The sequence below is a fragment of the Myotis daubentonii genome, chromosome 3 (assembly GCF_963259705.1).
Source record: "Myotis daubentonii chromosome 3, mMyoDau2.1, whole genome shotgun sequence".
NCBI classification, from domain to species: domain Eukaryota; kingdom Metazoa; phylum Chordata; class Mammalia; order Chiroptera; family Vespertilionidae; genus Myotis; species Myotis daubentonii.
In genome coordinates this window covers 189,986,463-190,106,952 of record NC_081842.1, presented here as the reverse complement: position 1 = coordinate 190,106,952, position 120,490 = coordinate 189,986,463, and the positions used below count along the sequence as shown (strand labels likewise).

The following is a 120,490-nucleotide window of genomic DNA, read 5'->3' as shown; positions in this document are numbered from 1 at the left end:
TCTTGCCCCTGCCCACTACTCTGCCGGCCCCAGGATGGCAGGAACTCTGTTCATCTCAGCACTCTGCTCGGCAAACACGCCCCTTCCTCGAAGGCAGTAAACTAGAATGTTTGTTCCCAGTTCTGCCACAGCTTCCATGTTTGTCACTTCCAATTCATTCTCAGCAGAGTAGCTAGGGCTTTCAAAATAAGTCTGCTAAATCACTCCTGGCTTCCCGTATTTAGAATAAAATCCAATTCCTTACGTACGAAGGCCTACATTAGATTATCTGGCTGCCACCGACTGGGCCTCATTTTGTATTGTTTGTCCACAGTTGCTATACTCTGGCCTTTCTGTTCCTCAAAGTCACGGGGTGGATACAGTCATTCCCCTGCTTATCTTGAGCTTTCACCTTCCTCCTTTCAGTTATTTGCTATCAACTACAGTCTGACAGTTGATCTGATAACCAAGACACCTATTAAGTGACTAATGGACAGGTAGTATATATAGTGTGAATCATAAAAATAGTAAATGAGCCCTGCCTGGTTTGGCTCAGTGGATAGGACGTTGGCCTGTGGACTGGGGGGTCCCAGGTTCGACTCCGGTCAAGGGCACATGCCTGGGTTGCAGTACCATACAGACTTCAGTACCATTCATGGTTTCAGGCATCCACTGGGGGTTTTGGAATGTATCCACCTCCGGTAAGGGGAACTATTGTCCTCTCTTAAGGACCTGGTACCAGCTGTTAACTGTCTTTAATACTTTTCTAGATCCTAATGGGGGCGGGGAGTGCGCCTTGTAGTTTACGTCTCACTCAGATGTCACTTAGATGGGAACGTTGCATCCAAAGTAGTCTTCAGTCACTTATACAAATACGTCAGTGATTTATTTTCGTCATGCCACTTACCATCCAAAATTATATGGTCAGTTTCTCCACCTCACCCCCCGCCACACAAGCACACCTTCCAACCTAATAGCATATTAACTATGAAAGCAGAGACTCTCCTTGTCTGTCTTCACAGGTGTGCCTAGTGTCTACTATTGAATAGTAGACGTTCACAGCAGTATAATCTTTAAATAGTGAAAAAGTAGGAATTCAATAAATGGATTGAATGAATTGAGTGAGAGAAGGTGAATGTGGACAAGATTTGGAGTCAGAGCATGCATTCATACCTATTATTTTCTATATCCTTTGATCATCCTTTTTAGTTGGTGGTCCGAGGAGGCAAGGGTTGCACATAAAAATTCAGTTATGTCTCAACTTATGGGGTCTCTTTTATTTCTGTGTTTTTCCCTCCCCCTCTCTATCTCCAATTAAAGATGGAGAAGGAGGGAAAAGGGGAAGAAGCAGCAGAAATCACTCTTCAGTATAGTTTTATACTAAGTATTTTTAATATATTTTTATTGATTTCAGAGAGGGAGGGAGAGGGAGAGAGAAAAAAAATCAATGATGAGAGAGAATTATTGATCAGCTGCCTCCTGCACACCCCACACAAGGATTCGAGCCCCAAACCTGGGCATGTGCCCTGACCAGGATTCAAACCATGACCTCCTGGTTCATAGGTCAATGCTCAACCTCTGAGCCACACTGGCTGGGCTATACCAAGTATTTTAGAATAAAAATTTTAATTGAGAATATCCAATGTTGATGAGACTATAGAAAAACTAGTACACTCAAACTGCAAGTAAAAATAAATGATCTCTAGTACTTATTAAGCAATTATTCAGTGCAAAATACACACTTCATTTCATTTGGTCCTCACAACCCTATGAGATAGGAACTACTATTGTTCCATTTTATGCATCAAGAAATTGAAGCTTGCCTGGCAGTGTGGCTCAAAGGTTGAGCATCAACTTTGGAACCAGGAGGTCACTGGTTCGATTACCGGTCAGAGCACATGCTTGGGTTGTGGGCTTGGTCCCCAGTTGCGGGGGGCGTGCAGGAGGAGGCAGCTGGTCAATGATTCTCTCATCATTAATGTTTCTGTCTCCCTCTCTCCCTTCCTGTCTGAAATCAATAAAAAAATTAATAAAATTGAGGCTTAAAGAGGTTGACTGTAGAAACAGTATATTGATACAATCTTTTTTTTTTAAAAAGCAATGAAGATTAAGTGTTGTACCAAAACTATATAACATTTATATCCTTTAACCCAATCATGCCAACCTTGTACATTTATTTTCTGGATTAACTTAAGAAAGGAGCTAACTTCACAAAGACTTTCACTGCAGCATAATCTTTAAATAGTGAAAAAGTAGATGACAACTTGGATGTCAAATAACAAGAAAATTTACAGACCATGAACATGATAGAATATCCTGGCTATTGAAAGAATAATTGTAAAGTATTTAAATATGGGAGAATGTTTTATGGTATATTAAATTAAAAATAAGACTATGAAAATATAATATAATAACCATTAAGATACATGAATAAGAACCAGAAGGGAATAACTCCAAAATGAAAATAGTAGTGTTAAGAATGTGGGATTATAAAAGGGTTTTTTTCTTCTTTTTAAAATACTTGTTTTAATGTGATTACATTGTTTTTAATTTTAAAAAGGAAATACCCATGAAAATAGAAAAGAATGCTGAATTAGCCATGTATGTGTTCTGCTGAATAGAAACCTAATTAAAGCACCAGCTTAAGTCACTATATTGATCAATATCAAACGAACTTGAAAAATCCATATTTAGAACTGGTTTAATGAATTTGTCAGCAATTTTGAAGATTCCTGGTTGATGTCCAGCAGGAAATCTATTATAACTTCTCCATGTCATGTTCCACCTTCATGTCCAAGCTTTAAGTGAGCAGCTTTGATTAGTCTAGTTTTAGACATCAGTGATTTTATAGTTCTGACTTTTGGACTTGTTCATAGATGTGATGTATCTTTTTTCAGAGAAGCCACAGTGTATGTATGTATCCACCTTCAGAATTCTGTGAACAGGAAAGACTCGAGGGACTTGGGGTTTGCCACTGCTTCTTCTGACTTGTGTTCTTTAGTTTCTTAAAGACTTCCAACTGACTCTACCAAACCTGTTACAGAAAAACTAAGAAAGGCCACCTGTGAGAACTTTAGGTGCATGGGGTCTCTTGACAGCATTTTGGGGTAACAGGGATAAGGGTTCAATAGGATTTCAGTTTTGACAATTGCCAAACACAAAGACAGCCAAATAAAATTACCTTTAATTTATGTTTATGGATTATCTTCTACCGTGAGTCAGGATTCTATTAGGTGTGGGGGTGAAGCAGTGGTGAGGAGAGAAGGAACTGGAAGGTTTAAATACCATATAGAGGAAGTTACCCCTAAATGCGATGCTTTCTCAAGCCAGCAACTCACAACTGGTTAGTCAGCCATGACTCTCAGTCATACAGATGATTGTCTTGACTTTACTAACCTGGAGTTTGGTAGGGGCAAGATTTTATTCAATGGGTCATATTCAGAGATGCCAGTCAGTATTGTTTCCTAAAAGACAAGAAAGCATTAATTTAAATTTTGTAATGATAAACCATTGGCATTATGATCCTAGAACTATGCTTTGTATATATACTAGAGGCCCGATGCACAAAATTCGTACAAGAGTAGGCCTTCCCAGCCACAGTGGCTACCTAGACCCCTCCTTCTTTCTACCCCTCCCTCCCTTGCAGCTGTGGCAGCTGCCTCAATCTGTGGCTGCAGCCCTGGCTTCATCCAGAAGGTCGTCCGGAAGGACGTCTGGTCTAATTAGCATACTACGCTTTTATTATTATAGATTTTTTTTGTTAAAAATGTAATCTCCTCGTCTCACACCTGTTAGACAAGAGGTGGTAAATGCTGATGAGGATGTGGAGAAAAAGGAACTCTCGTGCACTATTTGTAGGAATATAAACTGGGGTAGCTACTATGGAAAACAGTTTGGAGGTTCCTCAAAAAATTAAAAATAGCCCTAGCTTGTTTGGCTCAGTGGATAGAGCACCAGCCTGCAGACTGAAGGGTCCCAAGTTCGATTCCGGTCAAGGGCACTGCCCATGTTACGGGCTTGATCCCCAGTGTGAGGTGTGCAGAAGGCAGCCTATCAATGATTTTCTCTCACCGAAGTTTCTATCTCTCCCTCTCCCTTCCTCTCTGAAATCAATAAAAAAATATTTTAAAAAATTAAAAATAGAACTATATGACCCAGCAATTCCACTCTGGGTATTTATCCAAAGGAATCAAAATCACTACCCTGAAGACACATCTGCACTCCATGCTAAGTGCAGCATTATTTACAATAGCCAAGACATGGAAGCCACCAAGTATCCATTGTGGATGAATTAATAAAGAAATTGTTAAGCACACACACAAACACACAATGTGGAATACTATCAAGCCATAAAAAAAGAAGGAAATCCTGCCATTTGTGATAACATGGGTAGACTTTAAGGACATTATGCTAAGTGGAATAAGTCAGAGAAAAACAAATACTATATGATGTCACTTGTATGTGAAATCTCATGGACAAACTCACAGCAACAGAGATAAGATCTGTGGTTGCTAGAGGTAGGGGGTGGGGTAATTAGGTAAAGATGGTCAAAAGGTACACACTTGCAGTTACAAGATAAATTCTGGGATGTAATGTACAACATGATGACTATAGTTAACAATACTGTATATTTGAAAGTTGTTAAGAGAATAGATCTTAAAGTTTTCATGATTAGGAATAATATTATAAGTACCCTGGGAAGAAACATATAACCTAAGATACAAGCCAGGGAAGAAAGCAAGCAAGTCCCTGTTCTGGATTTAAAATGCAACTCAGCTCATTGAAATTCCTCTTGCTGACTCGCTCACCAACCAGACACTGGACCTTGTCTGAACCTATACTACCTGTCTGCTTGGATTTTTGTAACATAATTGCTTTCTTCTGACTCAGATGTTTTCCTTAGGTTTGACTTCTTGCCAGACCATACTAGCTTCACTTTACCTCTCTGAACCTCAGATTTGCTCCTCTCTCAGATTGGACTAGAACTATACATGGCAAACAGGGTTGTCGAGAATGAGGCATACATGTGAAGACATTTAACATTAATTCATTCTCAAATATTTACGGAGCACCTGTGCATAGATACAATTACAGATAAGATACAATCTTTGATCCAGGATCTCATGGCTGAGTTGATGAGTTGGAGAAGAAGTAAAAGGGCAATGACAATAGAGTATGTTAAGGAAGAAGTTATGAGGCGTGCACAACTTGCCCTGGGACCACACAGAAGGAGAGTGTTTAGTAAAAGCTGATCCAATAAAGCGCAAAGCTGGCCAAGAACAGACTCAGGGGCTGCTGCCCTGGTGTGCAGGCAATGAGCCTCTCTACCACAGTCCACCATGAAGCCAAGTTCAGGCGACAACTATATAGAGAAGATGAAGGGAAGAGAGAACAGAGCAACCGTAACAACCTAAACTTCATATTAAACATCTACCAAGAAGCTCATATCTTACCTCTCCTCTGCAAATCTGGACGCTTCTTATAATGCGTTCTAAGAGGCCAACCTGCTCTGTGAGCTGGAGACTGTTTTCCTGTAATTGCTTATTTTCTTTATCCAGGAAAAGTACTCTAAGAATGGGATAAATCAGAGGCATGACTAAAAATTTCTACATTATTATTAAAAACTATGTCCCACTTCCCACTAGCTCTGGGTCTTAGCCCACTGTTCAGATTTTAGAACCAACTTTAGTGTGCCAAGTGAAAATTAATAAGCTTCTGGCCTGTACATAGTCATTCAATACCTACAGAGACATACTATGTGCAAGAGAATGAAAGGCATAGTTCTAGCCCTGGACTCACATCAGGAAGGATATGATCCCATTTAGGAGTGGAACTGAAAGAAGAGACTCTGCATCCCTTCAAATGCAGTAACTACACAGCCTGAATCTGGTTTGATCTCATGCAGTCATCCCATACATTAGTAGCAGCAGCTGCAACCATTTACTGAGTACTTACCATGTACTTAGGCACTGGAACCTATCCACATAGAAAGCACTTCAACCTTTTCATGTATCCTATATAATAAAAGCCTAATATGCTAAATGTCTGGTCGGCCAGTCATCCATTCAACCAATCAAAGCCTAATATGCTAATGATATGCTAAGGCAGCTCAACTGCTCGCTATGACGTGCACTGACTACCAGGGGGCAGATGCTCTGACTGGTAGGTTAGCTTGCTGCTGGGGTCCAGCCAATCAGGAATGAGCAAGACCGGCCAGACACTCACTGGAGCCCTCCCGTGTCCCTTCCCGGCCCTGATTGTGCACCTCTGGGGTCCCTCGGCCTGGCCTGCACCCTCTCGCAATCCGGGACCCCTCGGGGGATGTTGGAGAGCCGGTTTCAGCCCGATTCTGCAGACCAGGCCGAGGGACCCCACTGGTGCACAAATTTGTGCACTGGGCCTTTAATTATCTCATATAATCACAACAACCTCACAAGATATTGTTATGAAGCCTATTTTACAGGTGATGAAACTGAAGCTCAGAGAGGGGACAGTAATTTGTGTAAGAAGATTAAAACTAGAAAGTCATAGAGCTGGGATGCCAACCCAGAACTTTCAAACTTGTAAAGCCCGAGGTCCTCACCGCTTTGCCAGGCCCACTCTGCAGGGCTGCAGTTTATACAGGACACACGAGAGTGCGATCGTTTTAATCAGAGGTTTATGTTTGAGTTTTGCCACTTACTAGCTGTGCGACCAGGGCAAATTACTAAATGTGAGTCTCAGTTTCCTCATCTGTAAAATGAGGAAAACTCCTGTAGAGAAGCTTACTCTAAGGCAGCGGTTCTCAACCTGTGGGTCGCGACCCTTTTGGGGGTCGAACGACCCTTTCACAGGGGTCGCCTAAGACCATCAGAAAACACATATATAATTACATATTGTTTCTGTGATTAATCACTATGCTTTAATTATGTTCAATTTGTAACAATGAAAATACATCCTGCGTATCAGATATTTACATGACGATTCATAACAGTAGCAAAATTACAGTTATGAAGTAGCAACAAAAATAATTTTATGGTTGGGGGTCACCACAACATAAGGAACTGTATTAAAGGGTCGCGGCATTAGGAAGTTTGAGAACCACTGCTCTAAGGAAAACATAAGTCCAGTCCAGGTGACCAAGTGTGTCTTCAGGAGGGCAAGACAGGGACATTATTAATAGGGAGACACAGCAAGAGGAACTTCAGTGAGCTGAGTTGCATTTTAAAGAGTCAATTGTGTTGAGACGGTCAGAAGCAATGGCATAGTTTGAGAAGGGCAATAAATTATGTGGAATATATAAAAGGGGGTAAATAGATAGTAAAAGGTAATCAGAGCCTCTCCATGCCTGCCTGGAGCAGCATGTATCCATAATCAGTGGAAAGGAAAGTTCTAGTTTGCTTGGCAGATGTCTCCTCAGGCTGCAGTGCCATGAGTTCTGGTATCAGGCTGCCATGACACTGACTAAACTGGGTGAGTACCCTAACCAATTTGGACCTCAGCTTCTCACCCATAAAATAGGTTATAATAGTGTCTCCCTCCTGGGATTGGTATGAAGACAAAATAAATATATTTAGAGATAGCTTAGAACAGTGCCTAGCATATAGCAAATGCTCAAAGTGTTAATTATTATAGGTATTATTGGTGATACTGTCTGTTAAGATCAACCCACACTCTTTGCTCTGACTCTGTGCTCTGAGGAAACTTTTGATGGTAATTAAAGTTCCCTATAGAGGAGAGTTTGCTTGAGCTAGCTGATCTGTGAATTCTTATCTGCTGAGAATAGTCTCCTCACAAATTAATACATTGGTAGCCTGTGAGTTTCATGAATTTATGTTACTAGTGTGAGCCCGTTTCTCTCTTGGTCTACCTTGATTCCATGGGTATCAAATGATAAAAATGAGTGTCAACACACACAAAGTGATAGGCCAGAATGAGCATAGTGGGTCCTCAAGGAGGCAATGCCATCATGAATGAGCCTACCTGAATGGCCAGCCCACCTTCTCCATGATATTTTTCTCTGTGGTTTCACAACTTCTGCCCCTTGTATGAACTGCTGAAAACAGCAGACAGCAGAGCAACATGATGAGATAGGACATAAGCTCAAAGGACAGTCTCAGGAAGCATCTCTCTGTTGAGGGAGATCCTTTAGTGTTCACTGGCAACTGTGGCAGGACCACACCCACCTGTGCTGAACAGACGATATCGTGCATTTGTTGTCATGGATCAATTTTTCTTGCTCCATGAGCTGCTCCAGAAGCTTCCTATTTTCTAGGAGCAGGTTATCATTTTGGGCAGTGACCTGGTCCTGGAATGCCTTCTCCTATGAGTAAAAGCAAAAGCCCCCTCATTACCACAGGAGGAAAAATGATCAGTTTAAGAACATCAGCCTGGTTATAACTCCGATAGCAAATTTCCCTTATTTACGTTTTCTCTCTTGTGGTCTAGGCTGTTTTCACCTTTTTGCCGACACTGTCAGCTAGATTGTTCCATATATTTTGGGTACTTATGTCATGTAGTTTGTTCGGATATTTACTCATTCTTTTGGGTTATCTGAGCACTCAACTTCTAATAAGGTCCCAATGATCTCAACTATATTCTAACTACATTAATATCAAATCACAGACAAATACAACTGAATCTTTGAAGCTCCAGATTGAAAAAAAATTCCCCATAATGGATTTCCACTTGCTTTGTAGTTATATTTTTAAGGCCAAGAGAGGAAGATGGGAATTCAGCCACCTGACTTGGCAACTGGTATCAGGATCTCAGTTGGGTTGTCAAGTCAAGCATGTCAGCCAGGCACTAATAGGATTCCTGCAGTGAGGATGCTGAAATGATCTCTAGCTGGGCACCATGCTTCATTTTCTACCAATGATTTCCCCTGAAAACAATAGCTAGGGAAGTAGCTGAAACGAAAAAGGAGTATTTTTTGTGAAAAAAGCACTAACATTCTTATAGTGAGTCAGTAGGTATTAGTAAATATCTGTTGTTGAAGACTTTAGGAGCTCAAAAGTGTAAAAGTTCCCTTCTCATTTCACCAGTTACTGTCAATAGTAGCAAGGCCCTTGCCAGTTTGGCTCAGTGGATAGAGTGTCAGCCCAGGTTCAATTCCAGTTAGGCACATACCTCAGTTGGTTGCAGGCTCCATCCTGGCCTTGGCCAGAGTGCGTGCAAGAGGCAACCAATTGATGACACATCAATGTTTCTCTCTCTGCGTCTCTCCCCCTCCCTTCCACTCTCTAAAAATCAATGGAAAAATATCCTTGGTGAGAATTAACAACAACAAAATAGTAGCAGGCAAGAGCTTTCACCTTTTCATGCGTGTTCCTCACCTGCCAAGGGTGGAGGAAGTGGGGGTAGAAGAAGAATGACCTCTGGCAGAGGGGTGAATCACAGAGTTAAGAGGGGTAAGTTTCTTTCTTTCTTTAAAATAATATACTAATATAGAACATTCAGAAAAAACTGTCCATATATGTGGAATCTTAAATAAAAAACAAACAAATAAAAAACAGAAAACAAATTGGTGGTTGCCAGAGACAAGGGGGGAAGTGGGCAAAATGGGTGAAGGGAGTCAAAAGGCACAAAGTTTCAGTTATAAATAAATGAGCCATAGAGATGCAATGTCTGGCATGGTGACTATAGTTAACAATATTACATTTTATATTTGAAAGTTGCTAAAAGTACATTTTAAAAAGTTCTTATCACAAAAAAATGCATAACGATGTATGGTGCTGGATGTTAGCTAGACTTATTGTGGGGATCATTTTGTGATATATACAAATACAGAATCATTATGTTGTATACCTGAAATGAATATAATGTCATATGTCAATTATATCTCAAAAAAAAGAAAGAAAAGGAAAAAACTGTCCATCAGGGAGTTATAAAGGAGGAGGTTATATTATGTTCTGAAACAAACCAGATTTTAGTCTTGGATCCAGAACCCTTCAATGTCTAACAGTAGTCTCCCCTGATATTATTTAAATACATTTATGCTTAGGGTTGAGAATAGAAGGAGCCATCCCGAAACAATACTCTATGCAGCCACAACTGGATTAGCGAGGAAATTGAGTGGGGCAGGCTACTGACACCCTGTCCTTTGGAAATACCATACTTCTTTGAACCAAAAAAATCAGGACACTTGCTCCAATAATAGGGTAAAATATTTTGGGACATCTGGTTTGGATGGTCACAACAGTCAGAGGACTCAACTGGTTCACTGTATATAGAGAAGGCTGAAAAATTAAGCCCAAAAAGGTGACATTATTTTCTGGACATTTGGTGCTTAGAAAGTGAGCCCAGCTTTTTAATGCTCAGGGCTCTGGTCCATGGGCCCTAAAATAAGTAAACTCTGGACCACCAGGTTTGTACCACTGTGGGTCTTCTCCAGGCGATTTCCAATTCTAGTAACAAGTTCTCTTGTGAACTGTGCACCCACTGATTAACATGAGCCCAAGAGATTTTTACACCAAAAAGACAGGCTACAAAAATTTGTATGTGCCAGGTACCACTTTAGGCATTTCATATTTAAATCCTGGTGAGGGAGGGATATATTTCCCCCACTTCACAGATGAGGAAAATGAAAGGAAAACATTACTGGCAGAGTCCATTGCTCTCCATTTTGAATTTATGTAGTTTAATGATCTCAAGACCATTCTGCCTTGGATTCTATTCACCTGCCCCATGTCCTCCCTACCCACACACCAGCAAGTCATAATGGCAATAAGGCAAACATAAGGAAACCATGGGTATTTAGAAATAAGCTTGTAGGCACTAATTAAGGATTGATAAAGAAATAGGGATGACCTAGTTTCACAGCCATTTAAACTAACAGGAGTTTGAGGCAAATGAGGGCTTATAGAAATTAGGAAGGAATGAGTTACTGAAGGTGTTTCGGCATTCTTTGCTGATGGGTGTTTAAGAAAATATATTTTCACTTGAAGGCAAGATACAATTTTAAGCAGACAGTGCAGACTATTTTCAGTGTCCAGTTTGAACATCACTATGAGTCTTAAATTCCTTTTTGGCAGAGCTTAAACAGTTATTGAAAGAAGGTGCAAGAAAAGACATGAAAACATGGGCTATGAAGAGGCCACAAATAAATTTTTTTTAAATGAGGGGGTTTTCCATGACTGACCACCAGCACCATCAGTGAGCTCGTCACCTTTTTCTCTCTCACCTTTTCTAATTTTTGCCGCAGTATTCCAATGTCATTTTCAAGTAGTTTAATTCTCTCATCTCGAAGCTCTACTTCGTGAACGAAACGACTCTTGACTCTGTGAAGCTTGGTTTTGTGATGATAATATTTTTTATTATAGTTTCTATAAAAATAAATTTGAAAACAGGCACACTTGAACACAGTGAAATTTTATTTTGCCTCCTAAATATGCACCTCTCTTGGGGTTCCTCTTCTTGCTTTGTCAGGGCCTGGAACCAGACAGGGATACTTGTCCTGCCTCAGCTCTGCAGTACTTTTTGCCCTCAAGTAGGGGAATGGACCTAGAGAACACCAGCTTTTATTCATCACCATGGACTCAAGTCTCTGGCTTATCTTGGTCTTGAGCTGATGAGTGTAAGCTATGCTTACAAGTTTAATTTTGGAAACTCCTTGACTTCTGATCCCTGCTCCACTGATTCCGTCATCAATTTTAAATTTTCTAGTTCTTAGCTATGCCCTTGTATAGTAATATAACCCACTTCAATATTGTCTATTTTCCAGATAACTAGGTCTGCTCTCAGTCCTTACCTTGAGTCTGGACTTTTAAATGCAAATTCTATATAGGTCTCTGCTCTGCTCAAGACTTTTATTCTGATTCTGACATAAATCTTACTGCCAATAAGCACAAGAAAAAAATGTTCAACATTATTAGCTATTAAGGAAATGCAAATGAAAACTACAATGAAATATAACTTCACAGCCACTAGGATGGCTAAGATAAAAAAAGAAAGATAATAACAAGTGCTGACAAGGATGTGGAAAAATTGGAACTCTCATACACTGATATTAGGAATATCAAATGGTACAGCCTCTTTGGACAAAGCCTGGCAGTTCCTCAAATGAGTAATAGAGCCATATGACCCAGCAGTTCCACTACTAGAGAAAGTCTAAGAAAATGAAAACATATGGCCCAGCTGGTGTGGCTCAGTTGGTGGAGCATCTTCACATGCACTAAGAGGTCACTGGTTCAATTCCCAGTCGGGGCTCATGCCCAGGTTGTGGGCTCAATCCCCAGTAGGGGACGCACAGAAGGCAGCGTATTGATGTTCTTCTTTCTCATCAATGTTTCTCTCTCTCTCTCTCAAATAAATAAAAACGTATTTTTAAAAAAAGAAAAGAAAACGTGGATAAAAACGTGTATATGAATGTTCATAGTAACACTATTCACAAAAGCCAATAGGTGGAAACAACCCACATTTCCACCAACTGATGAATAGATAAACAAGATATGGTGTGTACATATAATGGAATATTATTCAGCCTTAAAAAGAAAATTTTGCCTGGCCAGTGTGGTTCAGTGGTTGAGCGTCAACCCATGAACCAGGAGGTCACGGTTTGATTCCTGGTCAGGGCACATGCCTGGGTTGTGGGCTTGATCCCCAGTAGGGGGATGCAGGAGGCAGCCGATCAATGATTCTCATCACTGATGTTTCTATCGCTCTCTTCCTCTCTGAAATCAATAAAAATACATTTTTTTAAAGAAAGGAAAATTTGATACGTGCTACATTATAGAAAATTTGGAAATCCAACTTCCAATATGATCAGTATTATAAGACTGTTGTATTTCCTGTTAGTCTTTTTGTAAGCATCTTTTGTTTAAACATAGTCTACATTGAAATTTTTATCTTATGCTCTTGTCATTGATTATATCATAATTATTTTCCCATGCTATCTAGTCTTCAAAGCCACCATCTCTTACAGTTATAATATGTTCCATGAATGTATTATACTAGATCTAACTAGTTCCTATTGCTGGATGTTCAGGTTTCTTCCTGTAGTGTTATGCATGGTCTGAAGAGTATGTTGATGCAGTACAAGTGAGGGCTTAGCCCTTCCCTTGCCGTTGCTGGCTTGATGTTTGGCACACTTCTGGGTTTGGTCAGAAGTTCTGTTGGCCAACTTGCCTGTTGAACATGAGCTTTGTTAACTACTAGCATTTGAGGCAGCACAATACTGATGCTCTAAAATTTAGGGACAGCTTTTAGCTCATGTTTAAGTAAAACCAGATGGTCTTTCTATTATTTTTACCTCAAAGAAGCAAGGAATTTGTTTCTCTGGAAGAGTGGTTGGGAAAACATGGAAAAAATGAGCATTGTCTGTAAAGGTCAGGACTGGGGACCAGGGGAATGAAAACAGAAATGAACCTAGAGGGTTTTTTTGTTGTTGTTGATGGGAAATTTTTTTTTGTTTTTGTATTTTTTGAACCTAGAGTTTTGACAGATCCTTCCATTTTCATTCCCAAAGCTGTAGTTTTCAGCCTGCATGCACATCAGCATCACATGGGGAAGCTTTTAGCAGAATATTAATCCCCAAACCTTATCTGAAGATAATGCTTTCATTAATCTATGTTGGGGCCCAGGCATATGCAGCTAGGGTTAGGATCCACTGGACAAATAACACGGAAAAATATTCAGCCTCACTGCCCACCAAGGAAACTCAAAATAAAATAATAATGAAGTAATTTATGACCATGTAAGCATTAAAATTCATAGCACATGTTAAGCAAAAGAAGTTCAGACACAAAAGAGTACAAGCAGTATGATTCCTCCTAGATGTTTTAGGAGAGACAGAAACCGGAAGAGTGAATGCCTGGGAGTGGGTGAGGGAGCAGGAGATACAGATCGACTGCAAAAAAGTCGGAGAGAACTTCAAGGGGTAATGGAAATGTTCTGTACCTTGACTGAAGTAGTGGTTATGTCAGTGTATACATTTGTGGAAACTCATCAAATTGTACATTTGAAATCTGTGCATTTATTATAAGTAAGTTATACCTCAATTTAAAAAAAGAATATTGCAAAAATTTCATCAATGGTAGCACCCAATACTAATGCGGATGTGGTGAATGCTTCTCTTATATAATGATGGCAAAATTTTGGTAGGATGCTTCTGAATGTTTGTCAAGCTGTTATTACAGCTATTTGACCAGTAATTCCATTTCTGGGAATATATTCTACAAAAATTAATTTAAAAAAATATATTTTTATTGATTTTTTTAGAGAGAGAGGAAAAGAGAGGGATAGAGAGAAAGAAACATCAACAAGAAAGGAATATCATGTATATGCTGCCTCCTGCGTGCCCCCCACTAGGGATTGAGCCCACAACCTGGGCATGTGCCCTGACTGGGAATTGAACCAGTTACCTCTGAGTTCCTGGGTCAATGCTTAACCGCTGAGCCACATCTTTCGGGCTATAAAAATAATTTTAAATGAAAAAACACTTTTCAGTGTTATTTCTAATAAAAACATCGATCACAGGCCTGTGAGTAATTTTCACTAAATTAGGACTGTGTTGTGAGAGTTGACTCCAGCAGACCTAGAATTGCTCTGAGCTGTTTTGCTAAAGTTCTTGGCACTGACCACTGGTCAAGGAATGAAAATACTGATTACAAGGGTGTTGCTTTGTAACCGTAGGTCCAAGGAGTTTCATGGCAGTTTGCACCACCTTGTCAGCACTGTTTATTGGTAACGATGAGATTGATGATTTTCACCAGTCTCAGGGCGAACCCGGAAGGCTCTGCTCTTGAGGCTGGTTACATAGCAGAGGTATACTCACATGACCAGCAGAGCATTTAAAAAAAATCTTAGCTGAGATTCCATTTTGGGATCCCTGGTTGTGAGGTGTTCAGTGCATGTCTGTGGTTTGTGACCCGCGAGAGCAGTTGCTTCCGGGCGGGGCCCTTACAGAGGGAAGACCCCGGGGCTCCTGCCTAACTGCTCGGACTGCTGCTGTGAGAGAGCCATGGGTGGGGTGCGTATCCTGACTCCATTCTGTTGCCACATTGTGCCTTCTGCAGAGCTGTACCTTTGTAAGCTCTGTCGCTGGGGCTCGGTTAGTCTTCTTCAGCAATCAAACCCAATTTAACTGGCATGTTAGTGCAAGGACATATTAACTTGATGAAATATTATACTTTAAAAAATAAGCAAATTGAAAGACTGTAGCCAAGTGAACAATGCTTATGAGATGATATTAAGAGAAAGAGAATATAATCATTTTTCTTCCTATGATAATAAAATCAAGGAGTGAAGATGGGATGGATTCTAGGTGTGTGTTTTTTCCAAAAATTTGCATTGTTGCCTGGCTGGCATGGCTCAGTGGTTGAGCGTCAACCTATGAACCAGGAGGTCACAGTTCAATTCCTTGTCAAGCCATATGCCTGGGTTGTGGGCTCAATCCCTAGTGTGGGGCATGCAGGAGGCAACTGATAATGATTCTCTCTCATCGATGTTTCTATCTCTCTCTCATTCTCCCTTCTTCTCTGAAATCAATAAAAATATATTTTTTAAAAAAATGTAACTCCTAAAAACCAAATGTAATTTTACTTTTGGAGTTTGATATTAACCTGACATGTATCAGCATTATATATTAAATGTCAATTCCTCTGACAAGCATTGTGGCATTTTACACATAGACCCATCACTTCATTCTCTTACCTCCTCTAATGTAGTAAGAGCACTGCATAGGTTATCAGAGGACTGAGTTCTCGTCTAAGATTTGTAAGCAGCATGAACTGAACAGCATGTACTCCCTTGACCATGATTTCTACATTTCTCAGTAATATGATGATCAAAGCAAGATAACGAATACTATTGACCTGAAAAATACTCTCTGCTAGACAGCAGTAAATAATGGTTTTTAAGTCATTATCATTGGCATCATCAACATAGTAGGTAAGAACATAAAAGAATAAGAAACTTCAATCTATAAAGGAATAAAACAAGACTAAGAGACGAGAGCAGAGAGGTTGGTCATAGAGAAAACACAACAAATGAATAGATATAATAATGGTTGTGTGCTAGGTACTGTTCTAAGTAAGCACTTTGCATGTTTATTCATTTAATTCTTACAATGACTTTACGAGATAACTGTTATTTTGCCCATTTTACAGATGAGAGCCCTCAGACACAGGGAGTTTACATAACTCACCCAAGGTCACACGGCTACTTTCTAGTAGAACCAAGATTTGTAACAGGCAGTATGGCTCCAGAGTCCATACTTGAACTACGGTGCTACATTCCAGGGCAGAGGAGAGTGGGAGGAATCTGGTGGAATGACCAGGAAATGGAATGAAAGAGCAGGAATTCCAGGAACACTCATTTTTATTGAGCACCTATTATGTACCAGGAACTATGGATAAAAAGATGAGTGAGACTGTGGCCCATGCCCCTGAAAAGTCAACAGTATGGTGAGGAAGACAGGCAATAAGTCACATTATTTCAAAACAACATGGCAAATTCTTAAATAAGTACAGAGAGGCATATACTAAGCGATATAGGAAGACAGAATGAACACTTCTCCCAGCCCAGGCTGGTGGTGTCAAGAAAGGCTTCTTAGAGAAGGTCTAAGAAGTATGATTTGAAATGAAGAGTTGAAACGGGAAGAGGGTGGTCCAGGTTGAGGAAAACAGTGAGGAGAAAAAGCCTGAAGGCAAGTGAGAAGGGTGTATTGGAGGCAAAGCAAACATTTCCCTCCCAGAGAGAACTTGTTTTTGTTTACCTCACATGGACATCAAGCTGCTTCAAAAATGTCCCATATTCTTTATGTAGAGCTTCCTTTTCTTGCTGCAACCCAGACACCTTCTCTGACAATTCCTGGTAGCTCTTGAGATACTGAAAAACATTGATTTCAGAGAGGAAGGGAGAGGGAGAGAGATCAAAACATCAATGATGAGAGAGAATCATTGATTGGCTGCCTCCTGCATGCCCCCTACTGGGGATCGAGCCTGCAACCCTGGTGTGTGCCCTTGACCAGAATGGAACCTGGGACCTTTCAGTCTGCAGGCTGACGTTCTATCCACTGAGCCAAATCAGCTAGAGGTGAAAAACATTTTTTAAAATGAGAATATTCTGTGCTGAATAAAGGTATGATGTTGATGGAATGTAAATTGACAAAGCCTTTCTGCTGAAAAAAGCTTACAGTGGCTCCAGCTTCTGACACTGTAGTAGCTTCCTGTGATTTCTGCTATTTCAGATTTTCTGCAGCTCTTTGCCTTGACTTTTGCTCCACCAGCCTTTCCAATAGTTTTGCAAGCATCTAATTACCTATATAAAAAGTCTTCCAGCTCACCCTAGCCGGTTTGGCTCAGTGGATAGAGCCTCGGGTCAAGGGCACATACCTTGGTTGAAGGCTCCTCCCTGGTCAGGGCCCTGGTTGGGTCTCGTGCAGGAGGCAACCAATCAATGTGTTTCTCTCACATTGATGTTTCCCTCTGACTTTCCCTCTCCCACTCGTCCTAAAGAATCAATGGAAAAATATCCTCAGGTGAGGATTAACAAAAGAAGGAAAAAAAAGTCTTCCAGCTCAAAGTCTATCAAGTGAAAGCTGTTTTCCTGAGCTAACCCTGACTAATAAAGTATCTGGTTCTAGAAATGGCTCCTCAAATATAGGAAGCCCAAAGATTGGTTATCTGACCAGGTTAGATGTAAAGGCAGTAGAATCTTGTCAGTAGTATTAGATATCCATGACGTAAGGGTTGATTAGGTTATAGTTTATAGTTGCCTGTCCTGAAATACTTTGGGAGACCACCTGATTGGTATAAAGAATGTTATAGCAGAATTGAGAACAAGGAGTTTGGGGTGGCCTAGCCATAGCAGTTCTTCCTGATCTTCTACTCATCCCTAACTCTCCCTCCCAACAGTTTTATAGGCATGTTACTGCTTGTGTTAAATCCCTTCTTGCTCAAAATACCTACAGTAAATTCTGCTTTCCTGGCTGAACCCTGACTAAACGAATGGGTGAAGTGCTAGGCGCTCCATAAGTATTAGCTATTGATTGATGGCAGCGATCTGCAACCTTTTTCATCTCATGGAACATATACACTAGTTACTAAAATTCTGTGGCACAACAAAATATATTATCGTTTTTGCTGATCTGACACACACAAAAAAAGTGTAATTTTGATTCATTTATACCAGATGGCTACTGTTATGTTGGCTGTAGTCATTTTTTTATTTGACAATCTAATGGAAAAGAAGTCAATGCCCCTCACTAAACAGTGAGGTACTGAATGTTTAAAAATGTTTTGTGGCACACCGACTGAAAACTGCAGCTCTTTGGGAACTGGAAAACTGAGAAGCATGTCTATTTACTTTCTTACCTCATCAGATTTTCTTTTTTCATTTTCCAGTTGTTTAAGTTGGGCCTCTTGTTGCTGAATTCTGTGTTGTTGCTGAGAACTGGTCATTTCTAGTATATTCTCTTTATCTAGTAAGATTTTCACTTTTTGTTGTAGCTCATTTATATTTTGATCTAGGAGTTTCCTGAGGGCAATTAATATACATTAAATTACACCGTGAATTGCAAAGCTTTGCAAATGAAACTCTCTGAGGTAAAATTGTGTTTTTAAAAATCCTTATCCAAGGATATGTTTTTCATTGATCAGAGAGACAGAGAGAGAGAGAGAGAGAGAGGGAGAGAGAAACATTCATGTGAGAGAGAAACATCGATTGGTTGCCTCCTGTATGTGTCCCAAAATGGGATCAAACCTGCAACCTGGGTATGTGCCGGGACCAGAATGGAACCCGTGGCCCTTCAGAGCAAGGGACAGCACTCCTACCAACTACGCCACTTGGCCAGGGCGTTTCCCATTACTTTTAAGATAAAGTTCAAACTCTTAAATATAGCTTGCTAGCTAGCCTCATTTTAGCTTACCTTTCTAGCCTCATTTTCGTGCCACTCCCTATACCCACAAACATTTTGTGCCAGCCAAAATGAACTCCCCCACCCCCCAAAATGAAACAAGTCATTCTCCACACTTACTCTTCCTCTGCAACGCCAGCCTTTTCCCTATCTTCCTTGTCCAGGCCTTCCTTTGCCTAATATTCTCTACTTAGCTTTCCCATGCCAGCTGCTTTAGTCTCAGCTTAATAGCTTCCTTAGAGGAAGGCTTTCTTGAGCTCTCTAGGCCAGATTAGCTGTCCTTGCTACCTGCTATCACAGCATCATAAACTCGCCTCAGTATAACACATATTTCATTGCAGTTGCAAAGTCTTATGTAGAGGGTATTCTTTACAGTGAAACTGAGAGTCCTGATTTAGCGTATGATTTCTGTTGACTGTGTAGCCCCAGCATTCTATTCAGTTTCTTCACAGCCTGCCCCATAAACCTTAGTTCTCCCCTTACTAGTCATTAACCCCCTGAGGCAACAAAAACAATGGCCACACCTTCACTAAAGGTCACAAGGTATGAGTTTCTGTTAAGCTAAAGATAATATCTTGACCTAAGTTATGTTTCAGCTCCTGTGTCCTAAGGTGGAATGACTCCCTGGCTACTTTCCCATAAAACTGGGCAGAGGGATGCCAGAGCTGTCTGCACAGTTTCGAACCCCTAACCCACAGTGTCTTGTGATTTGCCCTATATTGTCTGTAACCTACATGCCATTGGAGTGTTTAGGGTTTTAAGCATTAGCTCCCCATTCTCTGGGGTGTTGCCACTTATAATAAGTTAGTAAATATTTCCCCACAGCAATTCTTGGTGTTTAGTGTTTGGCTCTGCTAGTGCCAGGTGGCTGCACTTTTTCTGTTCGATAACAATACCATCTATAATAATAAAAGCATAATATGCTAATTAGACCAGACAGCCAAACGACCTTCCAGATGTCATTCAGATGTCCTTCCGGATGAAGCTGCAGCGGTGGGGGCCAAGGCAGAGGTGGTTAGGGGTGATCAGGCAGGCAGGCAGAGCAGTTAGGGGTGATCAGGCAGGCAGGCAGAGCAGTTAGGGGCGATCAGGCAGGCAGGCAGAGTGGTTAGGGGCGATCAGGCAGGCAGGCAGGCGAGCAGTTAGGAGCCAGTGGTCCCGGATTGTGAGAGGGATGTCTGTAAGAGGGATGTCTTACTGGCAGTCAGACATCCCCTGAGGGGTCCTGGATTGCAAGAGGGTGCAGGCCAGGCTGAGGGACATCCCTCCCCCCTCCCAGTCTCCCTCCCTTCTGTGCACGAATTTCGTGCCCCAGGCCTCTAGTTATTTATAAAAACAAAAGTGTCTAAAAAGCATTTTACATGAATAATGATAGATGTAACAGGATGCTGTACATATACTTAAAAGGATAGTATGAAATAAATCAGTAACAGAGAGATAGCTGGAAAATCCCAAAATATTTAGTGATTAAACAAACAGTTCTAAAAAATGCATTTGTCAAAAAAGAAGTCTTAAGGAATTAAAAAATATTTTGAACTATGCTTATTTGACATGAAAATGAAAATACAACTTACAAAATTCATGAGGTGCATCAAAAATAGTGCTTAGAGGGAAATTTATAGCATTAAGTGCAAATATTATAAAAGATGGAAAAAAAACCAACAATCTAAGTTTCCACCTTAGGAAAACTAGAGAAAGAGACCAATATAAGCCTAAATTGAGCAGAATAAGAGAAACAATAAATATTAGATGAGAAAACCATGAAATTGAAAACAGGAAAACAACAGAGAAACCATGAAACTAAAGCTGGCTCTTTGAAAAGATCAATAATATCGATAAACCTCTAACTAGGCTAACCAAGAAACAGAAAACATAAATTACTAATATCAGAAGTGAAAGAGGGATCATCACTATTGCCAGGGAGAAAAATTTTTCCTCTTCCCAGAGGGGAGCAGAGTAGGACTGATAGGCCAGGTACAGAAGGTCACCAGGGCAAAAAGCCCCAGGTCACTAGCAACAGGCAAAACTGGGAAAACAAGGATCTTGCCCTGTGTAACCTTTCCTCCCGTGGCATATTGATGGTCATGCGGGTTGGATCCTCCCGTGACCTTTCCTCCCCTGGCATGTCGATAGTCATGTGGTAGACCCTCTTGGAGGAGGAACAAAGCGCTGAAGAGTGGCTTCCTGCAACTCCCAGGCAGGCCCTTGCATGACCACTCCTTTAAGCATTTAACCCCACAGATAACATCTAGGCCTCAGTTGTGTTCAGCTCCAGGCTCAGAAAAGCTGCAAAACCAGACAAGCAATACCATAACTGACATCAGGACCACTTGCATGACTAATGACCCCTAGTCCTGGCACTGACCAAACAGTAGAGACCACACCCTGAGAGGACATACCTGGAAAAATGATGAATATGCTATTGGGATCCACTCCTGAGACCTCCAGATAAATACCCTTAAGACAGAGGACCCAGTGCTGCTCTCCCTCCAGGAGCCGGCCGGTGCCTTAACCCCCAAGATGAGTTACCTTTCTCTCTCCAAGGACACTCCTTTTGTCTTTGTAACTTGTTTCCTGAGCCCATTTCTTCTACAGCTCACTTCCTCTATCTCTGTAGCTTTCTAATACACTTGCTCTTATAGTTTGAGTCTTGGCTCTGAATTCTTAGCCAGAACTCAAGTACTGAAGGTCTGACTCCACTGGTCAAATACCTGGTGCCATCTCACCACCAACTCTTCTAGGTTCTTCTGGTTGGTCTAATAGTTAAATTAACATGAAACAGATTAGCAGGAGAAAAACAAACTAAAGTTTAATAACATACTTCCTGCACAAAAGGGAGAGATGCAGGAACACTGAAGAACTTGCCAAGATGACAAAAGCCTTCACCTTTATCTTCAGCTAAAGACAAAAAAAAAAAAAAAAAAAAAAAGATGGTGGCAGTGGGGAGTCAGTTATGGAAGGTTACCAGGAAAAGCACAGTAAACAAGCATAATATTATTGTCCACACCTTCTCCATTGATCATGTCTAGAGATATCCTCCTCTTCACGGTATAGTGAGGGACACACCCTTACAAATGTAAATGTCCTTTTACAAAGAGTAACTTCTACTTGTTTTTCAGAGGTTCTCCCTTGTCTTCTGTTTCTTAAAATCAACCTGCTTAAATAAAATACTCACTATCCCAAAGAGGCATATTTTGAGGTAGCAAACTCTGCTCCCCTCCTCTATTGATCCCCTGGACATTAAGAGACAGTAAGGGGACTTCTCCCAGCTCCTCACCCCCTCCGCCAGCTTCCTGCAAGTCCTTGCACCCACTGGCATGTCTCAGGCTGAGTTTGACAAAGCTGCTGAGGCTGTTAAGCAACTCAAGACCAAGCCAGCAGGTGATGAGATGCTGTTCATCTACAACCGCTACAAACAAGCAACTGTGGGTGACATAAATACAGAACGGCCTTGGATGTTGGACCTCAAAGGCAAGGCCAAGTGGGATGCCTGGAGTGAGCTGAAAGGAACGTCCAAGGAAGATGCCATGAAAGTGTACATCAACGAAGTAGGAGAACTAAAGAAAAAATATGGAATATAGGGACTGGATTTGGCTGCCAGCTACGCATGTCATCTAAACTGATAATCATGCCCTGTTTTTCTAATACCACGGATGAAGTGAAATAATGAAATTACCTTCTTCCTGAACACTGTCCAGGATATGGCTCTAACAGATTGAGGAGCAGAAATGGTTACTCACCTTGCAGAGTAGTTTTTATCTATAGATCAATTAAAACTGCATTTGTTACTTAAAAAAAAGACAGTAAGGGAATATTATGAACAACTCTACGCCCACAAATTTAATAACAAATGTGGACTAAATGGGGCCACATGCTAACCTGACAAGCTCAGGAAAGGCCTGCAGGTGGCCTTGTAAACTCAGAGACCTAAAGTAACCACAAAGAATGGTCTGAGGCGAACTGGTTTGGCTTAGTGGATAGAGCGTCGGCCTGCGGACTCAAGGGTCCCAGGTTCGATTCCGGTCAAGGGCATGTACCCTGGTTGCGGGCACATCCCCAGTGGGGGGCATGCAGGAGGCAGCTGATCAATCTCTCTCATCGATGTTTCTAACTCTCTATCCCTCTCCCTTCTTCTCTGTAAAAAATCAATAGAATATATTTTAAAAAAAAGAAAAAAAAAGAATGGTCTGAAATTAAAACTTAAAAAAAAGAAAGAAAGCTATTTTTATTGACTTCAGAGGGGAAAGGAGAGGGGAGAGAGAAACATCAATGATGAGAGAGAATCATTAATTGGCTGCCTCCTGCATGCCCCTACTGAGGATTGAGCCTGCAACCCGGGCCTAGGCCCTGACCGGGAATCAAACCATGACCTCCTGGTTCATAGGTAGACATTCAACCACTGAGCCACATCAGCCGGGCATGAAATTAAACTTTTTAATTAAAGAGCAGCCTGGCTGGCATGGCTCAGTGATTGACCATCAACCTATAAACTAGGAGATCATGGTTTGATTCCTGGTCAGGGCCACATGCCCAGGTTGCAGGCTCAATCCTCAGTAGAAGTGTGCAGGGGGCAGCCAATCAATGATTCTCTCTCATCATTGTTTCTTTCTCTGTCTCCCTTTCCTTTCCCCTCTGAAATCAATTTAAAAAACAAACAGTCTTTGGTGGGTAGTTCATGTCCAAGGCTGGTATCATCCTCCACAACGATCAACTTTGATCTTAATTGAGCCTATTGTCTTTTTGCATCTAGATAACATGCCTTTGGAATGTTGGGGTAACTTGTAATTTCCCTTTTTTTCCGGACTCCTCAGGGCACAACCAATGCACCAAGGGCCACAAATTCCCTCATTGTTATTGCTATTTGTGTTAATTGTTATGTGTTAATTGTTAACTGTTAACTATCCCATGCTCACCTAGGTAAAAGAAGCATGTGTCTATCATTTTACTTTTTATCCAATCCCAGAAGTAACTCCCTCCCCTTTGCTTTCTCCCACCTCCCTAATCTATCACCAATGGATTTCATGTAACCCACTTTCTCCTTCTTTGATGGTAATTTATAAAAATAAGTGAAAAACCACCATTCTCTGGAGCATTGTACTGTCTCAATGTGTTGAGATTCTGCTTCCTGGAAATAGTTGACAGTTTGGCTCAAATAAACTCACAAAAATTCTTTATAGGTTTGAATAATGTATTTCTTACATTAACAATTGTTAGGGATGGGAGGGAGAAATAGAATAGTGGAAACTAGCTATAGTTATAAGAAATATTAATTATGCTCTGTTAATCGTGATTGTTTTGTTCTGATTAAAGAAAGCACATTCTATGCTGGCTGGGAATGGTAAGTCCCCTGGACCTTGGAGCTAACCTGGAAATGCGGCCCATCTTCCTCATCAGAGAGCTGCCTATTATGATGGAAAGATTAACAACCTTGTTGCCAGGCAAGACTGGAGGCACCATCCTTTGCAAACCTCCAGCAGGCATTGCCTGTAAACTGTAACCATTACACCCAATTTTATTCCTTTTCCCTACTTCCCCATCCCTGCTTGCCTATTTTTATTTTGCATACCCATTCTTATTCCTTCTGCCTACTTTCCCATGTAATCTTTGTCCTTCTACTCCATATAACAACTGGCATATGGGGGGAGGGAGTGCAGAGCAGATTTTTGTGGATGAGCAGCAGGTTACTTAAAAAAAAAAAAAAAGACAGTAAGGGAGTATTATGAACAACTCTATGTTCATAATATGTTTACTGGCATAAACACACATACATGATTCAACCCTGTCTCTGCTTAATTGGCTCAAGTAGTGAAAGGCAGCCCGGAACCATTGGCTGTATGGTTTCAAAATGATACCAATTATCTATAATCTCTTCCAGAAATGTTGAAGAGGGGATACTTTCAAACTAATTCTAATAGGCAGCATTATACTAATACCAAACCCAGATAAGGATATTTCAAATAGGAAAACTGCAGACCATTATCTCCCATGAACATGTCCAAACTCAATGTGGCCAGGTAGGCTCATCACAACCAGGCCTAACTTACCCTTCTAGCTTCATTTGTCACTCTCCTAGTCCCCAAACATTTTGTTCTAGCCAAAACGAACATTTCTCACTTCACTGATGGTGATGATGACGATAACAGTAATAATTACATCAAATAATGCAACAACAACAGCACTTTTTAGTAGAGTCTTCCTAATGTGTCAACTTGGCTAGGAATTCTGTCCATGCATGTTTCTGGTTAGAGTGGGCTACAAGGCATATTTTGTAGAAGATTTGGAGGGCAGAAGAGAAGCATTTTGTTTTTTACTCTTGGAAGGTTGGAATATGTGCTCTTGTAGCTCACTTCTTCTGCCTCTGTGAACTTTCCTTCCAGAGGATCAAGGCACACTTACCCAGGCTCACTCCTGTTGCTATGATCTTGCCTCTTCTATCTTAAGCTCTTCCTCTGTTTCACTGTCCCTAGCTTTAAACTCTCAAAATCATCTGGACTTGTGTTGTGAATCTTTCCTGCATGAAGTCAAGAACTGAGGGCCAATATTACCACTAACAGTTCTACTTCTCCAATTGAACCCTGACTGATACAAGTGCTTACTATGCGCTAGACACTGATACAAGCCAACTGCTTATAACTCATTTAATTTACACAATGATCCTATGAGGTAGGAGTTTTGTGTTTGTTTTTTTACCATTCATCATTTTTGTTTTACCTCATTGTATGTTTGCCTTTCAGGCTTTCTCTTGCTTTGTGAGTAATGCTTAAAAGGCATTCTTATTGTAGTTTATTCAGAATTTAGTTGTATTATAACAGAAGGACAGCCTGTCATCCTGCTAGAAGGGACAGTCGGACAACTATTTTTCTACTATACCTCACTGAGTGAATTCATTATTCATCTGTACCTTCATTCATTCATTCACTTACTCAAACATTTTTTTGTTCACTAAATATTTACTGAATACCTACTGAGTGTCAAGCCCTGTGCTAGAGCTTTTAATTGGAGGTGAAAGTAAATTTCTGAGCTTCATAGTATATGTGGATGTCTGTATATCTTTTCACTGTCTAAAATAATATTTTTCTTAAAATATATGTAAATCACACTGAGTGCTACAGAAGTAGGAAGCATCAATTGCTGGAGTTTAGGGCATCTAAGGTAATTTAAGTGAGATCCTAATAATCTAATAATTTTAGAAAAAAATATGACAGCTCATATCTGGTAGCAACTTGTTGATGATTAAGATGCTTGTAACGTACTTGGAACTTCTTTGAAGAAAATCAGCTCATAAATACAAAACACCAACTTCATTCTAGTCTGCATTTTGTGCTAATCATGTTAGAAGTAGAAAAGCAAATCCCAGAGTATGCTATTTCCTAGGCAATTCAGTCATTCAGGAAAATATACTGGTGCATCGAGTGTGTTCCTGAACAACAAGAAAGAATCCCTGCCTTAAGAATCCCACACTCGCCTCTGGCTGGTGTGTTGGTTGGTTGGTTGGCTGGCTGTTGCCCCTTGCACTAAAAGCTTGCGGTTCGATTTCCAGTTGGGACATATGCCTGGGTTGTGGGCTCGATCACTGGTGGGGGCTTGCAGGAGGCAGCTGATTGATGTTTTGGTCTCACACAGCAATGTTCCTCTCTCTCCCTCCCTCTAAAAATCAGTAAAATTCTTAAAAAAGAAAAGAAAAGAATCTTATACTCTAGTGTGAAAGGCAAACAAGGAAAGAAATTATTAGTACACAAGGTGATAAGTGCAATATATACTGGTAAGAGTGTGAGTTTATTTCAGCAGGGGGGGGGGGGACAAGAAGAAACACTGGTGAGTAGACACTGCTGGTAAACTCAACCAAGATTAGCCCATGAGAAGCTGACATCTTTGCTCCTCTTACCTCTCTTGTTGTTGTTCTTTTATCCTTTCCTCTAGTTGCTTCTTTCCCAAAATACAAGCATCTGTGAGACAGACTTTATGAGCCTGTTTTAATTTCTGCTGTAGATCCAAAATCTTGAATGAAAAAAGTTTACAAATAAAACTTTAAAGAAAAATGTGACCTATTTTCCAATTAGGGAAATATGATATAAATAACAAACACAATAGTACTGGCACACAATCTGATCATTCAATGATTTTTCCGTATTATAAGTACAGCATATGACAAAAGTAGGTTTGTAATTGTTTGTATGGAAAAGAATAATTAATAAATAATAATATAAGAATAAGCTTTGTGCACTGCATACTCACAACTATAAACTTACCTTTGCCCAATCCTGAATATATGTGTGTGCTCTCTTTTACAGCCATATACCATCCCACTATAAGAATATACCATAACTGCCGAGACCGGTTTGGCTCAGTGGATAGAGCGTCGGCCTGCGGACTGAAGGGTCCCAGGTTCGATTCCGGTCAAGGGCATGTGCCTGGGTTGCGGGCGCATCCCCAGTGGGAGATGTGCAGGAGGCAGCTGATCGATGTTTCTCTCTCATCGATGTTTCTAGCTCTCTATCTCTCTCCCTTCCTCTCTGTAAAAAATCAATAAAATGTATTTAAAAAAAAAAAAAAAGAATATACCATAACTTATTTCGCCCTAACTGGTTTGGCTCAGTGGATAGAGTGTCAGCCTGCGGACTGAAAGGTCCCAGGTTCGATTCCAGTCAAGGGCATGTACCTTGGTTGCGGGCACATCCCCAGTAGGGGGTGTGCAGGAGGCAGCTGATCGATGTTTCTCTCTCATTGATGTTTTTAACTCTCTATCCCTCTCCCTTCCTCTCTGTAAAAAATCAATAAAATATATTTTAAAAAAAAAGAATATACCATAACTTATTTAATTAACCTCCTACTGGTGGACATTTAGGTTAATTCCAATCTCTTGCTACTATAAACAATGTCTCTGGAATACTTTATGAGGTGTGGATTTGCCAGGGCAAAGGTTATTATTTGTTTGTTTGATAGATAAGGCCAAACTGTCCCTATAGGTATTAGACCAGTTTACACTTCTAACAGCAATGTGTGAGAGTGTCTGGTTTCTCACAGTGTGGCTACATTCATGGATAATATCTCAAAACAAAGTCAAAGTCTCTTACAAAGCTAGTATCAATTAGCATATTGCCCAGCACCAGTAATAGGTTCTTTAATACTCTGGTCATTCTCAAAATAAGATTTATAATGTGAAAGAGAGATATATAATTTTATTTTAGAATTTACATGTTAGATTAAAAGTGTCATTAAAATATTTTTGTTAGGTAAATATGCTTTTAAACTTGTTTACTTTTTAAAAAATATATTTTTTATTGATTTTTAGAAAGAGAGGAAGAGAGAGGGATAGAAAGATAGAAACATCAAAGAGAGGGGAACATCATTGGTGGGCTGCCTTCTGCATATCCTCTACTGGGGACTGAACTGCAACCCAGGGATGTGTCCTGACCGGGAATCAAACTGGCGACCTCTTGGTTCCTGGGTCGACACTCAACCACTGAGTCACACCGGCCTGGCAAGACTTGTTTATTTTGATAAGCCTTTGTGTCACCTAAATTTGTAACTGGTACATAGTAAGTATTCAATAAATATTTGCTGAATGACTAGATTTCAGCAGAATAGCTGTTCTCCCTCTATTGTATTCCTGACCCACCAATGAGTCCCTTACAATAGTTTGACACCACATTCCCCACAAACATTCAGTGAATGCCAGTGTATGGCAGACCTTTTCTAAGAGAAGATCTTTCTGCATCAGCCTAAGCCCTGGCCCTAAGCCCTTTGCAGAACCCATACACCACAGGAGAGGTGAAGAAGCAGAATGATTCAGGGCAATGGCAGAGGCCAGGTCTAGTTCCTCTGAACTGCTCAGGGGAAATACTAACTTAAAGATATTCAGTCTTAATTCCACAGAAGAAAGTATCACCCCACTGGCTTCTCTGTCAAGGACAGATGCCAAACTTTTGAACTCGCCACCCAGTTTAAGAAAGAACATTTCCAAAACTTCTGAAGTCCATTCTGTGACCCTCGTTAATTATATTCCTTCCTGCTCCAGCTGAGAAAACCAATATCTTGACTTGTGTGTCAATCATTTCTTTGTTTTTTCTTTTAACAATATATCTCTCTATGTGACATGGCTTTCATGTTGTACTATTTTGACCTTTATATCAGTGGAATCATACTATGATTTTCCTGACCTGGTTTTTATTCAATATTACATTGAACTCAGCATGTACCTGTAATTAATTAAGTTTCGCTGTTGCATGCTGTTGTGTAAATATATAATGTATTTATTCAATCTCATATCAGTGGGCACTTGGGTTGTTTCCAATTTTCTGCTTTTCCAAACACTGTTACATGAAAATGGCTGAATTCCTGCCTTCGGATGCATATGTGCCGTATAATAGCTCCTCTAGTGTTTATGCCTAGTAGTAGAAGTGTGGGGTTGTACAGTATATACATCTTGAACTTAACTAGAAATCACCATCCAACTGTTTTCTGAAGTGTTTATTTGGATTTACTCTTCCAACCGTAGTCAGTATGAGCTCCTACTGCACAGAACCCTCACCAATATTTAGTAGTGTCTAAATTTTAAATTTTACCAATCTTTATCAATTACTTTTTTATGGAGCAATAACACATGCAGTAAAGTGTAAATGCAATACACTTTTACTTATAGGATCACCTCTCAGGCTAACATATAGAATACTTGTAAGCACCACAGAAGATTCCCGCACGTCCCCGCCCAGATAAAAGGCCGTACAGAGACAGCCATTAACCTATCACCATAGCTTTGTTTCTCTGTTCTGGAACATCATATAAATGAAATTACACAGTATGAACTCTTTCGTGCTGGCTTCTTTAGTGAATATTAGGCTTTTGAGTTTAATTCAGATTGCTATCGTCTACTTCTTTTTTTTTTAAATATATTTTATTGATTTTTTACAGAGAGGAAGAGAGAGAGATAGAGAGTTAGAAACATCGATGAGAGAGAAACATCGATCAGCTGCCTCCTGCGCATCCCCCACTGGGGAAGTGCCCACAACCCAGGTACATGCCCTTGACCGGAATCGAACCCGGGACCTTTCAGTCCGCAGGCTGACGCTCTATCCACTGAGCCAAACCGGTCTCGGCTATCGTCTACTTCTTGGCATTAGTTTTATATTTATAGAGTTAGATAAATGACATTTTTTAAAATATAAAACTCAACTCAGACCAACTTACAGATCAAAATGTGCACCTGTTATATCCTACTGCCACCTGGCGTTAGGCAGTCTAAAATGCAGGGGCAACATTCCAAAATGGCTCATTTCACAACACAAGTCATTCCAGAAATTACAAAATAAAAATCATGTAAACACCAATCCAAATGAGAAGAGACTAGACTTTTAAAATTTGCATGTGTAAAAGGAAAGTCATTGGGTGAAACACCTGTATAGGTTTATGCAGTTTGAAAAAATACACAAAATTTACTAAAATTATAGGAGCAGATGAAGTTGAAGGGAGGAAAGCATGAGGGAGTAAAGAAAAACCCGAGAATTCTATCAAGTTTGCACCGTATCTACTTCTTACAGTCCTTAGGGAGACGGATTTCAGCAGTAGTATCCTGCGCATGTTACTTACTACGTGTGAGGATAATTACCTTTTCCTCTGCATCAGCAACTTTGGATTTCTCCTGAGCCAGCTTTTCTTTCAGGGTGTTCTGTGATTTAATGCTCTCAGCCTGTGTCAGTACTTCCAGCTCCAGCTCCTTGATTTTCTGCTGACAGTGCTTCCACTCTGCTGGGGATGGAGAGCACAGCCTTGCGCTGTCCGATAACTTCTGCTGGGCCTGCCTGAGTTCAATTTTGAGCTAGAGGTGGGGAATAAATAACAGCGGAGGGAATAAGCATGGGGTGAGTGTGATCGTGAGCCAGAGTAAGCAGCTTTCAGAGGAATGCTGTCCCCCAAGAGCTGACGAACACCAATGTCATGTGGCTGATTTCCTCCTGGAGCTGCCACGTGTCAGTAAGGTTTCCCAAGGTCTCTCTCTCCAGATGGCAGCTGGACAAAGGGATTTTCCTAAGAGTGTCGATACATGCATGGTCTAAATATTTTTCCATCCTTTTTTCTATCACTCCAGGCTGGCTTTCATTCCCACTACTCTGGGAAGCTGCTTTTGCTAAGGGCACTATTGCCAAAGTAGAGCCAATGGACAGTTGACCTCTCAGTGGCATCTACTCCCTCCCTCTCAGAAAGTTCCCCTCCTCTCTTGGAGCCCATGATACCAAACTCCCATGATTTCCATTTACCTCTCTTCTGTTCCTTATTGGTCTCTTTTGTTGACTGTTCTAATGCCACCCAACTTCTAAATGCTATTGGATCAAACTGGGCCTTGAGAGTGGATCACTCTCTCTTGGTTCATCCTCATGATTTAAAATAAAACACCACCTTTATGCCAAGTAACTGCCTAAGTGAAATTCCTTGATCTGCCCACATTTCCAGGATGGTTTTTCTCTCAGTCTTCCTGACTATAGTCAATGATGTCACCATCTACCCCGTGTAGGCCAGTAACCGGAGAGTTATCCTTGAGTCTTCCTTTTCCATTATGAGCCAATTCAGCGCAAGCTGTCACTCTGCCTCCACAACAGATCTTGCATCAATCCATTTGAGTCGTTTGTGTCACAACTCTAGTCTAGATCATCAATCTCTAGCCCTGACCATAGCAAGAGCCTCAACCCGGTCCTGCCATTTCCATGTTTACTCCCTTCTAATCTGTTCTCTGCACAGCAGCCAAAGTGTTCTTTTCAAAACATAAATTGAACTACTTGACACCCCTCCTTAAATATTTCAGTGGCTTCCCATCACTCCAGGAACAAACCCCAGTAGTTTGCCTGGCCTTGTGTGATCCAGCCCTTGCCAACTTCTTTAAAACCATCCTGTCATTCCCCCTTCTTCCACTGACCTCCTGTCCTGCTGGTTTCTATTTAGAGTCTCCAACACACCAGACTCCACTCTTCCCTCTGCGAGAAATGTATTCCCTTCCCCCTCTCCTCATGGTCCGGTTGGTTCCTGTCTATTTCCCAGGTCTTAGCTTAAAAGGCACTCTGTAAGAGAAAACCTCCATGATCATTTAATCTGAAGAGGTCTCCTTATTTACATACCTATTATATCACATTTATTTCCTTCAGAGAATTTATCACCATTTATAATTAAACATGTATTTATCTACTCTTTCACATCCTTCCTCCTCGCTCTAAATTACCATGTGTTTTATTCATTTCTTAGTATCCAACGCCTATCAACGTGCCTAAAGTAGGTGATTAATTAATATTTACTGAACAAATAAATGAATGAATGACATTCTAAGGAATATTAGAACCTGGTAAATGGACATAGTAGGTAGGACTCACAGACAAAAATGCTGAGCCAGAACTTACTTCACTTTATGTAAAACAGAATTTCCTGGGCTCAAAGCTTTTCAACTAATTAATAGGGATTATAACTGTAATTTCCTCCACTTGTAACTTCTGCGTATTAACCATTCAGATTTTATCAAATGAATTAAAAGTTAATAATGTTTAACCTCTCTAAGTATGTTTCTTCATCTGTAATATGGAGATAACTACTTAACTCATAGGACAGTTGGAAAGCTACACTTAATAAAATAAAGCAATGAAAGCATCAAGAATAGAAATAGCCACATATGTAATACCTAATACAAGTTAGCTGTTGTTCTTCAAGAATCACTTACAAGGAGACGTATGTTAATACTTTAAACAATAAAGAATTTAAATAATTTAAAAAAATCACAGAATATCTGCTGTGATATCTCCTGTATAGAGGCAGATACCACTATAACTACTGTATGTTGGTTAGGCTTTCATATCAATGAAGTAGTTGAGATTTGTACTTTACTCCATTTAAATGAAAAAACTAAGTCTCAAATATAGTTGGCAAATGATAGAAACATGGTCTGAATACAGATTTCTGATTCTAGCCCAGTATTTAATACTAAACTGCCTCACAATTGTGAAATGCCTGTATTTTTAATAAAATATTTTTATTGATTTCAGAGAGGAAGGGAGAGGGAACGAGAGAGAAACCTCAATGATGAGAGAGAATCATCAATTGGCTGCTTCCTGTACTCCCTACACTGGGGATCAAGTCCACAACCTGGGCATGTGCCCCAACCGGAAATCAAACTGTGACCTCCTGGTTCCTAGGTCAACGCTCAACCACTGAGTCCCATCAGCCAGGTGAAATGCCTGTATTTTTTATTTATCAACAAAGCTAGTTCTTGAAAAGTCTAATAAAATGGATAAACTAGTGAAACTGATTAAAAGAAAAGCAACAAAGGGTAACTAGTATCATGAAATTAAAAAGGACCATTGCTATATTTTAAATTTTTATGAATAAGTTTATATAAAAAATTTTCAATTTAAATGAAAAAGAAAATATTTTAGAAAAATAAGATGTGCCAAAGTTAATACAAGAAGCATTCAGGGGCTGCTGGCACACGGGCAATGTGCTATTTCTTTTCCTGGGTGGTGGTTACATGGATAATCACTTTACAACAATTTATTAAACTATTTATTTATGTTTTATGTACTTTCTGAGTGCTATATTTCACAATAAAATGGTTTAAAAGCAATTAACAAGTATAGTAGATCCTCGGGTTACATCAGAGATCCGTTTCTAGGGCGACATAATGCGATTTTCGCCGTAAGTCGGAACCCCCCTACATAAGCACCTACGTCACTCACATGGAGCACATACACAGCAGTAATGAAGTGAAACAGTAAAAAAAAAATTTTAAAGAAAGATAACAATTCCTGACCTTTACTTGTAGTAAATAAATAATAAAAAACATAAAGCACATATGCACATATGTCAAAATGACGGAACTTTTTAAAATATAAATACAGTAAATGGGAGATGGCGGCGTAACCACGAAACGACGTATGTCGAGTCCGACGTAACCCAAGGACTGCCTGTACTGTATTACGCTTTTTAAATCAGTCTCATACATATGCTTAACTTAGCCAGACCCAGAGTTTGAACATCTCTGAGTGGATTTTAAAAAGTGAGCTCTACATTTGCAAAGCTGAGGTTTCAAAATGACCTCAAGATGAAGAGAGGAATAACTCGATAGAGGAAAGAGAGAACTAAATGTGGATTTATATCTGATTCCATAATTTGTTAGCTTTTCAATCTTGAACAGTTTTCCCATCCACAAAATGCTGGCCTTTCAGGGTTGTGGGAAGTTTATAAGGGACAAAGTGAACAAACTATCAATAAAAGGTAACTGGCTATTGTGTACTTTGCATAGGTACCTGGCCTAGGGCACCAGGACAAAGACTGATATCTCATTACTGAAAAGGCCAATATTTTACCCCACCATGAAGGAGATTTGAAACAGGACAAAAAATATCTTCTCCTTTTACCAAACTATCATTTACCTACACCTGAAAAACTTGTTCATTAATTCAAAAAATATTTATAGGATGCCAAACATATATAAAGCATCATGATCTGTGTTTTCCTGATCATTGCAGATGTAGTAGTGCTTGAATATGTTTAAAGTTGGACAATTAAAATAGTATAAGAAATGTGGTTGAAGGGAAAGTTAAAAGGCTGTCTTACAAGGAAATGTGATGAAGAATTTAATTTAAAACTGTGAAGGCTTGAAGGAATATGACAAATATTCAAAAGATCATGAGGTTTATTCAAATAACCCTGAAATACCAGAACTCCTAGAAGAACTTCCCTTGAAGTTTAGAATAAATGACTATTCGTTTTCCTCTACATCTGCCCTACTAGACTGTGAGCTCCTAAAAAGTATGGATCTTTCTTTTTTTTTAAAATTATTTATTTATTTATTGCTTAAAGTATTACAAAGGGTATTACATATGTGTCCATTTCCCCCCCCCCCCCGCCCTAGACAGTCCCCTAGCCTCCCCTATCCCCCAGTGTCTTATGTCCATTGGTTATGCTTATATGCATGCATACAAGTCCTTTAGTTGATCTCTTACCCCCCTACCTCCTGCCCCCCAACCCTCCCCGGCCTTCCTGCTGCAGTTTGACAATCTGTTTGAGGCAGCTCTGCCTCTGTATCAATTATTGTTCAAAAGTTTATAATGGTCTCTATTATCCATGAATGAGTGAGATCATGTGGTATTTTTCCTTCATTGACTGGCTTATTTCACTTAGCAATGGATCTTTCTTAATCTATCTTTATGTCACTTTTTAAAAAATTGATTTCAGAGAGGAAGGGAGAGGGAGAGAGATAGAGAAACATCAATAATGAGAGAGAATCATTGACCAATTGCATCCTGCACACCCCACACTGGTGATCAAGCCCACAACTTGGGCATATGCCCTGACAGGGAATCTAACCATGATCTCCTGGTTCATAGGTTGACACTCAACCACTGAGCCACGCCAGCCAGGCTTTTATCCTACAATACCAGGGGAGGGCAAATTTTTCCTATAAAGGGCTGCCAGATAGTAAATACTGTAATCTTATCAGAACTACTAAAATCTGCTATTGTAGTACAGAAGAATCCATTGATAACATGTAAACAAACAGATATGGTTGTTTTGTAAATAAATTTTTATCTACAAAAACAGAAGGCAGATAGGATTTGACCCAACGGCCAAAGTTTGCTGACCCCTGCACCAGGGGATAAGGACTGTGTCTGTTTGCCTATCATTAAACCCTCATATCAACAAGATCCTACCCAGTGCATGACTGATGCTCAATAGATATTTACTGAAAACAAAAATCTTAGCTAGGAGCTCACAGAAACTAGATACTTATATATTTGCAGAATTGAAGCACAATAAAAGGGAAGTATGACTATTTTACATGGTGGTTCAAATTGAACATTTATGCGGTTTATACAATTTAGATGAATATGTGGATGGCAGTTTAATATTTTCAAACAAGCATGTTTGGGGGATGGTCTCTAACTTTAGGTGCTCTTGTGTCAGGAAGAACAGCTCTGCCCTCCTATGAATTATACCTTGGTGCAGCTGATATTTGAGTCAACTAATATCTTATTTATTAGAGATAAATAAGCCTAGAGATAGAACTAGGGCAGGACAACCAGGGTTTGGGCTCAGGTCATTGAAATTTAATAACTGCTACAATTTTAGGGAATAATTTCAAAAGATTGTGTTACTTTAAAACTTTTCATATTTACAGGTTTACAACATACATACACCTTCAGCAGCAGAGAAACAACTGAGCTGTGTACCTACTTGGTAGGGAAAAGTTAAAAACATTAACCTGTCCACCACCTATGGACACTATCATGAATTATAAAGTTGAGAAATTCTGATTCATTTTTTCCAAGGGCCAATTGAATAATTGAGACCCGTCACTAAAGGATGTGCCCACTAGAGTTACCTTAATGCTTTCTTCCTGAAGTAAGCTATTATGTTGCTTTAGGTCCAAGTTCCTTCCCCGCTCATATCGGAGCTCTTTTTCAGCTGAGCTGCAGAGAATCTGGAGCCGGTGCAAATTCTGGCGAAGTTGTTGTACTTCTTCTTGCTGCTGCTGGTATTTCAGTTTTTCTTTAGATGATAGATTCTAAAACAAACATTTGAAAAGAGAAACATGGACAATTTGAAAGAATATTGGTGAGACATGGGTTCCAGCTGTCATAACCAGAATTGTCAGAATGTGGTTATTCACATGTTAGTTGGTACATGTTTATATACTTTAACTCCCATTAGAGTAAAATATCAAAGAAATTATGTGAACAAAAGCAGTTAAACATAGATACACAAGTCCAGGGAGTGCAGAGAGTCCCAAACTAGAGAAACTCAAAGAGACCCACACCAAGACACATCCTAACTAAAATGCCAAAGGTTAAAGACCAAGAGATAATCTTAAAGGCAGCAAGAGAAAAAGTTACCTAAAAAGGAGCTCCCATAAGACTGTCAGCTCATTCCTCAAGAGAAATATTTCAGTCCAGAAGTGATTGGCACCAAATATTGAAAGTGATGAAAAGCAAGGACCTACAATCAAGGCTACTTTACACAGCAAGGCTATCATTTAAAATTGAAGGAGAAATAAAGAGCCTCACAGCTAAGAAAAAGTTAAAGGAATTCATTATCACCAAATCAGTTTATAAGAAATTTTAAAGGGTCTTCTTTAAGAAGAAGATATTTTAAAAAAGAGGTACATAGTTAGAAAGAATAAAATGGCAATAAATATGTACCTATTAATAATCACTTCAAATGTAAATGGATTAGATGCTTTAATCAAAAGACATATGATATCTGAATGGATAAAGAAAACAAGATCCATATATAGATGCTGTCTACAAAAGATCCACTTCAGAATGAAAGATTTACACAGACTAAAAGTAAAAGGATGAAAAGATATTTCATGCAAATGGAAATGAAAATACTTTTATCAGACAAAATTGACTTTAAAACAAAGGCTCTATTAAGAGACAAAGGACACTACATAATGATAAGGGGAGCAATCCCCTTGTAAACATTTATGAACTCAACATAGGAGTACCTAAACATATAAAGCAAATCTTGATGGACTTAAAAGGACAGATTGACAGAATCCTAGCTAATAGACAAACATGGTAATTGACGGTACCTTAGCTATGCCTCCTATTGGCTAATCAGCATGATATGCAAATTAACCACCAACAAAGATGGCGGCTAATTTGCATACTGCAGGCAGGGCGGGACAGTGTGAGCCGCCAGTGCCGCTGCCATCCAGGGAAGGCCCGGCCCCACCTTGCTGCCCGGGACCCCATCGGTGGGTCCCGGGCTGCAAGGCAGCCCCGCCCCAGAAGCCCCAGGAGCCGGCCCCGCCTTGCCGCCCAGGACCCAATCATCGGGGGCGGCAAGGCAGGCCGGGCCCAGAAGCCCCAGAAGCCAAGACAGATTATGAGAGTGAATCAAAAACAAAACCCACTTTAAATATAAAGACACATATAAATTAAAAGTAAATGAATTAAGCTGCAGCCTGTTTTGCTCAGTGGATAGAGCATTAGCCCGTGGACTGAAGGGTCCCAGGTTCGATTCCCGTCAAGGGCATGTACCTCAGTTGCTGGCTTGATCCCCAGTCCCTATCAAAGCATGTGCAGGAGGCAACCAATCAATGTGTCTCTCCCTTTCCCTTCACTCTCTCTAAAATTCAATGGAAAAATATCCTTGGGTGAAGATTAACAAAAACAAAGTAAATGGATTAAGTAACATTAAAGAGATTATAAGAAAAATATATTCCAAATTTTGTTAGCTGTATAATGGTTATGTTTAAATTATTAACACCTAAGAAATTGGGTGAAGGGTACATATAATATGCTGTAGTATTTTATAGTTTTTTTACATGTATGAGATTATTTCAAATTAAAATATTAAAAAATTAAAAATTAATAAAATATTAATTGAAATGTATCTGCATTACATGAAAAATCTCCTAATTGCTTCTAGCACAATTTATTAAATTGTGCTAAAATTTACAAGGGTTCAATTAAAAAATATCTTAATTCTAAATGATATAATAGAAAATATATAATAGTGCAGTTATAAGCACTTATCTGAAAATAAAAATTTAAAGAAGTGAATTTAAAGAAGGGATTAGCCGAAGAAAATATATGCACAACCCATGGACACAGACAACAGTATGGTGATGGCCAGAGAGAAGTGGGGGACAAGAGCTGGCTAGAGGGGGAAAAAGGGGAGAAATAGGGACATCCTATATCAACACTAATAAAAGAGAAAAATGGTAATTGGCGTACGAGCTACCCTTTTCATTGGCTAATCAGGGCTATATGCAAATTAACTGCCAACTAAGATTGGCAGCTAACTGCCAAGATGGTGGTTAATTTGCATATGTAGGCACAATGCAGGGAGGCGAAAGGGAAAGCAGGAAGAAGCCCCCTGCCACTGACAGTGACCGGAAACCCAGGGGGGAGCTAAGAGCTGGGGGGCAGGGCAAAGGCAGCCCTGGGGCCACCTTTGCCCTGCCCCCCAGCCATGATCGGAGAATCAGGCGCCTTTTCCGCCCTGGCCAGTGATAGCAGGAAGTAGGGGTGGAGCCAGCAATGGGAGCTGGGCACGGTCGAAGCTGGCAGTCCCAGGAGCTAGGGGTCCCTTGCCTGGGCCTAAAGCGAAGCCCACGATCGTGGGGCCGCTGCAACTGCGGGTCCCCACTGCCCGGGCCGGACGCCTCAGCCAGAGGCATCAGGCCTGGGCAAGGGGCCGATCCTGCGATTGGAGGGTGATGGTGGTCAACGCCTGAGGGCTCCCAGTATGTGAGAGGGGGCAGGCTGGGCTGAGGGACACTCCCCCCCCCCCCCCACACCCAGTGCATGAATTTCGTGCACCGGGCCCCTAGTAATAATAATAAAAGGCTAATGTGCACATTGACTGAACGGCAGAATGACCGGTTGCTATGATGCACACTGGCCACAAGGGGGCAGATGTTCAATGCAGGAGCTGCCCCCTGGTGGTCAGTGCACTTCCATATGGGGAGTGCCACTCAGCCAGAAGCTGGCTCATGGCTGGCTAGCGCAGTGGTGGTGGCAGGAGCCTCTCCTACCTCCGTGGCAGCACTAAGAATGTCCAACTAATGGTTTAGACCCAATCCCTTGGGGACCTAAGCCTTTAGTCAGACATCCCCCGAGGGCTCCCTGGCTGCCAGAAGGATGTCTGACTGCAAGCTTAGGCCTGATCCCCCAGGGAGTGGGCCTAAGTCAACAGGTGGACATCCCCCAAGGGGTCCTGGACTGTGAATGGGCTCAGGCTGGGCTGAGGTACCACCTTACCCCGCGAGTGCACAAATTTTTGTGCACTGGGCCTCTAGTACCATTATAGTAGGGGATTTTAATATCCATTGACATCAATGGATAGATCTTCTACACAGAAATCAACAAAAAAATGGCAGCCTTAAATGACACTCTAGATCAGATGGATTAATTGATATTTTCAGAGCATTTCACCTCAAAGCACCAGAATATACATTCTTTTCAAGTGCACATGGAACATTCTCTAGGGTAGACAACATGTTAGGACACAAATCAAGTCTCAATAAATTTAAAAAGACTGAAATCATATCAAGGATCTTCTCTGACCAAATGATATGAAACTGTAAATCAATTGCAAGAAAAAAAATTAAAAATACAGTCATGAAGGCTAAATAATATGTTACTAAACAATGAATGGATTAACAAGGAGATCAAGGAGATAAAGGAAGAAATCAGATACAAATGAAAATGGGAACACAACCCCAAATCTATGGGACACAGTGAAAGCAGAGGGAAATTCATAGCATTACAGGCCTGCCTTAAGAAACAAGAAAAATCTCAAATAAATAACCTAATCTCACACCTAAAGGAATTAGACAAAGAACAACAAACAAAGCCCAAAGTAAATAGAAGAAAGGAAATAATAAAGATCAGAGTGTAGCCTGGCTGGCATGGCTCAGTGGTTGAGCATCAAACTATAAACTAAGAGGTCACGGTTCAATTCCCAGTAAGGGCACATGCCTGGGTTGAGGCTCGATCCCCAGTGTGGGGCCTGCAGGAGGCAGCCAATCAATGATTCTCTGTCATCACTGATATTTCCATCTCTTTCTCCCTCTCCCTTCCTCTTTGAAATAAATAAAAATATATTTAAAAAAGATCAGAGTGTAAATAAACAAAACAGCAACTAAAAAACAAAAACAAACATTCAATGAAACCAAGAGATGGTTCTTTGAAAAGATAAACAAGACTGATAAATCTTTAACCAGATTCATTAAGAAAAAAACAGACAGAACCTAGAGAGTACTATGCTAAGTGAAATAAGTCGGTCAGAGAAAGACACATATGATTTCACTTACATGTGGAATCTAAAGAACAACACAAACCAACAAAACAGAAACAGCTCATAGAACAGAGAACAGACTGATGGTTGCCAGGGGGGAGAGGGGCAGGGTGAAAAGGTGAAGGGATTGCAAAGTACAGATCGGTAGTTAGACAAGTCATGGGAATGTAAAGTACAGCATAGGAAATATAGTCAATAATATTGTAATAACCATGTGTGGTGACAGACGGGCACTAGAAATACCAGGGGGAACACTTTGTACAGTAGATGATTGTCTAATCACTATGCTGTACACCTGGACTTAATACAAAATAATATTGAATGTAAACTATAATAAAAAAAATGTTTAAAGGTCAAGTTCTCGGGTAGACAGACCCAGATTTCACCACAAATTATCATTCTTGGCAAACTATTTAACCTCTGTAAAGCCTCAGTTTCCTCACCTATAAAGTAGAAACAATAATATTCCTGCCTCATTGTACTGCTGAATATATACTGCTGAATTAGTAGAGTGCTTAGAACATTGTAAATATTCAATAATGTTATTAAAAACCCATGAGGCTAGGTTTTAAGCTAGGTTTTGTTTTCTTTATCCATTCAGATATCATATGTCTTAATTTTATTTTTAATAAAATTGAGATATTCATGGTGGTTTGAATGTGTTTCAAGAATATAGGGAAAGTAATACCTAGAATTTAGCTATTACAACATCAATGTTGAACAGCAGAAATTAAGCCCCCAAAGGCCATCAGCAGCCACAAATACTTATGAACAACAGAGCTCACATATTCAAGAGGCTCTCACAGTTCTTTCTTCTATATATTTACCATGTAAAAGCATTCTTTAAAGTTTGGTGTCTGGTCTCAGCCTACAGTTGCTTAAATGTGCACATGATTAAGATGACACAACACATATGGATAGGCGCTAGATACTAGACACTCTAATCTGACAACAGATTAGAAACTGAAGGGCCCCAGGTTCAATTCCGATCAAGGCGTGTACCTCGTACCTCGACTGCAGGCTCAATCCCTGACCCAGGTTTTGGGCACATGCAGAAGGCAACAAAAGGATGTGTCTCTCTCACATTGATATTTTCCTCTCTCTGTCTCTCCCCCTCCCTTCCACTCTAAATGAATGAATGAATAAATGAATGAGTGGGAAAATATCCTCAGGTAAGGATTAACAAAAAACATAAAACAAAAACAAAAAACCATTTGTAGACACACAAGAACAACCTATACTCATCAGTAGGTCAAAGAACTCTATACACAGAAAAAGATTCTGAAATACTATTGCACAGTTCACTGCAGAAAAAAAAAATCAGTCTAAAATGTATTTCCTTCCTTGCCTACGTGTGTGTGTGTGTGTATGTGTGTGTGTGTGTGTCACAGTGCTTTGGGAAATGTAAAGTTCAAAATAAAAATATGTTATTTCTTTCCCATGAGACCCACATCTATTTTGTTTATTGGATCTCAAAATTGTTGTCAGAAAGGTGTGTGCAGGGAAATCTTAACTTGTACAAGAATTAACCTGTAGCCCTAGCCGGTTTGGCTCAGTGATAGAGCATCGGACTGCAAATTAAGGATCCCGGGTTCGATTCTGGCCAAGGGCACGTACCTTGGTTGTAGGCTCCTCCCCGACCAGCCAGGCCCTGCTAGGGGCACGTGCAGGAGGCAACCAATCGATGCGTTTCTCTCACATATTTCTCTTTGTCTCTCCCTCTCTCTTCTTCTATCTCTAAAAATCAATGGAAAAATATCCTCGGGCAAGAAAATAAATAAATAAATAAATAAATAAATAAGAAAAAAAAAAAAGAATTAACCTGTAAAATTGAGGTGTAAGAACTGAAGTGTGGCCAACAGTCATTTCCTTCATTTTTCCTGGAGGCAGATCTCTGGTAAATAGCAAAAGCCATATTTAAAACAATTCTATAATCATGGTCTTTTTTCTCCAAAAAAAAGTATTTTATACATCTAAACTAGGTGCCAGGAATAGAAAATGTGGCCCAAATCCTGCCATTCCCTATCTTACCTGCCAGGGCAGATAGCAATAATTAGTTTTGGTTTTTTTTTTCCCCATGTTGAGCCTCACTGGAACCTATGAACCCTTTATAATAAGGTGCATCAAATGAGGGACTTAGTTCAGATTTTAGCTGCTATCTTATTACCCCTCAGGCTGTGGTTATGATATAGTTCAACAAATATACATATATTTTTTAATCCACAGCTGATCAGAGGAAATGGCACCTGCCTTGGCATTACCCCGTATCTCTGAGACTGAGGGGGGCTCTAATGTATATGGCTCACCTCTTCCTTAAGCCTCACAGCTTCCTCAGGCTTCCAGGTCAATTGCTGTTCTTCCCTTTTCATATCTTGGTTCTGTTGTAAGTCCTCCTCTTTCTGCCTCTTTCTTGGAAAAGTGCCCTCTACTGACTCCTCTGGAGTTTCTTTCAGCTTACTTTCTCCTAGTCCAGAACTTGGTTAAATATAACAATAAAAAACTATCAAAATGCTCATTCTGCTGGAAGAATATAGAGGGGGAAAAAATCTACCAGTCAAGAAAGTATTGCAAGAAAGATTTTCAACTTGAATTCTATAGATCAGTTATCTTATAATTAAACCTTAAAAACACACGAGTCTTATTTTCTTACTCACATTCAGGAAGATGAGACAGCATAGACTTTTGTCTACACCCAAACAACCAGTTTAAGTGAGTTTTTCACTTTTTCAACTTTTAGTATGGCACTGGGCAGACGGAGCTTGTGAAAAAATTTGATAAACCCTCAATAAGCTATTCAGTATAAATTTAAAATTACAGTAATACATATAGAAAGCTTTTCTGTGAAATTAAACTTTTCATACATACTTAACTTTAATTACACAAACATGTCTATATAAGTAAAAACAGGTAACTAATCTGTCAATTTTTTAACATACACGTTTGGAAAAACTACTTTATTACATAATGGACATTCGGCTTTAACAGACACCTGCTCGCCTGAATCAGTTCATTATATGGAGGTTTTACTGTACACTATTCTAGGGCTCAAAACTATATTTTTCTCCCCTCCCCCCCAAGCAAACCCAAATGCTGTGATTAGCTTCTTGGCTCTTTGCTCGTGTGACCACTCTCACACCTGTTCATCACCATCCCTCCAATATGTTCTTCACCCTTCTGCAACTAGGTAGGTTTCATGATGGTGAACCTTGACTCAGAGCTCACTCTAAATTTAAAACCCAGTTTTTAAGAGAACATGAGATTCAGGGGCCCCAAACTGGCAAAGCAATCTCCTCTCTTAGAACATTTATTAAGATGTAAATGTGGCTACACCTACACAGTATTTTCCCAGTTCATTGGTGCTATATCCTTTAGTATGGCATATAAGTAAAAACTGACAACTATTGTTTCCTTTTGATGATCTGGTTTTAGGCTTTTGCCCATGCAAAATTTTATTGCATCTATTAGTTTGTATGCAAAAATAGAGTAGTGCATTTACCCGACCCTCAAAAGTTTCTGTGAAAGATACTTCTGGTGAAAAAGTAGAAATACTAGAGTTAGAAGATAAGATTAACAAAAGGCAAAAAAACAAAAGAAAGACCAGAAAGGAAAAGGTTTTCAAAATAAAACAATGGTCAGATATAATGTTAAATAAAACAGAAAAAACACAAATCTCTCTGCAGAGTCTTAATTATATAAAAAATATATATTTGTGTACAGAAAAAGAAGACAAGAAAGAAAATTTAAGATGTTAATATCTCTCCATGGTGGGAATTATGGATTATTATAATCTCCTTATAATTTTTCATGCTTTAAAATTTTTCTATGAAAAGCATATATTTAGCCTGGCTGGTTTGGCTTGGTGGATAGAGTGTTGGCCTGCAGACTGAAGGGTCCTGGGTTTGATTCAGGGTCCTGGGTTCAATTCTGATCAAGGGCACATGCCCGGGTTGTGGGCTCGACCTCCAATAGGGGGCGAGCAGGAGGCAGCCGATCAATGATTCTCTCTCATCACTGATATTTCTATCTTTCTCTCCCTCTCCCTTCCTCTCTGAAATTAATTAAATTATTTTTTTAAAAGAAAAGCATATATTATTATTTTTAAAAGAAAAAGTTTTAAAATGTAACAATATACCAGAAGATAAACTTTGGGGAATGCTTGCTTGTAACTAATTTTTCCACTCACATTATTTGGAATTCAATGATAAAGTCAAATAAAACATACCCCCCAAATTATTAATGTAATATGGGATTTTCTCAATTTACCAGAGTTCCTCTCTCTCTTCCTTTGGGCTTTGAATCTCTACTTCCAAAACTGGTAAATTAGACATGAGATCTTTATAAATATTTTCACTTGTAAAAAAATTAGCAGCTGCAATATTTGTGTCTACAGTAAAATGATTTAATTGTTCAAATTCTTCTGCAAGCTTCAAGACCTGTGAATTAAAAAGACAAATATTCTATTTTGCATATTCTTGTGTATAACTGAAAAAATATATTGATTCCATTAAATGATTGAGTAGGTATTGCCTTAAGTAATAGAAATGGACATCCTAGTTGAAGTGTTCTTTCAATTTAATACTTTGCAGTTATTATTGTATAATCAAATCCATTTTTACCACAGACATAAGGATGTGTTTGATTCTAAGAACACAATGAATGCAATTCTAAAGATCAATTTAAGTTACTTTATGAGATTCCTTTGTTTGGTTTCCTAGGCTTTTTCGCTTCTCTGAAGATATAAACTATAATCTTGAACTGATCCTTAGGGGATGGGAAGATATGGATAGGTGACAGACTATAACACATTTAAAGCATTTTAAGGATGAGCAATATGATCAAAGGCATTGGTGTGGTATTTGAGCAGAAGGAAGGAGAATGGTCTTAATGGAGTAGAGACTACAAAATAAGGAGCTGAGGAAATAAGGTAAGATTGAGAGGTGTAGTCACTTTATGAATGGACTTGAAAGAGAAGAATTCTTAATAGGTCTGCATTTCTTTTGTAAGCTGGAAAAAAAAAAGAGTTTCAAAAGGCTACTTAATCCTTTTTTTATGGGGTCAATGTAAAAATTTAACCATTACAGCCCTGGCCGGTTTGGTTCACTGGATAGAGTGTCAGCCTGAAGACGGAAGGGTTCTGGGTTCGATTTTGGTTAAGGGCACGTCATACCTCCTGCTTGGGTGTGTGCAGGAGACAACCAATCAGTCTGTTTCTCTCACATTGATACTTCTCTCTGTCTTTCCCTCTCTCTTCCACTCTCTCTAAAAATCAATGGAGAAATATCCTCAGGTGAAGGTTAAAAAAAAAAAAGTAAATGATCTGTACTCTCCAAAAATTTCAATGTCATGAACAACAAAGACTGAGGCACTGTTACAGATTAAAGGAGATAGAGATGTTATGTGTGCTCCTGGATTGAGTCCTGGACTAGAAAAATTGTTCTTCTTTTGCAAGAGAGTAGAACAATTGGTGCAATTTGAATATGAGCTGGAGATTATACAATCCTATATAATAAAGGATATGCAAATTAACCCTCATGCCCTCACAAGATGGCTGCCTACAACCAGGCCAGCAGGGGGGGTTAGTGAGGGATGACCAAACGACTGAACAGCAGGCTGTGTGGGGTGACCAGATTGGCGGGGGGGGGGGGGGGGTGGGGGGGGCTCTGAGGGGCAACCAGGCTGGCTGGGGGGGCAATTGGGGGCAACCAGCCAGCAGGGGGGCAGTTGAGGGCAACCAGGCCAGCGGGGGTGGGGGGGGCACTTAGAGGTGACCAGGCCGGCAGAGGGGGGCAGTTAGGGGTGATCAGGACGGCACACAGAGGCAGTGAGGGGCAATCAGGCCGGCGGGGGGTGCAGGACAGTTAGGGGCAACCAGGCAGGCAGGCAGGTGAGCGATTAGGAGCCAGCGGTCCAGGATTGTGAGCGGGATGTCCGACTGGGGAATTGGGCCTAAACCGGCAGTCAGACATCCCCTGAGGGGTCCTGAATTGGAGAGGGTGCAGGCTAGGCTGAGGGCCACCCCCCCCCCCCCCCGTGCACAAATTTTGTGCCCCGAGCCTCTAGTATACTATATTAAGGTTGATTTCTTGATTTTGAGGTCTACTATGACAAAGAGATAATTTTCTTAGCAAACATACATGGAAATATTTAGTGGTAAAGGAGTATTAACTATGACTCCAACTCATTCTTGAAGTGTTCAGAAAATAAAGTGTGTGTATGTGTGCAGAAAGAGAGAGAATGATAAAGCAACATGGTACCATATTAACATTTCGAGAAATGAACGTATATGGCAATTCTTTGTACTATTTTTGCAACTTTTCTGTAAGGCTGTAATTATTTCAAAACAGTTTTTTGAATTTTTTTAATAAGAGATTTTATAATAATAAAAGAAACTCCAATTTCCAAGCCATCTCTTTCTGAAAATCAACTTCCTTTTATCTTATTCTCATAAGAGGTATGTCATACACTGAACATTTAAATACTTCATAATTCAGTCTCACCGTTGTTTCTAAATCAGAATTTTCTCTTTGGAGCAGGTTATATACTATCAACAAATGGTCTTCTGTTGTCCCTGGAAAACTGTGAATTTCATTATAAAGATATGTAAGTTCTGACTTTGATTTTTGCAAATCCTGATGAAGAAAGGAAGATATTTAGTAGAATAAAATAAGACTTTGCCATAAGAAGTTTAATATATCTAAAAAGGAATCTCTGAAATGATCCTACCCAATTTGTCTTAAATACAGGGGATGGGCAAAGGTAGGTTTACAGTTGTATGTAAAACAGAGTTAATAAAGTTACCGTAATCATCATAACCTGCATGTCTTTTTCCATTTGAAAAACTCTAAATCTACTTTTGCCCGCCCCTGTATTTCAACCTATCCTCTGGCAGCAGGCTCCTTTCTTAGTAGTTAAAATAAAGGTTATTTAAATTAGTTAATTAAACTGAGCATTCTTTTTTTTTTTTCTTGAGCATTTGTAATTTCCATCATTCACAGGTTGAAAGCCTGGGTTTTGAGACTCATTTCTACTTTATGCAAGGCTTATATAGAGGTAAATTCTGCAGCAATTCCTGCATTAGTTATAGTACCTGTTTCTAAATGTATCTTTTTAAAAATTTGTCTCTTACAGAACACTGCAGCTGCATGATTTACCTTTAATCTTGTGACTACCCATGAAGTAGGGTTATTGAAACTGAGGCTCAGAGAACTTAAGTGACCTGTTTAAATTCACCTAGTCTGCAAGTGGTAAAACTGAGATTCAAATTGTGTTATCAACTACAAAGTATGCTGCCGTACTTAATAATGTATATGCAGTGACTTAATCAACTAAGGTTTCCTCTAATTCTCTGATATTTTTTCCATGAGAGAAAATACTTTAGTTAGATGTAGATTCTTAATAATTTCTACTTTGATGACATGAATATGCAGTATTTGTCTGGTGGATGACTGGGGCCTGAGAGTCAGTCAGTGGTGCTCTATGAAGGGAATAGGTGATATACTAGTAAATTCACTTTAGGAGAGGAGCTACGTTATATTCCCAAAGCCTTGAAATCAGAGAGGGAGGAGAATCTTGATGGGGAAGGCACTGGGCAAAAAGGAGAGAAGGTAAGGAGTGGCCACCAAAACAAAAACACAGGCAGCGGGCAAGTGATCTCCATTTCCTATCTCATTTCATGGAAAACTCCCATAGGTCAGGAGGATGGGATTTGAACCAATGCATTAGCTTTCACCCACCCGGCAAACAAATCGTCACCATCCTCTAAAGTGGTAATCCAAACTCCCATGAACCCACTTTCAGGTCTCTTTTCCAAAAATAGCCTGGTTATGTCTCCTGCTAGACCTTTCCAAGATGGCAGGACAAGTGGTTAAAGGGAGACCCAAGTCCCTGATGCTATGACCATCATAATAAATACCTGCTTCTTAACGGGCTGTTCTTGGCTAGTGTTAGAACTCAGCTTGGGGAAAGTCACCCAATTATTAATAATATAAATACACTAGAGGCCCAGTGCACGGATTCATGCATGGGTGGGGCCCGGTCAGCCTGGCCCCAATTAGGGCAGATCAGGGCTGGGCCTGTCAGGAAGAGGAGATGGTGGGAGGTTGGCCAGCCAGCCCGCCTGGATCAGGCCCCATCAGAGCCCCCAATCAGGGCCGGGCCGCATGGGAGAAGGGGCCATGGACGATTGGAAGGGGGGTGGGGGGGGGGTTGGGGGGTGCGGAGGGCTGCGAGAGATTGGCTGGCCAGCCCCACCATGTATTTGGGTGGGCAATCAGGGGTGGGGCCGGCAGGGGGTAGGAGCTGCAGGAGGTTGGCTGGCCAGCCCCACCCTGTATTTGGGTGGGGGGGTGTGATCAGGGGCAGACCGCAGTGAGGGGGGAGAGAGGCTGCGGGCCTATTGTGGTGGGGCGGGCTGATGGGGGCACAGCTGGGGGGGGGGAGGGGCGTTTGGCGGCAGGCCCCGCTCTTGCTGGGGGTGGGAGGGTCCGATCAGGGGCAGGCCGGCAGGGAGGAGGGGCCACGAGGTTGGCCACTGGCTCCACCCCCTGATCAGGCAGGTTCGCTGGCCACAGTGGGCGGCATAGCAACCAGTTGTTAGCTAGTTATGGCCGTTATGGTAGCTGCCTTTTTATATATATAGATATTCTACATTTATTATTTATTTTAAAATAAAAAGTAAATGACCATATGAAATCCCTAAATTAGAAATGTGAAAAGAGGAAAACAACATCCTAAATAACAAAATACCTCACTTTCAGCTTTTAAAGCCTTCTGTATAGTGTTATTATTAGATGTCAATTCTTTTCTCCGTTCTCTCTCCTCTGACAACTCACTTACAAATATTTCAATTTTTTCTTGGCTCATTTTCAATATCTGCAAAAGAATTTTTACATAAGTAATCCTATATATAATAATGTTTCTATAAATTCTGATAATCAAAAAGTATCTGCCTAACTCAATTATACAGTCATCTTGGGGAGACAGAAAGCTGAGAAAAATAGTTCATGGTACCATAGCTCATAAAATACACTTTTTTCTCTCTATGCCTGTTTTCTCAACAATAAAATGGAGCTAATATTTGCCCTATGTACATTAGAGCCATCAGATAAGAGTAAAATGTGATTTTGAAAGTATTTTGTATATTTTAAGTACCCACCAAATATAAGGTATGTTGAAATCTTACCGAATTGATGATAATTGCAAAAATGTTTATTTATTTAGTGCTTACATATGTCAGGCATTATGGTAAATGCATTACCTCACTTTGTTTTCCCAGTATTCCTATGAGATTGTAACTATTATTACATTATTTTAACAGAGAAGATAGATGAGGCTCAGATATATTAGATAGTTTGCCTAGAGATACACAGCCAACCATTGGGATTTAAACCAAGTCTAACTTATAAACCCTTGTCTTATTTTATTTTCATTGAATTTTTGACATAAGAATAATTGACATATAACGTTATATTAGTTTCAGGTGTAAAACATGATTTGATATTTGTGTATTTCGCAAAATGATCACAATAGTTCAGTTAACAACCATCACCCTAGATCAGCCATGGGCAAACTACGGCCCGCGGGCCGGATCCGGCCCGTTTGAAATGAATAAAACTAAAAAAAAAGAGACCGTACCCTTTTATGTAATGATGTTTACTTTGAATTTATATTGGTTCACACAAACACTCCATCCATGCTTTTGTTCCGGCCCTCCGGTCCAGTTTAAGAACCCATTGTGGCCCTCGAGTCAAAAAGTTTGCCCACCCCTGCCCTAGATAGTTAAACATTTTTATTTTCCTTGTGACGAAAACTTTCAAGATCCACTCTCCTAGCTACTTACAAATATGCAACACAGTACTATTAACTATAGTCTCTAGGATGTACATTAGTTTATCCTAAATACATTTTTTAATGGGCCTCTTCCTGACTTCCTGCTGCTCTGTAACCACTGATCACAATATTAGGAAATAGATTTACCCATTTCTGGGAGTATATTTTCTCCTTTTGCCTATTTCCAGTAAGTGTAAAGCATCCTCTTGAAGTCTGCCTGACCTGTATTAGAAAATGCAACTAAAAACAATCTTTTTATTCCTTACTTCATTCAAATCTTGTATTTCACTATCTTTTGACCTTTCATACTGATTTCTCTTCTTTCTCCTTATGTTCCTGATAATTCAGGCTGTAAGTTAGAAACCTTAGTCCTAATAAGTCACCAGGTAAAATACATACATGCTTGTGTTATTTTTATTTTAAAAAATACTGAAAAGATAAGCTATAGTTCTTAAGTATCTTTCCTGGAGGTTATATCCCTGAAATCTCTCCCTACCAACAACTTTCGTCTCTTATCTGGTCTTGGATCTTTTGGAAAATTGCTTCATTATGAGCCCTGGCTGCAATCTGGCACTGAACCAAAGGGAACAAGTGCTAGAAAAAGACACTGCGGAATCCTGATGGATCTAAATGACTTAAACTGATAATTTACCTATAAAAATTTCCAAAGGTAAGTTTTTATTGTGAATTGGCCCAATAACAAAATTATATGCAAAGAAGTTTGTAAGTATTTAGATGTAATTTAGAAAGACACCATTGGTATTACTTTTATTCAGAACTAGGTTTCAATAGAAACTTCAATTAAGTTTTTAGTTTAATTCGGACATAAAAATATTCATTTACTTTTGCTGAAGAAAGGAAAGGGTTGATTGATCAAAGTGTTTTATTGAATTAAATTTTGGGGGAAGTATTCTGGAGTTTTGCTTATATTTCTAGATTCATAACTTACTGCCAGATGTGTATTAAACGTGTAGATTAAAAAAATTCATTAGTTTAGTAAAGTTGATTATCAATAATGTGCCTTTCATATGTTTAATATCAATAAAACAGGAATAGCAATCCTAAACTGGTGAGTTGGAAAGAAAGAGGAACACTACTGGGAAAATGGGTGCTAAATCCCAAGTGTAACTTTTACAAATCCTGTCTGGGGAAATGGGCAAAAGACCTATTTAAGAACCATGCTGACTTCTTAGCAGCAGTGTACAAGTTCACGGGGAAGGACTTTTTTTCCCCAGAGCAGCTTCTCCTTCTTTACCAGCCGCCATCGCAGTGGAAAGCGTTTTTGTACATCCACACATATCATGTTGATGCACTCAACAACCAAGGCCCTACCCTGACAGCATCTGAGATGCCTCAGTACCAAGTGCAAGAAACATTTCAACTCAAAAATGAAAACCCCTCTTGCGTCCTTTGTGTTTTCTCAATAAAAGAATGTCATGTATTTTAATACCATAACTTAAAAAAATACATATTTAAAATTTATTATCACCATGGGATATTAAATATAGTTATGTATTTAGGCAATTTATGCACTTCTTAAGTCTGGCGACCAAAGTTTAAAACAGAAAAACACAGGAAAGGCGAAGCAAATAATGTGAGAAATGAGTAATGGGATATAGAAACCTCTGAGTAGCTAAAGAGAGTCTACCTCACCTGTCAGCCAGCAGTAAACAAGGAGGAAGACTAATGGACTTGCTAGAGAGTAGCCTCATTGGCATGGGGTAGCGGCCAAAGACTCTGGAGAACTGTGTAACAGTTCAGAATTTTCCACTCTCAGTGTTCTGCTCTCTGAAAGGTAGGGATCATCTTATGCTCTGAACCAAACTGTATCTCCCAGACACAGTATGGTTGGAGAAGGGTTACTGCCATCCACCCTAGTTGCTTGCATTGTGCTGTACCCTGTTATAGGCACAGTCAAATGAGATGGCGAATGCAGGCACTGTAGAGAATAAAAAACTACGCAGTCATCACTTCCAGGTAGAGATGGTTTATGTGCTCTGTGCAGCATATGCCATCGCCCCCACGAGTTATAATAAATCCCTAATATAAATCTTCACAAGAGTTGCTATGTTACAGTAAGTGAGCTCTAGGGCCAGACAAACCTGGATCAATTCCTGGCTCTGCCTCTATACTTTGGTCAAGTTCCTATAAATTCTCTCAAATATGAACTAGGAATACTCTACTTACCTTAAAAAGGGCTGTTACAGAGATTCCATGAGATTGTGTTTATAAAACACCTAGAACAGATCGTGGCGTATGACAGATGACCAAAATATTGTGGCTATTATTATTCCTGCCAGGTACCTAACATTTCTTATATTTTAAGCATTTTTTCTGAGGACAGGCATACTAGCAGCAGTGAGATGGTCTACTTATTGTTAAATCTGTCTATATATAGAAATGGGTAAGAAACACAGTAATATCTTGAGGAGCCTGCTTGATTTAAGGGAGTACCTTTCTTAATTGTCATTTTTAAGGCATGGGACTGTCCCCCGCCCATGTTTTCCAAGTAATTCTTATGAAGAAGCTGCCTGCAGAGTGCCCGGAATTGGAGGCTTCTCGGTTCTCAGTGAGGTAGCAGACCTAGAGATTTGCATCTATGGAACAGCAAGGATTCCCTGAAAATCAAGGCGGCAAAACATGGGTTTTGTAATCATTTAGATTTGAAATTTTGACTTCCACTTTTATGAATTTATGATCTTAGCTTTCTCGTCTGTAAAGCAGGGTGAACAATACCTACCTCTCAGCATTTCTGTTAACATTCAATGAGTTATAGCAAATCCCCAGCAGTACAGTTGCTAAAACATTAGTTTCCATTCTTTTACTTCCTTTTTGTAGGAAACCAGAAATAAAGTAGTCAGAGAAAATGACCTCGTCCTAACTTGATAGCATTTGCAAAGACCCTATTTTCAAATTAGGTCACATTCACAGGTACTGGGGTTAGGACTTTAACATATTTGGAGGGTGAACCACAATTTAGTTTATAACAGAGACTAATAAACAGAATATATAAAGGGCTCTTGCAACTAAACAATAAAAAGACAAACTCCAATAAAAATTGGCAAGGATTTGAAAGACATTTTCCAAAGAAGATATATAAATGGTCAATAAACACATGAAAAGATGCTTAATATCATGTCATTCAGGAAATGCAAATCAAAACTACATTGTACCTCACACCCAATAGAATGGCTATAAGAAAGAATATATCAAATGTTGGTGAAGATGTGGAGAAATTGAAACTCTCATACACTGCTAATAAATGGTACAGCTCCTTATGGAAAATAGCCTGGCAGTTCTTCAAGAGGTTAAACACAGAGTTAACATATGACCCAAACATTCCATTCCTAGGTACATACCCAAGAGAAATGAAAACATTTTCACACAAAAGTTTGTATGAATGCTCATAGCAGCATTATTCATAACAGCCACAAAATGGAAACTACCAAATGTCTACCAACTGATGAGTAGAAAGACAAAATGTATATATTCACATAACAGAATATTATTCTGCCACAGAAAGGGATAAAGTACTGATTCATGCTATAGTATGTTTTATTTTGAAAACACTATGCTAACTGAAAGAAGCCAGATGCAAAATGCACATATTGTATGATTCCATTTATATGAAATGTACAGGATAGGCAAATTCACTGAGACACAAAGTAGATTAGTGTTGCCAAGGGGCTGAGGGTATGGGGGTATGAGAAATGGCTACTAATAAGTATAACAAGTATGGGGTTTCTTTTTAGGGTGATGAAAATATTCTAGAATTAGACAAATATTCTAGAATTGTACAACCTTGTGCAATTTTTATACTAAAAATCACTGAACTGTATATTTTATCTATTTAAAGGTATTTTTATTGATTTCAGAGAGGAAGGGAGAGGGAAAGAGAGAAACATCAATGATGAGAATCATTGATTGGCTGCCTCCTTCATGCCCCACATTGGGGATCGAGCCCACAACCTGGGCATGAGGCCTGAACGGGAATCGAACTGTGACCTCCTGGTTCACAGGTTGATTCCCAAACACTGAGCCACATTGGCTGGGCTGAACTGTATATCTTAAAAGGGTGAATTTTACAGTGTGCAAATTATATTTCTATTTTAAAAAATAAATTTAATTAAATATGTAAGAGATCTATGTGCTGGAAATGGTAAAACATTGCTGGTATAAATTAAAGAAGATCCAAATAAATGGAAAGACAGGCCATGTTTACTCATTAGAGAATTCAATATTGTTAAAATGTAAATTTTCCTTAAATTGATAAAAAATTAAATGAAATCCCAATAAAAATTCTAGCAGGCATTTTTGTCAAAGTTGACAAGCAGATTCTAAAATGTATATGGAAATGCAAAAGACCTAGAATAGCGAAGACAACTTTGAAAAAGAAAACAAAGTAGGAGATGTTTTCTTTCTGATTCCAAGACTTAAAATAAGAGCATAGTATTATCCTAAAAACAAACATATAGATAAATAGAACAGAATAAACTCCAGAAATAGACTTCCATAATTGATTTTTAATGAAGGTACCAAAGTAATTAAATAAGGAACTGTCTTTTTAAAAATAAATATATTTTTATTGATTTCAGAGAGGAAGGGGGAGGGAGAAAGAGATAAAAACATCAATGATGAGAGAGAATCATTGATCAGCTGCCTCCTGCACACCCCCTACTGGGGATCGAGCCTGCAACCCAGGCATGTGCTCTTGACCAGAATTGAACCCAGGACCCTTCAGTCCCCAGGCTGATGCTCTATCCACTAAGCAAAACCGGCCAGGGCCTAACTGTCTTTTTAATGAATGATTCTGGAATAACCAGGTACGTATTTGGAAATAAGTGAACCCCAACCCTTACCTCACACTATATACAAGAATACAAGAATTATGATCTGATGGAACATAAACCTAAATGTAGAAGCTATAACTATAAAATCTTTAGAAGATAGGAAAAATATTTTGTGCCTGTGTTGTAGACAAAGATTTCTTAGTTAGGCTTTTTGTGTACTATCATAAAATTATTTTAAAAAACACACTGATGAATTGGTCTCCATCAAATTTTCAAAACAACTACTCTTTATAAAACACTGTTAAGAAAATGAAAAGACAAGTCATAGACTAAGAGAAAATATTTGAAATACATATATCTAATGAAGGACTGGTATCCAAAATATATAAGGAATTCCTACAACTCAAAATAAAGAATACATATAACTCAATGAAAAATAAACTAAATAGCCCAGCCAGAGTGGTTCAGTTGGTTGAGCATCATCCCATGCACCGAACGGTTGCTAGTTTGATTCCTGGTCAGGGCACATACCTGGGTTTTGGGTTTGATTGCCAGTTGGGGAACACAGGGAAAGCAAGTGATGTTTCTCTCTCACATTGATGTTTTTCTCTCTCTTTCTCTCTCTTCCTTCCTCTCTCTAAGTATGTGTGAGGATTGAAAAAAAAAAAAAAAGAGCAAAACATTTGAAGAGATGCCTCACAAATGAATGTACACAAATGGCCAAATGGGCACATCAAAATATACTCATTGTCATCAGACACTCTCAAAAGTCAAATTCAAAGAACAAGATACCACCATTTGTCTGCTAGAATTTAAAAGACTGACAATAACAATATTGGCGGAGACAAGGAGCAACTAAAAGTTCCATACCATTGTTGGTAGTGACGTAAAACAGTACAACTAATTTGAAAACAAGTCTGGCAATTTCTTACAAAATTAAACACATAATTACTCTATACTCAGCTAATTTCACAGCTAGGTATTTATCCAAGAGGTGGAAAAAAACTGGTATGTGAATACTAATAGCAGCTTTATTCACAGCAATCGAAACCTGGTAACAACCTAATTGTCTCTCAACCAATGAGTAAATAAACAATTTGTGGTATATCCATATATAGGAATATCACTCAGCATTATAAAAAATGAACTACTGATACAGGCAACAATATGGATAAATCTCAAAAGCATTATGTGTGAAAGAAACCAATATAAAAGAGTATATACTAGATGATTCTACGTATCTGAAATTCTAGAAAGGTGAAGTTGGGGAGATTGACAGCAAAGGGGGAGGGAACGTTTTAGTCTGATGAATGCTTTCTTCCTTGATTGCAGTGGTTGTGATTATAAAGATATATGCTTTCGTCAAAGCTCATTGAATTCAACTCTTAAAATATGTATGTTTATATTACAGTAAATATTTCAATAAAGTTAAAGAAGAAATACAGATAACTTTTAAATATGAAAAATGCTCAATCTCACTATAAATAGATAAATTAAAATTATACTGAGACACTCATCGATCATTTGGTAATAATATAAAAGTTTGACACTGTATCAGCTGGTGACTTTTTTAGGACACTGGCTTTCTCATACATTGCTGATGGGAGAGGAAAATGGTATAATTCCCACTGAATAGTATCTGGCAATATCTACTAAAATTACAAACGCACTATCCCAAACCCCACAATCCCATTTCTATGACTCTATGCTACAGAAACACTTGCATATATATGCAAAGTACAAGAAATTACCCACGTGTCCGTCAAAGGGAGACTGGCTGAATAAATTATAGTACACCCACACAATAGAATGCTAGTCTGCTCTACCGAGTGAGGAAGATCTCTTTGTGTGATATGAAAGACTCTCCAGGATCATTTTAGTAAAAAAAAAAAAGAAAGAAAGAAAGAGACAAAGAAAGGAGAAAATCTGAATAAACATTCCAATTGCTTATATGTAAATAAATAAATACTACTAGAAGGGTAAATACAAATGGTCACTAATTAATCAACTTGCTTTAAATTAGAGCAACAGTGGGGTCTTTGGGGAAGAATTTTGGTAAAAGTTCTTTAAGTCCTACCTGGAAATACCTTCTTTTCTCCTTCTTTCCTTCCCTCCCTTTCTACAAATGAATTATTTACTTGCAAGGGGGTTTTGGAAGGCAGGAAGGATACTAGTTTTTTGGCTGAAATCAAGAGGTCCTGTGGCTACAGTTTCCTCAATACCTAGAAAGTCGGGAATATGGGGCCCAGGGAGTTACAATAAAAACAAGCTCAGTGAACGAGATCCCTCAGTAACAACTCAACTTAAGTATTTAAGAGGAAGGGCTGCCACAAAAAAGCAGTCTATAGATCCTTGACCTGAATGTTTGAAATAGTCCTATCTAAAACACATCAGCTCTTGCTTCAATTTGATCATTGACCACTATGCCCACCACTTCAGAGGCTGATCATGCTGGAAAGACGAGACACTGTATGCATTGGAGCCTAATGGATTACTAGTTCTCTACGATATTTTATTACACTTAGTGTGGTTCCAATTAGCCACTCTCCCACCACTGGTTGATTCTACAAACCAATTGCATTTTGATGATTAAAGATTCCCCCTATGCTTGCATCTTTGTAAAATCCTTTTTTTCTTTAAAGAAACAACCCATTATATTCTTCATAGTGGTTGTTCCCCATGGAAAAGAAGTGAACAGAAACACAGAGTCTGTACCTCAATTTCTTCCTAAAATCTAATTGGCTGAGCAATAGAAAAAGATAAGCAATAAGAAGAGAGTAGCAGCCTGGCTGATGTGGCTCAGTGGTTAAGTGTCAACCCATGAATCAGGAGGTCACAGTTCAATTCCCAGTCATGGCACATGCCTGGGTTGTGGGCTCGATCCCCAGTGGGGGGAGGGGAGTATAAAGGAGGCAGCCTATCAGTGATTCTCATCATTGATATTTCTGTCTCTCCCTCTCCCTTCTTCTCTCTGAAAAATCAATACGAACATATTTTTAAAAAATGTGTATGCTCCTCTTCTGCACAGCAAAAGAAACCATCAACAAAACAACAAGAAAACCCACTGCGTGGGAAAACATATTTGCCAATGTCATATCTGATAAGGGCCTAATCTCCAAAATTTATAGGGAACTCATACAACTTAACAAAAGGAAGATAAACAATCCAATCAAAAAATGGGCAAAGGATCTAAATAGACACCTTTCAAAAGAGGACATTCAGAAAGCCAAGAGACATATGAAAACATGCTCAAAGTCACTAATCATCCGAGAGATGCAAATCAAAACAACAATGAGGTACCATCTCACACCTGTCAGACTGGCTATCATCAACAAATCAACAAACGACAAGTGCTGGAGAGGATGTGGAGAAAAAGGAACACTCGTGCACTGCTGGTGGGAATGCAGACTGGTGTAGCCACTATGGAAAACAGTATGGAGTTTCCTCAAAAAACTAAAAATGGAACTCCCATTTGACCCTGTGATCCCTCTTCTAGGAATATATCCCAAGAAACCAGAAATACCAATCAGAAAGGATATATGCACCCCTATGTTCATAGCAGCACAATTCACCATAGCTAAGATCTGGAAACAGCCTAAGTGCCCATCAGTAGATGAATGGATTAGAAAACTGTGGTACATCTACACGATGGAATACTATGTTGCTGTAAAAAAGAAGGAACTCTTACCATTTGCAACGGCATGGATGGAACTGGAGAGCATTATGCTAAGTGAAATAAGCCAGTCAATGAAGGAAAAATACCACATGACCTCACTCATTCATGAATAATAAAGACCATTATAAACTTATGAACAATAATAGATACAGAGGCAGAGCTGCCTCAAACAGATTGTCAAACTGCAGCAGGAAGGCCGGAAAGGGTTGGGGGGCAAGAGGGAGTGGGGTAAGAGATCAACCGAAGGACTTGTATGCATGCATATAAGCATAACCAATGGACATAAGACACTGGGGGATAGGGGAGGCCAGGGGACTGTCAAGGGCGGGGGGGGGGAAAAGGACACATATGTAATACCCTTTGTAATACTTTAAGCAATAAAACTTAAAAAAAATTATGTAACAGAATGTAAAAAACAAAAAACAAACAAAAAATAAACAAAATAAATAAGAAAAATAAATAAATAAATAAATAAATAAATAAATAATAAAAATTGTGTATGCTCCAAAAAGCCTAATAAATAAATAAATAAAAAGAAGAGAGGCAGAAACTGGTTTGGCTCAGTGGCTAGAGCGTCGGCCTGCGGACTGAAGGGTCCTAGGTTCAATTCCGGTCAAGGGCATGTACCGCGATTGCGGGCACATCCCCAGTAGGAGATGTGCAGAAGGCAGCTGATCGATGTTTCTCTCTCATAGATGTTTCTAACTCTCTCTCTCTCTCCCTTCCTCTCTGTAAAAAATCAATAAAATATATTTAAAAAAAAAAGAGAGAGTAGCAAATGAACAGCACCAATTATTCTGTATACTCTATAAAAATGTGACTCCTTAAAAATTAGAAATTGGAAAGAAGAGAACTTTAAAATACCTGTACTTTCTGTTCAGTACCCACAGTTTTCCAAGGGGAGTGGTTTCCAAGTTGCTTATTCTCTTGAGATTCACGAATCTCTCCTTTAAGCCTTTCAACCTTAAACACAAAAGTATTTTAAATACAAAAGTTGGAAGGGTGGGGAAGTTGCTTTGTTTTTAAAATATACAAATAACATATGAATACATTCTTCATGTAAAAATTCATACAACACATAAGTATATAGAATAATAAGTGAGATTTTCCATCACATAACCTTACCCCAATAATATTTCCCCTTTCCAGAAGTAACACCGTTTACAATATACCCTTCCAGAAATTGATCTCCCATGTATATATGTATACATATATATCAAATATATAATGTATATATTTGTATAAGATATATACCAGTATTAGATATATAAATTTACAGACAACTTGAACAGTTTTATTCATTTTTTCTTATTTCAGTTTTACATTATGATAAAGTATACATAATACAAAATTTACCATGTTAACCATTTTAAGTGTACAGTTCAGTAGCATTAAGTACATTCACATTATTGTGCAATCATCACCACCATCCATCTCCAGACGCTAGAGATATGATTGTAAAATGAATATAAAATTGGAGGGATATATAATATATCCAGAACTTGGAAGTATATATTAAAAATCAATAAATTGCTAAGGAGAAATGGTTGAAAAATGTAATACAATGAAGGGTGCAGTATTAATAATCTCAAACATATCCAGTATAATAGAATAATAATTTCTATTTGATAAATGTGTTAAGTATAAACTATTATCCAAATCCCTATGAAAAAGAAGAGATCCTAAATTGACACAATAGTAATAAGAATACTGTTTGGCAGAGGTAGTTAAGATGTATAAAAATGCAAACACTGATAGAATGCATCCAAGTCAAAAATAAGGCTTTTTCCAGGGATGCTAGACCCGCCAGTACCAGTCCACAATAATGCCCAATAGGTGATGTGTATCTATGTTGCTCTACTGCTGATTGTTATTCTATTCACATAAATAAATTCTAAGAACAAACTAAACAGTTTACCACTTCTCCAAGCACTTTTTTTTCTGAGTCAAGTGATCGAACCCGAGTTCGTAAAGCCAGAATCTCCTCATTCAGTCTCTGATTGTGTTCCTTTGCTTTCTTTAGGTCAACTGAATCTAAAACAGAGAGAAGAATGCACTCTACTCAACTGGAGCGAAGTTTTAATGTGAGGGTATGAACTCTAAAAGCTGAGGAAGTGCTATTTCCTAACCTTCTTGTCATGTCTCTGCCTGTGATCCTCTGCACAAGAGCTGCTAGACTCTAATGTCCAGCTCTAGAATATTCCACCAACCTAATGAGACAGAACAGAATGCTTTTTATTTCTCACCCCAAGACTAATGAATTGGACTTCTGAGTACAGGATTTCCACCATTAGAGGTTTTTCTAGGACCTGGAATTTTAAAACAGTTGAGCCTACCTTGTAAAGGTTAAAGGGCAGAAAATGATCTTCCTGGCTTCCTTGTAGTCCTGTCTCTCTTACACACCTAACAGACTTCTAGATACTTCTACTCGTTAACAGCAAGTGCCCCATGGATGACTGAAGTAGTGAGCTAGGGACAGTGAATGAACAGATTTTCCATGTTAAAGCAAGTAAATTCATCGAAGCTATTTTTTTCTGCCTGTAGCTCCATTGCCATTAAAGTGGTAGTCTATTCTCAGCTTAGCACCTCATCTTAAGACCTGCTCTTTCTGGCACTCATCAAAGTTTCATGAAGACAAACTTGCTGACTGTAATTTTCCTGAATTTGTAGCTGTTTATTTTTAGCCATTTTTCACTTGTTTCTCTTATTTTTCTTTTGCTGCTTTAAAGTCGTTGTTTTCCTTTTTCATTGCATGTTTTGTATTTAATTTGCATTAATTTTTTCTTTCTTCATTTTTTCTCCCTTGCTATATTCCTTTTTCCTCTTTAGCATATAAATTTTCAAAATTTGAAAAATACTGAAAACATACCAAAAAGAAAACAAATCATTCACAATCCCTTTATATATAATATATATTCACAATCTGTAGATAGATAGATGATAGATAGATAGATAGATAGATAGATAGATAGATAGATAGGGTATGGAAACAAGATTTGTTCTACCTTTGGCCTATGCAATTTTTGTTGTTGTTAATCCTCACCTGAGGATATTTTTTCCATTGGTTTTTAGAGAAAGTGGAAAGAGGGGAGTGGGAGGAAGAGAGAGAGAGAGACAGACAGATAGACAGAGGTGAGAGAGGTACATTGATTAGTTGCTCCTGGAGGAAATCCAACCCTCTACCCTTTGGTGAACATGCTAACACTTTGACCACTAAGAAACACTGGCCAGGGACCAATAAACACATTTTAAATTATTTTTCTAGTTGCTTGCATTACAACACTCAAATTTCATTATATTATTTATAGCTGGTAGCATTTTTACATAGGCAAGTGAAGGTCAGATTAACTAATTCACCACTATGCCAAGTGTGTTGGCTTCTCCGTGAACAAGTATGTGTGAGGTGCTATTAAGTGCATTAGAAGGTGTCTTGATCCCAGTTGTCCCAGTAAAATATGTATTATTTGTGTTTGCCACAGGTTTTGGAGTCAAGACATATCTGGGTTCAAAAACCAGCTAAAATAATTAATGTATCTATTGGCTAATTCACTTAACCTCACCATGACTCAGCTTCTTTATCTATGAAATTGTAATAATAATTCTCACTACTTGAAACTGTTGTGAGGATTAGAGGTAATGCAGATAAAGTGCCTGGCAGAGTACCTGTGACTACTAAGCAACAAATAATAGTAATAGCAATAGTAGTTAAAATAGTAATAATAGCAATAGTAGTGCTATTATTATTAATATTATCTTAAAACATTGTTATATTATTATGTAACGTATTATTAAATATTATATCTGCTAAAATGACTCACCATTTTCTTTCAACTTTGTCAGATTTTCTTTCAGCTCATCAATTTCTAGTTGAGCCTTTTCAAGTGCAGTATCTAAAAGAGAAAAAAAACCCCAAAAAACAAAATACAGGATGGGGCAAAAGTAGGTTCACAGCTTTTCATATGGAAAATAATACAATATTCACAGAATCATCATCATCATCATTATTATTATTATTATTATTATTATTATTATTTTTAAAATATATTTTATTGATTTTTTACAGAGAGGAAGGGAGAGAGACAGAGAGTCAGAAACATCGATGAGAGAGAAACACCGATCAGCTGCCTCCTGCACATCTCCTACTGGGGATGTGCCCACAACCCAGGTACATGCCCTTGACCGGAATCGAACCTGGGACCTTTCAGTCCGCAGGCCGACGCTCTATCCACTGAGCCAAACTGGTTTCGGCCATTATTATTTTATATATGTTCTGCCCAAGTAGAATGTACTTATAACCTGTTGAGGCAATAATTCTACTCTTGGGTATATCACAGTTAAAATGTATAGGTAAGTACAAGAATATCCAGAGCAGCACTGTTCATAATAGACCACAACTGGAAACAACAGAAGTATTCAACAGCATACAGGATAAATAAAATAAATTATTTTAACTTTAATAAACATTGAGTATGTTTATTCAATGAAATACTCTACAAACAGCACGAGTGAACAAACTGCTATAGGCAACAACATGGCTGAATCTCACAAACATAAGACTGAACAAGAGAAACAACTAAAGAATGTGTGGGGCCTTAGTCAAAACTCAGAAATAGTGTTGCAAGTCACGATAGTAGTTACTTTGGGGAGGAGCGAGGGTGTAGACATAGGGAGAAGAAATCTAGGCCCCTCTGGGGTGCTGAGGATATCTTGCTGGGTGGTCTGCACTTAAGAGTTGTGCACGTCTGCCTTGGCTGGTTTGGCCCAGTGGATAGAGTGTTGGCCTGCAGACTGAAGGGTCCCAGGTTCGATTCCAGTTGGGGGCACATGCCTGGGTTGCGGGCTTGATCCCCAGTAGGGGGCGTTTAGGAGGCAACTGATCAATGATTCTCTCTCCTCATTGATGTTTCTATCTCTCCCTCTCCCTTCCTCTCTAAAATCAATAAAAAATATTAAAAAAATTCCAAACTCTCTTCTAGACATAAAAAAAAGTGTACACTTCTTGGTAGGGGTGTTATGCTTATGCTTTAATAACAATTTTTGGACACTGAAGAAAATGAGGCTTTTTATCAGATGTTTACGTGTTTTTCTGAAAAAATTATTTTCTGAAGGCGCTCATGTTCTACCCTGAGAAAAGACCATTACACTTAAAACACAGTCAGAAATGTTCTTCTGTAACCACAGCTTACCTAGTTTACTCTGTTCTTTCTCATTCCCTTGCAGTTCATCAGTGAGCCTTCGGATCTCTTCATGGACCATCCTTAACCTCTTTGCTATTTGTTCCACATTTCTCTCTATGCAGTTTTGTGATGTTTTATCTTTTTCTATGTCTTCATTATGGGACTGAAATAAAAGTATTGTTAGTAATAAAACAAAAAGTAAATGTACTCTTATGACACTGTACTATTTCCCAGGTGTTCAAAAACCAAGAAATAAAAGTAGCAAACAGAATATTTCATGTATGTGCATCATTTTATTAGGTTGAACTATAAACAATTGGTGATATTTGGTTATTTTTTGACCTATAAACATGCAATTTCATATGGCTCAATCTAACATTTCTAAAAAATTTTGGTTATATGATTATTTTAAAGATAGCTATGTAGGCCTGGCCAGGTGACTCAGTTGGTTGGAGCATTGTCCCATACACCAAAAGGTTGTAGATTCAATTCCCGGTCAGGGCAATATCCAGGTTGCGGGTTGGATCCCCAGTCGGGGTGTATAGGAGAGGCAACAGATGCCTGTTTCTCTCTCAAATTGATGTCTCTTTCCCCCTTTCTTTCTCTCTAAAATCCATGAAAACATGTCCTTGGGTGAGGATTAATACACACACACACTTGATATTTAATCATTAAAATGAGTATCATCTGGAAAGAAAGAAACCGTTCTTCTCACTTATATGAACATTAAATACAGTTTGTAAAATGTTTTCACAGGAAGCATTTCACTGAATTTCAAGGTATGAACACACTGAACAAAGCTCAAATCATGTTTACAGCTCATTTTCTGCAATTATTTTCAAAGCATTATAAAAGCTAAGGAACAAATTCAATCTCAATTATATTTTGCCTTTTTTTTTTAATATATTTTATTGATTTTTTACAGAGAGGAAGGGAGAGAGATAGAGAGTCAGAAACATGGATGAGAGAAACATCAATCAGCTGCCTCCTGCACACCTCCCACTGGGGATATGCCCGCAACCCAGGCACATGCCCCCGACCGGAACCGAACCCGGGACCCTTCAGTCCGCAGGCCGACGCTCTATCCACTGAGCCAAACCGGTTTCGGCTATATTTTGCTTTTAATCCCCCAAATATGCATTAATTTAAAATAAATATAATCACTATATGAATTTTTCTAAAAGACAAGAAAAAATTATCAGCTATAACATATTGGTATACTTCATTGAAGTGTTTTTTCTTCATATTCATTTAAAAAAACTTTATTTTTGAGAGTATGACAGATGTCCCCTTGAGACTGAAACCCAGATAAATGCCCTTTGACCAGAATCAAACCCAGGACCCTTCAGTCCATGGGCTGATGCTCTATCCATTGAGCCAAGCTGGCTAGGGCGTGACTTTTTCATTGACATTTCCCACATTGTTGAACAGATTTTGTAATGATAATTTTAAAAAGCCTGTGTAATGTCCCAGAGTGGGCATAACATAATTCATCATTGAAACATTTTGGTAATTTCCAATTTTTGCTATTGAAAATGATACTATGACATACCCTTTTATCCATATATATTTTTCTTTATCTTGGGTTAAATTCCCAGTATGTACTTTATTCACTGGATTTAGCTTTTTAAATTAATTTCAGAGAGGAAGGGAGAGGGAGAGAGAAATAGAAACATCAATGATGAGAGAGAATCATTCATTGGCTGCCTCCTGCATGCCCCTCCACTTGGGATGGAGCCCACAACCTGGACATGTGCCCTGATCAGAAATGGAACCCTGACCTCCTGGTCAATAGATCGATGCTCAAGCACTGAGCCACGCCGATCAGGCTGGATTTAGCTCTTAATAACATTTCCCCAGATCAAAAAATTTAATTCCATGAGAAGAACTTATTATATTTAAAATGATGTGCTTTACATTTTAAAGGACTCCTCAAAAGAGGAGCTCCATTCATATTTGGAAAGAAGTATGCATTGTCTCTAATGTGATTTTTCAAAGGATATAGTACACATTGATTACATTTTGATATATTCAAAACAAATCAACTATGTGTTAAATGGGTAATTGATTTTCCTTCTTCCTAAATTTTTGTGATATGTTTAAGATACTTTAATGCACAATCTGATCATTTTTGCAGCATCATTACATACATTTAAATATATTCAAACAAAATACTTCCAAGGTAGAGTTAACTTGCCATTGGGTGGTACTGCCCCTTATTCGGTTATCTAGTTAATTTTGGAATACCTGGGCAAATTCTTTCAGTAGGTTACTGCTCATACATCTTTGTGACTCTGGCTTTGAGTCCCCACGTTCCAATTTACTCAGGATTTTACTTCTGTCCACCAGTAAGTATGCAATCTGTTCACTGGGGCTGCTCAGAGCTATTTCAGAGTCTTCTTGATACAACATTTCTCCAACCTCCTTTCTTTGTGCTTCTATTAGGAAGAAATAACAGAAACAAAATGTTAAAAGAAATGCAGGTAAATAACTACTCTATAAGATGCTAAATGAGTTCTTAATTAGATAACACATTAATTTAAAAAGTAAGCAACACTGATACTATTATGCTTCTCTCCATCTCTCCGGGGTGTTTGCAAACTTTCAAAATTATAACAAAAAAGTAGTGAGAAAAGTTCTCAAAAGCAGTAAGTATTCTTACTAGTATAACTTCAAAATTTTTTCTTGAGTAACTTTAAAATTTGTTTATTGAGTGCTTATGATGTGACAGGTGTTGTACTAATGTTTGAGATAAATTTATCTCATTTAATACTTACTACACCCAATGATGTAGGAACCATGATCATTGTTTTATGAGAGGAGAACTCAGGCACCAAAAAAACTAAATAACTTTTCCAAGATGACTCAACGAATCTTGTCAAAATTCTTGGTAACTTCAATATTCAGGTAGATGATCAGTCTAGTGTCCTGCCTTTTCAGTCCTTTCACCAGTTTTTTAAAAAAATATATTTTTATTGATTTCAGAGTGGAAAGGAGAGGGAGAGGGAGATAGAAACATCACTGATGAGAGAGAATCATTGATCAGCTGCCTCCTGCATGCCCACACTGGGGATTGAGTCCACAACCCGGTTATGTGCCCTGACCTAGAATTGAACCATCACCTCCTGATTTATAGATCAACGGCTCAACCACTGAGCGACACAGGCTAGGCTCACCGCTAACTTCTAAAGATCTAGAACTCTATCCTATCTCAGCTATCTACTCCGTAGTAACTCCCTAGACCAGGGGTCCTCAAACTACGGCCCGCGGGCCACATGCAAATACAAATATTGTATTTGTTCCCATTTTGTTTTTTATTTCAAAATAAGATATGTGCAGTGTGCATAGGAATTTGTTCACAGTTTTTTTTTAAACTATAGTCCGGCCCTCCAACGGTCTGAGGGACAGTGAACTGGCCCCCCGTTTAAAAAGTTTGAGGACCCCTGCAGACCTTGTGTTTAGCAATAACTATAGCCTCTCCCTAGTCTTAAATGCAAGCATCCTATCCTCTAATTATTCCTTCTAGTAGCATGATTTCAACAAGTTTTCAACCACACTGGGAACTATAATCCATTGACTTTAAATGCTTTTCAATGTTCCTTGCCCTGCTCCTGTTCTCATTCAGTTTCTTTCCCAGCTCAGGTTCTTATTATCCATCATTATAATCACTTCCTTGAAAACATTCACCACTCTCTTACCCCGTTTGCTTCCATTAGACTTGATTGGTAAAACTCCAAACTGGTTAAATACAACTTTCCACCTCTTTTGCACCTTCCTGCAGAAGCAGAATGTGGCTGGGCAAAACTGTACAGCCAGTGCTCATTGATTTTACTTTGAATTCATATCTATTGACCTCAAGTGAGCTCATACTGCTGACTAGCAATCCTGCATTTCCCTAGTCTCTCTCTCTCTCTCTCTCTCTCTCTCTCTCTCTCTCTTCTCTAGCAACCTAGGCCATTATTTCATTCCTTTCTCTCCCCAAGTCTCCTCCCCCATCCCAAATGCCCTGCCTCTTATTTCACTGAGAAAAGAGAGGCACTCCGAAGAGAACACCCACAAGCCCCTCTGACCAAACCTGCCAACTCCCACACCCGCCCCCCTTGTGAGGTGGAGGGCCTGTCCTGGCTCCTGAGGCCAGTCCTTTCCCTTGCACAGTGGATCCCACTCCCTCTTATCTCAGAAATACTAATCTTGTAATTGACTCATCAAGCTTTCTTTCCATCTAAGCATTATAATAATCTCAGAGACATGCTATAGCTCCCATTACAAACAACAATCAGTATAATTGGAAAGAAAAGCACCTTTCTTCAACCTCATGGCCCCCTCCAGCTTCTATACTATTTCTTCATCCTCCTTTACAGCACAACTTCAAGAAAAAAAATCATTCACACCTGTGTTCCCTCCTTCTCTCCTACCACTCTGATCAGGCTTTCATATCCACCACTCCACACAAACAGCTCTCATCAAAGTCACTGATGGCCTCTATGTGACCAACTCCAATGGTCCATTATGTGCCCTCATTCCACCTAGCCCTGCAGTCGGCAGACTGCGGCTCGCGAGCCACATGTGGCTCTTTGGCCCCTTGAGTGTGGCTCTTCCTAAGCCTTAGGAGTACCCTAATTAAGTTAATAACAATGTACCTACCTAGATAGTTTAAGTTTAAAAAATTTGGCTCTCCAAAGAAATTTCAGTCGTTGTACTGTTGATAGTTGGCTCTGTTGACGAATGAGTCTGACGACCACTGATATCAGTGGCATTTGACCCAGTTGTTCACATCCTTTTCTGTTTTTATTTTTATTTTTAAAAAATCTTTATTGTTGAGAGTATTAGCTAGATCTTCCTTTTCTTCCCCATTAACCGCTTCCAGCCCACCATCCCTCACCACCCCACTGTCTGTGTCCACGGGTTATGCATATATGCATAGAAGTTCATTGGTTGATCTCTTCCCACTCACCCTCCCCTGCCTTCCCTCTGAGGTTCAACAGTCTGTTCATCCTTCTATGTTTCTGGGTCTATTTTTGATCATCAGTTTATTTGGTTCATTAGATGCCACATAATAGATCGTGTGATACTTATCTTTCTCTGACTGGCTTATTTCACTCAGCATAATACTCTCCAGGTCCATTCACATTCTTTTCTTTTTAAAAAAATATTTTTATTGATTTCAGAGAGGAAGGGAGAGGGAAAAAGAGATAGAAACATCAATGATGAGAGAGAATCATTGATTGGCTGCCTCCTGCACGCCCTCTACTGGGGATTGAGCCCAAAACCCGGGCATGTGCCCTTGACCGGAATCGAACCTGGGACCCTTCAGTCCACAGGCCGACGCTCTCTCCACTGAGCCAAACCGGCTAGGGGACACATCCTTTTCTTAACACATGTTTCTCATTTCTCTTCTGAGATACCACACTCTGCTGGTTTTCCTCCTTTGAGTGTTACCCTTTTTCAGACTCCTTTGCTGACTTTTCATCTTTCTAACCTCTAAACACTTGAATAAGCCAACCCTAAATTCTCTCTTCTTTTCTTTCACTAGGTCAAGCATGTCAAACTCACAGCCCACAATGAATATTTTTGCAGCCCAGCCAATATAATGGTATGTAAGAAACATTTTAATAAAAATTGTGACTTAATTTTTACAATATCCTGTTATATATAATCCTATATAATAAAAGCCCAGTGACCAAAAGGGCAGAACGACCAGAACCACCACGGCCCCTGGCCTGGGCTGGCCCCACCCCCAGCAAGCAGTTAAGGGCGATCAGGCAGGCAGGGGAGTGGTTAGGGGTGACCAGGCAGGCAGATGAGCAGTTAGGGGTGATGACGCAGGCAGGCAGAGAGGTTAGGGGCAATGAGGCAGGCAGGCAAAGCCTCTGGATCAATCACTTCAAAAAGGTAGAGCCAGGCTGCTGCCATAGCCTGCAGGAGGGACACGGCAGTTGTGACGGGAGGAGCTGGGCGGTGGATGCTGCAGGGCAGGGCTGGAGCCAATGTGGCTCCTGAGGGAGCACTGCGCCTGCAGCCTGGCCCAGGCCACGGGGTCGCTGCCTCCACCAGCGGCTTCTGCAGGGCTGGACTGCCACTCCTCCTGCTATGATGCCTGGGCAGATCCGGGACCCTTCCACGACTGTGGGCTCTCTGCCTGGGCTCAGATCCCTAACCGGACTCCCCAGCTTGGCCCTTACTGCAGAGGAGCTGAAATACGCTGACATCCACAACATTGGGGCCATGATTGCTCCTTTGCATTTCCTGGAGGTGAAACTGGGCAAGAGGCCTTAACCTGTGAAAAGTGAGCTAGACAGGAAGAGGAGTGGAGGATGGAAAAAGAACAAAGTGGCGGCAGCCTGATGCTGGAATAAGAAGGAGGAGCGGATGGAGTTGCTGCAGCGGGAATCTGAGTGGCTGGAGCTCATGAATGCGGAGCTGAAACCCCAGATGGAGGAGCTGAAGCAGGAGTGGCAGCAGCTCATCCTAATGCTCAGCCGGCATCGCCCCACCTGCATCGTCAGGGCCGACCGTGTTAAGACCCCCGATTCAGAAAGCAACCCACTGCTGGAGCAGCTGGAGAGGAAGTGACCATGGGCTGGGAGGAGGAGGAGTACATGAGGAGAGGGAGGAGGGTCCCAGAGGGCTCTTCCTTGCTACATGAAAAACTCTTCAATGAGGCTCAGCGCAGCCAGCATCGGCTGGGCTTTTTTGTGAAACTCAGATCAGCCATTCAGATTCCTGCTGCAGAAAGTAACTACAAATGTTGGAAGAGGAGAAGTAGATTTGAAAGTTTAAACTCCCACTTCTCCATTTCCTGGCCACTAAATAAAGCCTGTGCTGTAAACAGTCAAAATAATGATGATGATGATGATGATGATGATGATGATGACGACAATAATGTTGGAAGAAATTAAAGAAAACTCTTAAAATGCAACCACTGTATGAACAAGTAGAATGCAGACTTTTAAACTAGCAGGAGAAAACTCAATACATCCAATGGATAACAAGAAAGGAAAAACAAACAAAACAAGAGTGTGGAAGTATGTCCTATGATTAACTCAACCTTCCCTGCACTTGAGCTTCACGATAAAGGAAAAACTTGTCCATCAACTTCATAAAAGGAAATTCCAAAGAGGAAAAAAGGAAAATGATCCCAAATGGAATATCTGAGATGCAAGGAAAAATGCTGAACAAAGAAAATAAGAAATGTGTGGTAAATATAATCATTGACCACATACAATGGTATTAATTTGTGGAGCTAAACAAAGCAGAATAATAATATATATGGTTCTATCTGTATTTTCCCTTATAGCTTTAAAGAACTTATAATAAATATTTTCTGAGTCCTTACTATGCTAGCTACTTTATAAGGCAGGTACTGTGGGGAACATGGAAACCACTAAGACTAGGACATAATCTCTGTCCCAGAGGAGCTGACACAGGTAATTATCACACAGTGTGGTAAGTACCATAATAGATGTTGAAGCAAATAACCATTCTGCACTCTCTCACAGACATTTTAGAATATTTCAGAATATATACTTTAAGAAGGCAGGCAGAAAATACATCTAAAACATTACAAGTACTTTTGGAATGTGGACAACATACAGTATTTTCCCCCTTCCGTCTACTTTTATACATTTCCCAAATTTTCTAATGTTACATTAATTTTTAGAATTAAAAAATTAAAATTACATTTTTACAAAAAGAGAAATTACCTTGTTTGAATTGGAGCTCTTTAAACTCATGTATAAGATGTTTGTTTTCCTTTTCATAACCATGAGAAAATGCTTCTCTTTCCTCTGGTAAGTTACAGATATAGCTTGCATCATTTCCCACCTAAAAAGAAAATAATACACTTTCTTACTCTTAGTCCATGGTTCATATTTTAACTCATACTAAAAGTCCATTAAGCCGAAGAGCCATTAAGAGATCACCATACTATTGTGTCTACAATCTGAGAAATATATTTTTTTTGTTAATCCTTACCTGAGGATATTTTTTCCATTGATTTTTAAAGAGAGTGGAAGGGAGGGGGAGAAAGAGAGAGAGACACATTGATTGGTTGCCTCCCACACATGCCCTGACTGGGGCTGGGTATAGAACCTGCAACCCAGGTACCTGCCTTTGACCAGGAATCGAACTTGTGACCCTTCTGTGCACAGGGTGATAATCTAACACTGAGCAACACTGGCCACGCTACCATCTGAGAAATAAACAGAAAACTCAGCTCACCTTAAATGTGGGTTATCAGACACCATTTCCCATAGGTATGATGACACATAATCACAAATTTTATGAGACAGTCATTGTCTCTAATATTTTTCCCATTAATATATAAGGTTTCAAATCAAATCTTCTTATCTATGGTTTAGGAAACATGGTCATGATACCATGCAGTGAAAAATCTACATAAATATGTATACGCTCCTATACTAAAATTAAGATGCCTGAAATGTTAATAGGAGATTCTATTCAAATAAATTGTTGGGTATTATTTAAAAATAGTTTCTGGTTAATATGGCAGCTTCACAAAAGGTACTTCATATGGCTAATAATAACAGATTGAGACCTAACTATGAGCTCCAGGCAGAAAGGTGTTAAGGACATCAAATACAGGGCAAAAGGAGGGCTACAGTTGTGAGTATGGGAAACACAGAGTTTATTCTTGTATTATTATTGATTATATTATTTTTCATATGAACTGTAAACCTACTTTTACCCCACCATGTACTTAATTTTTACCAATCCTATGGAACTATAAAGCAGGCTGAGAGAGGCTAAGGAACAAGGGGAAGAGCTAGGCTGCACACTCGGGTGGGCCAGAACCAGAGACGGGGCCCTTGCCTGGTGCCAAAATGCTTAGAAGTAGACTACCAAAATAACGGAATTGCATTTTGCTCAATTGTTTTGAAGCGTATTGAACAACTCTTCAGAATATGAATAAAAAGCTGAATAATATAGAAGGAAAACAGGATTGCAGTCTAGCTTTACAACTTCCTGGTAAGTTTCTTCCTCTTTAAAATGGCAATAAAAGCAATAACCTATTTCCTAATAATAGCTACAATTTATGAAATACTTGTTAGGTGACAAGTCGGTGTGTGAAAGGTTTATTCACATTCCCTTGGGTAAACCTCACAAATCCCTTTGAACACACTATTATCATTTTCCAGGCTCAAAGATGTCAGTTACTTGCCCAGGGTTACACAGCGAGACAGTGGTAAGGGCAATTTTTCATCCCTGTCTGCCTCATGTTAAAGTTCCTGGTCTAATAAGCTCTACTGCTTTTGTTCTAAAGGAGCTGCATTCCTCTTTAAGAGTTTGGAAATCACATTGCCCTCTAAGAGTTAAATTTAAAAATCAACAAGTTTCCTATCAGAACTGAGATGTGGAGACACTGCAGAGTGATGATTCCGGAGCAACCTGAGAGAATTAACTCATTTGAAGAAAGAATATGTCAGAAAGTACGTTGATCAGCCTTAGCTGGTTTGGCTCAGTGGATAGAGCCTGCAGACTGAAGGGTCCTGGTTTCGAATCCGGTCAATGGCATATTCCCAGAAGTGGGTGTGCAGGAGGCAGCTGATTCTCTCTCATCATTGATGTTTCTATTTCTCATCCCTCTCCCTTCCTCTCTGAAACCAATAAAAATATATTTTAAAAAAAAAGATTGATCAGGAAACATCAAATAGTGATGAGAGTCAAAATATATTATTATTGACTCATCTAAGGGCTAGGTAACCTGGTCCTAGGATATAACAGGTCTAGAAAAAGGGCAGGTATATAGCCCTGTTGTGTAAATATGACTATCTTAGCTGGTACTAAAAAATTTTAGAACCATTTGTTCATCAAGTAAACATATGATTAAAATTTGCCTCCCTGTCCTATGTAGTGTGCTTGTAGGGAGTGAATCCATCAAGCCATAGGACATATGTGATTGGTTCCTCTGGCAATTATACTTTTTATTATAAAAAGCTGGTTTCCATTTTTCTGAACACTTCTATGTGAGTTTAGTTAATACAAGAGTACCTTTGAGAAGTAGATCCACTTAGGTTTCTAAGCCAACAAGCAAGAGAGTCATCTAGAGGGTCAGTTATTGAGACAAGAGCAGGCCTATTTGGATAGTCAACCAGTCATCCTGTACATGTCCTCTACTGGAAATCAATACAGATTGTAGATACATTTCATTAAAAAATGTATAGGTGAGTGCTTTGCAAACTATACAGTGATATTCAGTTGTTGGTTTTTATTTATTTATTTATTTATTTATTTATTTATTTATTTTAAAATATATTTTATTGATTTTTTACAGAGAGGAAGGGAGAGAGATAGAGAGTTAGAAACATCGATGAGAGAGAAACATCGATCAGCCGCCTCCTGCACATCTCCCACTGGGGATATGCCCGCAACCCAGATACATGCCCCTGACCGGAATCGAACCCGGGACCCCTCAGTCCGCAGGCCGACGCTCTATCCACTGAGCCAAACCGGTTTCGGCCAGTTGTTGGTTTTTAATGTGTTAATTTAATGGACAAAGAAAAAAAAATAGGTATTTAAAATTTTTTATGTTATTAGCTCTTACTTGTTTCAATTTTTCCATGTTTCTCACTGAAATTTCTTCTAGATTTCTGGAAGTAGTCCTCAGCATGTCTTCACTGTGCTGGAATAGGTACTAGATAAAATAGAGTAGTTCTCCTGTAGTAGCATGAGGTTCAATTCTTTCTTTCTCAAGATGATGAAGTATGCCTAATTGAACTTTTCCCTTGATAGATGAGAGAGGCATATGTGTATGCACACACACACATACACATACACATGCTACATGGAACTGAGCATGCAAGAAATCGGATATGTATATACTGGGGTGGGCAAAGTAGGTTAATAATAATAAATAATACAATAACTAATAAATAACACAAGAATAAACTGTTTTACATACTCACAACTGTAAACCTACTTTTGCCCTACCAAAATAACTGAATTGTATTTTGCTGAATTGTTTAGACTCTCCACAAAGATGTTTTCCTATTAATTGTTATGTTACCCAGTTATGTGCACTTACATGAAATAGCTAACACACAAAATATCAAAGCTTTCAACAGCTGCATATCTTCTAAAATAATAAATGACATGACATAAAATGCAAATGTATGATACTATCTTTAAAAATACAAGCTTTTCTGTCTGCTCAGTTCTGAAGTTTGCAATTTAATAATCTGAAAATCTCCCAAAGATCCTTTGCAATGTTATAAATACCAAAGAAACCTTTGTTCCTTGTAATGAATTTTTTTAAAAAACATCTTCACCTGAAGGTATGTTTTTCACTGATTCTAGAGAGAGAAGGTGAGAGAGAGAAAACACTGATGAGAGAAACATCAATCCTGTCCCGGGATCAAACCCGCAACCTGGGTATGTGCCCTGAGTGGGAATCAAACCAGTGACCCTATGGTGCATGGGATGACGCTTTAACTAACTGACCCACACCAGTCAGGGCTCCTCTAGTGAATAGCTATACTAATAAAAGGGTAATATGCTAATTAGACCAGGAGACCTACCGGGAGACCTTTCTGGACAAAGCCATGGTGGCGGGGCCAAGGCAGAGGCAGTTAGGGATGATCAGGCCAGGAGGGGAGGGCAGTTGGGGGTGATCAGGCCAGCATGCAGAGTGGTTAGGGGCAATCAGGCAGGCAGGCAGGTGAGCAGTTAGGAGCCAGCAGTGCCGGATTGTGAGAGGGATGTCCAACTACCGTTTTAGGCCTGTTCCCTGTGGGGTCCCAGATTGGAGAGGGTGCAGGAGTGGCTGAGGGACACCCTCCGCGCCCCGCCCCCCCACACAAATTTCATGCACCAGGCCACTAGTTTAGAAATAAAAGGACTCCTCTGGAAGCTACAGAGCCCATTAATTCTATACTATCAGTGAATCATTTTGCTCACATAATACGTCTTATCATTTTTGTTGATTTCTAAGTCATTCTGCGCTCTTCTAAAACTTATTCTAAGCCTGCCATCAATATCGTCTTTAATTTTTTTTTAAGTTGAAAGTGGTCATGCTACATGACAGCTTGCACTACATAGTGGTGTAAAAGTTGAATATCTGCTGATTGATGAAGTGGTATTTGTGTTACTAGGACCACATAAATTAACCATTCTTAAGTGTACAATTGAATGGCATTATTGATAAGTACATTCACAATGTTGTAAAACCATTGCCACTATCCATTTTCTAAACTTTTTTATTATCCCAAACATTTATTCTGTACCCATTAAACAATAGGTCCCCATTTCTCTCTTCCCCGAGCCCCTGGTAACCTCTAACCTACGGTCTGTCTCTACAAATATACCTAATCTAGGTACCCCATATAGGTGGAGTCATACATTTGTCCTTTTGTTTCTGGCTTATTTCACTTAGCAAAATGTCTTCAAGATTTATCCATTTTATAGCATCTATCAGAATTCCCTTCCTTTTTAAGGCTGATTAATATTTCATCATATATATTTTGTTTATCCATTCATCTGTTGATAGATATTTGGATTATTTCTACCTTTCGACTATTGTGCATAATACTACTATGAACACTGGTATACAAGTACCTGTTCAAGTCCCTGCTTTCAATTGTTTTGGATAGATACCTAAGAATAGATATGCAGAACTGCTGGACATATAATTCTATGTTTAACCTTTTGAGGAACTGCCATAAAAATATACATAACAGCCACATTAATAGATGTGAAGTGGCTACTCTATGGAACTATAATTAATACAATTCCTGGGAGGCCTCTAGTTCCTGGACCATGACATTCTCTCTCAAACTACCAGATACTCTCTGGTTTTCCCCCTCAAACTATTGTTCACTTCAATCAATCTTTCACCAATGACTCCAACTATCTTGCTCCTTATCCCATCTTCCTTGAAAATCCCAACCCTGGAAAAATTCAACCATTTGACTATTCTTTACCTATTTTAGTTTGCTGAGTGCTAACAGAAAAACAAACAAACATGCAGACTGGAGCCACTCCAAATTCATGGTCTGCAGCCTGAGTCAAGCTTCTCTACTTGCATCTACGTATTTTTTTTTTTTACCAGCTTCTGCAACGATTTTACATCGCAACTATTCAGAACTTTCACCTCTCCACTCTTTCAAAAGATGACCTTGCCAAAACCGGTTTGGCTCAGTGGATAGAGCGTCAGCCTGCAGACTGAAGGGTCCCAGGTTCGATTCCGGTCAAGGGCATGTACCTTGGTTGCGGGCACATCCCTTATGGGGGGCGTGCAGGAGGCAGCTGATCGATGTTTCTCTCTCATCGATGCTCCTAACTCTCTATCTCTCTCCCTTCCTCTCTGTAAAAAATCAATAAAATATATTAAAAAAAAAAAAAGATGACCTCATCTCCCACAGCACTAGTAAAACTCAGGTCACCATCAACTCTGTCGTCTTCTTCCTCTATCACCAATATAACCTTCATCTTTAGACACTAACTACCCTCTTTCCCTTTTCCAGCGGAAGAGTTTTCCATCCTCCTGACCTAAGCTAATCACTTTACCTGTGTTCGAGAGCCCACCCCATGTTGCTTCAAGGGAGTCTTTTCTTTTCTGCATGCTCATTATCTCCCTTTCTACTGTCTTGCCATTAGCTCAAGATGTCTCTGATCTCAAAAATAAAGATGCAAAAATAACCCTCCTTTGGTCTCAACACATTCCCCTCAAGCTATTGTCCTTTCTAATTTCTTCCACTCCTCAAATCACTGCATTTTTGGCTTCTGCTCTTACTACTATGCTCAAAATCGGTCAACAATGATTCAAAATGCCAGATCCAACTGGACATGTTTCTGTTCTTTTTATATATGATCTCTCTACAACATCTGTTCACTCCTGTCCTGAAAGTAATTCCTTTCCCTGTTCTGTGATGTCACTTCCTCTTGTTTTTACTCTTATCTCTCCAGGCTTTCTTTGTCTGTGTTCTTCCTGGCCCCTTTTCTCACATAGACTCCTTAAATGCAGCCATTTCTAAAAACCCTGCCTATGGCTCTCTGATCTCCTCACTATCATGATTAATCGCTTGGGCATGGAAATCTGACATATCTTGGTTCAAACCCTAGCTCTACCACTTTCTAGCTGTGTGACTTATACAAGTAATCTAATTTCTTTACATTCTGATTTCCCTTAAAAATGGATATAATAGTAATAATTAAGTCATTGGCCTGCTAGGAGGATTACATAATTCATCTCTGCTGAGCTCCAGATCTATCTAGAAAAATGGCAAGAAACAGAGACACATTTAAGTTAGAATAAATACAAGCACATGTGGCAGAGACTGCAAGCTGTCCTTCAATATTTATTCATCCCCTTTTCCACAAAGACATACAATTTTTTGTCCAATCACACAGCTGCCTGCCTTACTGTTAGATACAGCCTTATAACGAAGTTCTGACCAATGAGATGTAAATACAGTTGTGTGACACCTCTAGGAAGTGTCTGTAAAGGAACAGGATACCCTCTTTCTCACTTCTTCCTCCTTTCTACTGGCTGGAATGCAGACAAGATAACTGAAGCTCGAGCAGCCATCCTGGACACCATGAGGGGAAGCCACATGCCCCGGATGAAACACTATCATGAGAGAAGAAATCTGAATCTTGAACTATTCCAAGATGCTGTCCTACCAGTTCTGGACTGCTCTCTTCTTGACTTTTATGTGAGAGAAATAAATTTCTACCTTTTAAAAGTCATCATTATTTTTTATCTTTCTGTCCTTCACAGCCAACCAATCTCAACTACCAAAATAATAAGATACAAGGGCACATGCTGCAAACTAAACATGGCTACATTGGAAGTGGATATGGAACTGGACAGACATTACTAGTCTATCTTGATCTATGAGGTCCTTCATCTCTGGGTCTTTCTGTGAATCAGCCTTATTAAATTGCTTCTCTATAAGGCTTCTCTATAAGGCTGGATTTTCTCTGCTTGCTCCTCTGCAACAATGAAAACAGCCATTCAGATCCTGAATCTATGTGACTTTTCAGATTGTCATTTCCATTCTTTTTTTCTTAGTTCAACTTTATGAAAAAGAGAAAATTATTAGTTGCTCACCCAATGAATTTGTGACCCCCTCTCTGAAGTTTAGCTGCATAATCCTCAGTCAGTTGTGGCTGGAATGGGCTAGAAGTAGTACAAATCCTTGCCATAAAGCAAGGATTCGTGGAGAGGTACAAGTTTCAGAAGGAGAATGCAGGCTAGGAAAGTAATATAAAATTAGTCAACTATTTAAGACCAATGTATATCCATTGTCTAGAGAACAACTCAGTTTGAATAATCCATTCTTTCTCTTACACCTGTTCCTCCTTCTGTTTTCCATAGTTAATAAAACCACCATCAGCATGGTTTCCAAAGCCAGAAATTCTTGGTCCCTCCTGCTTATTTATTTATATCACTTTCATGTACAACCAGTCCCTGAATTTGTAGATTTTATCTCTTTTTATCATCTTCTAATTCATCCTCTCCATGTCTACAATTGCTGTCTTCATTTAGGCTCTTCTCACTATTTGCCCAGTTTAGTGTAATAGCATCCTTAACTGATTTCCCTGTTGCCAGGCTGGCTCCCATCCAATCTGTATTCCACGGAGCTCTCAGACTGATCTTTCTGAACACAAGTCACTTGCTGCTTAAATTTCCCTTTCAAACCCCTTAACTTGGCACCAGAGATTCTTCACAATCTGACTCCTGCCTGTCTCTCCAGTCTTATCTTCTGCCACAGCTAACATTAGCTCCTCATGCAGTATTCTTATGGATCCCCATCATGCTGCTTATATTCCCATGACTCTGAATATTTGCATACCTTTGACTGTTCTGCCATGACATCTCAGAACTAATATTTTTTCCAGTGGACTTATTGAAGCCCAATCGTTGAGTAAATGGAAAATCCTAAAAAATCAGATCTTGAGGTAATACAAATCCAGTCTTTGAATTATAAATGCTCTGACATTTAAACTGTGTCTAAAATTGCCCACGTAACAAAGTATGCAAATATACTATTCTCTACAAAGTAGATACTGAATAAGTGCTCATTACGTATCTTAAAAGTCCACTCTTTGAAAATAAGCACATTCTATAGTGTTTGGGGGCGTTCAGAAACTTCTAGATGTAAAGAATGAGGTGCTAAAGCTGTCAAAGAAAACCGAGACAGAATTTTAAGTGAGAAGAGAGCAAGGAGAGTGGGTGAAGAGTCGTTCCTACTTGTTCTTATTTCTCCTATGGCAGGTGCCCTCCAGAAGCCAGGACCATACTTCATACTACCACGCATCTCTTGGCTTTGAGCAAAGGATGAGCTTTGGTCTTTTGAGTGACACAGAGAACAAAGTAAATAGCATGGCCACAAAAAAGGGAAATATCCACTGAGGTTATTCACCCTAATCCTTCTTTCTTCCTTCTACACAAATATATTTTAAAAATGTATAGACATCTTATAGACTCTATATAATACAGTCTCTTCCTTTTCAATTCTCAAATGAGAAAAATAATTTTAAAGTAAAAAAACAATGTATCAATGCTTAAAATATAAAATTAAGCAAAAAAATTAAGGCATTAATGCACACTACACTAATAACTATGTAAAAATGTACATGCATGAGCAAGGGCTGACATAACAAAAAAGGAACTGCTGACATGTTAGGACAGGGTTTCTCAGCCTTGGCACTACTCACATCTTGGGCTGGCCAATTCTTTATTGTGCGGGATGTGTCGCAGCATCCTTGTCCTCTACCAACCAACTAGGTCCCAGTAGCATATCTCCAGTTGTGACAACTACAAATGTCTCTTTATCTTACCAAATGTCTCCTGGGAGGCAAAACTGCCCTACAAGTTTGGAACTACTGTACTAGGGTGAGAGAAAAAAATTTTAATTATGTTTACATGCCATAATGATATTTGTTCAGTATATACATATTGGATGGGGAAAGGAAAGATCCTTATAATACAATATCTAACAGCCCTTTTTTTCAAGAGTTGGATTTTATTCAGTTCTCATTTAATGCAAAAAAATGAAGAGGCTACAGAACTTGTTTTTCTTTTCCAATCTCTTATTGAAGAGAAAGCTGAATTTCTCAGTCAGCATTTGGAAAGCTGACCTGGCATCAAGCATGAGATATCACAAATAACTGCTGTAATCGGCCTGAGAAATAAAAATATCCAAACCATTCTAGCCCCAAAATACCAGTTAAAAATGTACACTTTACATATCTTCAAAATAGGTTTACATTTTAATCTGAATGCCAAAGAAATGGTAAGACTCGATAAGGAACACATACTTTAAGACAAAGTTTTCCAAGGTAAAACACAAATGCATTGGATATAAATGAATCTTATTCTATTTTTAAGGCCTTCTGTTCCAGTCTTTTTAGGATTATTAAGTCTGCCTCTTGCCAAAAATATTTATTTTCAATCATTCCTCCTCATTGTTTTTGTTTCTTGGCTCACATCACAAAGAATGTTTTCTGATCAAGAAACTGACATGAAGAAGAGCCATAAGAACTGTTTCAAGCATCTTCTTTCCAAAAATTCTATCATATCAAAGTGTTGGGTTCATATGGCTTAAAGTTGGAATCCTGTTACACGATCATTCTGAATGATCTTGTCACATGCATGAATACATCACTAAAATATATGCCCAATGAAGCATTCACTTAAACAAGGAACAATCTTTCTTTATATAGGTCTGAGATGGACCCCAAACTGCATTTTGATTTTTCCCTCTCCATTTTCAAAACACACTAGGCTTGTAGTAATTACTATTTGTATTGACCAATGTGCGCTTCTAGTCTCTAGTTTACCCAAGACAAAAAGCTTTCCATAGTGAAACAGAGAAAATCTTCCAAATGATTCCTGGGCTGAAGAACGTGACATATTTAGCTACCCAAAGTACTATGGCAGACAAACAGGAGAGGGTCTGTAGATGACAGAGGTGGTGGAGATGAATGGGCACTCAGTAAGGTGGAGCGTGGACGAGAAAGGGTGAAAATGGCCATGGAAGGAGCAGGATGAGAAAACTGGCGCTCAGGGTGATGAGAGAAGTGGATGAGGTTGTAGCTTGAAAGGCAGAAGGTTAACTGACTTGATGATGTCTGATGTTGAGGATACAAAAGGCCTCCAGAGCTCCAACGGGAATTAAGGTTCTGCGTGGCGAACACGGGGCAACAAAGTAGAAAACGGCAGTTCTTTGTTCACAACCCGGGAAAGCCGTGGCTCGGTGGACTTTGTTAAATAAATGGCCGCGAGCTTCAGAATCTTTGCCTGAAAAGTGAGAAATGGAACGCCTACCTAACTGGGGGTGTTCTAAGCCCTCTCTAAATAAGAGCGGCACCCTAATTCTAAGTGCCCGTGGCTTTTGGGTCCCAGAGACTTAAGAATCCTAAGACAGAATCACTCAAGCCCATGGCTAGAAAGGCCGAGCCAGGGAGAGGCTTTGCTCCTGTAGTTTCGAGCCATACTGGGGAGAGAGGCGGGAAAGACCTGGCATGGTGGAAAAGAGCGGAGAACAGGTGCTTTCCTCCTCGGGGCTGCGGCGGGAACCTCAGAAAGCAGGCCGGAAATTGTCTTCTGACGGTGCGTTGAGGGTCCCGGGTCGCTTCGCTCCACTGACGCTCCGCAAAGAGAGCCAGGTGCCTTGAGTCCCGGGCGTCATAGCAACCGCGCCAGCCGCAGGGACGCCAAGGCGTTCTTCCGGCGGGAACTATAGAGACGACGCGCTCCATTGGCTCAGGGGCTGTTCTTCCTGCGGAGACCAGCGTTACGGTGCACACCATTGGCCTTTAGGTCGTGGGGCGGGACTTTTCTGGCAGGAACGGTGGTCTGGCTCTTTGCTTAGGCTTCGTAGTAACCATGGTAACGCCACGGTGCGCGTTTGCAACTCAAAGGATACTTCTTGTCACCAGGCATTTATAGTTTTCAAACAGCTTCTCACCAGGCCTTATCTAGAGCCCCGGCATAATTACCTTGGATTTATTTTTCTAGAAGTAACTTCATTCTTAAAAGGGAGAGGGTGCTACGCCAGGAGTCATGAATTTTAGGCCTAGATCTGTAACTAACTACCTGGGGCACCTAAAACAAATCACATTTTGGAGCCGACTTATTGTCAAAATGAAGACACCGAAAAAAAAAAAAAATTCTAAGCACTGAAATTCGGTTTAGGTAACCCATTCCTCCACCTATGTAATGGAAAATAAAAATTTCTAAATGACATAGAACTTAACACAAGCTCAATTTATATCATCTTTATTTAAATGCCTTTATTGTAAGACTCCAGTTAAAGCTCGATTTTATTCATGTTTACAGGGCTTTTCTGGTATCCCAAACACGTACTTACATTTTTTAATCTTATTCTAGTTTTCCATAGGATCCTTTCCAAAGCTCTGCCGGTTCTACATGCATTATCAGGACGGATTTTATCCCTTACTTTCTAGAACTGCTTCAACCTCTACTCTGGCACCAGGGCCCTTAGATTCTAAGGCTTAGAAGTTCTTCTCTCTCACCTAAAATGCTCACCACCATCACCTCAAGCCCACTTAGATCTGTATCAGTTCAAGCGTCACTTCCTCAAGGAAGCATTCCTTGGTTCTCCAGTCTAGATCACATTCTTTCTCATTTGCTCACTGAGAAATCATGTTCCTTTTCATTCTTTCTTTCTTTGCTCACTTCCATTTGCTATTGGTATTTTTCCCCCCAAAATCTTAGAATTTTAACATGTGTAAATACTGTTTAAGTGTTTGGAATGGAGACTAAACAGAATTACAAAACACTTTAAATAACTCCATGGAGAGAAGTGGTGGTTGTTTCAAGCATAAACAAGATAGGAAATGGTTTCCAAGAGAAGTAATCATTAAGATAAAAACATTAAGATTACTTCTAGTTTTAATTCCATTTATCCTCATTGTATATACAAAGATGATGACAGCTCTCATCTGCATAAAGCTATAGACGTAGGGAAGAAAATCAATCTTTTACTTCCTATCACTTCAGTATTGCAGCCATTGCTGACAGAACTATTGCTTTTAAGGTTTTGCCCACTGGACCTAAAGTTAATGAAAAAATTTTGTTCAATGGGACTGCTGCTGATTACTGGTTATTTTTCCTCTGCTCAAGGTCATGCTTCAGTGCATCTTGGCACTTCTGTTCAAATCTTTTCAACTGAAGTTTATTGTACCTCTATTATCAGTCACACTGGGCTACTCTTCCCAAGTCACTCCATAAAACATCACCAATTACATTTTAAATCAAATATTTGTGTGAAGCACAGTACCTGCTTCTACCTAGCTGTTAATGGTAGTTTTCCAAATTGTACTCTGGACCATCATACGAATCATTTAGGGGATTTTTCTGGACTACACTTCTTGTGCCAGGACAGCCAGTGCTTTGAAAACTTCTCAAGGATTCAAGGATCCAGCAAGACACCAGTCCAATACCGCCTTACTAAGTGAAGAAAACAATTGCAACCACTTATTGAGTGTAAATTATGTTCCAGGCATGAGGCAAATGCTTTATCTTGTTTTACTTAATCCTCACAACAAATGGCATTGTTTTCCAGAGATTATCTCCATTTTATAGATGAGAAAATGGAAATTAAGTCAGGTGTCTGAATTTATTGAGCGAACAGGTAGTATAGCTTGGAGAGGTCCAATCTGGCTAAGATGACTCCAAAGCCCATACACTTCACCACACTGTAATGCTTCCCCAAGGGTAGAGATGATCAATTGGCCCCTGCCTGGTTCCAGGCGGAAGCCCAGGTTCTCTCCCTGAAGAGCAGTCCTAAAATACTTGAAAGGCAAATTGCTAACTCAAACATGGAGTAATTCTAGGACAAGAAAGCAAAAAGTAAAGCAGTAGGAAGCTCATTATTCCTCAGGCAACCTATCTTCAGGGAGGTGTCCTTCTCTCCTACTCCCATCTTTGATAAATCCCCAAAGAACAACATCCTTTCCACAATGTCAACTTTTGGGCACACACTTTATTGCACTTAATTTTTTATATATCCATTTCCCAAACTAGACATGTTTATTCATCTTTTTAATCCTCATAATCATTAAGGCCTACCACATAGTAGGCATCAACAACTGATCTTCAAAGCATGGCCATTCATGAAACCATAATCCACTTTATAGTGAAGATGGTTGATATTCAGGCCCCACATGTATATTTTAAGGAATATAATTCCCAATAAGCTCTTTTTTTTAAGGGTGAGAAACAGCTCATGCTCATTTTAAAATCAAGATGACATCCAGGTGAATGTGTCAGGTGGGTAAGTCATAATTGTTTTGCTTTTGTTTTCATTTTTAATGGGTACTAATTGACCTTTAAAAGACAAATAGCAAACCATATTCGCCTGCACACCACTCACTGCTTTTTCCCTTCATTTTCTCTGTCTTTATGAAAGCAAAGGACTTATTCTAGTTCTCACCATCTGTAAGAGCCCTGGTCCACTGAACAATTTTTGACCCTATAGTTTTTGATCCTTCAATTTTTGTCTTGTATAAAAGCTGTGTGTCGGGACCGAAGATCATCCACTATCTTCTCTTCTATTTCCATGCCTTTTTCTATTTCTTCCTCTGATAGCAATAACTTAGTTTCTGAGTCTTTGGTTATAATAATGACAAAGGACCGTTGTGACTCAAGGATATTAGCCACCACCACTTGATGTCGATACATTTCCAAAGCATTCCGTGCACGGTCAATTATGATGGAGGGATTAGTCTCCAACTTAAAGGAAATTATAAATGCTTTGGGAGCCCAGTCTTTAACCAAAGGAGAAAGCATTTTTGGCACCATCTTCATTGTTATCTGTGTTGGAAAAAGAAAAGCTTAATAAGCAAACAAAGGTCACCACCTAACAGGTCAATCCCATGGGAAACTAAGGAAGCAGGGACTCAGATTTTTGACTATGTCAATTTAAGTGGGACTTCTCATTGTCAAACTTTTCAAAGCATATGAAATGCTTAGCTTAAAAGCCTTGGCCCTGGAGGGTTCATAAGGATGCCTAATTTCAAAGCTTCATACATATTCCATGGGCAAATCATATATAATGAATCAGTCCTACTCTGCCATATTCTTCGCCATTAATAGAACCCCACAGAACAGCATTACACTTTCTCAAACATCTCCCTTCATTGTTTATGCCAAACTCCCATGGAAACAAATAATCTACTCATGTTAAAGTTACTTAGGCAGAAGCTCAAATAAAGTTGGGTTTTTAAGCCTCAGCCTAAACTATTTCTTGCACTGACAGAATGGCTATTCCATTTCAAAACTGTCACTTGTAACACATCTTAGCACTTATAACTGATTTTCTTTATTTTCATTTGGTCACAATGTCTACTATACCATTCTCAATCCCTTCTAAAAAGCATGTTGAGTTGTTTTGTGCACTTCCAAGATAGAACTAAAAAATAAAAGATAAACTAAAGCTCCCATAATTTAAATAGCATGACATCACAAATCATCAGGTTTTCCCCTCAAAAAATTATAAAGTGTGATAGGGATCATACACCCTGTTCTCCACTTTTTCTCCTTAGCATTTATCACTACCTAACATAGTACTGTCTCCTCTACAGAGTATAAGCAACACAAAGACATGGTATATTTCTTTCCCCTGTTTTACCTCCAGGTCCTACAACAGTGCCTGGCATATAGTTGGTGCTCAATAAAGAAACATTTGTTGAAGAAACAAATGAACTATCCTACAAAGTGGTAAGTGCCCCACAGGTAGAGTTCCTCCTATTTAAATTCTATTTGTCTTATCCAGTAAATGACTAAGAACTCCCTCAGGTTACAAACAGCCAGATTACCTCCTATCTCAATCACCCTACTACACTCCCTATACTGCCTCCTTAAACTACAGCCATAGCCCCCATCTAATCAACCCTTGCCTCTCTCTCTAATTCACCTTTCCAACTCATGCCACAACATTCTCAAACAAAAACACTCTCACTCTCCTACTTATGTTTCCCTTGGCTCCACAAGATAAAAAGTCCTAGCTCCTTAAAAAGGAATAGAACGTCTTCTATGAATTAAGCTGCTTCTTCTGCTCTCTCTCCATTCCCACGCTCTCCCTGCTCTCTGGCCTTATCGAACAACTTCAGTTCACAGTCACTGCCCATCCCCAAACTCCAGTTGTGTTCTCTGTCTGGAATGACCTCCCCACTTTGACTGGTATACCCTCTGCTCATCTTTTCAATCTCAGTTCGGGTTATCTCCAGAAAGCCTTCCCGGACTTCCCAAGATTCCATCACCCCCTGCTTTGACCTCACTCTGTATGTTCCTCTCCTAGAACACTTATCCCTCTGTATGGTAATTATGTCTGCGTCCCGGTCCCTCACCACATGGTGAGGTCCTTGAGGGAGATCGGTGTCTTCCTCATTTCCGTATCCCTAGTGCCTAGTTCGTATGAAATGCAGAAAGGCCGTCTCCAGATCAGGAGGTTAACCCAAGATTGATTACAGGGGATCAGATTTCTGGAAGAGCAGCGCCCATCACCTGCAGTGGGCCCCCAGATGACTGGATCTTGTGTTCAGGCATTTCAGAGACAGGAACATAGAAATCTGACACGGCCGCAGCCAGGTAAAACATCGCAGAGGGGCCTGCAAAGAGAAGCAGAGGGTGTAATACACCGGAAAGGTGTATAGGATCAGGTCCTTTTCACCTCGGGTTCCCCTGCTGGGAGACCTGTGGGTTCGGAGGGTGTAAGCAGTGGTTCTCAACCTTCTGGCCCTTTAAATACAGTTCCTCATGTTGTGACCCAACCATAAAGTTATTTTCGTTGCTACTTCACAACTGTAATGTTGCTACTGTTATGAATTGTAATGTAAATATCTGATATGCAGGATGGTCTTAGGCGACCCCTGTGAAAGGGTCGTTCGACCGCCAAAGGGGTCGCGACCCACAGGTTGAGAACCGCTGGTAGGGGGTGTCTGGGGAGAAAGGCACGCCTCCCCGGACCGATGGATTCCAAAGGCACGCACCTAGCGGATTGAGGGCCTGGGCCGCAGCCTGCAGCAGATGCAAATAGTCCGCCAAAGTGGTGAACTCTATCGCCAGGAAGGTGCCGGCGGCCGCCGCTTCCTGGTAGCGCCTCAGAGCCGCCGCGAAGCCCGGGAGCGCCTTCTCCTCGACCTCCAGGCTCAGTAAGCCCGAAGTGGCTGGGCTGGTGGGCCGCAGCGCCGACAGCCAGGTCTGGGGAGGGAAGCGGTGGGCAAAGGGGAAGGCAGAGCGAGCGCGGTGGAGGAACAGGACCCCGTAGCCCGCCGCCAGGAAGACCTCGGCCGAGGTGGCCCCGCGCCGCCCGCTGCTGAAGTTGTCCAGGAAGCGCACTGCCCGAGCTTCCAGCGGGACCTTGGTGCCGCCGGACGTCACCAGCACTACCCGTCGTCCCTGCGCGCCCAGCCGGGCGGCGAAGCGAGCCATCACCTCGGCCCAGCGCGCAGCACCGGCGGGCTGGGGGAACTCGGCGACCAGGTCCACTTCCGCCATGAATCCCAGCGCTCCCCCGCGCCTGCGCACGCTCCCGGCCGCCGCGCCGGGCCCCCGGCCCGACCTGGCCTGCGCGCAACCGCAATCTGAGGGGCGGCGCCCGCCCTAGATTTCTCCACGTCGGGAGAGGCGTGCTGGTTCTGCCTCACAGCCCGGCGGAACTGGCACTGAGCAGACGCGCGTCTCTTTCCCCATTGCCTAGTCTGGGTAAAGAACGGGACATGTTTGCCCCTTACCGGCCACCGTATAGGCCTTTCTGCACTTGGACTCCACTGGAGTTAGACTGCGGGGCCATTTAACTGACGGGTTGGGATTTGTGTGTGGGAGTGATGGCTGACTTTTGTTTTTTGGCTTTTTTAACCTTAAACACGCTTCAGGTGTTAGCCAAGCCACGCCCTCCCCCTGTCCTTGAAAGGCCGGGAACGAGGGCCCCCCCCGTGGGTATCACGTGACACCGTGGGTATCACGTGACACCGGCGTCCAGCGTCTTCTCGCTAGGCAACCGTCCTAGAGCCTGACCCCGCTGCTGCAACATGAACATGATCTATCAACTGGCGGTGCCCAAGGGGCGCCAGATCTGCTGTGAAGTGTGCGAAGCTCCAGCCGAGCGGGTGTGCCCGGCCTGCACAGTCACTTACTACTGGTAGGCCCTGAAATGTGGCTCCTAGGCGCCCCGATGCCCTCTCCCCCAATCACCCCCCTAGGCCTGGGTGCTTCGAGTTGGTTCCAAGACAGGTCTCTAAGACTTCGGTGCCTCGTTTTCATCCTCTTCTATTCCATCATTCACCAGCAGATGTTTTGTTGAGCGCCGACTGTGCGCTATGCACTGTCCTGCGTGCTGAAGTCACTGAGGGAACTTCGCAGACCTTGTTCCTCAAAGGGCTAATGACATTTTCACTGCGACCTACCTATATGTAAACAAACAGAAAACAAGATGGTTTCCCAGAGTGATAAATGTCATAAAGTCAAAGGAAAGGCGATGGGAGGTTGGGCAGATTGCCTCTCTGAGGGCAGACCCTTGATCTGAAAGTAAAGTAGGAGCAGCCTGCCATGGAAATGGCTGGGGGAAGAGTGGAACAGTAAGGCCCTGAGGGAGGGAAGAATTGGCCGTGTTTGAGGAATAGAAAGAAGGCTATTTGGCCCTGGCGGGTGTGGCTCTGTTGGTTAAGCGTCCTCCCATGCACCCAGAGGTCACCAGTGCGATTCCCTGGCAGAACACATGCCCAAGTTGCTGCCTCCATCCTGTGGGGGGCGTGCAGGAGACAGCCCATGGATGTTTCTCTCACACCCATGTTTCTCTCTCTCTCCCTCTCCCTTCCTCCGTAAAATCATTACAAACATATTTTTAAAAAGAAAAAGAAAGGCAGAAAGCAGGCTATTTGGTGCACAGCCAACATGGTAAGGGTATGGGGAGGGTGGTCCTGGATGAGATCAGTTTTCAATTATCCAGTATAATATCCTTAGACTTTTGCTTTAGAGGAGACCCTATTTTGGGCCTGAGATAAAACAACTAGGTTCTGGCTTCCAGAAACCTAGGTCAGAGCAGACGAACTTGTTTAAAAAAGAAAGTCATTCTGATACAAGTGTTGTCACTCAAGGTGTGCTCTTCCCTGGGACTTCTAAGGATGGAGGCAGTGATTGGGGTAGTATCTGGAAAGGTTCTCTGAAGAAGTAACATTTGAGCCGAGTCTTGAAATTTTAGTAGGAAGTTGCTAGGTGAATGAACAGTGAAGAAGGAAGTGTAGGACGCTGACATCCAGGACTGCCTGGGTGAAGGGTGAAAGAACAGTTTATTGAGAGCTGAGTAAATAAGGTAGTAGTGGAGGGAGCAATCACTGATTTTTAAATTGTGGTCCATGACCCTTCAGCAGATTATGAGTAAGTCCTAACCAGCATTTTAAGAAAATAATAGAATAAAAATTATTAGAGTGATCCTACTCAAACTGTCTCTTGAAACTTTTTAAAAAAAAATATATATATTTTATTGATTTTTTTTACAGAGAGGAAGGGAGAAAGACAGAGAGTTAGAAACATTGATGAGAGAGAAACATCGATCAGCTGCCTCCTGCACACCCCTTACTGGGGATGTGCCCGCAACCCAGGTACACACCCCTGACTGGAATCGAACCTGGGACCTTCAGTCCGCAGGCCAATGCTCTATCCGCTGAGCCAAACCGGTTAGGGCGTCTCTTGAAACTTTTATTGTTCTTATGTGGATATGTGTGTTTGTACTGGAACAATGTATTTTATCCTATGGGCTTAGTAAAAAAAAAAAAGCGTTGGAAAATCATTGTGACAGGTACTAGTAGGAGTTTAAACGGAGAAGATCAAGGTGAGGGTCAAACAGTGACATGGCCTCAAAGAGTTTGGAATTTACCCTCTGGAAGGTGATGGGTGATTTTGGCATGCTCTCATTTGTGGTAAGATGACAGGTGGCAATGTGGAAGATAGCTTGGAAGGTAGACACTGGAGGCTGCATAACTGACTGAGAAGTTGTTGCAGTGGTCCCAGTATGGAGTGGACATACCTCTCTCAGTCTGAATTAGGGTCCATCCTCCATGCTCTCACAGCATTCAGTATGTCCCGTATATTAACGTTTATGATACAATGTGAAATCAGTTGTTCACTGGTTTATATTCCTCACAAGGCTGTGTGCCCCAGGAGGGCAAGGATGGCATCTGTTTTTTCATTGCTGTTCCTTTATTGCATTTAGAATACAATTCAGAATTCATGACAGAAACTGCAAAGTCCTGTTACCTCTCTCTCTTCATTTCCTACCTCCTCTTTTCCTTGATGCAGCTACAGAGACTTTCTTTCAGTTCAAATTTGACAAGTCCTTTCTTTTCTCAGTTTCTTTGCTCTCCACTGCGAACCTCCCCTTCATCCATGAATCTTTCTAGTTCCCTTTCCTCTTTCAGTTCTCAGAAATTTTATTTCTTCAAAGAGGTTTTCCAGAAAACCCAATCTAAATACTCTCTCACTTCTCTCCCTTTTGTTCACTTTACCTGTACCTTCCTATTTTTCTGTTTGCTTATTTAATATCTATGTCTCTTACTAGACCAGTGATGGCGAACCTATGACACGTGTGTCAGAGGTGACACGCGAACTCATTTTTTGGTTGATTTTTCTTTATTAAATGGCATTTAAATTTATAAAATAAATATCAAAAATATAAGTTTTTGTTTTACTATGGTTGCAAATATCAAAAAATTCTATATATGACACGGCACCAGTTAAGTTAGGGTTTTTCAAAATGCTGACACGCCGAGCTCAAAAGGTTCGCCATCACTGTACTAGACCTAGGGCCTGCACATACCAGGCACTCAATGATCATTTGTTGAATAAATGAACTTCTGAATAGATAATAAACCTGTTAACTGGGTCAGAGAACACAGAGGAAGTGGTAGGTGGCAGATTGGATTGGGACACAGTTTGAGGGACCTTCAGGCCACTTGGAAGAGATGGCTAAGAAACAATTTTAAGTTTAGGCTTGGCACCCCTTTGTCTAATATGAGTATCCACCTCTTCCCCATCCCCCTTTCATCCCTCTAGCCAGAAGCAATTAGTTCCTCTCAACTCATTTTGAACTTACTCTGTATGACATTTCACAGACAACTTTTATTTCCCTTCTTCATTTTATTTGTTGGCAAGCATATTATCTCAATTTTCTTATGCTCCATCAATACAGGATATTATGTAGAATGTATAGAAGGACTGTCATATGTATGCTACCTTTTGATCTGTTTCAGGCCCATCTTGTGTATGCCCCACAGTCTCCAGCAAAGTGCTTTGAAATACTTGAAACTAAATATTTGTTGAATGCATGAATGACTAAATGATCATGTCCTAGGCCCTTATCCTCCATTATTTCCTTTCTCTTTTCACTGGTTATAATTCTCTTTTTTCACTGGTTAATATCTTTTCTCTCCCTCCCCCTCTTTTCTCCAGATTTCTCTATGATTGTGTCCTGGAGATTTTAAAATTTTTTCTGTAAAATAAAACTGAGGTGCCTTAGCCGGTTTGGCTCAGTAGATAGAGCATTGACCTGCGGACTGAAGGGTACCAGAGTTTGATTCCGGTCAAGGGTACATGCCCAGGTTGCAGGCTGGATCTCCAGTAGGGGGCATGTAGGAGGCAGCCAATCAGTGATTCTCTCTCATCATTGATGTTTCTATTTCTCCTTTCCTCTCTGAAATCAATAAAAATATATTTAAAAAAATAAAATAAAACTGAAGTAATTGTTCTATATCTCAAAAATGGGGGCTTTACTACCTCCTTCCTTGCAGAGTTTTCATGGTTGAATGTAAAGCATCTAGCACTGTGCCTGGGACCAAGTTGGCACTCAGTATTTACTTATTTATTTTCTTCATCCCAAATGTAAGAGCAAGAAGGACAGTCAGCTTGAAAGTTTGTGGGAATTTTTTTCTGCAAAAGATTTTTTTCCTGAGTGTAAATGTAATTCATGCTCACTGCAGAAAACTTGAAAATATAAAAAATAAAGAAAAACAAATTATAATATTACAACCCAGAAATTAATAACCTGATCTTTTGGTTAATTTTCTTATATTCTTGCAAATCCATTTATTTTATACTAGTGGCCCGGTTCACAAAATTCATGCACAGTGGGGGGGGGGGTGTGTGTCCCTCAGCCCGGCCTGCACCCTCTCCAATCTGGACCCCTCAGGGGATGTCCACCTGCCGGTTTAGGCCTGATCCCAGGGATCGGGCCTAAACCGGCAGGCGGACATCCCTCTCGCAATCCGGGACCGCTGGCTCCTCGCTTCTCACCTGCCTGCCTGCCTGATTGCCCCTAACCACTCTGCCCGCTGTCCTTCTCGCCCCCAACTGCCCCCCCTCCCTGCTGGCCTTCTCACCCCCAACTGGCCCCCCGCTGGCCTGATTGTCCCCAACTGCCCTCCCCTCTTGGCCTGATCATCCTAACTGCCTCTGCCTCAGCCCCACCACCATGGCTTTGTCTGGAAGGACGACCGGAAGGTCTCCCGGTCTAATTAGCATATTACCCTTTTATTAGTATAGATACTATGTATAATCTTGTGCATATATTTCTATATTGTTCCCAGGGAATAGAACACTTTTTCAAAAAGGCAATTTTATTAAAGTATACGCTGAAACATTATGGACAGGTAAAAGAGGCTTCACTACTATAGGTTAGCAAATTATATCATAGAGATAAGAGTAATTTTCAATAATTTTTCCTTCTATTTAACATACAGAGCACAAAATCAAATGCCTTCATTGGCCAGGAAGAGAAAACAAACAGTAAAGTGATATTCAATAGTAGGAAGCAATAGGGTCTCTGGTTAACTGGAGAATGAATGCTCTCCCTAAAGTCATTCAGATTCAGTTTAAAAACATGTTAGTGGCCAAACAAAACCTGTCTAGCTCACCAGCTCTTTGACTGTGAACCCTATGAAATTTTTTTTTCCAGTCAATTCCTTTTTTATGCATGGCCCTGCATTGGAGGGGGTAGAGAAATAGATAAGGAGAGAGCTCACAAATATTTAAATGAAGGTCACTTTATTTAGAAAGGCAAGATATAGCAAATACTCTCAGTGGAACAAAAGTTCGGGTAGCTAAGTAAGTTAATATTTTCATTGGTCACACAATTACTCAACAAGCCCCTATTTAATAAATACCCTGTGGACCCAACTCTGTATCCTGACTGTTAAGTGCTTTTATTGATTTATTTACAATAATTATCTACCCCAAAACCCTTTAAAGTGCTTTATGTCATTTCGAGGATAGCAGTCCCCGTTTATAAAGAAACTACTTTATTGTATTTCTGTTGTCTCAGGAGGAAGGAAGAAGAGAGAGTGCTATGTATTTTTGCCTGTGACTGCCTTTGTGCTATAATAGCAAAGTTGGGTAGTTGCAACAGAGACCAAATACTTTTTTTAAAAAATTATTTATTGTTTAAAGTATTACATATGTCTCATGTACCCCCCATTGACCTCTCCCTGGCCATTCCCACCCCCCAGAACATGCCCTCACCCTCCTACTGTCTGTGCCCATGAGTTATGCTTACTAGTATATGCATGCATACAAGTCCTTTGGTTGATCTTGTCTCTGGATCTATTTTTGTTCATCAATTTATGTTGTTCATTATATTCCACAAATGAGTGAGATCATGTGGTATTTATCTTTCTCTGACTGGCTTATTTCACTTAGCATAATGCTCTCCAGGTCCATCCATGCTTTTGCAAATGGTAAGAGTTCCTTCTTTTTTACAGCAGCATGGTATTTCATTGTGTAGATGTACCACAGTTTTTTAATCTACTCATCTGCTGATGGGCACTTTGGGTGTTTCCAAATCTTACTATGGTAAATTGTGCTGCTATGAACATAGGGGTGAGACCATACACTTTTTAAAGCCTAAAGTATTTACTCTCTAGCCTTCTATAGAAAACTTTGCTGATCCTGCCCTAGGTTATTGTTATCTATTTTGGATTATTGTTACCTATTTGTATGAATGGAACCAAACAGTTAATAGTCTCACATTTAGGTAAAAATGTGTCATAGGCAATAGAAAGGCATTATATGCACATAATAACAGTCTTAAAATATCTGAAACAGTTATATGTCAACTATAATTCAGTTTTCTTTTTCTTAAAAGGGTGAATGTGGAAAAAAAGCAATAACTGTCAGAATTAAATGGGGAAATAAATAATTCAGTGATAATACTTAGACACTTCAGTATCCCACTTTCAATAATGAATAGAACAACTAGACCAAAGATCAGCAAGGAAATATAAAACTTGAACAATGGTATAAACTAACTAGACCTAACAGACATCTATAGAACACCATCCAACAGCAACAGAATGCACATTTTTCTCAAGTGCATATAGACGTTATCCAGGATAGACCATATGTTAGAGCATGAAAACAATTTTCAAATTTACAAGGATTGAAATAATACAAGGTATATTCTTCAAATGTCACAGTCATATCTAGCTAGCTAATATTAATAATAAGAAAGGAGCAAAGGAGAGGCCAGACATTGTAAGCACAGTTGTCTGGGCAGCTTCATCAGGAAGCTGCAATTTTACACTCGCCAGGGAACTACTGGTCCATTCCCTGTAAATCACTGGGGAAGGAGTCCAACTAAGGGAGAAATCCTCGCATGTGCAGCAAAGTCAGGGTGACATAAGAAAGGTGTCTGTCAATCTAACCTGGGAACAAAGATCATTGGCTAGGAGGGTGGACCCAGTGCAAGCCTGTGACGATTTGGGAATACATGATCCCCAAAGGAATTCTTTTTCCTGTTCCTCTTGCTTCACCCCTGCGTCCTTGCACTCGCCTATGCTCCCTCCATAGCCATGTGGCCCTAGAAGTGGGCCTACGCGATCAGTCGGACATCCCCTGAGGGATCCCGGCCTGTGAGAGGGCACAGGCCAAGCTGAAGGACACTCCCTCACCCCCAGTGCATGAATTTTCATGCACTGGGCTTCTAGTGTGTGTGTATACACACACACACACACACACACACATATATAGTATGTATGTGTGTGTATGTATGTGTATGTGTGTGTGTGTGTGTGTGTGTGTGTGTGTGTGTGTATTGAAATAAAAGGCATCCAGCTTGGAAAAGGAGTAAAAGTACCTCTATTAACAGATGACACGATCTTATAGTGAAAATCCTAAAGAACCCCCACAAAAAACACACCCACCTATTAGAGCTAATAAATGAAAACAGCAAGGTTACAGGACCGCTATGCAAATATCAGTTGTATTTCTACATGCTAGCCAAGAATAATCTGAAAGTGAGATAAGAAAACCATTCAATTTACAAGAGCATCAAAAAAAAAGGGAGTGAATTTAACCAAAATAGTATAAGATTTATACACTGAAAACTACAAAATATTGTTGGAAGAAATTAAAGAAGACCTAAATAAATGGAAAGGTATTCATAGATTGGAAGACTTAATATTAAGATAGCAATACTTCCCAAATTGATCTGCAAATTCAATGCAATTCTTATCAAAATTCCAAGTGCCATTTTGCCAAAATGGACATGCTGGTCCTAAAATTCTTATGAAAACACAAGGGACCCAGAATAGCCAAAACAGTCTTGAGAAAGAACAAGTGGAAGACTCACACTTCTCAATTTCAAAATTTACTACAAAGCTATAATAATGAAGAAAGTATGATACTGGCATAAGGATAGACATGCAGATCAGTGGAACAGAATTAAAAGTCTGAATATAAGCACATACATTTATGATTAATTGATTTTCGAAAAGGTTACCAAGAACATTCATTTGGGAAAAGAATTGTTTCCTCTGTATGGCGCCAGCAAAACTGGGTATCTACATGCAAAAGGATAAATTTGGACCCATACCTTATGCCACATACAAGAAAGACTAAATGTAAGAGCTAAAAATATAAAACTTTTAGAAGGAAATATATGTTGTAAATCTGTGTGACCTTGGATTAGGCAACAGTTCTTAGGTATGACAACAACAGCATAAGAAACCAAAGAAAGATAGATTGAACACTATCAACATTAAGAACTTTTATGCACCAGAAAACACTAAGAAAAAGGGGGAAAGAGTCTACAGAATGAGAAAAAAATATTTGCAAGTCTGATAAGGACCTGGTATCCACAACACATAAAGAACTTTTAAAACTCAACAATAAGAAGACAAAAACCCTGTTAAAAAGTGGGCAAAGGATTTGAATAAATATTTCTCCAAGGAAGATATACAAATGGTTAGTAAGCACCTGAAAAGATGCTCGACATTATTAGTAATTGGGAAACCACAATATAAAACCACACTAGGATGGTTATAATAAAAAAAGACAGAAAATAACAAGTTTAGTTAGGAAGTAAAGAAAATAGAACCCTCATACATTGCTGGTTGGATTATAAAATAGTACATGCTTGGCCAGCGTGGTTCAATGGTTGAGCATCGACCTATGAACCAGGAGCTCATGGTTGTATTCCCAATGAGGGCACATGCCTGGGTTGCGGGCTCAATCCCCAGCCAGGGGCATGTAAGAGGTGGCTAATCAATGATTCTCTTTCATCACTGATGTTGCTATCCTTCTTTCCCTTTCCCTTCCTCTCTCTGAAATCAATAATAAAAAAATTAAAAAAAATAAAATGGTACAGCTTCTGTGGAAAACAAATTGGCAGCCCTCAAAAATTTAAACATATAGTTACTATATGACCTAGCAATTCCATTCTTAGTTATATACCCAAGAGAACTGAAAATATTTATTCACACAAAAGCTTAAGCACTAGTGTTCATAGAAGCATCTACACTAATGAAAGAGAAAAATGGTAATTGGCGTACGGCGATACCGGTTTTCATTGGCTAATCAGGGCTATATGCAAATTAACTGCCAACTAAGATTGGCAGTTAACTGCCAACTAAGATTGGCAGTTAACTGCCAACAAAATGGCGGCTAATTTGCATATGTAGACACAATGCAGGGAGGCAAAAGGGAAAGCAGGAAGAAGCCCCCTGCACTGACAGTGATCTGAAACCCAGAGGGGAGCTAAGAGCTGGGGGGCAGGGCAAAGGCGGCCCTGGGGCCGCCTTTGCCCTGCCCCCAGCCATGATCAGAGAATCAGGCGCCTTTGCCGCCCTGGCCAGTGATAGCAGGAAGTAGGGGTGGAGCCAGCAATGGGAGCTGGGCAAGGTCGAAGCTGGCAGTCCCAGGAGCTAGGGGTCCCTTGCCTGGGCCTAAAGCAGAGCCCACGCGATCGCGGCGCCCCCGCTGCCACTGCAGGTCCCTGCTGCCCGGGCCGGACGCCTAGGCCAGAGGCGTTAGGCCTGGGCAGGGGCAGAGCCTGCAACCGCGGGGAGCTGGGGGTCCCCTGCCCAGGTCTGACACCTCTGCTGGAGGCCTCAGGCCTGGTCAAGGGGCCGATCCGATGATTGGTGATCGGAGGGTGATGAGGGTCAACTCCTCTGGCCGAGGCATCAGGCCTGGGCGGGGGGCTGAGCCGGGGATTGGGGGGATATGATGGTCCCCTTGCCCAGGCCTGAAGCCTGGGTCAGAGGCGTCAGGCTTGGGCGGGGGTGGAGCAAGCGATCAGAGGGAGATGGGGGTCCCCTGCCCAGGCATGATTCCTGGGCCAGAGGCCTCAGGTCTGGGCGGGGGCCAGAGCCAGTGATCGGGGGGAGATGGGGGTCCCCTGTCCAAGCCTGACACCTCTGGCGGAGGCATCAGGCCTGGGCAAGGGGCCGATCAGGTGATCGGAGGGTGATGGGGGTCAACGCCTGAGGGCTCCCAGTATGTGAGAGGGGGCAGGCTGGGCTGAGGGACACTCTCCCCGCCCCCCCCCCCGCCCCCCCCGCCCCCACACACACCCAGTGCACGAATTTCGTGCACCGGGCCCCTAGTTATTCATAATAGCCAAAAAGTGGAAACAACCCAAATGTTCACCAACTAATGAATGTATAAACAAAAAGCGATACATCTATACAATGGAATATTATTCAGTCATAAGAAGGAATAACATTGATGCATGCCACAGCATGACTGAATCTTGAAAGCATACTAAATGAAAGAAGGTAGACACAAAAATCATATATTGTCCGTTCCCATTTTTATGCAATATCCAGAATAGGCAAATACATAGAGAAAGTAGATTAGGGTTCTAGCCATTACATGGGTGGAAGGAAGAATGAGAGCTACTGTTAGAGTGAATGGAGTTTTTTTCTGGGTGAAAATGTCCTGGAGTTAGATAGGGTGATGGTTATATATTGTGAATAAATTTTTAAAAAACAACACTGAATTATACACTTTAAAATTGTAAATTTTGTGATATGTGAATTATATATCAGTTAAAAAATGTAAAAACAAAACAAAACACCATGATTGGCGGAAGGTTCAGATTTGGGTAATATATTTGGAAGTCATTCGTAGAGGCAATTATTTAAGGAGTGGGAGTGGATTTGCTTGTAGAATTTTCCTGCAGTGATGCAAATGTCCTATATCTGTGCTGTCTAATCGAGTGTTTACAAATAATAAATGTGTATGTAAAACAGTCAGAAAAGCTGTATACCAAAATGTCACAGTGCTTCCCTTAAAGAGTTAAGAAACAGCTGGCTTTGGAGTACAGGCTTAGAGCAACTACTTAATCACTTGGCACCTATGCTTCTTGACCTTTAAAACAGTAATAACAGATTTTGTTCTGTTTTTAAAAGTTAGTTACATGCAAGACCTCCTGCTGCACCACTGGCTTTGGGAGGCATTCACAGTGTGTTCTGAGTGAAAGCACCCCCAGGAGCACAGGAGACAATGCAAGGGGTGCTCTCCAGAGTCCTGCAACATGAGGGCACCGTGATAGGAAAGTATCTCCTAGAACAGTGGTCGGCAAATTCAGTCAACAGAGCCAAATGTCAACAGTACAACGATTGAAATTTCTTTTGAGAGCCAGATTTTTTAAACTTAAACTATATAGATAGGGATAGGTACATTCAACTTTAAATTCACGGTTTTCGTCTTCCGTTTTTCTTTGCTTCTTTGTAGCCATCTGAAACAGGGCACCTAAAAAAATGTTTCATTTTATAATAATAAAGCCACCAACACAAAAGAATTACAATTCTTAAATTGATGACAAAAATACCTGTAGGATGTGCAGCTGGTTGGAAAAATACAGGTAACTTTATGCTTCAAGTCGGTACTTTTGTCACCTGCGCGCGATTTGCAGACGCGATTAGCACTAACCACTGCACAATGAGACTGCTGACTGACGGGCTCACTCAACTCGTGCATGAATCGCGCACGCCTCCCCCGAGCTGTGTATCCCGCGGCCCGCCTGCGCTGGCGTCTCCCGTCACCCGACTGACCGACACCCCCCACTTCTTCGAACGCCACTTCTTCAAAATAGACTCGCCCAGGCTGAAAACTGACTTCTGCACATGGGCCACGAAGTTTCAATCACACTGTACGTGCGCGCCCGCGTGTGGTGTTTTGTGGAAGAGCCACACTCAAGGGGCCAAAGAGCCGCATGTGGCTCGCGAGCCACGGTTTGCCGACCACTGTCCTAGAACCTCACCAAATGTAAGTTCCTTTCTCTTCCTCAAGAAAAAGACCCTCACATCCCTCAGCTTCAAAGTTCAGATATTTTGAAAACGACATTGGAATAATGCAGAAGTAAAGCTGTCTTTGTTGTTACTAATTAATCATGAAAACAGAATAGCCACAATAGCACCACGTGGCTTCTGAACGTGAACCTGTGCCCGCAGAGAGGCCACCCTTCCCCAACCCAACATAGTTTTTCCACCATCAAATAATCACATGACAGAAAAGAGATTTTGTCTCAACATGGCTTGAGCTCCCTGCCTGGTCTATGTTGGGCTGGCTTTTCTAGTTTCTAGGGCTAGGCCTGAAGTGGAGCAATGGAATTTTAGGTCAGCCCAAACATAAATAGAATGAAGTCCATGTTTTTATTGTCAGTGATGTGGTTCATCAGCAAGCTGACTGGAAAAGCATTCATGAGAAGATCTGTCAGCTGCTGATTCCGCTGCGCACCACCATGCCCTTCTACAATTCAGAGGAGGAGCGGCAGCATGGCCTCCAGCAGCAGCAGCAGAGACAGGTAGGCCTGCGGGACAGGTACAGGGCCACTCCTGGGTGCAGCAAAACTGCCCAGGAAAAAGGGCGCTCTGGGTTGAGATCACTAACCTGTAACCTTTGTGAGGGCAGAGACTTGGTTTTGTGTTTTTACGTCCTCAGTGCCATTCCATTCAGTCCGTTTTCCACATACTTGCTGAGTATCTGCTGTGGTCTCCTTGGGCCGCCATAACAAAGTACCATAGGTTGAGCAGCTTAAACCACAGAAATTTATTCTCTCACAGTTCTGGAAGCAATAGGACCAAGATCAGTGATAGGTGATAGCAGGTTTGGTTTCTTCTGAGGCATCTCTCTTTGGTTTACAGATGGTTGCCTTGCCATGTCCTCCCATGGTCTTTCCTCTGTGCACACACAACCTTGGTATCTCTTCTTGTGTCCAAATTTCTTCTTATAAGGATCCCATTAGATTGGATTAGGGGCCATCCTAAAGGCCTCATCTTAATTTAATCCCCTATTTAAAAGCCCTATCTCCAAGTGCAGTCACATTCTGAGGTACTATGGGTTAGGGCTTCAACATACGAATTCTGGGGAACAAAATTCGGCCATAATACCCATATATGTCAAGTACTCTGATAAGAGCTGAGGCACGTAGTAGGAGGTCAACAATGATGTTTGAATATATAAAGGAGTAAATAAATAGAGGAGATTAGGAAAACTATTATGGCATTGATAGAATCACATTTTTTCTTTAAAAAAAAAATAGCATTTTATAAGCCATAAATTTCAAAGCGCCAGATTCATCAATGTTAGTGTTGTCACACTTTGAGAGTGGCCTTAGAACAGTGATGGCGAACCTATGACACGTGTGTCAGAGGTGACATGCGAACTCATTTTTTGGTTGATTTTTCTTTGTTAAATGGCATTTAAATATATAAAATAAATATCAAAAATATAAGTCTTTGTTTTACTGTGGTTGCAAATATCAAAAAATTTCTATATGTGACACGGCACCAGAGTTAAGTTAGGGTTTTTCAAAATGCTGACACGCCGAGCTCAAAAGGTTCGCCGTCACTGCCTTAGAACAATGGCCTTAGAGTAAACTTGTTTCTGATACAAGCTAAGCAGGATAACTCCAGAAGGAAAATTCTCTTAAAATTAATTCAAATAGAAAGGCAGGCAGTTTCAGATAGTCCTGAGGCATGACAGTTTTGTTAAACTAAAATTTTAATATAAATAGAAGAATAATATTCATTTAATAATTTTCTATTGAGCATTCATTTATGCCAAGTATGGAACTAAGATGAAAATACACTTATTCCTGGACCTTAAGGAACTCACAGTGCAGAGTTTGCCTTTTTGTGTCGCTTATGCTAGGACTTGTGGCCAGCTTAGTACAGGCAGGCTTACTGTGTGCCCTCAACCAGCTCATTAGGTATTGGCCTTATCTCCAGGTATACCTATATCCACCATTGTCTTTTACCTGTAGACTGACTACTTTTTTCTTCCACAGAAGCACTTGATTGAATTCTGCTACACCGTAGCCCAGAAATATATCTTTGAAGGAAGGTATAAAGATGCTGTCCCAGCAGCTTTGCATTCTCTTCGCTTCCGCATGAATGTGTATGGCCTGAGTTCAGTAGAGCTTGTGCCTGCCTACCTGCTGTTGGCTGAAGCTAGCATTGGTAAGTGGAAATGACTTACCCCCTGGAGTCCTTAAGAAGTGCTATAGTGAGTCCTATCAGTAGCCAAATAATCTAGCCTTGGTATCTTTTGTGCAAGAGCAGGGCTGCTGAAAAGTTTGGCACAAGATGGGGAAGGAGATGTCATGCACTTTCGGCTACAACTGACAAATCCCCTCTAGCTGACCTAAGCAAAAGGAGGAAGTGTAGTAGGACCTTGGCGTGTCCTAAGGGAATTGAAGCACCACAAGGTACTAGAATCAGAATGCCGTAACAAAGTAAGGCCGGTGCTCTCAGCTTCTGTTTCTGGGGACTTGTCTCTTGCCTCTGCTTCTCCATATCTGCAGACCAGATTTTTCTACCTTATGCTTACTGCAGGAGACAGCAACCCTAAAATGTCAGGTAGAGCTGAATTTACATGTCCTCCAGGTTCAAGGTGGGTAATAGAAGCTAATTAGCAACTGATTTACAATTTTAAATTCCTAAAGAGAGAACTGTGTTGACTCAGCTTGAGGGTGGTATCTACCTACCTTTGAGTCAGGGTCATGTAGTTCAAACAGGAATGCAGGAACCTACTCCTATAGATGAGAGGCAGTGTTGAGAGTGGGGAGCATACCCATGGCACACATCCCATGTGGTTGTTACAACAAGAGGAGCATTGGCATTTTTGAGGGGAATTAACATTTTTTAGTATCTACAGTATTTCATTTTGAAATAACTTTTTCCTTGATGCCTGTGACTTTAAATTTTTAAATATTAAAATTCAATTATTTTATAAAATGTCCCTCAATGTGGGTTTCTCTGAAGTTTCCTCTGCAGACGATGTATCTTTGGCAGGAATATCATGAAAATGATGCTGTGTTCTTCTCATCCCATCCTATAAATTGGCACATGTTTTCAATTTATTCCATTACTGATGATGATCATTTAAGTTACTTCACTCTTTCAAAGTATACTTCAGCAGTTTTTTCTTAAAATGTATTTTTATTGATTTCAGAGAGGAAGGGAGAGGGAGAGAGAGATAGAAACATCAATGATGAAGGAGAATCACTCATTGGCTGCTTTCTGCAAGCCCACTACTGGGGATCGAGCCCACAACCTGGGCATGTGCCCTTAACAGGAATCAAACCCGGGACCCTTCAGTCCGTAGGCTATGCTCTATCCACTGAGCCAAACCGGCTAAGGTTAATTCAGCAGTTTTAATATATTCAGAAGATTGTGCAACCATCACTACGTTTAATTCCAGAACATTTTAGTTAACCCAAATGGAACCCCACACCCATATTAGCAGTCATACCCCGTTTTCCCATACCCACATTTCCTGGCCACCACTAAACTACCCTCTATCTCCATGGATTGGCCTTTTCTGGACATTTCATATAGATGGAATCATACAATACATGGCCTTTTGTGTCTGGCTTCTTTTACTTAGCATATGTTTTCCAGGGTCATCCATGTAGCATATCAGTACTTGATTTCTTTCCAGGGCTGAATACTATTTCATTCATGGATACGGATAAAGCACATTTTGCATATCTACTCATCACTTGGACATTTAAGCTGTTTCTATTTTTTTGGCTATTATGATTAGGCTGCTATAAATTTTTGTATGTAAGTATTTGTGTGTCAATAAATGTCTGAGTTAATGAATAAATATGTGAATGCATGATGACATATTTCATCATGTGTTTTCTGACCAGGATATGAATTATAACCTTCTTTCAATCTTTTGGACAGGTCTAGACCAGATCGTCCAGGCTGAAGAATATCTATCCCAAGCCCAGTGGACAGTCCTCAAATCAACTGATTGTAGTTACGCCACCCACTCTTTACTGCATCGGAACCTGGGACTTCTCTTTATGGTTAAGGACAACTACGATGAAGCCCGTTATCATCTGGCCAATGATGTAAACAATCTAAATTATAACACCTGAATGTTTCTGAGTCCAGCCCTGTTTAGTTTTTTTTTTTTTTTTGTAAATTAAATCTTTATTGTTCAGATTATTACATTTGTTCCTCTTTTTCCCCCCCCATAACTCCCCTCCTCCTAGTTCCCGCCCCACCCTCCGCCCTCACTCCCCACCCACTGTCCTCATCCATAGGTGCACGATTTTTGTCCAGTCTCTTCCCACATCTCCCACACCCCTTTCCCCCCCAAGAATAGTCAGTCCATTCCCTTTCTATGTCCCTGATTCTATTATGATCACCAGATTATTCACTTGATTCTTAGATTCACTTGTTGATAGATGCATGTTTGTTGTTCATAATTAGTATCTTTACCTTTTTCTTCTTCTTCCTCTTCTTAAAGGATACCTTTCAGCATTTCATATAATACTGGTTTGGTGGTGATGAACTCCTTTAGCTTTTCCTTATCTGTGAAGCTCTTTATCTGACCTTCAGTTCTGAATGATAGCTTTGCTGGGTAAAGTAATCTTGGTTGTAGGTTCTTGGTATTCATCACTTTGAATATTTCTTGCCACTCCCTTCTGGCCTGCAAAGTTTCTGTTGAGAAATCAGCTGACAGTCGTATGGGTATTCCCTTGTAGGTAACTGAGTTTCTTTCTCTTGCTGCTTTTAAGATTCTCTCTTTGTCTTTTGCTCTTGGCATTTTAATTATGATGTGTCTTGGTATGGTCCTCTTTGGATTCCTTTTGTTTGGCGTTCTCTGCGCTTCCTGGACCTGTAAGTCCATTTCTTTCACCAGGTGGGGGAAGTTTTCTGTCATTATTTCTTCAAATAGGTTTTCAATATCTTGCTCTCTCTCATCTTCTGGCACCCCTATAATTCTGATGTTGGTACGCTTGAAGCTGTCCCAGAGGCTCCTTACACTATCTTCGTATTTTCGGATTCTTTTTTCATTTTGCTTTTCTGGTTGGGTGTTTTTTGCTTCTTCGCATTTCAAATCTTTGCCTTGATTCTTGCGCTCCTCTGGTCTGCTGTTGGGAGTCTGTATAGTATTCGTTATTTCAGTCCATGTATGCTTAATTTCTAGTTGGTTCTTTATCATCACATCGAGGGTCTCATTAGTTTTCTTGAGGATCTCACTACATTTATCGGCGGCTTCTAGACAGTTCTTAAGAGACCTTAAAAGTGTGGTTCTGAACTCAATATCCTCCATTGACAGTTTTGTCCTGTTTCTTTGTCTCCGCATTTTTTATGCTTTCTTGGTACACCCCCTAGTGGTCTTTGTGTGCAGTCTTGTTGTAGTTAAGCCTTGATTGATGTCGGCAATACCGGGGGTGATTTGACCTCCAGGCTAACTGGCTATGAGAGTCTGCTGTGTCTGCAGTGGGAGAGCTTCTGTGCTGGATCGCTAGGGCGGTGCTAATCTAGCATTTGCCTGAGGCTATCTGGCAAATGGCTCTGCGCAGGGCTTGAGCAGGGCGGGTCCCCGGGGATCTACAGGGCGGGCAGGAGTGAGCAGTTATGGCTGCTCTCAGTTCCGTCCCTAGGGGCTCTGCCTCACAGAGTCCCAGCAACCTGCTGCAAACCTCGGAGAGAAAGCTGCCTTCGAGTTCCGACTGAAGCCAGACAGTCCCGCTTCTCCCGTTTGAGTCTGGGTCCCTAGAGACTCGCCCGGATCTGGAGCTCCGAGTCTGAAACTCCCTCCCGATTGAAAACAACAACCTCGCCCTCCGCCGCCAGCCCGCTCCGCGTGTGCACTCCGCACCTGAGTATTTCACTTCAGCACTGTGCCTCCTCTGAGTCTGGGTATGATATTCTCTTTCCTCCTAGTTGTAGAATTTCCACTCAGCCAGCCTTCCTGTGGTTCTGGATGATGTCCGTTCCGTCTTTAGTTGTTTTTCTGAAGTGGTTGTTCGAGGCAGCAATCTCCGGCGTTAACCTATGCCGCCATCTCTCTATAACTTTTTTGTCTACAACTGACTGGTGGGGTGTTAACAAGAACAGAATTTTTAAAAGATTTTTTTTTAAATTACTGATTTTTTAGTGGGAGAGGAAGGGGAAAGGAGAGAAACATTGATGTAAGACATTCATTGGCTGCCTCCTGTATGCCCCCTACCGGGGTTCTTGCCCACAACTCCGGCATGTGCCTTGACCAGGAATCAAATTAGTAACCCTTAGATGCACAATATGATGCTCCAACCAACTGAGCCATTCTGGCCCAGCAAGAACATAATTTTAACAACCTGAGTTCAAGCCTTCCTGGCTGTTCAACCTTGCCCAGGACACATCATTTCCCTAACCCTCAGTTGCTGGGAGGATCATAAAGGGAGGCAGACAGAGTACTGACTAAGAGAAGGGCTTTACTTCCAGTCTCAGCTCTATAATCTGACCAGCCACATAATCTTGGACAAATTATTTAACCTCTTTCATCACCTTTAAGAGAGAAATCATGAAATGGTCTCTACCTCATTACAGAGATAAATAATAGGACAATGCATGTGCAGCACTTTGGCTATTATTTTTATAAATAACATCAATATCTCTACTTCAGAGTATGGTTCTTAAATGAGCTGGTTGTATGTGAATGTGCTTTATAAACTACAAAACTCTGTTGAAATGTTAAATAGGATAATAAGGGTGATGACTGAGCAGTTCTTCCAACATTTCTGAGGTTTCTATTAGGATTTCAGTATTGGACAATATTACCAGAGAGAATAGTTTCTGAGTCTGAAATCTGGATGAGGTTAGGGTCAGACTGCAGTCTTCATGCAGGTTGGTTCTCTCTTCAGCCTCTCCACTGGGCAACCCTCCCTCTGGTTGGCTGCCACTGCACAATGTCCATAGAGCCAATGGCAACATCTTGTGGTGATTAGTCTCCATATCCCCTCACCTCAAATCCATTTGCTGCCCTACTCTGCCCTGGGAGGCTTACCTCTGTGGACTACACAACCTGGACTCCATTGCTTGGGCTTTGGGTTGGAGAGTGAGCGACGTGGCGGGGGATCGAAGGTTGGGAGGAGAAAGAGGTTGGGGTGTTTACTTTCTCTGCTGCCTCTCTTCCCCATCTCAGTTCTGGCAGGGACATGGTTCCTTACGACTCCTGTCAGGCAGCCTTCTTCCATGGCTCTAGCTCTTACTGGGCCCTTGTCACCCTGCTTTCTCCCCTTGGTTTTTCAGGAGTCGGGATGGCAATAATTTCTTGCTGTTGAGAATCCCCAGTGCCTCCTTAGTTCTTGTTGGTTCCTTAACCCTTCCACATCTCTGTAAATAATTATTTTCATTAAAGTGTCTTCAGGAAATATTTTGAGGGTCCATAAATTTCCACCTGTGAGCCTGACTAATGCACTTCTTCATCTGTGTTTCTTTGCACAAATAGACTCTAGCTACACCCTCTGACAAATGAAGGATTTGTTCATTATGTCTTGAGGTGGGCCATCCTGTTAAGAATGAGATCAAGCTCAGATTCCTCAGCCTAGCTTTAAAAAAAAAAAAAAAAAGGGAAGAAAAAAGACTATAAAAGATAGATCACGCCCAGCTGTCATAGCTCAGTGGTTGAGCATAGATCTATGAACCAGGAGATCACAATTTGATTCCTGGTCAGGACACATGCCTGGGTTGCGGGCTCAATCCCTAGTGTGGGGTGTGCAGGAGTCAACCAATCAATGATTCTCTCTCATCATTGATGTTTCTACCTCTCTCTTCCTCTCTAAAATCAATTAAAAATATATTTTAAAAAAAGAATTAGCTCAAGCTTCGAGTTCTCAGCCTAGCTTAAAAAAAAGAAATTTTATTGATATATATCATAAAATTCACCCACTTTAAGTGAATAATTAAATGATTTTTAGTAAGCTTACACACTTGTGCAACCATGAACACAATCCAGTTGTAGAACATTTTTTATCATCCCAAAGAGAGCCCTAATATCCATTTTCAGTCATTTCTCATTCCCACCCCTGCCATGGGACGGGAACTGACCTGGAGCAGGTCTGCCTCAGACCAGCCTGTACTGTGTGGATTCTTGATTCCATGCAGGAAAGATTTCACAATACAACTCCAGGTGGTTTTGAGAGTATGTTTATTCAAGCTGGGGACAGTGAAACAAGGGAAGGACTTAGGATAGAAGAAGCAACAGTGAGAGCCTAGGTGGGTAGCTTTGGCTCTCTAGAAATGTTGGGGGAAAGAAATTAGCCAAGGTGGGCCTGCTGTCCGTTCCCCGGAGAGTCAGAGAAAAGGGGGCCTTGGGGACAGGTTCAGGACGTTAGCCCAGGAAGCGCTGCCGCTATCCATTGCTTCCCTGGTTGCAAGTGTGGTGGGGACCCTTAGGGTTTAGGAGGAAGTAAAAAGTTCATACCTGAGAAGGGGCATCTGTGTGCTCCAGAGAGAGCCCACACTGGGTCTTCGTCTTGAGAGTTTTCATCTTCTGGGGTGAGAATCTTAGGGGAGGGTTTCAGTAGAATATTCATCAGCTTTCCAGATTTATTTTGTTGTTGTTGTTAATCTTCTCCCGCGGGTATTTTTCCCCCATTGATTTTTAGAGAGTGAATGGGAGGAAGGAAGGAAAGAAGGGATAGAGAGAGGGAGGCAGGGAGGGAGGGAAGGAGGGAGAGAGAAAGAGAGATGTGAGAGAGACACATCAATTGGTTGCCTCTGACACATGCCCCAACTGGAGCCAAGGATCAAATCTACAGCCCAGGTACATACCCTTGACCGGGAATCGAACCTGTGACCCTTCAATGTGCACCCAATGCTCTAACCCAGGGGTCCTCAAACTACGGCCCGTGGGCCACATGCGGGCCGCCGGGTGTTTTTGCCGCTGCTGTGTGCATAGGAATTTGTTCATAGTTTTTTTTTTAAACTATAGTCTGGCCCTCCAGCGGTCTGAGGGACAGTGAACTGGCCCCCTGTTTAAAAAGTTTGAGGACCCCTGCTCTAACCACTGAGAACAAAGGCCAGGCACCAGATACATTTTTAATATGCTGATGCATCAAAATGAGGTTATAGGAGTTTGGGATGATTCTTTAGTCTGCTTTACTGTTTGACTTTTATCTTGGGTTGGTCTGGCTCTCATGGGGTTTTTGTTATTTGTTCCCCTGACGTCACCTGTCCTTGGGTTTAGCTGACATGAGTGGCATTAACTGGGTCTCTGTCCTCTGTCTCCTGATCAGGGTGATTTAAACTATGTGTTCTCTGGTTAGGGAAGAGAGGTATAAACCATTTGCTCTCAAGTGTCCTTGGTTGGGGAAGATATTAGGTCTTGGGATTCACTAGCTGGCTGTAAGTTGTTTGGCCTTGTTTAATTTTCTTGTTTAATCCCATCCCACTTGCCCAGGAATTTTCCTAGCTTCTTACTATCCCACCTCACCCCTGCCCCAGGCAGCCACTTTCTGTTTCTCTAGGTTTGTCTTTTCTGGACGCTTGATATAAATAGAATGATATGTGGTTTTTTGCATCTGACTTCTTTCACTTAGCATAATTATTTTGAGATCCATCCATGTTGTGTGTATAAATACTTTATTGCTGAGTAGTAGTCCCTCATCTGAATATACTATGGTTTGTTTAGCCATTCATCGGTTGAGGGACATATAGATTGTTCCCACTTTTGGCTATTATGAATAATGTTTCTAAGAATGTATTTTTTTTTCAGGTGACTTTTAGAGGATGTTTATTAAAGCTGGGGACAGTGAAACACAGAAGGGCCCAGGATAGAAGAAGCAACAGGAAAGGGACTAGGTGGGGAAATGAACCTAGGCTGGACTGCTTTGGCTCACTAAGAAGTCAGAGAAAAGGGTACTTTGGGGACAGGAAGAGGGAGTTAGCCCAGGACAAGCTGCCACTTCCCATTGCTCCCTGGTTGCAAGCCTCATGGTGTCCCTTAGAGCAGGGTTGCCGCCAATGGTCCCGGACCACTGGTGGTTTGTGATGTCTGAAAGGTTGGCGACTGCTGCCTGAGAGCATGCCTGTGGGAGAAGAGGAAAGGGAAGGGAGAGGTGTGGACCTGCTCTTGGGAGGGAGAGCATTCTTTCTCCACTAAGAATATATTTATACAAACCTTTGTATGAACACATGTTTTCATGTTCTTGGGCCTATGTCTAAGAATGGAATTGCTGGGTTATGTAGTACTATATGTTTAGCTTTTTGAGAACTGCCAAACTGTTTTCCACAGAGGCTGCATCATTCCATATTCACACCAGCAAAGTACCATTTTCTCCACATCCTTGACAATACTTGTTATATTCTGCCTTTTTTATTAGATCCATTCTAGGGTGTGAAAAGTGGTATCTCATGGTTTTATTTTGCATTTTCTTAATGACTAAAAATATTGAGCATCATTTCTTATGACTTACTAGCCATTGGCACATGCTCTTATAGACATGTCTCTTCAGACCCTTTGCTCATTTTTAGTTGGGCTGTTGTAAACATTTTTTGTATATTCTGGATACGAGTCTTTTTTTTTTTTTATCAGATATATGATTTACAAAGAGAACACAGCACTCACCTTCTTCCTCTGCTATAGATTTATTTTGCCAGTTGTGCATATGGCACAGAGGACATCAGGACCTCAGGAGGCTACTTTCACCTGGCTAATATCTTCTTTGACCTTATGAAGTTTGACCTGGCAGACACGCTGTACACCAAGGTGAGCTAGGGAATATGGGAGCTGAGCCTTGACACTTAGGCCTTGTACCTTACAACTGGTGTCAGATCATTCATGAGAAATTTGAAGCACAGAGAGATAAAGGCACTTGCCCTAGTTTACATAGCCTGATATATGATATATTTCAATTTTTTCTTCCTATTTCTCCACTACCAAAATAGTCTTTAGAATCCATAGGATGATCTATAATAAAAAAAGCGTAATATGCTAATTAGACTAGATGGCCGAACGACCTTCTGGACGATATTCCGGATGACCTTCAGGACGAAGCCGGGGCTGTGAGGGCCGAGCCTCTTGCACGAATTTTGTGCATCGGGCCTCTAGTTAACAAAAAATAAGTGATAGATGAATAATAACCAAACCCCTCCAAATAGATTGCCATATGCTCTGTCATACCCATAGAAGCAAGGTAATGTGGGCATATTGAGGTATGTGATAGAGAAGGAAATGAGATTTTCATATATATTTTTACTGATTTCAGAGAGGAAGGGAGAAGGAGAGATAGAACATCAAGGATGAGAGAGAATTGTTGATCAGCTGCCTCCTGCACGCCCCTTACTGGGGACTGAGCCTGCAATTCAGCATGTAACTTTGACCGTAATCAAACCCAGGACCCTTCAGTCTGCAGGCAGACGTTCCATCCACTAAGCCAAACTGGCTAGGGCAGAAATGAGATTTTAAAGGGGAAATTATGGCTAAAATGTCATATGAAGGGATCAAAAAATATGAGTGCACTTGAAGTCTCTATCTTTGCATGTGAAAGATTTTAAACTGCTTTTAGTATTTAAAATGTCAGTTATGTTCATAGAGTAACACCTCACTTAGCAAGCAACCATTTCTATGTGTGATATAGGCTCTCATGCTGTGACTGTTTATTCATATTTTAGGCCCACTTTTGAGGAAGAGGCATTGTGGTGTAGCTGAAAAGAAATGAGCTTCAGAGTCAGACAGACTTGAATTTAATTCTTGGCTGTGCCACCTACCAGCTTTTACCAAAAGTCAAGTACAATCTTAACATCTCTGAGCCTATTTCTCTCTCTGTAAAATGGAGATAATAAGACTATGACCCCAGTTGGTGTTGTGAGGATGTAAAGGTTTAGTTATATGTGCTCAGCAAATGGTAGTCATTGTTATTAGATCCAACAGGTGCCCTTTGCAGCCCAACACTCGCCACACTCACTTTGGCCAGGCCTATTTGGCTCCCAAGCCTCCTCTTCCCTTCCTTCCCCCAACCAGGCACAATGAGAGAGGGAGTCTGCAGATGGTTAGAGGTGCTGCCCTCCCAGCTGGCTGGTCCAATGACTTAAGACCTGGCCGGCTTGTCTGATTGTATCTTCTTTCCTAACAGGTCTGTGAGATCTGGGATAAATATTTGAACAATCACTATCAAGTCCTCTTAGAGGCTCGCGTCCAACAAATAGATTTACTGGGCAAACGATTTGAGACTGACACTGGCTTGGGTAAGTGGCAGTTCTCCCTTTGAAGCAGAGCAGTGACTTCCTGTCAATCGTGGGCCTTGTCCCGAAAATAGGGAGAGCTGCTGTGCCTGTCCTGGAGCACAGGCCATCTCCCCCATATTGATTATGGGAAAACTGAGACAGGGGAGCAAAGGGGTTTTTACCAGAAGTCAGATTTCTAGCACCACACACAGCCTTTCAGGGGATATACTTGGAGGAGAGCCCACTGTAATTTCTGCAGAGCATCCATTTCTTATGTGTTATCCCTCCAAGGACATAAGCCATGGCTCAACACAGAAGTGGCATTACTCAATGGTCCTGGTGCCTTATCCTCTTGCTTTACCAGGCAGTGAGCTCCTCAGTGGCAGTGCTGAGTCTGATTCATCTCACCATTCCCAGGCTCAGCAAAAGGCTGAATGTTGAGTAGCCCTGGACAGTATCACTCCCTCTGAGATAATAAAGAGACAGAGGATCTAGCTTGTGCTAAAAAAAGTGTAGGTGGTGAGACAGAGCCTATCTGAAATACCAAAATATAATTTCTGTGAGTACAAATTATATTATAAGCCGAGCCCCAGAACTAAGAGGTGAGGATGGTGTTGAAGGGGGGAAGACTTCTTACAGGAGAGGTTTTGAGTTAAGGATTAAAAAATTAGTAACTTTATTGAGCTTTCTCTTATGATAAAAGTGGTTTATGTTAAAGCAGAAAACTTGGAAATCATAGATAGCTGAAGATAGCCAACCTTAATATTATGGTATATATCCTTTCTGTCTGTTTCTCTAAGCTTAACACAGTATGTCCTCACTTAATGTCTTTCATAGGTTTTTGGAAACGGACTATAGGCTAATTGGTATAAACAAGAGTTAAGTTCCTACAGCATATTTCTGGTCACGAAAACATCACCAAACTTCTAAATAAAGACCCAAAACATTTCTAATATTAAACTCTGAAATGTGAGCTATCCATACATTTAAGAAATATTAATAAAAACTAGCAAGATAATTCTTTTCCAACCTGCTTATTCCAGTTCAAGGTCGCAGGTGACTGGAGCCCATCCTGGCAATTCAGGGCACAAGGTGGAACCAGCCCTGGACAGGATGCCACTCCCTCAAAGGGCGCACTCACACACACACCTACATTCACTCAGACTGGGACGATTTAGGCACACTAGTCACCTATGGGTACATATTTGGGCTGTGGGAGGGAAACTGAGGACCAGGAGAAAACCCACATAGAAGTGGGAGGACATGCCAACTCCACACAGAGAATGGCTCTGATTGGGAATAAATTTTTCTCTCTCATCAATGTTATAATGAAGTGATGTCTAACAAAATGATGTTATTTGGGACTTGCTATACTTAAAAAAGTGCTTTTAAGTATCTGGCCCATAATAACTCATAATCTTTCTCTCTATATAAAAGGCTCAGTGACTGACTGACCGGCCAGTACATATGACGTGCACTGGCAATTTAAAAATAAACATTGACTTGTGCATGTGCGACACATATAAAGCTCTCAGAATGGATATTATTGAAATCCCCCGTGAAATGATTTGTAACGGATCTATTATTGAAGCTACCTTTGGAAATAGTATATCTATAGATAATATTAAAAATATATCTGAATGTGTGATTCTTTGTCCTAAAAATGAGCACTTTCATAAATTAAATGAAGAAATTTTGGATATACTTGATGGAGATTTTCACACCTATTTGAGTGATGATTCAACAGATGATGCTGGAAAGGAAAATTTTCCCATCAAATTTCTTAATAGTATTATTCCTTTGGGAATGCCATGTCACAAATTAAATTTGAAAGTAGGTGCAATCATGCTACTGAGAAATCTTAACAGTAAATGGGGTCTTTGTAATGGTACTGGATTTATTATCAAAAGATTGTGACCTGACATAATCAAAGCTGAAGTATTATCAGGATCTGCAGAGGAGAGGTTGTTCTGATTCCAAGAATTGATTTCTCCCTGCCTGACACTGGCCTCCCATTTAAATTAATTCGAAGACAGTTTCCTGTGATGCCAGCATTTGCAATGACTATTAATAAATCACAAGGACAAACTCTAGACAGAGTAGGAATATTCCTACCTGAACCCGTTTTTGGACATGGTCAGTTATATGTTGCTTTCTCTCAAGTTCGAAGAGCATGTGACGTTAAAGTTGTGAAATTAGTCAAGCACTTTGAAAGTGTTTTTACTCTTAATGTGGTATAAAGGGAGATATTAGAATAAGTTGTATCAATTTATCAGTCATTGTTTTTATCTGTTGTTTTTTTTAAAAATATATTTTATTGATTTTTTACAGAGAGGAAGGGAGAGGGATAGAAAGTTAGAAACATTGATGAGAGAGAAACATCGATCAGCTGCCTCTTGCACATCTCCCACTGGGGATGTGCCCGCAACCAAGGTACATGCCCTTGACCGGAATAGAACCTAGGACCCTTCAGTCCATAGGCCGACGCTCTACCCACTGAGCCAAACCAGTCAGGGCTCAGTGTTGTTTTTATATCATGTTTTTGTTGTTTTTATATCATGTCTTTGTTGTTAAATTATGTTGTTACTGTTTATTAATCAATTTATATATTGTTTTCATATCCATTTTACTAATTTTCTTTAATCTCTGACACTTCTATTATAGAGAAAGGGTGAATAATGATATTAAAATATTTCTTCTAATTAATTTCCTTTCAATGTGCACAAATCTGTGCACTGGGCCACTAGTAAGTCAATAAATAATGACTAAAGGAGAACCAAAAACTGCTGGGGGAATTGTAAACAGCCTCCCCAGGGAAAGCAGAAAGGCTCTATTGCTTAAGCACCTTTGGAGTTGGGGAAGAACAATTAAGAAGCTCCACTCCCCCCTCTTGCTAAAGAGTGGAAGCTGAGTCAGGCCCCTGGGACAAATCCCCTGTATTTGGGAGCCTAAGAGATCCAATTCAGGACTCTGAAAGAGAGAAATCTTAGCAACGTTGGGACTGAGCATTTTTTTAGGCTTCTCTCATAATGGCAAGCGAGGCAAGGCCAGAAGCTGCCTGGAACTGCTCTGTATGTGGCAGCTGCCCTCCAGGTGGAGAACTTGCTGTGCTTTGCACTGCCTCCACCAGCGTCCCTGTGAGGAGGCTTCTGGAGGCCAGGTGCCCACACAGCTCCGTGCCTACCACTGAGGGCAGACTCAGCTGCCTCCAGGACCTGTTTCTTCCTTCCCTCCTCGCCACTGCAGATGAAGCCCAGGAAGCAGAAGCCATTCGGATCCTGACTTCAATCTTAAGCATTCGAGAGTCTACATGTAGCCGGGCTCCCCAAAAGATTGTCTTCGTTCTGAGAATCCTGGTCATGCTTTACTACCTGATGATGAATTCTTCAAAGGCAAGTTTCCCCAGAAAGCCAGCCTGTCTAAAATGGAGATAGAAATCCCTCTAGTTGAATCCAGCTGTGTTCTGCCCAATTGCATTAGCGTTTGCCCTAAGAGTAAGCCCCTACTCCAGAGAAGCTCAGAGGCTCCTGCCAGGTTTCATTTGTTGAGTCCAGCCTGCATAATGGAAACTGGATTGTCCTCTTTCCTCAAGGGGGCCTTCCCAGAGTTGCATAGGTAAACTGAGGCAGGGGCAGTACTAGGAAGCCTGCAGGGCCTGAGGGCTCTGGGGAGTCCTTGCAGGAATGGAGTAACAGCTTTAACTACACTCAGTGAGTTCCTCCAGGTTGGCAGTTTACTTATGGTCCTGTCATCTCTCTGCCTTCCAGTGTTGGTTCAAAGGGCCCTAATTAAGATCCTACAAAGATCTCACTTTGCTATGAAAGTGTACTTAGTTTGTCAAGCCAGGTGACTTTTTCTGGTGTCCCCTTCCCCACCCAGCACACATGTGGCTACCTCTAAGGACCCAGCATGTGTTCACAAGTTTCCAACAAGAGCTCAGTGGCTGGTGTGAGAAGCTGATGGATCCTTTCCCATGTTTCTGGGATTGAGCACAGATGGGGCTTCCCAATGTAATGCTTCCCTGTGACAACTTCCTTTCGTCACTGCAATTCTATTCCAGGCACAAGAATATGCCACCAGAATCTCTAATATAGCTCAAGAAAAACAGCTCAGTGCCCAAGAACAAAACCTCATTGAACAATTACTGCGTATCATCAACACTGAAGTAATTTACCCTGCTCCTTAGTGACCCATGGATTCCACGTCAGGGCCTATTCAGGCGACTGTTGAGCATCTAACACATTCCAGCCTTGTGCAGCTGCTTTGAGGTACTATGAATTGCTGAAGTTCCCACCCTCTTGCCCTGTGACTTAACATATAGTGTGTTTTTATTCTTTCTTGCACAGCATATGTAAGGGAATATAGAGCTTTGGGCATAGAAATCAGTAAAACTTGTTTTCATCATGACTTTGTACAACTTTGAGTAATGTGCTATCAGCTCACTAATAGGGTATTTGTAATTAAACTGCAAACAGTTTTTCATATTTCCCAGAATTCTCCAAGTGATGCATGTTCCATAGATCTCTACCAGAAAAAAAAAAGCGGGTGGGGGTAGGAAATAAGCTATATTGGAGCAAAGTTTCCCTATTCCCTATTAAGTTAGCATTAATTTGAGGTAGTTTGTGATTAAAATGTCCACTATAATTCCTAGAGTAATCACCAAGAAAATTACTCTAAAAATACTTTAAAATCAACAAAGGAATTAAAATATACTAGAAAAAATACACTTAATGCAAAAAAAAAAAAAAAAGGCAGTGAAGGAGAATGAGCAGGACAAAAAGGACATGAGGTATATAGAAAACAAATTGCAAAATGCAGACATAAATCATAGATCTTTTCCAGAGAAGGCCCCAGGGCCTTGCAAGGTGCCCTAGTACAGATTGGCTGAGATACCATTCCAGGTTGGTGTCTTTGTCTTCCTAGACAGCGATTTGAGCAGACGTGAGCCAATTATACAGTCTAGGGGAGAAGCCCTCTGAAAGATCCTACAAAGATCTCACTTTGCTTGTGCCAGGTTTCATTTGTTGAGTTCAGCCTGCATAATGGAAACTGGATTGTCCTCTTTCCCTGTGATGTAGACAGAGTGCAGGCCTTGGACTCAGATGTGCATGGGTTACAATCTCAGCTCTTTTACTTAATATCTTTGTGACCTGGATCTCTCCCATAACTTTATTTATTATTGTTGTAAAATGGCATAGATGTGGCCATGGCAGTATCAGCTTGTTTCCTGGATGACCGTAGTCACTTAACATATCTTTTTTTTTTTTTGTAATATTTTTTTTAGTGATTCTAGGGAGAGTGACTGAGAGATAGAAGCATTGATGAGAGAGAAACATTGATCAGTTGCCTCTTGCACGCCCCTTACTGGGGATCGAGCCTGTAACCGGGCATGTGCCCTGATTAGGAATCTAACCAGGGACCTTTTGGTTCATGGGTTGATGCTCAACCACTGAGCCACACCTGCTGGCAACATATCTTTTCTTTCTTTTAGCTCCAGGTTTGTCAAACAGCCTGTCCATTAGCACGCTTAGCTTCCTAGGTAGATTTGCACTCAGGGAGAGGATATGCAAGTCAAGGACCTGTCCGAGAGTTTTTTGTTCCTCACTGTAAATTAATTCTCTCAGATACATAATAAAAATAGGCCAGATTGCCCTGGCATGTTTGGCTCAGTGGATGGAGCTTCAGCCTGTGGCCTGAAAGGTCCTGGGTTTGATCCCAGTCGAGGGCACATGCCCAGGTTGAGGGCTAAATCCCCAGTAGTGGGTGTGCAGGAGGCAGCACATCAAAGATTATCTATCATCATTGACTAGAGGCCCAGTGCATAGGATTTGTCCACTTGGGGGGGCTGTGGCCTGTGGGGATCGGCCCGCTGTGGGAGTGCAGCTCATCCTGGTCAGCCGAGTGGCTGTGGACCTGCCCTCTGAGCAGCTGCTCCCACTGTGGGAGCACCTCTCATCCCGGTCAGCCAAGTGGCTGTGAACCCGCCCTCTGAGTGGGAGTGCACTGACCATCAGGGGGCAGCTCCTGCATTGAGCGTCTGCGCCCTGGTGGTCAGTGCGTGTCATAGCAACCGGTCATTCTGGTTGTTCCGCCATTCGGTCGCTGGGTTTTTTTATATATAGATATTTTTATCTCTTTCTCCCTCTCCCTTCCTCTCTGAAATCAATAAAAATATATTTTAAAAAATAATAAAGGCCCGATAGGCCACCCTACCCCTTCAGGTCTAGGTGAAATCTGCTGGGAACCCCATTCCACAACTTTGGACATTTTTATGCTTCTTCAAGATACCTGTGAAGTCCCAGGTTCTGACTTTTCTACCATATCTCACTTTAGTTTCAATTGCATCCTCACTCTCCACTGTTCACCTTGTAGTTGTTTTTTTCATCTCTTTAGGGACATAACCCCTTCTTCTTGGTTCTCACCCACTAACCTCAAATATGAGTTAGCTCTTTCAAATAGATGTTTAGTGAAAATTTGCTGAGGGGTGGGGAGGGGTAAGGAGAAGGATCAACAACTCTTAGCACATAATTTTAAAGAAAATATCAGAACTTCCCTATTCTAAAAAAGTCCTTTAAAGTCCATCTCATCAAATTCTAGTTCTCTCCTTTACTATATTCATTGCCCTTTATTTTTCCCCTCCTCCATGACCTATTCTCTGTTCTCTCTACCTCTTCCTTATTGAGTAAATGTATATGATTATTGTTTAAATGTATTATTTCTATTGACTGATCTTCCTCTTCATCATGTCGTAGTAATTTAATTTTCAGTCTTCCTGCTTTTATAACATTTACATATAGGCTATAAATTCTCCTCTAAATACCACTTTAGTTGATCCCACATATTTTAAACTTAAGCATTTTAATTGTCATTTTGTTCAAAATATGTCTTAGTTTTTAGGACTCCTGAGTCATTTAGAGGTATGATTTTAATTTCTAAATGAAGGTGACTTCTTTGTTGTTGACTTCTAGCTTAATTTTATTGAGGTCCTAAAATATGCTGTGTACAATTTTGACTTTTAGAAATTGGTTGAGATTTGCTTTATGGCTGAGGATATGGTCAATATTTGTAAATTATCTGTGTGGGCTATAAAAGAATGGAGTAATTGGACACTGTGTCCTACATATGTCCACTAGGTCAAACTTGTTCATATTATCAAATCTTGCATATTCTTTTTTTTTAAATCTGAGAGGCATATGAAATTCATCCATTATGATTGTGGATATATCTATTTCTAGTTCTGTCAATTTTTACTTTATATATTTTGAGGCTTTGTTATTAAGCAAGCACACATCCAAATGTTATATATTACTAATTAAATACAGAGTTAAATCTTTATATTTTATATTATGAAGTATGCCTTTTTATCTCTGGTAATGCTTTTGACTTTAGAGTCAATTTTGGCTTCAGAGTAACATAGCTACACCTATTTCTTTTGGTTGGATTGCTTGATCAGCGAGGCATCATCACTTACCTCTGCTTCAACATTTAGCTCTACTTTGAAGGGGAAGCTAGGAACTACAGTATCTCTTTCCTTTATGATTCTGGATGAAATTCAGCCAAAGAGGGGCAACTATGCAGATTTTCAGAGCATATAAGTCAGTTTACTATTGAGATGAGAATATAAAAACCAAGATGACATATTACAAATATTGTCCCTTGCTTGCAAACCTTTGTTAGGATTGTAGATCTTCCAGAT

At 40.5% G+C, this 120,490-nt stretch overlaps 4 protein-coding genes and 1 pseudogene across 4 annotated transcripts; 3 read left to right on the top strand and 2 right to left on the bottom strand.

Annotated features, from left to right (window-relative positions):
* Positions 1-2,796: 2,796 nt before the first annotated feature.
* CCDC30 (coiled-coil domain containing 30) lies at positions 2,797-83,164 on the bottom strand. The gene is given in 23 exon segments (XM_059689799.1): positions 2,797-3,027; positions 3,376-3,443; positions 5,433-5,547; positions 8,145-8,281; positions 11,141-11,282; positions 16,673-16,785; positions 18,273-18,435; positions 26,700-26,812; positions 30,420-30,629; positions 36,171-36,353; positions 42,847-43,075; positions 44,864-45,033; positions 47,098-47,229; positions 49,346-49,471; positions 59,759-59,857; positions 60,813-60,928; positions 62,713-62,784; positions 64,081-64,234; positions 66,319-66,509; positions 71,775-71,895; positions 74,636-74,815; positions 79,142-79,284; positions 82,556-83,164. Coding segments are annotated over 21 exon segments (2,841 nt in total). The 5' UTR covers positions 74,702-74,815; positions 79,142-79,284; positions 82,556-83,164; the 3' UTR covers positions 2,797-2,906.
* Positions 22,119-22,605, top strand: LOC132231152 (acyl-CoA-binding protein-like). Its single transcript, XM_059689797.1, has one exon. The coding sequence runs from the start codon at positions 22,132-22,134 to the stop codon at positions 22,393-22,395; it is 264 nt and encodes an 87-aa protein (XP_059545780.1). The 5' UTR covers positions 22,119-22,131; the 3' UTR covers positions 22,396-22,605.
* Positions 70,135-70,644, top strand: LOC132229508 (jun dimerization protein 2-like; annotated as a pseudogene).
* Positions 83,165-85,026: 1,862 nt separating the features above from the next.
* PPCS (phosphopantothenoylcysteine synthetase) lies at positions 85,027-88,705 on the bottom strand. The gene is made up of 3 exons (XM_059689796.1): positions 88,054-88,705; positions 87,569-87,672; positions 85,027-85,876 (listed from the first exon to the last, which is right to left on the bottom strand). The coding sequence occupies exons 1-3, from the start codon at positions 88,559-88,561 to the stop codon at positions 85,553-85,555; spliced, it is 936 nt and encodes a 311-aa protein (XP_059545779.1). The 5' UTR covers positions 88,562-88,705; the 3' UTR covers positions 85,027-85,552.
* A 174-nt stretch (positions 88,706-88,879) lies between these two features.
* On the top strand, positions 88,880-120,129 carry ZMYND12 (zinc finger MYND-type containing 12). Its single transcript, XM_059689800.1, has 8 exons — positions 88,880-89,204; positions 101,000-101,141; positions 102,627-102,798; positions 104,533-104,702; positions 111,215-111,337; positions 112,704-112,815; positions 116,041-116,186; positions 116,855-120,129. Exons 1-8 carry the CDS (start codon positions 89,095-89,097, stop codon positions 116,978-116,980), a joined length of 1,101 nt encoding a protein of 366 aa, XP_059545783.1. The 5' UTR covers positions 88,880-89,094; the 3' UTR covers positions 116,981-120,129.
* The last annotated feature ends 361 nt before the right edge of the window (positions 120,130-120,490 follow it).

Excerpts from the sequence above, each read along its gene's own strand:
- LOC132231152 (XM_059689797.1), top strand. The coding sequence starts at position 22,132 with ATGTCTCAGGCTGAGTTTGACAAAGCTGCTGAGGCTGTTAAGCAACTC.
- PPCS (XM_059689796.1), bottom strand. The coding sequence starts at position 88,561 with ATGGCGGAAGTGGACCTGGTCGCCGAGTTCCCCCAGCCCGCCGGTGCT. Across the intron at positions 87,673-88,053 it reads CCAGGCCCTCAATCCGCTAG|GCCCCTCTGCGATGTTTTAC; the intron begins GTGCGTGCCTTT and ends TTCTCTTTGCAG. Across the intron at positions 85,877-87,568 it reads CATCTGGGGGCCCACTGCAG|ATAACAATGAAGATGGTGCC; the intron begins GTGATGGGCGCT and ends TTTCCAACACAG.
- ZMYND12 (XM_059689800.1), top strand. The coding sequence starts at position 89,095 with ATGAACATGATCTATCAACTGGCGGTGCCCAAGGGGCGCCAGATCTGC. Across the intron at positions 89,205-100,999 it reads TGCACAGTCACTTACTACTG|TGATGTGGTTCATCAGCAAG; the intron begins GTAGGCCCTGAA and ends TTTTATTGTCAG. Across the intron at positions 102,799-104,532 it reads GTTGGCTGAAGCTAGCATTG|GTCTAGACCAGATCGTCCAG; the intron begins GTAAGTGGAAAT and ends TCTTTTGGACAG.